Genomic DNA, 144,179 nt, shown 5'->3' on the forward strand with positions numbered 1-144,179 from the left:
CACTTGTTGAGGGGGCTATTGGTCCTTTGCAGTTTTGTTTTGGAGGAATGTAATTTTTTTAGTTCTGCATATATTTTAGATATGAGGCCTTTGTCCATTGTATGGCCAGTAAAGATCTTTTCCCAATCTGTGGGCTTTCTGTTTATCTTGCAAGCTATGTCCTTTGCCATGCAGAAGCTCTGCAGTTTGATGCAGTCCCATTTGTTCATCCTTTCTTTGATTTGTCATAGCGAGGATATGGAACCAACCCAGATGCCCCTCAGTAGATGAATGGATCAGGAAAATGTGGTACATATACACAATAGAATTTTATGCCTCCATCAGAAAGAATGACATTGCCCCATTCATAAGGAAATGGAAGGACTTGGAAAAAATTATACTAAGTCAAGTGACCAGACCCAAAGAAACATGGACTCTATGGTGTCCCTCATAGGAAATAATTAGCACAGGTTTAGGCTAGTCACAGCAGAGGATCACAAGAGCCCAATAGCTATACCCTTAAGAACACATAAGATGATGTTAAGTGAAATGAACTCCGTGTTATAGAAATGACTGTTACATCACTGTTGTAATTACTTTCAACATGTGATGTGAAACCTTAGCTTCTATTATTGATGACCCCCTTGTATCCCCTTCCTCTGGTTGTACCTGCACTATCTCTGTATGTAATCTGAGTACATTGGAAACCCTGTATACTGGTATTAGAACTAGGAAACTAAAAGGGAATACCAAAATCGAGAGACACAGGGTAAAAAGACAAACGACTACAAAAGAAATACTTGCAAAACTGTTTGGTGTAAATCAACAGAACAACTCATGGGGGGAAAGGGAAAGGGGAAGGTGGGAGGGGGAATGAGGGAGGAGATAACAAACAGTACAAGAAATATATCCAATGCCTAATGTATGAAACTGTAACCTCTCTGTACATCAGTTTGACAATAAACAATTTTAAAAATATAAATAAAAAATAAAAACAAAAAAAGTTTAGAAATTATTGTATATAACTGATTACCTCAGCCTTACACAGAATAAAACCTTAACAAAATTGAAATTATGTTCTTCATGCTAGTGTTTACAATGTAATGTTATATAAAATATAGAATCCTCACTTTAAAGATTAATTCATGACAGTATTAAAAGCATCTGGTAACTTATTTCTATAAAATTGCCAAAAATATAAATTGGTAGGGAAGTTAGGATGTTGTTTAATAAACTATCATCATTATTCCCTTTCTTTTTCTTGTAGAATAGGTACTATTATCCCTTTATATCTTCTACAGGATTAACTCTTCGACAGAAAACAGAAAAAAATATATTTTCTACATTGAAAATGCAGTCAAGAGAGATAATAATGTAGATCAACATGCCAATATGAGTTGTGCTGATTTTCTTATAATATTAACTTCTAGATACTCTTCAATAGCAGCAAATGTAATTCTCCACAGGATCCTTGTGGTAGAATGTGGTGAGAGTCACTAATCAATACAGGGAAAATATTTTATTCATTCTTTTGAAGTCTAACCATAATGAATTAACCAGAAGTGCTCTGTAGCTTAGGTAGCCTGTCATCCCTAAACTGCTTTTACAGGTTACTTAACCAGGCAAAAACTTTACATTCTATGTGTTAAAGAACTAGAAAGAGGTTTAAATTAGAATATCCAAGTACAAAAAAGAAAATATAATTTATGTAAATTGAATAAATTGCTGTTAAAAACTTTTGCAACTCTGTGTATGTTAATATTGAACAATAAACTGGACTTGTTGAAACATATATCTTTTACACTCGGTCATTTCCAAAAAGTAATCATTAATATGATAAAAGCCAGCACAAAATTAATAGAGCCAATACAAATCATTAACAAAATACTTGATGAGTAGAAATACCTATTTGCTGTATTTATTTTCAGAGAACATATACTCATGGAGGCAAAGCAATACTTTGTTTATCAGGACAGAGTTAATTATTGCGAATTTTCAGGATGCTCATTTGTATAAATATTGAGCTTTGGCACATTAAAGATGAGAAAGTCATATTATAAAGTTACATAGGAGAAAGTAACTATGAGTTTCATTTAGCATGGATAACAGATTTTCATTGTAGTGTATTGATATAGAATACTGGATGTGTAATTGCCATTTCAGGGGAAGATATTCATTCTCATGGTGGAAAGGGTGAATCATGGAGAATTTTATTCAAGGGATAAAAACTATAGAGCAGGGCTGGGGATATAGCCTAGTGGCAAGAGTGCCTGCCTCGGATACACGAGGCCCTAGGTTCGATTCCCCAGCACCACATATACAGAAAACGGCCAGAAGCGGCGCTGTGGCTCAAGTGGCAGAGTGCTAGCCTTGAGCGGGAAGAAGCCAGGGACGGTGCTCGGGCCCTGAGTCCAAGGCCCAGGACTGGCCAAAAAAAAACAAAAAAAAAAACTATAGAGCAGCCAACTGTAGCAGTGCTAGACAAACAGCAAGAGCTGATGTTGAGAAAGTGAAAGAGCAAAAGAGTCACCATTGCTTATATCAAGGCAATAATGGCAACAGAGCTCAGAGTTTCCAGTGTGTAATAGGCACTTCTAGTGAGGGAAGAAATGTTCTCAGTGTTCTCTAGAATTATCAAATGCAAACAATATTGTAAACCAATTCATTAATTGACATTGGTTTCATTGGTATTTAAAAATCAGATGCTAAATATATGTGCATTAGTATTCATTGACTTAAATTCTAACTACAATCAGAACTGCTCCTTTTCCCTGGATATGAACACACTAGTTTTCTTTGAGTTTCCATTCTCCTTCTTCACTACCTTCTTTATCAACATAAAGGTGGCTTTTGACTTGCTATTTAACCAGATATACGACTAGTTAGAATTGCATTGAGTCAGCTTGTCTCTTAGGTAAATAGTGGGGGATGGAGGATATTGAGTTTAAAGGTGCTTTAACAGCAATTCTAAACATAACCTACGTAAAATTCCTCTCTAAAATACATCATTTAGAACATTTCAGTCACATTAATCTTTTCCTTTGTCATACCTAATATTCTAAAATGGTTTGCGGTCAGAAATGCTTTGTGTGATGACAAAAAATACTTATATCTAAGTCACATTTTATGTTTGTGTGTTCTGAGTGAGTATTGCTGATTCCATTTACACAATGTTCCCAACAAAACTATGTCCAAGCACAAGTCATTGAATTACTTTAAAAATTAAAGCCCAGACATGTTTAACTGTCCATAGGAAGCAGGAACAGGCTGCATATGCATCAAAGTAGTATTATTTGGAGAAAGGTATCTTTCAGAACCCGTGAGAGTTTCCTATAGTTATACTACAGAGGTGAATTACAATTGCAGAAATGTGGAAATGTAAACTAGCTAGTGTCTGTGCTATGTTGTCATCCTTGTGCAAATGACTTCAGAGTTCTCAAAGGTGGGAGATTAATATTACCTTGCTATTTAACTGCCACAAAGTCACTATTTAATTTGTTATGATGTTACAATGCTCTTTTGCATGTTTATTTAATTTGCTGTCAAGTTTAAATGCTTTGGGAGGTATATTTTGGCCTAGAGACCAATGAAAAGTGACACCTATTGAAAGTTGTTTGCCAAGCCACATAATTATATTATAATTTGCAATAAGGGAAATACACTTGTGGGCCTTGTTAAAAATATCCAAATGTATGACGGCTGTGCAGAAAGGATATAAAACCAGCCTAGATGGGCCTCAATAGACAGATGGATCCACATACAGACACACATACACAATGGAATCTACTCATCTGTTAGACAGAATATTTGTACTATTCGTAATGAAATGGAAAGACTTGGTTAAAAATAGGTTAAGTGAAATAAGACAGACCCAGAGAAACAAAGGTTGCATTTTTTTCCTTCATTTGTAGTAAATAAAAATATGCCACAGGACAGTAGTGGTTCAGGCCTCTAATCCTAGATACTCAGGAGGCTGAGATCTGAGGATCGTGGTTGAAAGTTAGCCTAGGCAGAAAAGTCCATGAGGCACTTGACTCCAAGTAAGCAACAAACAACAGGAAATGGAGCTGTGGCTCACAGAGGTTGAGTGCTAACCTTGAGCCATAGAGCTTTGGGAGAGCACCCAGACCCTGAGTTTAAGGTCCATGACTGACAAAAAAATCATGTCTACAAATCTATAAATAAACACACTGAGTGTTATAAAAGTAGTTAAAATGAACTAACTTAGACAAAATAGACTCTATGGAAAGTTCAAATTGCATAGTACTGTAGAAAGACTAGGACAAAGCCCCTAAAAAATCCACACCAGGAAATGGGTACATCCGAGGGGGAGGAGTCAAAGGGTCTGAGGAAGTTAAGGAGGAAGAGAGGAGAATGCATTCAAAAATCCATTATATATACTTTTTAAAAAGTAAGGAAAGTAAGAAAAGGAGTAGGTTGAAATGGGGTGTGAATGTTAAGGAAGTGACACAGATGAGAAAGCATCATATTCATAAATTGTTTTGTTTTTATGACACCTCTTTTGTTCAACTGCTCTGGAAAGCAGTATGGGGATTCCTTTAAAAAAAAAAGTAAACACAGAACTTTCCTATGACCCAACAATCCCAGTTCCTGGCATTTACCCAAATGACCACAAACAGCCCAAACTAATGACTGCAGCACAATTATGTGCATGACAGTATTACTTACCATAGCTAAAATAATGGAATCAACCCAGATGCCCTTCAGTAGATGAAGGAGTCAAGAAAATATAGTGTATATACAGGATGGGATGCTATGCTTGCATCAGAAAGAATGACATTACCCCTTTTATAAGAAATGGAAAGACTTGGAAAAATATATTGAGCAACGAAAGCCAGGCCCAAAGAAACAGGCTGAACAAGTTCCTTCATTTTTAATGAGTAAAATATGTCTACAAATCTAAAAGTTAATAAAATGAATCATAAGAGACAAATAATGACACTTGGACATGATGTTATATATTCAACAACTGATAGACATTTGTATGATTAAATATTTTATTTTAACTATTACTTTATTGAACATGTACATAATTCTTTCAGGCCCTGATTTATATATTTTGTTATATTCTCAGTTCTTGTTTGGTGGATCATATTCTCTTTCTATATTTAACTTCTAGGGTTCCAAGTATAATATTCATTTTCTTAACAAGAGTAAGTGTTCCCTTCCTCTGTATCTCTCCAGTGTATTAGCAATGCTAACTGCCTTTCTAGTTTAATAGTTATATTAAAATTCAGAATGCGTACATAACTGCACATTGGTATATTATATATTGGTCTAAATTAAAGTGTGCTTTCTAATATTGAATTTGAAACTTACGCTATTGAAGATTTCTTTTGTTGTCACTAAATCAAGAAATTCAGAAAATACTGAAAATCCTATCCCATTTTCTGTTGACACAAATTATGGAATTCCTTAGGGTCTGTAGGCTCTGGGAAGATCGGGGGGGGGGGGGGCATCTGAAAATGAAAACCAAAAGCGTTTGTGAAAAATCTGACACCATGCTTTGCTGTTCTGGATAAGCCTGAACTAAGACTTCTGAGCTCCCATGCCCAGCATTGTCTCCCAGAATATTGATGTGGAATAATTTCCACAACATCCATGAGAAGCATGGAGTGAGCCTAAGAGTCATGGGGCCTCTTTGAGCTAAGTTGGCAGGCTTTTGAGAATCTCTGTACTAATTAGGATCCTGGGATTTGCAGAAAAAGCAACAAAACATTTTATGTTTCCACACTCCCATTAATACAGAAGCCAAATCCTATGGCTCAGGGGGTTTTGCAGTTCTCATGACGTTCACCTGACCAAAGTAGTGAACCATGAATGCCAGAGAAAGGGATAGAGTAGAAAAGAGGAAGAAGGAAATTTTTTTTATATTTTTGTGTCTCCCTGCCTTTCGTGTGTGTGTGTGTGTGTGTGTGTGTATGCCCATACACATATATATATTTATTTATAAAATAATTGATATTATAGACAATATTAGCAAACGACTCTTGTTGAAGACTTCCTTTCAAACATTTTAAACAGTGTTAAATATTATCTGTTTTCCTAATAAGATTTTTTCTTTTTAGAGAAAGTGAAAATCCATAAACAGATTCATAATAGATAGATGATAGAATGAAAATGGATAAACATTGCTCATAAATGATGTGTTTTTGTATCTCAGATAGCCTACAACAATTTTGTAGTTTTGCTTTCCTTCAATTTTATAATCTAGCAGCCTATAAATGTTTTCTACAAATAATTACATAGTAACAATTTTCATACTTTTAGGGATGGATACATTTGCAAGGACTGGCATTGTAGACAATCATAGGCACAATTCATTGCACATGGGAGGTTTTGATTCATTGGTCACAGTCTTCCAGTATATCTATAGAGTATACAGAAATATATATATATACATATACATATATTTATTTCTTCCATTCACAATATATGTAGTTAAATGTATGCATACTATATTTCAACTTATATTATAAATCAATTATATTCTTCATAAGTTGTAATGTATGTATGTATAATTACATGCATGGTCTCATGTATATATGTATATATATCTACCTATCGACCCATCATCTATCTGTCTATCTTAACTTACACATGATGAAGAGACTTTTTAAACCTGTAGAGAGAATTAAACACTGTGCTTTTGTTTAATTTGTTTTGTTCTTTTTAATGGGCCTAGATTCTTCATTCATAATATTTGCATTTATGTCAGGTTTTATCATAGCCAATCAATGAGTGCACAGGTATTTTTCCCACAAAAGAATATATGTAAGAAATATATTTAAAGTCAATGGATATGAAATAGAGTTGTTCTAACACACTGATATTCTTTCAAATCATAAGCACCTATATATATTATTACTGGGTTATCATTAATAATGATTATTATTACTATTTATATTTCTTGATTAATATGTACTAACATTAATCAATCTGTATGGTAAGTAGCTAAATTTATAGTACAGATATACTGTTGGTATAAATTCCAAGAGCTCCTCACTACTTAAGTATTGTAAATATCAACACAGAGCAAATGCATACAAATGTATCAAAAGAAAAAAATTTCCTAACAGGATCTCTGATACTCATAAAGAAGAAACAAGAGCACTCAGTATAATTAGTCTTTATGTCCATCATAGGAACATACTAGAATTGGTAACATTTGAAAAATTTATAAGTGGTGAAAAGTATATCTCCTTTTAAGTACATCCATTTTACTTAGAATGCTACTTTAAACGTATATAAAACAAAAATGCATCACTTTCTGTAGTATGAAAATTATTAATACAATAATCAACACTCAAATATCTAATATATTTGCCCCCTAAATTACCTTCTTGCTGCTATACAAAGTATAAATCAGCTCACATTTAATTAGTTTTTGAAAGTATAATTAAAATTTTTCTAACAATGTACATATTCCTTTCTACTTCAGGTTCTTATTTAGTTACTTAGTTTAATTAGTTAGTTAGTTAGTGTTTGTTTGTTTTTGTACTTCCAGAGTTTGATCCCAGAGCCTCTCCTTTCTTCATCTGATGCTCTCCCTTTGGAATTGTAGATTTACCCCTTCTTTTCCATGGTCATTTTGGAGATTGTGTCACACAAACACCATCTGCTTAAGGATAATTTCAAACTACAGTGCTTCAAACTTCAACCTAGGATTATATGCCTTTCATCCCATATATCCAGCTAAGAAAACCTAAGTGCATTTTTAGGGAAAATTATTGAGAATTTATTTTTCCTAGAAGACAAAAAATAACAGAATATTCAGAAAATGTATTTGTATCAAATATGAACACTTTGCTCAACATAACAATTTAAGAACAAGATTAGCATAAAATGGTTTGAATGGATTGGTTAGAAAAGTTATGAAACTGAAATAGGTTAAAGATAATACAAGAAAATAGTAATACAGCTTTACAAGGCAGGCGGGTAATTGTAGCCATTTAACAGTTGAACTACAATATTTTTAGTAGAAAAGTTCCAATTCTGCATATAAATAATTAGTTTGTTACATTACAGTATAAATTGTCTGCATTCCTTATCTACCAAAGTGTTTTGATTTTGTTGTATTTTACATGTATGGGAATTTGTGTCATATAGGCTTATAATTTTACTTGAAATTTCTTTAGATTTCCATAATATCTTATCAATAAACAGATAATCAATATTGTTTGTGTTTTTAGAGATTGAGATACTGATAGCCAGAAAATATGTAAATAAAATACCCAAGAAAATGTAAGTTTGCTATTGATGAAAGCTAGATTGTGACACACTTGTTTTCACTAAGGCTTTATCCTTCTCAGAGCTCAATATTAGCTATGCAAAAATTGTGACTCTCCTCAAAACTATAGTAGTGATATTTCTACTTACACACATGAATAAAAATAAGTCAATCAAATTGTAAGGTAGTGAACCTACTTAGCTTTGGTTTAGCACCTTTCTGATGGGTTTTGCTTCTATATTCAATTACAAAAATTGATATTGTAAAAACCTGAAAGAGACAAAGTAAAAAACAAACACATACATATTGACTATTGCCTATATTTGTCTACAACACATTCAGCAATAAACTATGGAATTTAATAATTCAATTACAGCGCTGGTCAAGAATAGCAAGCATATGTTGATGGTTTATTGAAATATATGAAATGCACACACATGCATGTGGATATAAGGTCTAAGGAGCACGAAAGACAACAAACATCTCTCATTATTTTGGACTAATTTCATCAACAAACAGCAGGAAATATGGGAATTCCATGGAGTAAAGGTAGCATGCCTTTCTTGATGCTTGATGGCTCATAATCTGTGATCTGCTAAATCAATTTAGGGTGAATAAATTTGGTTATCTCCCTTTTTTCATTAATTAATTGATTTTTATAGGTACACAAGTTTTAGATGAATGCTCCTAATTTAAAAGGGCGTTATTGTGGCACAGTCCAAGTACATGATGAGAGATGCTTCTATTTTTATTTATTTATTGCCAGCTCTGGGACTTGGACTCAGGGCCTGAGCACTGTGTCTGGCTTCTTTTTGCTCAAGGCTAGCACTCTACCTCTTGAGCCTCAGCACCTCTTCTGACTTTTTCTGTTTATGTTGTGCTGAGGAATCAAACCTAGGGCTTCATGAATGCAAGGCAAACACTCTATTGTTAAGCCATATGACCAGCCTGTGATGGGCGATTTTTGCAAGTGAAGTGAGTCCTCCACCCACGTGCATATTATATTTCACTTCTTGTCAGTTCTTAACAATGGACAAATGCCCCATTGCAGCAATGAAGGTGACGTAACCCAGTGGGTTGTAAGATCTTAGAAATCAATTAAAAATTACCTGTTACATTAAAGTCACAATATAACATTTCAAATAAATACAGCATTTATGCTTTTACAATATAAGGTTATATACATTACAATAATGAGTGCATATTTATTTAATTGCATGTTCATATGCCCATGTAGGGATATATTTGTCCAGTTGTCCAGAATAACTTGTACATATATTTTCTTATAGGAATGAGCTGGGTGTTTTTTTTGTTTTGTTTTTTTTTTACAGGTTCCACCTCTATTTCTTAGTGAGTGGTTTCCGAATTTAAATAATGTAGAGGACACTCAGCTGATGTAGGTTTTGGAATTGTTTGATAGGTGTAAAAGGAATTTCCAAATATATCTGGTGTTGGATAGTGTGATGGTTTTTATATGAGTGTTGGCAGATTGCTTATTTGTCTCTCTCTGAATTTCTCAATATTGTGGTTATGTTCATAAAGCAATGAGATCTCCATATCTACAACTGATTGTAATCTGCTCTTCTCTATAACAGCATTCAGTTTTCAATTCAGCAGCTCTGCCTTTGCCCTTAACCTTTTCTCTCAAAGTTAGTGCTTGACCAGTTGAATCAAAGTTCTACTTCTTGATTTTTGGTAGCTAAATAGATATAAGAGTCTCATGGATTTTCCTGTTCTGTCCAATTTTCAATCTCCATCCTAACATGTGAGCCCATGGGGAGTTATAATTACAGGCATGAGTCACCTGGGTCCAGCTTCCTAATTGATTCTACTTAAGTAAAACACCGCAACACTAATCAATAAGATAATACTTGCAAATATAAACTACAATAAAATGAAGGATAATACATGCACCTTATTAGTACAAAATATTAATCTATAAATAGTGTCACCTTGTTGAAATTAATCAACAAAATCAGTGAATCAGGCAAATTAATTATACTACTCATAATCAGAGTGGCCAAAATCGAATAAACACTAAACACTGTGTATCTGTAAAATACTGAGATACACTGGATCTTTAAAAATGAAAAATTAAAGTTACTATAAAGCCTTTCTCTAAAATAATTCAAATATGAATGCCACTTCTCTGGATTCCCATTTACATAAATGCAACGTGCAACATTGATACTGAGTTGCAATGAAGACAGGTTTTGTAACTCATAGACCCATTTGTCTACAGCATGCTCATGAGCATTTGATTATTACTATTTTTCTCATTCATTAATAAGTGTTTTCACATCAGCTGTAAAAAGTGTGTTCTCTTACTTGCGCACTAGTTTGGGCGCCTTTAGTGCTATAGTGAGGTATTCTCAGGCACTGCTCATGGAGTTCACATTTGAATTCAAGTATAAAAAAGAAAGGAATCGAGCTCACCTGACAAGATAATCATTTTAAAACACATATAACGTTTCTCAATTTTACTGTAAAAATATGGTTGGCAACAAACTCATTACTAGCCTGGGAAGTTACCATTTAAACTTCTAGTCAATTAAAAGAAAAAATGATTTACTGATTTTCATAAAAGTATTTTTTTAGTTGTACACATTTCTCATTTAGAGTACATTTCAATCTGAACACTGAATTATCAGAGAAGGAAAATATAGTCCTAAATGTGTGGAATTTACTAAGAGTAACTTTTAATTTATTTGGGCTTATAAATAATAATTTAGGAGCACAGTCCATGATTTCTAACATACTAAGTAATATAGTTAGGAACTAGGAACACAGGAAAACTGTGTTTGTTTCTTGAATTATACATCATTGTCAATAAAATATGACCATAAATGAAATCGGTTTTCCTATATCAACTGTATGGTCTTTTAATATAATTACATTTTCTTCAGTGTTAGTCTTAAAGTGCACTCATATTCACTGTAAACCAGAAAACAATCATGTGACATTAGAACAGCCTTTCATTCCTTCTTTGCATAGATATACAATTGTTATTTTTGTTTTTATTTTGTTTTTGTTGCCAGTCTTGAGGCATGGACTCAGGGCCTGAACACTGTCCCTGGCTTATTTTTGCTCAAGGCTAGTACGCTACCTTTTGAGCCACAGCTCCACTTGTGGCTTTTTTCTATATATGTGGTGCTGAGGAATTGAACCAAGGGCTTCCTGTATACAAGGTGAGCACTTTACCACTAGGCCATATTCCCAGCCCACAATTGTTATTTTTGAAGTGACTAATTTAATTATGTCTGAATTAGTTTAGTTTGTATTTTATTTATGCCTTATTCACAAAGCCAGTCTATAAAATGGTCACGTTTGATGAACAACAAAGCCCAATTTCATTAGTGTGACCAGAGTACAAAACGGAATGAAGAGCTTGGGTTATATACATTTGTCTCAGAGGGAAAAGAATGGCATCCTGCATAGAAAGCAATTAAACCAACCACAAAACAACAACAGAAAAAAATAAAAAAAAAAAAACCTCCAGAACTCGAGCATCTCCCTTGCATTGTAAAATACTTTCATCTGATGCGAGTTCTGTTGTTTCACAAAGAAGTGATACAAACATCAAAGACATGGAAAGTTAAGAATTAATAATTATTAAAATATTTATCTTGGCATTCAATTACTTTTTTCTTCTGTTCAACATAGGTCCTTATAAAAATGTGAAAAAAACAGGACATTGATTTAAGACCATATATGAAATGAAATATTAAGGGTAAATACATTCGAAGTATAAATTAAGGAGAATAAGAACAAATTCATTGGTGACTAAAAACAAGTCAAGATTAATGAAATGATACATTGAAATCAAAATTAAGTGTCAGAATTTTACAATTTAATTTACTTGATAAAGGCACATAAAAGTTATTCAATCTCCATGAATCTCTGTTAGTATTCTTTAAACAATTAATTAGTGGCTGAAATTCTAGAAGTTAAAATAATCTAAGGCCTACTATTTGAAGACCTACACTCCATATTAGGTATCATTACACTGTTCGGATATACTGTATTGTAGCAGTAATAGTTATCAGTAATTGGAGGCATTCACTACAGAGTGCATTCTGAAAGTGAAAACTGCTATGCTCTGGATTTACAAGTGGATGAAATGATTTTTTTTCAAGAAACAAGCAGTATGTTGTGCAACTAATTTAGATTATACCTCTCTGAGCCTCTCTGAACCTCTCTGAGCAGAAAAGACAAGATCAGGGATGTTCTTCATGCCCTTCCCCTTTTAGTGCCCCAGTGCTGAAGTGAAGCTACACTCATCTAACAACCCTCTAGCTCTTGAAAACAAAGGGCTATGCTGACTCACCAGAGCCAGCTGTTGATATGACACATCTGGAATCTCAAAGTTCCACCAAAACTTCGTTTATCTATGATAATGAAAACAATAACAAAAACAATAGTAATAATGGAAGGATAATTGGACATTTATACGGATCAAAAGAGATGCTAGACTCCTTAAGTCCTTCCCTATATGAGCCCATGCATCTAGAACCCTCTAAACTGGGATATCTTGCTGGCTGAGTACTTCCAGCAATAAGGGGATGAGAAGAATAGCATTTTCCATACAAGTCCCAGCCTGTACCAAAAGTAAACTAAGAAGTCTTGACGTAACCCCAACATCACTTCTCTGTATGTGTTTTATGTAGTGGAGATGACTAAACACATGAGGAAGTTCAACCATACACAAGAATGGGAGTTACAGTTGCAAGTGCATGCACTATGAGAAACATCTGTTTTTCTGGATCAAGCTAAATTTTGACATGCATGGAAACATGGAGGAGGTAACAAACAGTACAAGAAATGTATCCAGTGCCTAATTTATGAAACTGTAATCTCTCTGTACATCAGTTTGAAAATTAAAAAAGAAACCTTCAGAAAATAAAGCTAAAATAACACATTAAGGAATGAATAATCATTAGTTGTAAAATAATTTAAGCTTTCTAGTATGCATATATAGATGTACATATACATATGTATGTAATGTGAGTATATATAGTATGTATGCGTTATTATGTGCATATTACATATAACTTTATATATATTCAACATGCATATTTTGTATATTATATGTATATAATATGTATATATAAGCACATAATACACACATATATACACACATAGTTTGCATATGTATATAATGTGAGATGGGCTTAAAGTTATTTTCCTCCCTTCATATCTCCCATGAAGATCTCACAAATGAGATATATTCGCAACATGGAAGAGTTCTCATATAGTTTTCCCCTTCAGGTATATGAAGTCATAATCAAAGAACAATCTGTAAAAAGATGCTTAGTAGGACCTCATCATGAAATCACTCTGTTTTGAGACTGTAAAACAAGTTTCTTTGTTTAGATTGCATTTATTCAGTTATTTGGTGTAGCAGCCTGAACTAACATAGGCAAAAAAAAACCAGAATTACATTTATTCTTTTTGTTTGTTTGTTTTGTTTTGTTTTTGTTTCTGCCAGTCCTGGGGCTCCACAGCGCCACTTCTGGCCATTTTCTGTATATGTGGTGCTGGGGAATTGAACCCAGGGCTTCATGTATACAAGGTAAGCACTCTTTGCCACTAGGCCATATCCCCAGCCATTACATTTATTCTTATAACTCTTCCTTTATGTAATGACATTTCATAAAATGACTCTGATTATTTTTTAAGTAAAGATTATAGAACCATACATTTCTAGTAACTTTGATTTGTCAAAAACAAAACAAAAAAAAAAAACACCACTGATTTTTCTCTATTTATTCAGTCTCTTTTGTTTGTGGTACTTGCCTTCAAGTAATGTTTAGCCCAATCCAGTAGCACAAATTACATGAGCTAGGATAGTCTACCTTCTGATAGATACATTTTTATTTATTAGGCTGACAACATTGCTGTTGTTAAGAAAATCATTAAATGTATTGTTTGTGGAAACTATGTTGAGCAAGCTTGGTTTTCAAAAAAAGGTACTGACACTTCCTGCTTGAAATAAATAATTTTGACACACCTTTGCACTTCCTTTTCGTAAAAGCCAAATTCACTTACTAGAAATGACAAGGGTAAAAACTGGCCTGTAATTAAATGAAAAAAAAAAAAAAAAAGAACAAGAGGGAAAAGAAAAAGCAATACTCCCAGAAGTGGGAAAATCAATGCATCTCAACTCATTGCTGTATTATAGGTCAGATGGTAAAGTACAAAGAAGACATTTACACTTCTGGTTATTCCCTCAACACCTTGTCATGTAAGTAATCAAATATTTCCTGATATTTACTTCTAAAATGATTCAAGGATACAGTTTCTCAATAAACAATTATAACTTGTCTTGTACTAATAGTTTTAGTGCACATATACACAATGGAATTTTATGCCTCTATCAGAAAGAATGACATTGCCCCATTGGGCATGTCATTGGGAAATGGAAGGACTTGGAAAAAGTTATCCTAAGTGAAGTGAGCCAGACCCAAAGAAACATGGACTCTATGGTCTCCCTCATAAGGAATAATTAGCACAGGTTTAGGAAGGTCACAGCAGAGGATCACAAGAGCCCAATATATATATATATATATATATATATATATATATATATATATATATATATATATACCCTTATGAACACATAAGATGATGCTAAGTCACATGAACTCCACGTTAAGGAAATGATTGCTATATCACTGTTGTAACTACTTCCAACGTGCTATGTGTAACTGTAGCTTCTATTGTTGATGATCTTCTTGTATCCCCTTCCTGTGGTTGTACCTACACTATCTCTGTATCTGATCTGAATATATTGGAAACCGTGTGTACTGGTATTAGAATTAGGAAATTGAAAGGGAATACCAAAATCAATAGATACAGGGTAAAAAAAAAGACAACTACAAAAGCAATACTTGCAAAACTGTTTGGTGTAAATGCACTGAACAACTTATGGGGGAAAAGGGTAAGGGGGAGGGGGAATGGGGGAGTGAGGGAGGAGGTAACAAACAGTACAAGAAATGTATCCAATGCCTAAAGTATGAAACTGTAACCTCTCTGTACATCAGTTTGATAATAAAAATTTTAAAAAAGAAATGCTATATGTTATTCTAGTCTCAGTGACAAACAAAATAACTATAAATTCCTTTCCACATGCCATTCCATTAGTAGTAAATGGTTAAATCTTCTTTTTATTGTATTTTATTACTCTTTCCTCAAATAGTTTGCTTTATTTCTGAATTGTGAGAAATTTATACTGTCTTGCTGAAAAGCAATCAGCAAGATAGTTACATTGATTTTTATATGTAATTTTTTCACAATAACTGATTCTACATGAAATCATTACTTTTAGACCATTGAAATTTATATTACGTTATAATTTGTTTCCTGAAATTTAATATTTCTTTTTTTTTCTACTAGAATGATGGCTACTTGCTCATTTTATAGTTCTGTTTTACCAGCAAATTCCATGAAGTTACTCACTAGTGAATTAGTTAATTAATAATTATTTAGGTGCTAGTCTACCTCTTGAGCCACATTACTGCTTTTCAACTCTTTGGTGGCCAATCATTGACAAGAAGCTGACAGGTTTTCTTGACTGGGCTGGCTTTAAACTGTGATCTTCAGATCTAGGCTCCAAGGTAGTTGGTATTACAGGTGTGAGTCAGCAGCTCACCCCGTTTAAATCCTCCAGCTCATACAAAAAGATAGAGTGGAAGCAATTTGATTAAAACATGTTTTCGTAAGTAATTGGTCCCAATTTTTGAGACATGTTGAGGTCTTATAAGTTTCATGTTTTTACTCTGCAAAATAGAGATTATCTCAGATTTTATCTTACTTAATTGGTAAGGCAATTAAACTAGATAGAGCTGAAAGGCCTGAGTAAAACTAAGCAACCTCAATTATTCATAAGTTCATGAAATTAAATTGGATAACTATACAATTATACACAGGAAATCTCTATTCTATTTAGGTATCTCAATTAAAGAATAATATGTAATATTTATCTTTGTTCAATAAGAAAATAATTTAAAAACTATTGCAAATGTTTTGGCATAATATCTAAAAATGATCCCGAAAATGATTCTACTTTTATTGAGTTAACAATTTTACTAAAATTGGGTGTCATTAATGGGTAGTAAAAGTAAGTGACATAAAAAGCATGCACGTTCCTAATTTTCAAAGAAAAAGTAAATCTTTGATGACAAGTAAAAAAAAAAAAAAGACAAAAATCAAGATGGCTTCCTGTAAACATCTGCTTGCATTGGTAATTTTCTATTACCCACAATGAGGGAGGAGGTAACAAGTTGGCTAAGAAATGTATGCACTACTTTACATATGGAAATTTAGCCCCTCTCTACATCACTTTGGCAATAAGGAAATATATATACATATATATACATGAAAATATAGATGTATGTCTATATCTATATCCAAATGATTCTAGAAGACTAATTCTCTCAAATTTTTCCATGAATTACCCAACTTCATTCTAGATAAAGTGATACTGAATATAGGATGATGTTGAATTTAATTCTTCTTTGTCACAACTATAAATAAAAGAAAATGATCTAGAAGAAAACTGATCTTATTATTTAGTAAAATGAAAATTAAATAATTAGAATTCATTTATGGCACTGATAAAGCTGCAATGAAGTTGGCATGAGTGAGAAGTAAGAGGACAGGAGCTCCTAGCATCAGAGAACTTTTAACGTCAGTTTTTGGTATCAGAAACACAGTTACAAAAGGTAATACACGTAAAAAGAGTTCATTATTAAACATAAACTTAAATTCTGATACAAAATTATCTCCTACTCAGTCTGAACGAATTTATAAATATAAAACAATGAAAATACAGTATAGTTACCTAAAAATAAAAGTAATCCACAGAAAGTTTATACAGAACAAAAAATAAATCTGAGTAGTCGCCTGCTTTCTTTCATAGAAGAAAGAATTATACAATTTAAATACTGTGAATATGTGGAATTAGGAAAGGGAGAAGTATTTGTAGAAAGAATAAGAATGTGGCTTTAGAAAATGAAGATAGGTATGCGAAACAAAAACTTCTGGTCAAATGGTATTTCCACAGGTTTGGGTCAGCGACCTTACATTATTTATCTAAAACCAAACAACTACTAAACATAAAATAGACCTCTCAGTGTATCACACTAGCTCAACATATATGTATATATGATCATATAAGACAAGGATAAGCAAACTCTATTGTTGGCGTTATATTTAAAGTTCTAGGTGAATTTCCTTTGGCCTACGCCACGTGGCTACTGTATATGTTTTTGGCACACTGTGTATTGTATCTATGTCTACCTGATCTAGGGAAGGGAAAGAAAAATGAAGGTGTAAAATATCACAAGAAATGTACTCACTGCCTGAATGTTATGTAACTGTACCCCTTTTGTACAACTCCTTGTTGATAAAATTTAATTAATAAAAAAAGAAAATAAAATGAAGACTCAAGGCAGAGTTAATCTGCTGTTTTTTATATTAAGCTTATACATGATAGGTGATAAACACAATTAGATTGATTGGCAGATGGATGGATGGATAGATAGACAGGCAGACAGACAGACAGATAGATAGGTAGATAGATAGATGGATGTGAGAGGGGGTCAACTGTAAGGTAGAAAGACGATTATTACATAAATTGTAGATAGATGATAATTGAAACTAGTTTGCAGAAATACTTTTGAAAGGTAGTTTTTGATGAAAAATGGAGGCTTGGGTGAGCTTACTTTGTTTTTTTAATTGTTATTTTAAAGATAATGTACATAGGAGTTATAGTTAGGTGAGTCAGGTAATGAAGACAATTTCTTTTTTTATAGTATAACAAAATGTATTTTTGTAAAATTATAAATCAGTAATGAATTTAAACATATAACTTGAAAACATTTTGTACAAAGAACTTACAGATCATTTACTTAATAACAGAATGTCCAGCTGTTTATTAAAAAAGACATTTCTTTTTCTCCCAGTTTTTCTCTCATGACTCCCCTCCTCCACAAAGCATAGTTCATTTCCACCCTATAGTGTCTAATGAATATCACTGCTGCATTTGTTCACCCAATGCCCCATCATTTCTTTGCTCCCCATGACTCTCCCACAAACAGATAAACTTACAAACAGGCCTCCCACACATATAGGGGAAAGTAATGTAAGGAAAAACATAAATAAAGAAAAAAAGAATTTCCTTGGAAACTGCAAACATCAGTAACAATCTACCAGGTAGACGATGACAGGCAATTTCTCAAAGAGAGCTGTGTACATTTTTACTTAGGGAAAGTAGAATTGTCTATCATTTCCCAAAGGAGAATCTCATAAAATATTCATGACCTACAGGTGAGTATAATATAGCAGAAAAGTGCTTCTAGTCCTTCACTGATAGCACAGCTTCCTGCCCTGATCATGTTCTCACTCAATCTATCACCTCAAGGGGAAAACCCAGTTTCCTTAAGAACTCTCTCCATGCCAGCCTTTGAGCAGAGTGGGAAGAGTGCTCTGTTTCTGCTCATACTTTTTGACTATCAGGTCTTAAATTAATTTTAAATAAACTGATTAGCAGAAAAAAAAGGAAAAATAATTTTTCCATTCTCAAGGCCCAACTGTTGCAATCTGACAAGTTTTTAGATATATTTTTATTTTCTGAAATATTCATTTGATTTATTAAAATTGTAACAATGAAATAAGTCTGTAATGATATATAATAAGGGAATAAATATTTGTAGTCATATTTCAGATGAATAATTTGAGATAGATTGTCAGATTTCTTATTCTCTTTACTCATGTATCAATCTCATAATTTGGAGTGGGGAGAAAAAGGAAGGTATATAGTTTCTAGTCTGTTTTTACAGTTATATTAGTTGTAGTTTATATTTTCTATGAGCAGAGGTGGCAACACAAGAGTCAGTTATTTTGAGAAATAAGAATGGCATTCTGCTTAAAACTTAACGTGGAATTATTTTTCACCAATTACAATATGCACTTATAACTAAAAGTAAAAAGAAAACTCAGGCATCAGATTATGCTAGGTGAGTCTGTGTACAATACAAACTCTATTTCACATAAAACCTAAAATCTAACATGATTAGGACAATACTGATAATTCATTTTCCACAGAGTAATTTAGCAGCAGTCAAAATTATTATGGAAGAATCTCCATTTTATTTTTTAAAAGACATGAAAGTATCAGAAGAAGTACAGTATTTGAATTATTTATTTCTCTCAAATTTTTGAGCATGAGAATGTTTCAATTTTTTATCTTTTGTAAACATGAAAAGAACTAGAGGCACAAACATGGAACAACATTCCTTACAAATATATTTTTTGTATTAATGTAAGAGTATTACAAAATATAAAGCCTATGAGATGATTTTAAAATTAGAATAGTTCTATAATAAATAGTCCTATAATTCTGTTTTAGCCTAGAATTAGACAAATAATAAAGGAACTACTTGAAGAAAAGCATGGAACTCTTACCACTTTAGCAGTTTCAGTTTACTGGGCACTTTTTACATGCTGGACATAACATTTAACAAGACACATTGGCTCAGACTATTTTCATAGTGTGATATATATATATATGACCTCAGTCCTATTTATACTTGTGTAAACTAAGATGATTCAATTTGACAAGCACTCATAATAAACTCTGGGATTTTATATCCTTGATTTTAGGTCAAGCCCTCTATCTCAAAGTATAAATGCAGTGCCATCATTCTGGTGTTAGTTGCTTACCCTATAGTTTCCTTGGAGTCCTTAGGTATAAAACTACCTCATAACCACGATGTATTTAAATCCATTACCTGGATGTAAGTTCAATTCTATTTCCTCATTAATATAATGGCAACAAATACACTTTGTCTTTATTTATTATTTGGAGAAACAAACAAAAATGCTAAGCAGATGGTAAGCCAGACTGAATATAAAAGTGAGAAATAGAATCACCATTCAAAATATAAATAAAGTCTCTAAGGATTTAACTCTACCAACATAAAAAAATGAGATTCTATTTCATTTTTCTTCTCTTTTGGTTTTACATTTGAAAGTCTAAATTTTTATCTTTTCCCTCTTAATGTAGGCATCTAAAGATAATATAGCAAGACTCAACAGTTATATGTACTACATAGAGAAATGTAATAAATGTGTTTTGAAGAATCATTACTTTCTGTATCCATAAATTTTCACACATACACATATAAAATGAAATTTTGAGAGAGATGTATGAATTGATTATTTGTGGATGTGTTATATACTTGCAGCCTTCCATTGGATAGTGAAATCTACTCCCTAACAGTTTATAATGAAGAAGTTCTCCCAGGAAAATAGGCAGGGTCCTATTAGAAAGAGCTTGTCTCTGCACGGACATTTCCTATGTAAGTACACTGGAATACAACTTGTTAATGCATCAGTGAACCTCATCCACTTTTAACTAGCCACCAGTTGATTTGTTTGCTCTTTGTAGACAAGTCTGAACTCAATGACTTGGAGCATAGTTTTCCTCTTTCTTTCTTTCTTTCACTGTTTGTGCGTCCTTCTTCATTCCTCATACCCATGAATGGAAGTGAAAAAGAGGAAGGTGGATTTAGCTTTTTTTTTTAACCACCATTGTGTGTTGAAGACAAGAAGACCTGTCTACTTTGAGAAAAGAGGAATTACCATGTTCATTCTAATGCAGCTCATCTCCTTCCTTCAAACTCTCATCTATATAAGGCAAATGTGTTTTCACAACTCCCAGTAAATGTAGATGCCTAACTAGACATCATCACCCAGTGATTTCTCCCTGTCATTTTTGTATTCAGCTGATACAAGATCTTAATTAAACTGTTAAATCAAATCTATCAAATTATTTTCTTTAAACAAACTTTTTCTTTTCTTTTCTTTTCTTTTTTTTTTTTTTTTTTTTTTTTTTTTTTTTGCCAGTTCTTGGCCTTGGACTCAGGGCCTGAGCACTGTCCCTGGCCTCTTTTTGCTCAAGGCTAGTACTCTGCCACTTGAGCCACAGCACCACTTCTGGCCGTTTTCTACATGTGTGGTGCTTGGGAATCGAAGCTAAGGCTTCAATGTATAGGAGGCAAGCACTCTTGCCACTAGGCCATATTCCCAGCCCTAAACAAACTTTTAAAAGCAACCTGCTACAATGTAATAAGAAAAGTTTCCAGAGAGAAAATTATTCCCGATTTCATGAATTATGCCAGAAATTACAATGATCAGTTTTAATCAACCTCACTAACATTCCTGAAAAGTGACCAATGTATGTTTCATTTTTCACAAGGAGAAGTTGATGCCTTTACAGGCTTAGTGGAATTCTAGCATAAAACTTACAAACTAACAACTCTCAGCAACAAACATCTCTGAGATACCACACGGCTTGAAATACATTCTGATCGTGTTGAGCCCGCAAGATTGTCAGGTGATTTTTGAATGGCATGAAAGAGAAACAGGTAGAGATGCATATAGAAAGTTAATTAGTTAAGGAATGAGTGCCTTACTAACACTCCATTTTCACATCTATTATTCATACTTCTGGTGTGTCAACTCATTCAGTCTAACGACACGACCTGATTCAGACCATATTTCTTATTTGACAACAAAACAGAGAAAACTGAAGGAAATAAAGTGGAAAGATGAAGCAGTATGGGAAGCTTCTACAACCCTTTGTACACACATGGAAGCATACATGACCTTGGACTGGAAGAGAAGGGAAAGCCAGTGAAAACCAAACAATTTTAATTCAGTTACTGTAATAAGTATTATTGAACTGCTGAAAGGGAATGCCACTATTCTGTCTGGACTCTCATAACAAATAGGGCTGCTGGAGTCATTGAACAACACAGAAATATTTTCTCACAGTTCTAGAGTCTCGAGTCAAAACGCCATCAGGCCCATTTGTCCAACCTTTCCTTGATTTGTAGCCTTTCTGGGTCTTTGTTAAGGTAGTTCCGTCCTGCTACAAGGAGCCCAAGTGTTTCTACTACTCCTTCCTTTAGTGTTTTCATGGTGTCTGTTTTGCTTTCGAGGTCTTTGATCCATTTGGAATTGATTTTGGTGCAGGGTGATATATAAGGATCTAGGTTTAGTTCGTTGCATGTGTTGAGCCAGTTTTTCCAGGACCATTTGTTAAAGAGGCTAGCTTTCTTCCAAACTATTGTTTTAGCTTCTTTATCAAAGATTAAGTAGGCAGAGTTCTGGGGGTTCACTTTTGGGTCTTCAGTTCTGTTCCATTGGGCTTCAGGCCTGTTCCGGTGCCAATATCAAGCTGTTTTTATTACTATAGCTTTATAATACAGCTTGAAGTATGGTATTGTAATTCCTCCAGCACTGTTCTTTCTGCTTAGGATTGTTTTTGCTATTCTAGGTCTTTTATTGTTCCATATGAATTTCTGGATTGCTTCTTCTATTTCATTAAAAATGGTGTTGGGGTATTAATGGGTATTGCATTGAATTTGTAGATAGCCTTTGGCAATATTGCCATTTTGATTTTATTAATCCTCCCAATCCAGGAGCATGGGAGGTTTTTCCATTTCCTTAGTTCTGCCTTAATTTCCTTTTTCATTTTTTAAAGTTCTCATCATAGATGTCTTTCACTTCTTTGGTTAAGGTTTTTCCTAGGTATTTTATGTTTTTTGAGGCTATTGCAAAAGGAGTTACTTTCCTGATTTCAGCCTCAGTCTTCGGGTCATTAGCATAGAGAAAGGCCTTTGATTTTTGAGGGTTTATTTTATATCCTGCAACTTTGCCAAAGTTTTGAATCAGCTCTCGTAGCTTGGGGGTAGAGTCTATGGGATTCTTTAGGTATAGGATCATGTCATCTGCGAAGAGAGAAAGTTTAACTTCAACTTTTCCTATTTGGGTCACCTTTATATTTTCTTCTTGCCTAATTGCTCTGGCTAGGAATTCTAGTACTGTGTTGAAGAGCAGGGGAGAGAGTGGACATCCCTGTCTTGCTCCTGATTTTAAAGGGAATGGCTTTAGTTTTTCACCATTTAGAGTTATGCTTGCTGTTGGTTTGCCATAAACTGCCTTGATTATATTCAGGAATGTTCCTTGGAATCCCAGTTTTTTCAGGGCTTGTAGCATAAATGGGTGCTGGATTTTATCAAACATTTTTTTTCTGCTTCCAGTGATACAACCATGTGGTTCTTTACCTTGCTCAGGTTGATGTGGTAGATTACTTTAATTGACTTGCGTATATTGAACCAACTTTGCATCCCTGGGATGAATCCAGTTTTATCGTGGTGCATCAAACTGCAGAGTTTCTGCAGAGCAAAGGACATAGCAAGATAAACAGAAAGCCCACAGATTGGGAGAAGATCTTTAATGGCCAGTCAAAGGACAAAGGCCTCATACCTAAAATATATGCAGAACTAAAAAAATTACCCTCTTCCAAAACAAAACCACAAAGACCCAATAGCCCCTCATCAAGTGGGCTAAAGACTTAAAAAGAGACTTTGATGAGGAAATGACAATGGCCAAGAGACATATGAAAAAGTGCTCTACATCAATGGCCATAAAAGAAATGCAAATCAAAACAACATTGAGATTCATCTCACCCCAGTAAGAATGTCCTATATCAAGAAAACTAACAATAACAATTGTTGGAGGGGATGTGGCCAAAAGGGAACCCTACTTCATTGCTGGTGGGAATGTAAACTGGTTCAGCCACTCTGGCAAGCAGTATGGAGATTCCTCAGAAGGCTAAACATAGAGCTCCCCTATGACCCAGCAGCACCAGTTTTGGGTATCTTTCCAAAAGACCACAAACAAAATCACATTAAAGCCACCAGCACAACAATATTCATTGCAGCACAATTTGTCATAATGAGAATTTGGAACCAACTCAGATGCCCCTCAGTAGACCAATGGATCAGGGAAATGTGGTACATATGCACAATGGAATTTTATGCCTCTATCAGAAAGAATGACATTGTCCCATTTGTAAGGAAATGGAAGGACTTGGAAAAGATTATACTAAGTGAAGTGAACAAGACCCAAAGAAACATGGACGGTATGGCATCCCTCCTAGGGAATAATTAGCACAGGTTTAGGCTAGTCACAGCAGAGGATCACAAGAGCCCAATAACTATACCCTTATGAACACATAAGATGATGCTAAGTGAAGTGAACTCTATGTTATGGAAACAATTGTTATATCACTGTTGTAACTATTTTCAACATGCTCTGTGTAACTGTAGCTTCTATTATTGATGATCTTCTTGTATCCTCTTCCTATGGCTGTACCTACATTATCTCTGTAATCTTATCTGAGTATATTTAAAACCATGTATACTGGTATTAGAACTAGGATATTGCAAGGGAATACCAAAATTGAGAGACACAGGGTAAAAAGAGACAAACAACTACAAAAGCAATACTTGCAAAGCTGTTTGGTGTAAGTGAACTGAATAACTCATGGGCGGGGTGGGGGAAGGAAAAGTTGGAGGGGGAAGGGGAAATGAGGGACGAGGTTACAAACAGTACAAGAAATGTATCCAATGCCTAATGTATGAACCTGTAACCTCTCTGTACATCAGTTTGATAATAAAAATTTTTAAAAAAGGAAAGAAAAAAATAAAAATAAAAGAAGTGAAGAAACATCAAACGAAGATTCAGTGCTTATTTGAGAATTTACTTTTGTGAAAATTTCTTGTCAACATGATTATCGTTATCATCTTCCTGTAAACACAGATTTTTAGGTGTAAATACCATTTAAATTGCAAGGATTTAAACCAACAGTTACGAGTAGAAAGTTCTGATTCATAATATTCACAAATTATAATATATTTCATATTTGGATATATACACATATATATGCATATATATGTACATATATAATTATTCTATTTAAGTCATATTTCCCTATTTTGATATACTGTTCATACTGTAAATACCATGATATTTACAAACATTTCTGCAAATAAGAGAAAGAGAACTAGGTAGAAATACTATGTACCAGGTACTTCCGGAAAGTGAAGCAATGTCTCACTTAGCCAGCAACCCTTCCACTGCTTCTACTGACTGTCTTACTGTGCAAGGGAATGTGTATTTCCTTTCACCATTCTCTGCCTTTTCAAGTGAGACATTATATGATTCATGGATTTTTTAAATTGAAACAGGAACCATACTGAATACCACGATGCAACTATGTATACCCACAGCTTATTCCTTCATAGTTTAATCTTATTTAACTTCCTTTTATTCCTGAAGTGTAGATGTTATCTTTAATATCATCGCTCAGTAAAAGTTAACAGGAAACTTTAGGTTTTACAGTGTCCTGAAGACAGATATCAGAATAAATATAACTGAAATTAAAGCAAGCACATTAAATTCTCTCTCTCTCTCTCTCTCTCTCTCTCTCTCTCTCTCTCTCTCTCTGTTTGGGTACATGTACACATAGGCAATACACATATATACATCCATATTCAGTGATATATTTGTTACAGATTTTATTTTCTTTCTTTTTAATTGATTATAACCAACACTTTGTATGATAGTAATAGTGTTGTTGTTGTTTTTTTATTCTTGTTGTTTTTTCCAACTCAACAGTTGAAACTACATGGGATTCTAGATCTTTCACCTCACATTGATTTTAGTTAAATTTTGTTGTAAAGGTGATATACAGAGTGGTTACAGTTACTTACCTAAGGTAGTGAGTATATTTCTAGTCAAACTTGTTACTCCCTCCCTCTTTTTTCTCCTTTTTCCCTTCCCCCAAGTTGTATAGTTCATTTCCAAAATATCACCTTGTGAATTTCTAATCTAAGGCACCAATACATATTTTGTCAAAAAGGAGCAGGTTCAATTTGTGTATTGCTATGTAAATTTTCCAGGCACTGCCTCAGGCCTGTAATCCTAGCTACTCAGGAGGTTAAAATTTGAAGACTGTGGTTCTAGACCAGCCTGGGAATTAAATGTCCTTGAAACACTTGTCTACACTTAACAACCGGAAAACCAGAAGTGGGCTTGTCACTCAAAGTGGCAGAGTGCTATCCTTGAATCCAAAAGCTCAAGGACAGGGCCCAAACCCTGAGTTCAAGCTCCCTGACTGACATACTCACATACACACACAAATACACATACCATTCTCTCCCATTTTCCAAATTCATCATGATATGTCTTGAATATGAAGGCTGCATTTCCCCCTTTTCATTTCCTTCCCTCCTTTGCCCTTTGAACTGCACCAAACCAATCTCATGTACTAACTTCCCAGTATACATTTTGTTGGATAGTTTGTCCTTTAGGGGGAGGAATTACATAATTTTTATTTTCCCTTGCATATATCATGCATTGGTTAATAGGTTTGTGTACACTTGCATACAATCTTGTGCCTACATTTATCAACTAGATATAACTTCCACATATGTGGAGTTCTATAAAGGGGTTTCAACTCAATAAGTCAGTTTATTATCAATGTATCATCATCAATGTCTCCTCTTCTTTTCTTAAATAAATTAACTTCATGGCTCTTCTAGGTTGTGATGCTTATTCATTGATCAGTAGGAATCTGACAGAGAAAAATAAGGCACCAATATAATCTCTAACACATATCTAGAATTTAATTGGCTATGAGATCATGCTAAATGGTAAGAAATTATCATTTCAAAGAGTTTTGGGAACTTAAGACAAGAAATATATTGGGTTATAACACACTGATGATGATTTAAATACCAAAAAGGACTAAGTAGAAAAGAAATGAAACAAAAAATTGTGCAAAGAACATGAGGTACCTCTAAATTACATTTATATAGAATCCATCTTCAGAGAATTATTAACAGACTGCTAAATTAACAAGTGAGATAGCATGCATATATATATATATATATATATATATATATATATATCCAAAGGAAGACAGTCCAATAATAAATTTGTTGGAGTATTAAGAATCCAAATTAAATGCCTGAGCTACGTTGATCACATGAAGACAGTCTTTTTAAATTTATATACTGTATTGAGCTGCATTATGCTCCTTTTGTACCCATTATAGCTTCCTACTAAGAGATTGAGAATTATTAGTTCTTAATTTTTATGTATAATGAGGTGCTGAATTAGGTTATTCTTTAAAATATATCATAATTTAGAAAAATATTAATAGTAACACTCCATTTATACTACTGAGAAGTTATTTCATAATATTCAGGGATGTTATTGGGATTATAATTTATAACTAGTATAATTAATGTTCTAAGGTACTGATAGGGTGATTTTGTCCATCACAGGAGATGCATGAATAATGCTGGCAATTATTTTATTATGAATTATCCCTTGATTAAATACATGAAGAGATATTACAGTGTCACAAATATTAAACTGATTTTAAAATCTAATCATATAAAATCAGCGCTCTGTATGCCAGTTAGATTGAAATTAGCAAATATTTCTCTGCAAGTAACAAAATTCAAAGCCAAATTGGATGATTTTTATTTATAGTAGAAAATAAGAATCTTATGCTTTTAATAAGGGTGAACTATATTCACACTATGAAAAATCATATAATGGAAACCTTGGTTCTTTACAACAAATTATAAAAGAATATATAATATACAGGAGAAATCCAATATACATTACAAAATAAATCCCAGATTACAGCAACAAAAAAATTGGTGATAATGCTTGTAAACTGGTAGAGTGGAAATCATTTAAAATGTCATATCTCAGAAAAATGTAAATATTGACAAGATAAAAGGACAATATACATTTAACTTAAAATGCAAATTTATTTAAGGGGTTTTCATGCTGAATGTTGGTGTCTCATGCATGAAATTCCATTTACTCAGGGTGCCAAGGCCTTTAGGATCATGATTCAAAGCTAGCCTGGGCAGAAAATTGTACCTGAGTCTATTTCCAAAATAAGCTAAAAAAACTAAACAAAACAAAAGGAACAAGGCTCAAAGCATGGCTACCTGGTAGACCATCAACAACAAGCAAATGAGAGGCCATGAGTTCAGTAAAGAAAAAAAAAATTGTCATCAAATGACTATAACACTTACTGTGATATATTTACAATGAATTCTTCTGTTATGATATACATGTTCTAAACAGTGTCAAGTCAAATATACTTAAAGCATATGTGAATTTATATTTAGTACAAGTACATGAATACAGTTTTTACTTTTCCACATGATTTAAAAATAAACTGTGGGCATGAAGAAGTTAGGTTTCCTTGCTCTGAATAAAATGTGCTTAGATGTTTTTGTGCTTGTGTACATAACATTGTAGAATTATAAAAGAAATTGAAAACTACACAACTATCTCCCCCCATGACTTGAATTCATGTGTACAGTTTCCTGGTGTGTTCAGAAGTCTTTTTTATTACAAGTATACTACCTCTCTATTGAATTTAAAGAAAAGACTTGGACATTAGAAAAGAAAAGAAAAACAACCAAAGTTGATAAAAAAAAAAAAAGGTATCCTCTCACATACTGATTTTTCCTACCTTGAATCCTTGAGTTGGGTCATGCTGGTAATAGAATCTGAATACAAAGATTAATAGCCCTGCCTCTGTGATAGGAATGGCTGGTGAGCCTCACCTTTTATATACATGACACATTGTTACAACAGTGTCCTGAGCCTTTATAAAGCAGAACATACCTGTTTTGCACATACTTATGCTGGCTACCCACTTTTTCCTACCAATTGTTTTCTACCAATTACTGTCATGTTTCCCCACCATATTTCTTCCCCTTTACATCTGAGGTTTAACAAGTCAACTCCAACAATTCTGAATAGCAGCCAATCCTGCTTGAAAGTATTTATCCACATTTTGCTCACTTGGCAATAATGGATGCCTTTGACCCCACTCTATTTCACTCCTTGCATTAACCACACAATTTTTCAAAGCTTTTCTAAAGATGAGTGGTTGAGGGTTAAGGTACAGTTAAGAATGGTAGGTTTATGATTGGGAAAAATAGCCAATATTCATGTCCATAATCTGGAATTCAAATTTGACTTGGCTTACCGTATTATCCCACTAGACCAGAAGTCACAGTCTATCTTAAATAAGTTTCTGTCATGAAACAAAACTCATATAATGCAGAAAAAGTGCTTTGATGTTGACATTATTTGCATTTAAATATCAAAATTTGCAATAAATTGAAGTTTTGATGAGCTTCAAAATATGTAGGATTATCTACTTACAGGGAAACAAGTAAATCGTTTCATTTTCAAAATTGTGTCTGGAAAGTTTTGTAACTACAATGTCATAAGAACATGTACATTGTTTTGGCTCTATGTTTGCTCTTTGTTTAAATGCCAACAGGGAAAAAATAATAGATTTGTAAATATCCAATAGAAATGTCATGAACCATTTGTAGCAAACTGCAAAGGACAAAATACCGAGAATATAGTTCTATAGCTTTGAGAATAGTAAGATCAGTTTACAAGATATGAACTTCACACTTGCTCATTTAGGAAAAGACACTGAAATAATTTGTTTCAATGAACTAGTATAAAATAAAATTGAAACCCATTTGGAGGCTATACCTGTAAAACACATGAGGCAGTGAGTACTACAACTTTCCATAGTAAGTGCCTGGGAACATGTTGAACACAATATATTTCTGAGGTTTTGTCTACAATGCATCTGATTAACTCCTTCTTTGAGAAGATACAAAAAGGAAAGCAGACACAGACATAAGCATCGTGATCAGAGATGGTGCAGAGAATGGGTCTCCACCTTAGCAGAACCAAGGCTTACATTTTCAATATGAAGTCCATACATAAACAAGGTTACACTTTCAAAACCTCTGGTTAACAGTGTTTTACTTCCTTTAATATTCTGATGTGTTTCATTTTGCATAATCACTACGATCACCTCTTTGTTTCTGTTGTAGACAAAAAGATTAAGTTTGCATCCCTTAAAAACATTGTGTTTTAGTTCTGTAGGAAATCTAGTTATTCTGAAAGAAATATAGAGTATCAAAATTTTCTGTACAACACTCAGAGAAAATTTGATTTCCATTGTGACTTATGTTCTCCATCACCATGAACAGTTAATATCAACATTCCCTTTACACTGATCTGAATCTTTAATATTTTAGGCCTTTTATTGCAATTATCACAGTTTCTATTAGGTCTTATTTGATTATGAATAAACCAAAAGCTCCAAATAAATATAAGTAGTGTGTGGTTGAAGTGTAATAAGGAAATATTGTCCTTACATGTTGACAGATATTGGAGCAGGAAGTGAGAATTGGTTGCAATAAATAAAGCTAGATATTCAATTGTATTTGAAGATCAATTACAGAAAGAACCAAGTGTTGCATAAAGATTTGTTGATAATCTTAGCTTTCTCTTTACAGACAAAACAAAACCTTAAACTTTTTCAGTTGTGGCTTTTGACCCTCTCCAGCCTGCTAAACATATTCTAGAATTAAAGTAATATTATAAAAGAGTCATGTTTTCCAGTGATAGTTGTTTTAACACAAACCATTGCAACATTATGTAGAATTTATTAGCTTGATTTTCAGATAGCTATAACAAGGTTCATTATCAGATCTCTTAAACACTGTAGATTAGAAATAACCATTAAAAGGAACTGCAAAGAATATGATAAGCAGCATTAAATGTGACAGGTATGAATAGATCTCATACTACTGGCATTACATTGGCTAATTCGGAATCTTAATAATACTTTTCAGTGTCAAAGAAAATTATTCTGACACTTGCTAAAATGGCAAAGAAGACATTACTCAAGATTACTTCAAATGGTCGAGAACATTGAATTGAAGAGAGAGAATGAACTTTGCGTACAACAGGAGACAAGTGGTGATTTATAACCAATAGTCAGGAAGAAAATTACCAAAGGGAATTTGATTAAGTATGAAGAATAGTTGGACCAGATATCAATGATGGAAATATCTTTTATAATTTATATAGCAGGATTCTTTACTAAAATGTCTAAACTATAGGCCAAGGATTAGAGGAGAGAGAAGATTGTGCAAAACAAGGCTCAATAACTATGTGCATATGATCATACAATAGATGTTTATTGAAATGAACTTCAATAAATGAAAACAAGATTATTTTTTGTTGTTATTTTGCTTTTTAGGTTTGGGTTCGGACTCCCTCCATTGTAATTGTTTTTGTTTTCTTCACCTTTTGTGTATTATGAATGTTTTTCCTATTCTGGGGAGAATAAGAGAGAGCACAGAAATGATGAAATAAAGAGAACAAATTCAGTAGTGACACCACAAAATTTGTTGAAAATTATTCACAAGTTGTGGGAGGAGGTTGAAAGGGAAAAGCTAGGAAACTATGTGTCTTCCATCATGTAGTGAGGTCCAACCCAAAAAAAGAGAATGGAAGAGAGAGGGGGGGAGAGGAAGGGAAGGAGGAAGAGAGAGAGAGGGAGAGGGAGGGAGAGAGAGAAAGAGAGAGAAGGGGGAGAGAGAAAGAGGAGGGAGAGGAAGGGAGGGAGGGAGGGAGGAAGGGAGAGACAGAGACAGGCAGAGAGAGAGAGAAACAGAGAGAGAGAGAGAGAGAGAGAGAGAGAGAGAGAGAGAGAGAGAGAGGGGGGCAGGCAGACATTAAGAAAGGTCACACCGAGAGACAGACTCATTTGGATCCTTTTTAACACTTGTCCAATTCTGTAAATCTCCAACCGTTCTCACTTTACTCCTTACTGATGTTTGGGAAATTTAAAAAAACAATCTATTTCTTTCATTAGACCATTTTTGTTTCCAGCTGGAAATGGCATGCAACCTATTTCTAGCCTAAGAGATACAGAAGTTGACAGGCTGTGGGAGGCAGAGTGGCTCTAGGAGAAATTTACATGAACTTTTTCTTCTCTGGTTAATCCAAATGACCTCAATGCACAGGGGGAAAGTTTACAAAGAACCCCTTCCTTCTCCTTCCTATTGTCTTAAAATACATAAGACAATTGTATTTTAAAATAATTTTCCTTGTTTCACCATATATGATTTTAATTATTTCACCTCTTAAATTATGTTTTATAATGACAATATTTCATGACAGAAGGAAAAATAGCCACAGGAGAAAGTTATATAATCAAGAAGTATAAGATTGGACCAATATATCAACATTATTCCCTTCTACTCATAATTAAATCTTAAGAAACTTGCTAAGGCAGTATATCATTTTGCTTATACTAAGGATGTTCAAAGAAATAAAAAACTAATGAAAGAACTACTATTTTATTTTATAAATAATAGAAATCATTTAAAATCTCTGGAGGAATATATTTCACAGATTTTGAGGCGAGTATGTTTAAATGTCTGAAAGTGCATTTGATCAAAATCAGTTTCTAAAATACCAATACCATAGGTTAATTTATGTTAACATGTTGGAAAAGATCTTGGGAAAGTTAAGCTTATTTGGAAAGTAATCTAGTTGCTAATAAGAAAATATCTAAATGTGCTGTTTATGTTCATTGCAGACAATGAATGAAAAACCAAGTAGATTGGGAAATGGCAGAATTTATACAATAAGAAATACTGCATTTTAAACAAAGCTAAAAAGTCAATGAACATATTTACCTTGTATTAGTTGATAGGGAAGAAAGACTAAATTGTAATCATGCTTCGAGCTGGTAGCCTTGTCATCCTTTAGCTCATCATGAAACACAGTTGATTCAATGAAACACGTATATATATCAATGGAATTAAATGTGTGTCATTGTGTTTATATTCAGAAATGGAGTTTATATCATGAAATTTTGAGACTAATGTGGAGGTATAAGGACCTCATAAAATATTGGCTAACGGGGCTGAGAATATGGCCTAGTGGCAAGAGTGCTTACCTGTTATACATGAAGCCCTGGGTTTGATTCCCCAGCCCCACATATATAGAAAATGGCCAGAAGTGGCGCTGTGGCCCAAGTGGCAGAGTGCTAGCCTTGAGGAAAAAGAAGCCAGGGACAGTGCTCAGGCCGAGTCCAAGGCCCAGGCCTGGCAAAAACAAAACAAGCAAACATAATATTGGCTATTGGGTATATATAGAATTCATTCACGAGAAATTATATGGTATTTACCCTATAAATAATCACTCAAGAGTTTGAAAGCAGGTGACATTGCTCAATAAGGTAGGTATTCATTACCTGATATATAAAAGACTAACACTTATCTACACCACCTTTATAATAAGAGTTTTATTGCAATTATAGTCCAATATTGAGATTACTGAAGCTTAAAGAAGTTCTACATAGTTTGAGAGACTTGAGCTAAAATGTAAGTATTCAACCTATTTAAAAGGATACCATAAAATATAAATACAGAACCAAAAAATATCAGTAACAAAAACTGCTTATTTAGACTGTTAAAATTACTGTGTACTCTTGAGAACAAGATTAATGAGTTGGCTCTTATATCATTTCTATGATATATCAGGAAGATGAAATTGGAAAAATGTTTGAAATTTACTATCTCTTTCAAGAGAAATAATATAAATTGTAGTTTAAAAATATGTAATGCATCTACCTACCATTTCTTGAATTATTAAAAAAACTGGAAACACACACGTATCAATATTTAATGCCATTAATGTTAAGCATGTGCGAAGTGGAATAAAAACTGCACTTGTTTCACAATTATCCTATGTGTGTTTTCAAATATTGTCTCTGAGATACCAAATTTAATAATTAATGACAGTGCATATGATAGGTTTTTTCTGTGGGAAAGTCAATCGATGGAAAGGTGGCAACTTTTATAAAGAACTGGAGGAGGGTGCTGCAGAAGGGAGCTGAGTTTTACTGGTTGCCGAGGTGACATTTGCAAAATTGATTTATCTTGACATTTAGAAGAGTTCTGCAGAATTATGTGTACATGTTTGAACATTATGCAAACTGAAAGACATTTGTAATGCTTTAAAATTTCATAATAATATGCATGTTTTAAGAGACTGGGATCAGGGCTACTTTTATGTGAAAGCAATTTTCAGACTTGTAAAAATGAAACAGTAACTTCTAAATTTACTGTGGTATCCCAAATCAAAAAGGGCCAAAAGTCAAATTATTGAAACAATGTAAGAGATCGTTATTTAATGAAGGAATATGTTAATATTTTGACATGTACGGCATGGGAAAAATAGGTAAAATGTTAATGTCACATATCTCCTGATAGTCAAGAGATAATTTCAGTCCTCTCAGACTTCCAAAAACTCCCAAGAGGCTGCTAGTTCTCACACATCATTTCAGAGATGAAAAAATTTATGCCAGTACATCAAATGGCAGACTCAGGACCCAGGAGAGCAAAGGTTGTATAGAAGCAGAGTAAATGTCAATATATTGGTGCAGGTTTCTTTTGTTTTATTTTGAGGGAAAAAAAGCTGGGCATTAGTACCTTAATGTCTCATGCTTGTATCTCTTAACTACTCAGGAGCCTGAGGTTTGAAGACCCCAGTTTGAAGCCATCTCAGGTAGAAAACTCCATGAGACTCCTATCTTCAATTACCCAGCAAGAAGCTCAACTAAGTGGTATAGTGCTAATGTTGAATAAAATTCTCAGGGACAATAGCCAGGTCCCTGAGTTCAAGCTCCAGCGCCAGCACACAAATAAAAAGTAAAAATTAAATAAATAAATAAATAAAAATAAAGCTTTTATTCCATAATGAGCCTTTATGAAAGAATAAGAAATACTAGCTTCCTTGGGAGAAAATGTTGAGCCCAAATGCCCTATCAACACATCAAAATATTATGCTTCATCAGGCCTCAGGAAAAGAAAGTTAACATCACAGTGAGGTTTTTTTTTTTTTTTTTTTTTTTTTTTTTTTTTAATGCAAGCAGTAAAACTGATCCTCCAGTGTGGAATAACTTGAATTCTTATACAGTATGAGTGACTGTGTAAATTTATAAGAACACTGTGTGAAACTGAAATTAGCTAATGACATTATTAATTGTGCATATGTATGGTTCAACCATCCGTTCCCAGATTTATATAAACCTGGATCATTATAATTTCACTATTATATGCAGTGCCATTTTATTCTAATGGACAGATTTTTATTTCAAGTACAAATGTTTTGAACTCATTCATATATCCCTGAATTTATGATAAGAGGTGATAATGCACCATGCTCTTTTTAAAAGAGCATGTCTAAGAGCATGATAGTAGTCACTAGACTCTTAAGTCGTGCTTTAATATGATAATAAATACAAAAACAATGCCAACAGAAGCCAATCTTTCTTTCCAAAATACCAGAGACAAAAGGTTGGTGAACATTCTTTAGAAGTCATGGCTTTGCCTAGTCGTGTATGAAGGTAGCTTCAAAGGAAGAGTATTACAGAAGGAATATGTCTCTCTGATTGGAGAAAGGAAAGTATGCTCATCTAATCATTCCAGATAGCCAAGAAATTTATTTTGAAGTTATTAAAAATAACCTGTGGAAAATGTTTTATTTCCTGTTGTCACAGTATTTGACTTTGGTACACTATGTACTGCATGTATGTTCATGTGAATTAGGAATGGGAAAGGAGCAATAAAATTGTGAGGCAAAGGACACATTGTGAACTAATGCAATAGTGATACTAACAAGACAATAAGTTGGAAATGAACTTTACAACTTGGGGGTACTAGTTAAGGGATGAGAAAGTGGGAGAAAAAATGAGAGAGTATAACAATGTTCAACAAAAAATGTAACCCTTCTGTACATCACCTGGACAATAGAGAAATAAAGGATAAAAAGACAAACCAATGTAACAACAATACTTACAAAACTATATGGTGTAAACCTACTGTACAACTCATGGGGGAGGAAGGGAAATGTGGAGGGGGAGGTGGGGGAAAATGAGTGAGGGGGGTAACAAGTTGGACAAGGAATGTACTCACTGCCTTATGTGTAAAACTGTAACCTCTCTATACATCACTTTAACAATAAAGAAAAAAATAAAAATAAATAGAAGCAAAGGAAAAATAATAATCTGGGTTCTTGTGGTCACAATTGCAATCCTAGCTACTAAGCAGGCTGAGACCTGAAGATCACCATTCAAATCCAGCCTGATCAGGAAAATCCTTGAGATTCTTATCTATAATTATCCTCCAAAAAGGCTGGAAGTGGAGCTATGGCCCCCGTGGGAGAGTGTTAGATTTAAGTACAAAAGCCCAGGAACGGCACCTACACGCTGAGCTCAAAACATTACTGCAGACACAAAAAAAAGGGGTTTAAAATAAAATGCACCTGTGTTTCTTTGGGTCTGGCTCACTTCACTTTGTATGAATTCCAAGATATCAAAAAAAGTGGCTTATTGTTGTTGTTTTTCTTAATGTATTATGTAAAATTATTTTTCCTTTTGTTTTTCTTTCCTACAATTTATACCCTGTTGTCATTTAATTTGATTTTGGTACCTTGTGTAGTGTATATATGTTTGTCTGAATTAGGGAAGGGAAAGGGAACATCAAAATGAAGAGACAAAGGATAAAAGACAGACCAATGCAACAGTAATACTTAAAAAACGATATGTTGTAAACTAACAGTACAACCTGAGGTGAAGGTTTGGGGAGAAGGGAATGTAGGAGAAAAATGAGGGAGGAGGTAACATGTTTAACAAGAACTGTGAAATGACTTCTGAAAAAAATAGCAATAATCTGAAGTTTAAAATCTACATTTTTTATGTACCTGGAACCCCTTTGTACAATATTTTTATAACACAATAAAAAATCCGAGTGTTTACAGCAAAAAAAGAGAAAGAAATGTACTCACTATCTTAGGTATGTAACTGTAACCCCTCAGTACAACACTTGACAATAAAAATAAAATATAATAAAGTGAACAAAATAACATTATGAAATTTATAGTTGAAGGAAAAGCATAATATAAATATTTTGCATGTCCATTTCTGGCCAAGAAATTCTTTTTCTGATATTGGAAGAGGCAAAATATAAACACTAGTATATTGTTACAAAAGTCACTTATCAATCTTCACCATTGTGTCCAAAATATTAATAAAGTATTTTATGATATTTAATATATGAACTGTAGCAACCTTTAGCTGTAAGAATGATAACATCAATATGCACTGATGGGTGTTTGATTTATAGATGTATATATGCATTTAACTTTTTTTTGCACTTTTTTGCATTTAACTTTGAGAATGTTCTGTGTGTTATTTACAGTTGATCAGAGAATTCAGCTTCCTACATATTAGTGCATATGTCTGAGTACATATTAGCAATAATAAAAATAATGTTAAAACAAAAATTGAGTTATGAAAGACTGGTTATAATCATACTCTATTTTTTCCTGAACGTGACTGTTAAATGATAACAGGAAGAAAAAAAAAGAAGAAAAAAAAATGTTTCAGTGGAGTGAATATATATCTGTCTCCTGAGCAGGTTTTCAGTGCTATCATGATATTGTTTTTTATTTTCTTTCTTTCTTTTTCTTTTTTTTTTTTTTTTTTTTGCCAGTCCTGGGGCTTGGACTCAGGGCCTGAGCACTGTCCCTGGCTTCTTTTTGCTCAAGGCTAGCACTCTGCCACTTGAGCCACAGCACCACTTCTGGCCATTTTCTGTATATGTGGTGCTGGGGAATTGAACCCAGGGCCTCAGGTATATGGGGCAAGCACTCTTGCCACTAGGCCATATCCCCAGCCCCTGTTTTTTATTTTAATTGTTGTTTTTTATAGTGTTATTAGATACTTTAACATGAATCTTTGAATTTAATACCAACACAACATTCTGGGATAGATGTTTAAAGATGCAGCCATCTCTTCTTTCTGTTTTTTCCCCCCTAAATGTCAAATCATCTCTCATTTTATAGAAGATAGAGGATCAAGTTTCACATGAGAGAATCTGAAAGTCTGTGGCCTCTGTTTTCTGAGTGGACAAAGACATGCATTCACCTGTTATGCAATGTCTCCTCGGGGCTGGGAATGTGGCCTAGTGGCAAGAGTGCTCGCCTCATATACATGAGGCCCTGGGTTCGATTCCTCAGCACCACATATATATATATATAGATAGATAGATAGATAGATAGATAGATAGATAGATAGATAGATAGATAGATATAGATATATAAAGATATATAGAGATCCGGAAGTGGCACTGTGGCTCAAGAGGTTGAGTGTGATCCTTAAGCAAAAAGAAGCCGGGTTCAAGCCCCAGGCCTGGCAACAAAAACAAAACAAAACAAAAACAAAAAAAATCCCAGGTTTTATGCACTCAGAAGATGTGCACGGACGACTCTCTCACAGTGGGAATAGACTTTCTCTTGGTTTCGTCTGTTTGGTGACAGAGTGAGGCCACAGAACAGCTAACTGTATAAGGCAGTGCTGCTGTCCTCTGTTTAGAAAAGAGAAGCACGGGATGGGTAGAAGCAGGAGAGTTAATAACTTCAGCGGTAGTTCCAAAGCATGTTCCTACATTTATCATTAATTGAGAACTCACGGCATTAGAAGTCACTTGCTCTTTCCAGAAATCAATATACAGAGAATTTTAGGTAAGTAATGTAGCTTCCCACTTAGGTCTCAGAAGAGAGGAAAGGACAACTCCATTGATTCTTCACTATCCAGATGCCTGGTTTTGAAAATGAACCAATGCAATTTCAATAGAATATTAATCTTGAAAGAAAGCTAATTTGCATACCGGGATAGACTATGTGGAGTGCTAGGGACATGTTACTTTCCATGTGAATGAGTGCTTAGCTCAGCCAATGAGCATAGGGGTGGGTTTTTTGTTTTTTTCTATTTTTTTATATGCAACATTGGAGGAATGGGCTGCTCTTGTTTTGTCAAAAAGAAGATGGTAGATAGAAAAATAGATAATAGATAATAGATGCTATATATAGATAGTCTGAGATAAAACAGTATAGAGAGATAGATGAAAGATAGATAGATAGATAGATAGATAGATAGATAGATAGATAGATAGAGAGAGAGAGAGAGAGATATGGAATAATGAGATTTCATCCTTAAATAGGTATACTTATTTTTTTCTGATTTTAGAAATTAGTGATTGCAAGCTTCATTAAGGATATGAGGAGACAGATTATCACAGAATGTTTCAGTTTATAACTGCTTTTTTACTTATATCTGAGAAAGTACAGTAGATGAGGCAAATATTAGTTAATATTTATTATATATGGTGATGGTTGGACATTTTGTACTTCCATCTGGTCCTGATGCAAAAATCCACTAAATACAACATTTGCCAAAACACTATTTTCTAAATTGAGTAGTCAGCAGTTCCTTTCCTTTCCCCTTACAGAACTAAACTGAACTGGGCTTCATTGTCTCAATTTCTAATCCTAGCAATTTTGGAGACTGAGAACTGGGAGACTATTATTTCAAGCAGGCCTAGACAACTACAGCTGATCAGCAGTATATTGGACAGGAGTGATGACTAAGAGGTAAAGTGCCAGTCATTAGCAAACCAGCAGAGCAAGCAGAAGACCCTGAGTTCAAACCACAGAACTAAATTAGTTAATTAGTTAATTAATTAAAACCAAAACAGAGAGAACTCTGAAACTTTAGAAAATGTTTATGGTCTGGCTTTGATCTTCCACAAATCACTAGAAACGGACAGTGCTTGGTACTTTTTTTTTTTTTTAACAGAAGAAAATTCCAGCAGTAAAAATCTTCAACATTTTTTTTTCATACTATGATTTGGACTCAGGGCCTGGTTGTTGTGAGTTTAGCACTTTATTATTATTGTTGTTGTTGTTACTTTTTTAGATTTTTAAAATGTCATTGGAGAGGGGATGTACCGCTAGCTACTTTACAGCTATATAAGTCAGGTAATGAGTACATTTCCATTTGAACAGTGTCATTCCATCCCTCATTGTTTTCCAGTGTTTGCCTTCCTGATGTCCCTCCTCATCAAACTATGTAACTTAAGCCAATCAGGCACAACTTTAGGCAATCATATATACATACATACAGATAGTTAGCTAAAATAGGTCAATAGATAGATATAGATACATAGATAGAAAACATATATATATATATATATATATATATATATATATATATAATGATAAACTTTTCTTACTAAGCCAAGAACAAACCATGATTCTCAAGATCTCAGTCTCTTTAGTAGAATAGATTATAAATATCAACTACTGGTACCTGGCAATAATTTACTTTCTTCCTCATTTTTCTTTTCTTTTTTTTTTTCTTTCTTGTTTTTCTTTGATTCATTTATTTTTCTGAGTAGTACTGGTGTTTGATCTCAGGGCCTCACTGCTACCTAAGCAGACAATTATACGACTGAGGCACACTCTTCTGACTCCATGTACATTTAACCGTTTTCTCAAGGATGAGACTGACTTTATCCTGCTAGAATCCTAGTGATAGAGAGTTGTTGTCATGTATTTCTATTGTCACGTATCTTTATGTACTCTAATCATTGGAAAGGAAAAAGGAAGAGACTGATGTTCCTTTGGTAGTCTTTGTTGGCTTTTTATTCTTCTAATAAGATAGAAATCTCACACAGGGGAGCCATTGTACAGACACTTCATTACTGTGTCCTCTGCCCATGCATACCACCGGCCACAGACCTTGGTGCCTTTAATTCTTATCTGACTTTTGGTTTTCCTAAATGGACTTTTGATGGTGTCAATGCTGAGTGTGTACAGAGGTTCCAATCACATATTTGTGTCTCAGTCTCTTGAACCCCATGAACTTCTCTCCCACGCTCCCCCAGCCAATCAGTTTGAAAGTTGTGCTCTGGCTCTTGTCATTACCAACAGCAGGCACTCCTCCAGAAGCCCAATTTCATGCATCACACTCTGTGAGCTTGACTCCTGACTCCTGGGTACTCACCACCTCTCGCCACCAGCATGAGGAGCCATTATGCCAGAGCTGACATATTTATTGATCCACAATGGTTTTATGCTCCCTCATCAACCCTATATTTTTCGCTTTCATCAAAGCTAAAAATATATTTTATGGTCAGATGTTTAAATTACTCCCTTGAATATACTATTCAACATGTGCCCAACTCTACCATCTTTCTATTATTTTTCTCTTTCAGCTTGGCCAAACTCTTACCTGAGTTAGAGTGCACTGTTTACTCACTTTGTCTTGAACCCTGAAATGATGGGAGGAGCACATAAAACTATGATACCTGATCTCATTTTAAATTATGTTTATGTGGACATATCTAATGTCTTCTCCCTTCTGCTGTTCTACATGGCTCTTCTGCACCTTTATTTGCTTTCTTATTGTATCCAAAAACTTTTCCCCATTCCCAATTTAGGTTGATGAGCTAAATGTCTTAAGACATAATGTCCAAATGAATACTGTCACATCTATGGATAGTCTAATGTTTGTACTTGTACAGTCTGTCTTCATGCCTTTGTCTATGTCAGAAACATAGCGACTAGACCTCTGTTTTTACCCTCTTGCCCAAAGCTTTCTGTCAACCCATTGATTACATATATTCCTTATGCAAAGAAATGATTTCCCTTGCTTTCAGAGGGCTCAAACTTTTGCTAGAGTTCAAAGGTTTGCAAGTGTCAAGGGCTATAGTCCAGTTCTCACTTCCCTTTGTGAGATAAATAATGTGAAGTAGGGGACTTGTCTCTTTGGCACAAGACCATCATTCTAGTAGATGCTAGTATTCTCTATCCAGTGTCATCAATTCCCCTGTTACATAATCACACCCAATCATTCCGTTATTCTCCTATATCCTAACATGTTCTCTTCTGTCCATCTTCCTCTCCATGTTTAACACAGTCATTGCTTTCCAAGCTTCAGGTAAAATTATTATAAAAACTATTTGTATATTTTTATGAAATTCTAGTCCTCCCTTTGTCTCTTACAAACACTGAAGTGGAAGTTCCTTTTTCTTCTCTACACAGTTTGTTAGGTGAGGTCCTCAGTGTTCACAACAACAGGGATCTAAGAGCAGATTTCAGAATTTCTGTAGCACAAAAACTACTTAAAGCCTCCCTCTTCTTGTTAGATCAGCTGTGTACATCCTACTCCTTGTATTGGATTGGATCCAATCATTCCTTACTGTCATCACAGTGATTCAAGACACCACCATCTGTGTCCAATTCACAAGTCAAGGACACTTAGCATATTATTAAACTTATCAAAGAGTGACTGAAAAAAGAGGAAAGACATAAGCAAAAAGCTGTAATGTAATGGACTAGAAGCATTTGTTCAAAATGAACTGTTCATGAATAAATTGTAATATCACAATGATTTTTCCTTATAATACAATAGTGGACCAAATAAAAACTAAAACAAAACACAATAAAACGGGCAAATAGATCACATATCATGGACTACTTTTACCATACATTCATGTGGTTGCTTTTTTATTATTATCTTTAAGGAGTTTTAGAGAGCTTTTTTCAGTATGTTAGTTTGTGAGTCAGTCATTCATTCCATTATTCTTACCTATCTTCCCCAACCCAACCCATCCTCTCGCATCACATATAAGTATATCTGTGTATATTATGACGGTGTTTGCCCACTTTTCCTGTCTTTATTTATGTACATACCTATAACCTCACCTACTCCCACCAAAGGACAACCCACATACAGCTTCCTGGTTACCATCTTGTTAAATTAACTTAATTGTTCTCTGGATTTACAACTGGAAATTCTCCAGTGTATACAATATTTTGAATATATGATAATAACATTTGCATAAGTATATACTTACATATACATGTGTTTACATATACACATATTCACATATACATACAAATGAATGTAATTTAATCTAGTTTGCACATTTGAGAAAACATATAGTATTTGTCTCTATCAGTTTAATTTACTTCTCAATTCAAAAGGCTCTGTTCCTTTTTTAGTTTATTCCTAAACAAAATCTACTTACAATCTTATAAAGGAATTGATGGACTCATTACTTACTAATTTCCCATCCTGGATTTGCTAACTTGATTTGCCCATCTTGGACAGGAATAGTGATTATTTTTGGACTTAGTTTTTCTTCCTCTGGATAAACTCACAATTGAATCTCACATGTTCTTCAAGTCTTCATTTAAGTGTGACCTTTAAAGCGGGGCCTCCTTTCCTGAACACTCTACTTTGAATTGCTCCCTCTCCCAGGACTTCCAACCATCCACACTGCTTTATTTTTTTCCTTGATTCATATCACTTCACTATGTACATATTGCACTTATCTCTTGTATTACTCTCTCCAAGTGAAATTGTTTTAGTGCAGAGTCTTTTGCTGCCTCCTTTTGCTGCTATACCTTCCAAAGTCCTCAGCATTGTGCTACGCTCATCAACATTCATGAAATGAAATTGGATACTATGTATGAGGTATTATTATAGTCAGCTAGGATATTATCTACAGTTTTACGATGAATTTTAGCTTATATTAGTTTTTGTATTAAAACAGGAATTATATGACACCTCAAATACTATTATTAGTAAAACTCTCTGATGTTCACAGTGAGAAGTTGAGTTTATGATGCGTTTACCTGTAAGTCCTTAGACCTATATTTTTAAGGTCCTTCATTTTCACGGTAAAAATCATACTTTTCATAATGTGATATTACATTTAATTTTATATAAATTTTCATGATTGTTTATCTTTTTGTTTTTACTGTCATTGGAGTCAGAGCTTCAGGCTATTGCTTAGCTTTTTTGTTGTACCAGTACAGCCATACTTCCACTATTGGCTTTCTTGCTGATTAATTGGAGATATGAGTCTTAGGATGGACTTTGTTGCCTAGAATGGCTTCAAACCTCAATTCTCAGATCCCAGGCTCCTGAATAAGTAGGATTATAGGCATGAATGACTAAGATCCAGCTGATGGTTTTTAAAGGATTATAAGCTATAGGTGCTGGGTGATAATAATATGTAAATATGAGTTCGCAGACAATAACAAATACACTTCCATCATTTGGAAAAGAAGACAGGAACAGGTGTTGGAACAGGTTTGAGTTCACTCTGTGGAATTCACACAATTTTACTTTGAACATGCATTTGTCATGGAAGTTGAAGTGTATTGTATTACTATAAATAGAACACATGCCTTTAACTTAACATAATTGTGGATTTCAGTTATAAATGACCAATCTTGAGAATTTCTCATGATCTCTAACAGTCTTCTAGACTCACAACAGCCTGACTGACACTGGCAATGAGAACAATCAGATTTCAAATCCAAGCAGTTTGCTGTCTGACTTCACAGTGTGAGTGAGCCACTTTTCATTCACATAGACCAATACACAATATCATTATGCACCATTTAATTCCATATATCAGGTATCACCAACATGCTTGATGTATAAAAATACCTGAGAGCAAATCAGCTAGTACAACACACTCTTCACTTTTGGTTACCTGTAAAAATTTCAGACATGCATTTTAGTTATTTACTATTATAACAATCACATATTTAAAATATTTTGTATAATAAGTCATCATAAGTAATATGAGTATATGTACTCTGAGTATATGTTAATGTTAAAACTTTACAAGAACTTACAATAGTATTAAAACCTAGATTTTCGTAAGGTTTTATATGATTTTGTAAATTTTTAAGGTTTTGTATGATCTGTTTTTAAAGATTTCCAATGATTTCCCTGCTGTTTTTGTTTCAATGTACTTAATATGGATTTATGAATAAATTTATTCACAATAAAACATCTTATAGAAATTTATTGAAATATATGAATTGAAACAATATCAAGGCAAAATGAACATTATTTATGTTTATTATGTCCATGTACTTAAACTATTGTTAACACCTCCAGGTATTCATTCTGAACTGATATTTATAGTATTAATGCCATATTATACATATTGATATGTGAAAATAATTTTATGCTAAAGTAGGATATCAAAGAGATTAGATATTTTTCTCCCATAAATTTTAGAAGGATTTCTGTTCTGTGCATGTGCATGGCTCTCTACGTCCTTACTGTAATTTGTATTTCCCTGTTTTGCTATTGTGAATAATGGCACAATTCAATAGTTTTTCTTGTTAACAACAGCTGTATCTTTTATGTTCTTAGGTTAAAATTATTTCATGAACAATTACTGAATTCAGGTTATTTTTGTTTGTAAAGATTTCTAAACAAATTCTTAAAGTGAATGCTAAATCGTCTTAATTTTTAGTTCCCACTATCACAATACTGTTTTCTAGAATATTCCAAAAGTAATTTGCTATAGTTATAACCATTGTGGTTGTTTGCAATTAATATTTTTATTGGCTGTTCTATCAAATAAGCTTCCTTGCTTAGATCAAGATGAGAAGAGAAAAAGGTAGGTGGAGAGAAATGACCATATCCACCTCCTTGTTAGCAATATCCAGTCTCTCTCACACACTCCTTTATTTCAAGCCCAAGCACTTTGTGACCACTATTAATTTTTTCTTTCTATTTTCCTCTCTCCTGGCATTTCTCTTCTTTTTCTGTCACTACTGTTGCACCAGTGTTTTAAGCCTGACTGCTGTCTTGAGTGAATAAAACTTTTTACTCTGTGGGCTTTCAAGGTAATGTATATACCGGTAGCTGGTGGTTCAACGTGTTAACTCTTTCAAAGAAAGAAGACAGAAGACAAGTTATCACTGTGGAATATAATGCTGGACACTGCTTAAATCCAGTATGTCAGGAACTGGGTCTATCCTTGCATTTAACCAAAAGCAAAAGTAGATTTCTTGCAACATGAAGCAGGTATTAAATTAAAGTTAATGAGAATGTTGTCAAAGAATAGAGACATGGTAGAAAGTCAGCTTCGAGTTCAGTGATTCCAGACATTAGCTACAGTATAAACCTGGGAAAGAAAACATTTCTCATAGGAAAGAAATGTTATTTTCTATGTAAATAACAAAGTCATAGGAATATGACGTGTGTTTGGAAATCTTCTTGTTACCAAACCAAGAAAGCATTCCAACCTTTGAAGATGTGATTCTGTTTAACACCTGAAAATATATGGCAATACCACACCAGATTCAGAGAACATTTCTGGAAACCAGTTCATCCCCTAGTTATGTTTTAAACAAGACTAAATATGACCCTGTATAAGCAATAATAAAAAGGGCTATGATATACAAAATTTCAATATTGGGACATATTATCAATTTATTATCCTGAAAAATGTTACTAGTATCTATAATAAAAATAAAGACTTAATCTTCTCCTGTGAACAGTGGTGGAAGCCAAGAGTAGATGGCCTATGATCTGAGACATTTTCAGTATATCCAATGAATATTATAACATGATGCATCATGGAAAATTGTATATGTATGTATGTATGTATGTATGTATATACATACTTTGTGTTTAGTGATCTTAAATTGTAAAGAGATTGAATGAGCTGCATGTGGGTGCAGCTGATAACTGATTTCACAGAGATGCAAACTACACTCTGAGAATGTTGCCGCTATGTATCCCCCCATCAGCAGTAGCTACCAGTACAATAAGTGCATTGGTGCATGCGTGAAATTATAAATTTTTCATCAGAATTTAAACAGTATTATTAATAATGCATGTTATTGAAATCATATCCCTATGAAAGTATCCCTCATTGTAATATCATGAAGACAAATAAGCTTTGTTTAATTTTGGTAGATATCCTCGACCTTAACCCAAGATTTTAATGTTAAACCTAAAAACAAGACAATGCAGTCCTCTCAAGCTATTCAAGGGTGTAGCCTTTACTGATGACAGAGCTCTCTGGACTGATTGCCCATCTTGCCTGTCATTTTCTCGATGCCATTTATTTCTTTGTACCTTGCACCTCTGAAAATGTCATCTGCTTTGTTTCTGAGAAAGGAAATTATTTTTATCCTTTCAACTTTTATCATAGTACAGTTTCAAAAGGTACTCTGCAGTTATAAAACATACTAATGGAATTCTACATGTTTGCTAGCATGGGCACTATTTGATTTGCATTGTTAGGTAAGTATGCAGATGGAAGCTCTGCCATCTGTAACTGTATTTTAGGTAGGTTCCCACATAGACAGAAAAGGTAGCACCACCACACTGCAAACGCTTTATGTGTGGAAAGAATATTGGAAGCCATTTCTAGTTTCCTTTAAGAGACTTGGCTGACAAGATGAGCCAGTAATTCAGACAGAGAGCATGAAGAGACACACAGGGAGTTTTGAGTTTTTGAATCAAAATTTATGGCAAGGAATAATGTAAAAAGGTATTTTTTTACATTTTACTTTTAACAAGGCTCTCCAAATTTACTAAATCTACTAAATTTATTTTTCCCAAACCTTCTCAAAATAAACAATGTCTATAGTGGACTTAGAATCAATCTATTGTTTTTGTTATTTGTATGGTGGCTCTATTTTGTTTGTAGGACCAAGAAAATATATATTTGATATTTTTGTTTAAATAAATGCATAGAGAGATGGGTACCAGTGCCTCATACCTATAATCCTAGCTGCACAGGAAGCTTAAATCTATGGATATAGGTTCCAGCCAGTATGGATATTAATGTTCATTAGTTTCTCATCTCTCATTAACTACCCAAATTTGGAAATGAGCTGTAGCTAAGAAAGTAGAGTGCTAGCCTTAAGCAAAAAAGCTCAGGAATAACACCCAGGCTCTGAATTCAAGCCCAGGACTGGTAAAATAAACAAATAAAATGCATACATATACATACACATTTACATACATATACATACATATTTATATATTCTCATATAAACAAATACACAAATTAAATCAAATTAATTTAAGAGTAAAGAACAAGAATGATTTTTTTTTACTTTTAAATAACATTTATGGAAGCCTGATAAATAATGATAACTGTGAGATGTGGACATAACACATCTTTCCATAGGAAATCTTGTTGCCTTTATGTCAAAATAATATAGTGAATAACACATAAGTTTATTTTCTGTACTTTATTTAATGATTAACTTCACCATACTTGCATATCATAGCATTAGGTATGTATTCATGAAAACTCAGACCACCAGATGTTGGGCCACATTTGACACTTGCTAGGACTTAGTATACTGGGGAAAGGTGATACTTTGCTGCTTGGTATAACGGATATAACATGAAATGGTCTATCTGCACCTCTTTATTACACCAATACTGAATGCTTGCTAAGGAAACTTTTTTTTTTTTTTTGGCCAGCCCTGGGGCTTGAACACAGTGCCTGAGCACTGTCACTGGCTTCTTTTTGCTCAAGGCTATCACTCTACCACTTGAGCCACAGGGCTACTTTTTCTGGTTTATATGGTACTGACGAATGGAACCCAGGGTTTCATGTATATGAGGCAAGCACTCTAACATTAGGCCATATTCCCACCCTTGCTGAGATCTTTATACTTCTCTATATATTTGTTTTGAAGCCTCTATATGCTGGAGTTAATATAGTTATAGAAACAAATTTCAACTTTCTCACTTAATGAATGTGTATGAGCATCTTCCCTAGATGGGAAAAAATAATTCTAGAAAACATCGTATTTATTTGTAAAATATGGTTGATTATCGATATGAGTTAGCCTCCATCCTATGGTTAGCAGTGAGTATTGGATATGTTTATAGTAACTAATATACATTCTAAAAACTAGTAAACAAATGTTTACTTTTTGATCTGTATTCAATCCTTCTTATGTACACATGAAGATCTTTTTCTAGGTTCTCTGGTGTATACAGAAGGAATCTCAATATTTTTCTGAGAGTATTAGATTTAAACTCACTCTACTATAAAAGCTATGTTTCTGGTCCTTTACTTTTAGGTTATTTTTCAGAGAAATTAGTATACTTTATGTTTGGGCTATCCTGTGAAATGGATTCTATACATCTCCTGCTAGTGTAGACTCACGGGCAGTTATGTGCACATCCAACTTGACGTTTTTACATGATGCATGGCTAACTTTGGTTTCAGTTGACTTCAAATCATAATCTTCCATCTATACCTCTCCAAAGTCTGGTATTACAGGCGTGTATCACCACATCCTGCAGTTTCACTGATTAGGTATATAATAATTACTTCTCATTAGAAACTAGTGGATTTGTGATAAAATTAGATAATAGTACAATGGTTAAAATATCCCAGTTATAAAACTCTGTATAGCTGGATGATAATAAGCATAGCATATGTTTTCTAAAAAGGGATAGAATGATCCTATGAGTGATAGGCTGAAATGGGAAAGTTTTTAAATTTACTTCTACTAAATCCATGTGTTTAACTGTCTTTTCTTGATATTGAAATTTATAGACAGTAATAAACCTGTACCATAAATAATAGAACTTATATTCATCATTTTGAACAGGTTACTAATCAAATAAATATAATGATGAACTATGGATTTGTCAATAAGCATGCATTCAACTGAGAATAGACAGACTAAGATTGTCATGGGAAAACTGAATTGAAGCAAACAGAAGTGGACTAAGTCACTGAGTGATAGAGTCTGGGCTTAAGGTGATGATCTGAATTGTCAGTTCAGTGGATGCCTGATACTGTTCTTTAAGATACTGTGCTCTTTATCCCTATAGTCGCTCGATGTGTTTATGTTTATAGTGCTAACATAAAATTGTGAACACACAAAAGCTTATATCTTGGACATGTGCCGTAAGTTTCATCACATCTAGTAAGTGTCTTTACAATTGATTTGGGAAAGATAAAACATTAGTTTATATATCATAAACCGTTAAGTTACTTAATACAAAATTTATATGTATATGTATACACACATATGACACAGAGAGAGATGTAATATACATATGTCATACACACAGCATCCCAGCTTAATCAAACTTAACAAATGGCATTTGAAAAGTTGATGAAGAGGGAGAAGAGAAGTGGAAATATGGTGGAGGGAGTGAAATTGCCCAGGAGATACTGTAGGAATGTATGGAAATAGAAAAATGAAACTTCCCATAGCACAAATGTGTGCTAATTCATTTTTTTGTTAAAGTAGGCAGCCTGGAAAATCAGTTACTGATCAAAGTTACCTATCAAGGTTACTGACAGGTTCATCAAATCAACTAGCTAGAGATTCAGATGGAAACCATGTTTCAGGTCTTAAAGACAAAGTGCCTATGTTCCAGATCTTATCTAAAATCGAAGTGCTGTAGGGTATTTTTTCTTGATGACATCACTCTTCTACTTAAACTTTTATCTCAATCAATAACTGAACACTAAAGAAGACAGCATGATCAATTCAGAGACCATTTATTGAAGAGTAAGTTTCAATCTAAAATACCCTTAAAGATATATACAGAAGAATGACTAAAAAATCTATCTAGTTGGTTTATTCCAACCAACATTACTGACAAAGGGAACCATCACCCTCTAGTTGCTATAATATCCATCATCTCTTCTGTTTCTTCTATTTCCATTTCTGCTATTAAATCACCAGTAATTTTATTTCATGTTATACATTAGAGTTTTCTAAATTTTTCATTTATTTAAATTTATTCCACATTATTGAATAGTTCTGATTTACTGAGATTCTATTCTTAAATTGAACTTTTTCTACCATGTAGATATGGTGTGGAAATTTGACTTAGTACTTCTGATTAAAAAACAAACTAACTAACAACTATGTGTGTCCTTGGAGCCAGGTGACATTCTGGTGTCATCAATCATGCTAACAAAAATTTTGAATATTCCAAGTAAAATTTAAATATAATTGTACTTAAGGCACAATAGCATCTATGTGATGTACAATAATCTGCCTGCCTAATTGATTGTTTTGTTCTAGAGAGCTTTAGTGTCTGCATGTCTGCTCTATAAAAATAATAAAAAATTGAATGGGGACACCATAAATTCATGATTATTTTAAATTTTCTCATTATTAACTTCAAAATAATATTTCATTTCTAAGTCATCTTATTCTTGTTTTTTTAGTTAGTTTTGAAAAGTTTAGAAGTGTACAAAACCAAGGTGAATATCAAAAAATATGGTTTCCTGTTTTGTGACATCTCAAAAGTTACAGTTGAAATTCTATTTTAAGGTTTCTTTGGAAATAGCTTTGTCTTTCAATGTGACAAGAAAGGTTGTTCTTGGCAAAGTTCTCAGAAGTGAATTCTGTTTCTTTGGTTAACTTATATACTCTAAAATTTGGGTTCAGAAATTCATTTCCATTGCAAATGTGAGTTTCTGCCTTGTAAATTAATTTTTAAAAAGTAGCTTCTCATATGTAAATGAGCTATGAACAAACACATACAAGTACATATACATATATGTCAAATATATACATGTATATACACATATACATATTTATATCAAGTATATATCTATACATCTAATCTAGTAGATTTTTTTAATCAGGAATTTATCTAAGGTCTTTGCTCACTACTCCTCCTAATCTAGTTTTAAAATTTCCTAACACACCCTCAGTACAAGCTTTCTTCAAACCCCAAACCTTAAAATAAAATGTTCTAAGCTTGAAGCTTTGTCCTAATTTAAGTAAACCCAATAATCTTAGTTTTATTTGATCAATCACGTCTATTTTTTTAAAATGTTGATGATCAACAAATGCATGGCCATTTTCCCAAGAATGAGTGACTGTTTTTGTGTAGAAAACTAGTAAGAATATCGTTCGTAGCTTATGAATCTGAGGATACATATGACTTGAATTGACTATATATTTAACATTTGTTATTTTGTAGCATACAAATTTATTTTTACATGAATAATATCCTTGCAAAATATATGAGCATGCCTACTTTCCACTTATACCAAAATAACACTATAGTCTAGTTAAAGTTTGCCATTTCAATGATCATATTATATATTTATAAATATCACAATTATGTTATGTAGATAAGTATATATGTATTGTTTTGTAGACATGTTCAGACCTTATATCTGTGCCCTAACATACCTGTGATTAGAAATTTTGAAGATAATCACCATGACTTTTTTTTGTAGAAATAAACATATAACATCAAGTTCAGGAAAATATTTTCTAATTGTTTTCTTAATGCTATGGTAAATTAAGTTACTGGTATTTTTTTTCTAAAGGAGTCATATACATAAATGCTGCTTAGAAATATTGATAGTATCCATTCAGTACATTATAACATTCAAAGGAAAAAAAAGTGTTTTTGATGCTCATGCCCAAATATTTTATCAAAAGTGGCTCCAGTTATTCCTTTTTACTTGGATATCTTCCAAAAATAGTTTTGCTTCAAAAAGTCCATCTACAATCATATTTTCCAAATATTGGACTACAATCATAAGTACTGACATGAATGGACTTGTACTCTGGAGAACTGGGAAATTCATATGTTCCCTATATTTCTTTCAAACCTGGAAATACATATTCTAGCATGAATGTGGCAAGGAAGGTGGATTTGTGATTCATGATCAATGAAGCGCTAAGTTAGGCTATGTGTGCTTTGAGCATGCACTGCTCTTAAGCAGGCACTACATATATGCAGTCAAAGGATCATCTGGGACATAAGTTAGTGGCTAGGAAAATGCTTCAGCCATAACGCAATGAGAAGAGAGGATCTACTGACATGTAAATGTGATCAAATTCTGATTTCCTTACAGGAAAGAAAAATTTGAGGCCTGGGGATATGGCCTAGTGGTAGAGTGCTTGCCTCACATACATGAAGCCCAGGGTTCAATTCCCCAGCACCACATATACAGAAAACAGACAGAAGTGGCACTGTGGCTCAAGCGGTAGAGTGCTAGCCTTGAAGCGAGGGACAGTGCTCAGGCCCTGAGTCCAAGGCCCAGGACTGGCAAAAAAAAAAAATAATAATAAAAAATAAAATAAAATAAAAAAATTGAGAGGTAATGTTATTGATATACTTATAATATCTGCCAAGAGACAAAAACAGAAATTATCATTTCAGAATTTGCGTATAATTTTAGAATAACTTTGATACTTTATAATAAATTGTTAGGTCCAGTTTTAAAGCAGCCTGCCATAATTATTGTTTTATTTTAGAGCAATGATATGGTCTATAAATGAATATTATTAAAGTCAATTGGCCTTGGGATGTTAACTCAACTATACAGATAAAAATACTCTGGAGCCTTCTGGCAGTTTTAATTACTTTTTTCCCCCCAAATGTAACTATATCCTTGTAATACGACATTTTAAAGTGCCAAATGTATCACTATCTATCTAACTGATAAATCATCTCAAATTTAATCTGTACCTTTAGGAATATACATATAAATTATTATTTAACTATTAGAAAATATTTGCTGTATATTAGTATTACTGGTTATATACGCAGGTTAATAAGATACTGTGTATATAGAAACTGTTCTCAAGCTTTTTCTTATAAAATTAATTTTCAAAAATCTAAAAATTTAATTTATGGAACTCATAATTCATATTTATTAAGATGTATAGTTAAAGAATACCGATCACATTTTGTTGAATAAGAGGTAAGAGGTAAAAACCAGAGGTAGTGAAAATAAGACATTGAACCGCTAAGCACATTTTTCATACACACACACACACAGACACACTCACACACACAGAGGAAAAGAGAGTGCACTATTTCAAGGGAACGAGTCATGGTATTATATTAGATGATTATTTTAATAATATATTAACTTAATATTTAAAATTTAATAATGTATTAAACTGCCCCTAGGATGTCCGATGAACTTCATAGAGGGTAATCAAAATTTGGAAACTTACTATTCTCAAAAACCCTTTGATATTGTTTTGTCATGTTCTTAACTGACCATTACACTACTTATAAATCTGGATCCAGACTATATGATTTAGGTAGCAAAGAATGAACGAAGACATTATTTACATTGTTTTATTTTACATAATTACTCATAAAACTTTTCCAAGGATAATGTGTTTTTTTTAGTTGGTCATTTTTCTCTAAATCAAAAAAATCAACTCTGAAAATAAATACACACTACACATTCAGCTTGTAACAATACCTGTGAGACAAACATAACCCAGTGGCAGAGGCCAAGGCAATTAGCACTAACCAAAAGCTCCATCATTGGATTCCTTCAATTTATCATATTTAATGCCAAGAGAGAGGGGAAAAAAGCGCTGTTAAGCACACTAAGGTGCATCATTGTCCCTGGTTCTTCAATGAGTTACCTCTAATGGGCCTATTATTAACATGAAACAAGGCATAGTCCATTACACAACTTGATACAAAGCTTGTTTTGATAGGTATTCTAAATCACAAAAATATACCAAGGTGTTTTCTAAATATGTACATTCATTAAATTATTGATTTCTAAAGAAAATCATTTGATTGTTGATGATAAGTAAGATCTTGAATCTGACCTTGGAAAAAAGAAGATATCTAATATAGGAAAGAAATACTTGCAACATTCCTTCTGGGAACTGACCAAAGGAGGTATGTAGAAAAAGTTCCATTAACAACCAAAATGGAACAGGAGAATGAGTCAGGGTTAGTACATTTATAAAGGGAAATTGGGCATTTTGATGGGCTGACATTTTTCCCTGACAAGTTCAGAACCTTAAGTGATTCTAGAAATGTCAGAGAGGAGCTTAATAGGCACCTCAATGAAAACATTAACTACACAATTAAACTTAATGAGAATAAATTTTCCTTTTATGAGGAAAAGGTCGAAACTAGCTTGAACTTAGGAAAAAGAAAGGGGTATTCACATACACAGAAGAAAGCCAATTAGAAAACTGAAGTTAATGTGGTACTGAAAAGAGGCTGTTTTAAATAGGTTTCTCAACTATTTCATGTAAGTTTAACTTTAGATGATGATATGTAGTCTATTAATCGCCAATCCTTGAGAAGAGCAGACAACCACAAAATAATTTCAGGATGCTTGATATGGACTCAATTATTTTTAATTTTTTGTCCATTTTCCAAATAATGACATGATGACATTAAATACTTCTGTTTCTTCAAATCACTGTAAACTAAGGACAAAACTGAGGTTAAACTATATTAATTTTAGTGCTTCTTCCATTAACTTACTTGAAAATACCAGACAAAGGAATTGCTGATCTGGGGCCTCTATGTATGAATATAAATATTCACAAGTCTTTTGTGATTTTTTTCTTATTAAGCAGTTGTGCAAAGTTGTTTGATTTTTACCTATCAATATTTGTATACAAGGCACTTTGATCATTGCTTGTGTAATTACTTGTATTTATTCAAGAAATTAGTTAATTATACTGGTAGGTTGTCCAGATCATGTGAATCAGAAACTGAAATCTATTTATTTCCTGAAATCTTCAAAGATTTTCATCATTTGTATTTATATTTGACTTTATATTGACTGGTCCTTAGTAATTTAAAAAAAAAAACCTGCTAGATGACACTTGTAAGGTTTTTTTTTAAAACATGCCATAATTTCATACACAAATATTTGTGTATATATAAAATATTTTACACTACAGAGAAAAATTAACTTTATGATAATTCAAAAGCAAACAGAAAGCAAAACAGATTTATTGAGCACTTTCCTCAAATAAGCCTCTAGAAAAGACCTTATGAATCCATATTTCATTTTTTCAGAAATATCTTCAATTTAGAATTATACAAACTACATGTATGTAGGATCACTGTCACCACATGTTTGTTGATGTACAGGTATCCATAACTGCAGAAACTGAGGTCCTCCTGTTCTCTTTGTCCTGAGTAGCTAGTATTACAAGCATGAAACATCACATTATCAATGTGTAAATATTTCTTAACATACACTGCCATGAACACACTGAGTTCAATAGTGTGAGGTGCACAGCACAAACAGAAAGTGAGCAATGAAATCTGTCTATTTATATGCATATGTGTGCAGATGTGCTTGTGTGTATGTATATTTTAAATAGTTTATTGCAATAAATCTGTGTCCTTACTCCACACATGCTTTGCTTTTATGTTTGTCAAGAAGATAGTACATTTGAAATTAGTAGTGAATTTGAAAATGTCATATTCAAAACATATACTGGTTTCATGAGTGAATTGTGTTTTCGGGTGACTTATTTACCAAAAATATCGAATTCATCCAATAAACTGTAAAGTTTTCCAGAGTTGACTGGTCAGATATTTCCTTCTTGCATTCTCTTATATTTTCTGAGAATTCTTCGTGATGATGTTCTTGGAAACTACTACATGATTTAATGTTATTCACAATATTCACAGCAAAGAACACCCAGATATATGTCAGAGAAAGAAATAACAGTATGAAGAGTGGAAATGTATGTTTGACAGTGTATAGATAAGTATTGCCCTTGACCTACAGAATAAAATAATGTGAGTCAGGGGGTACAGAAGAAATGACTAGAAAATTTAGGATTGGACTAGTCAGATTAATGTACAATCTTTTTTACTTACAGATTTATAATGGCATTCTGGCTACAAAAAATGAAATGAACTGTGCAACTTGTGTTTCTCCATATTTGGTTTACTTCATTTAATATTTTTCTCATGTCTTTACATGTCCTTATGAATTCTATTTTGTATATAGACCACCTTTTCTTGATCCACTCATCCACTGAAGGGCATGTTGTCGATGGTAAACATGGTTGTGCTAGCAGCTTTACTGCAGTAGTTTGTACTCTCATAGATAAATGTCCATGGGTAATATTGTTGGGTCATAGTGAAGCTGTATGTTTAGTTGTGGAGGAACTGTCATATTGATTTCCAGAATGTGGGTGAAGAGGCTTATAAGAGATAATGTGGCCCAAGGGAGAAAGGTAATAGATTGAAGAAAGTCAGAGGGAGAATGCAGGCAAGACTTGATTGTATATACCACATATTTGAGAAATTGTATATACCACATATTTGAGAAATATAAGGGGAGGTATTGGTCAAAGGGGGATGAAGATGTTGAAGGGATGACACAGATCAAGATGCATTATATACATAAACCCCTTTGGTAAATGGCAACTCTTTTGTATGCCTACTTAAAATTAAAAATATTTATAAAAAAAGAAATATGTCATCTGATCTCCCCTGGATATCGTGTTGCTCCTGCCATGCTTGATTTTGTTGGGAGATATTCAACAACTGATAATAGCTTTTTAATTCAAACAAGTCCAATTCATCACACTGGGGACATATAGCCCATTGCATCTAAGACATAAATTGGCCAATAATGCATTACCGAAGGTCTACCATTGAACTTATATATGTCTTATATAGAAAGGCTACCTATTTTTACAGAAGGGTGTATTTTACCACCATGTTAGATGTTTTCCTAATATATGTGAAAATTCACCCTTGGAAAACAATGCTAATTTTATGTGCTCTTTTGATTGATATTGGCAGACATTTTATTTTTTCATCTATAAACATTTACAATTCTATCATCAGCAGAGCCAGGAAAAATATGAAGCTAAGCTGCTTGACTAATTGACTGGCATTAACTTAATTAAACATATTAAGATCCGGGTTGATAGTCACTGAGTGGCTTTAACAACTATCATGCTCATTTTTGTTAATTTGTTATTAAGCCTTTAATGTAATGAGTTCAGCAGAATTCAAACTTATTATTTTTAATTTTTTTAACATATGTTATAGTATTGTTAATATCACCATAAAATTACACATTTAATGATGAATAGTAATTTGAGTGGTTTATAATATTGTAATGGTGACTCTATTGTAACTTGTGGGTTTATTTTTCTATTTTGCAGAGCATTAATGATGAAAATTTGGATTAGCTGCAGAGGAAATTCACTGCTGGCAACATTTCATAAACACATTAATTCATTTCTGCTATGACCTTGTATAACCACAAGATTACAACAGTCCTGGTGAAACATCAGGGGATGAAAAAGTAGTTTGGAAAAGATTTTATAATCTTACAAAGAAAAAATAAAGAAATGGTAGTTATGAATCAAATGGAAAATACCATGAGCTAATTTAATGTAATAAAGAAAACCTAGAAGTTTATGAGAAATAAGCAAAATGGGGATATTAAGGAAAATGATTTTAGTAAAAGTAACCTGTGGCCCAACTTTAAATTGAGATAGCTGTCATGTCCAATAATAATGAAGCACCAAGGAATTGTGGGTAATAGTACTTCCGCTATGAATGCTAAAATTAAAGATTAGATAAAAAAGCCAAAGCAGGTTACATTCTCTTTTTACTTCTTTATATTTTCATTTTCTCATTTGATTGTAACAACAGTCAAACTGTTAATGTAATACATTTTATGACTTGTTATAATATTTTATACTTATTGATAAATTGCTTTGTTTTCTTTTCTAGTTTTTTTTATAATGGGCTCCCTTAGTCTGTAGAGACAGAAAACATTATTTATATGTGCATTTGTACATATTGATGACTTTTTTAAAATCACAAAAGAAACCATTTTGACTGTGATTAATTACTGTTTCATTACACAGTTCAGGAGCTAGAACTTAGTAAATGCATAGCTCATGTACACAAAAGGAACTTAATAAAAATGCAAAGAATTTAAAGCACATTTACCTCCCTTGATCATGAAAAAACATAATTATAGCTGTATTTCTTAGTTCTAGCAAGAAAATCTGAAGATATCTTGACTAAGCTCTATCTGCTTTTCTATGATTACTGCAAGCTTGTGAATTGAAAAACAGAGAATAGATATAAATTTCAATATTAGGAAACAGATTTTAGCAGTAGATGCAGTGCTATTATAAAATTATTAATGCTTGAATCATACATAATAATATATGAAGACACTTGAAAAATAGTTACAATAGGGTATTAACATGTAACTAAAAATATGATTTTCCAATAAATTTTATAGGTAGTATTGTCATAAATAGAATGTCTCTTTATATGTTAGAAACAACTGTATACATTTTAACCACGAATGTAAAATGTGATTTTCATTTAAATTGCTGCTTAATTTTCTTTAACAATTATTAGCAAGTAATTTCAAATATACAGAAGAAAAATACTTGCACCTTAATGCCTAGATGTTGATACATTTTCAACAGAGATCCACTTTTTATAATTTATTACATACAAGATTATATTTATTTGCCCACCTATACAAGGATATAAACAATTCCCTGCTTATGAGTTTTGAATAAGGTTCTTCACATGTTCAAGTAGATATTGCATGCAAAACATTCAGAAAAACTGATCTGCTAAGAATAACATACAAACACAAATAACACATAACACAAAATTGAATTACCAAAATACCCCACAAGATTAAACTTACATATTTTAGAGAATTCATCCACTAGACCGTGAATGTGGGAATATTTAAAGTCTAGGATTTATTATCTTAAGAGTGTAAGTGATCTTGTATTAATGAGGCAAGAGTTGATTGAGAGATTATAGAAGTTAAAATCAGAATTCTACAAGGTCATACAATGCAACAAACCTTAATTCCACCAACTTGAAAATATTTTGTAACATACAGACACAAAGTCATTAAGAATCAGCTGGGGATAAGTTTATGAGGAAATTTCTGTAACTAATGCTTATGTCCTTCTGGTTTATAAAACTAAGATATGAAAGATTATATCATTTGCAAAGTACAATCATCTGGGTTTCTATCACTTCATTTTGCTTCCTGATGCCTGACACTGTGCAGCTGCAGAAAATACAAGCTTCTCTTCTTCTTCTTCAAGCTTCAATCCTTCTTAAAGGGATATAGGTGAGCAATAGTTGATAAGAGAAATGAGTTCAACAGATATGTTCGTGGAGAGAATTAATTGTAATATTTTGTGCAGAGTAGAATGATTTAAAATCAAAGAAAAACTGATAGAGAAAACAAAGATTTCTGGAGCAAGATTCTGGTATTGGCATGTGAGGACAAGATCTGTCACAAGTATGGCTGCCTGCCCCTATACACATATAAACACACACACACACACTCATACAGATACACGCACACACACAACTTTGTATTTATTTTAAATATTTAATTATCACAATAAGACCAGTTGGAAAGAATCTCTTTACAATAAGCAAATTCTCCCATGAAATTCAGTTTTAAAAATAATTATTGATGTAAGTTTTACTAAAAATGGTCTGGTTGTAATATTTATAATGTGGGTATAATGTACTTGTTAAAATTTACCTTAACAATGTTACTCTTTCTTGATCCTCTAATCTCATTCACCACCTTCATTACTACTTGTGCACTACCATGGTGGACAGAGTGTTCCTCTTTCTTAACTTGTCCTTCTTGATTCTGTTTCTTTGTACATTTTTATGCTTATCATTATACTATTTCATACATATATAAAATGTACATCTGGAATATTCAACCATGACATCCACTTTTTCCCTCTCCTTAACCTGTTGGTATACTTATCAGAATCATGTCATATTACTGTTGGTATTGTTTTAAGACTACATTACATGTATGAGAGAAAACACATACTATTTTTCTTGTCTTAAGTCATTCAGCATAATGATTTTGAGGTTTTTTTCAACCATGACCCAGAAAATTATTTGAATTCATTCTTTATAAATGAAATTTCCATTCATGTGCATATATTTGTGTATTATATATACATGCATCCGCATGTATATGTGATATATGAAATATATATATCACATATATATATATATGCTATCATGGTAATTGGTGCATTGTTGTGTTCATTGATTCCAATGTCTGAAGGACTGAATCTAAATCATTTTTAAAATGGTGTGTTGATAAAATCTTTAATTTTTACACAGTTTATATTATACAGATTATACATATATATTACTTATCATGGCTATCTATATTTATCTATGTGTCACAATTTTATCCAATCATTCACATTTTATGGATTGAATTGTGTATCTCATAATTGATATTTTGACGTTCTTCCTGCCATATATTGTTGAAAATCATTATAAAAATAAGGTCAAGTAAAATGAGAGCATATGATAAATCCATATGACCTGTACTCTAAGATGAGGAAAGTTGGATTTGTACCTAGGAACAAAATAGCATACAAGGAACTATAGAAAGAAAGGATGCCCTAAAATGATGACCAAATCTTATGACTCTACCTTTGATTTTAAATATCTTTTAGAAAAAAGATGTTTTTAAATCATTCAATCTGTACCATGTTGTTTAAATCACTATCTGTAGCATGTTGTTATGACAACCAAGACAAATTAATTTGAGATGGAAGTCACTTGATATTATAAAAACATATTTTATGCTTCTTTTTGATACTCTTCAGTAATCACTGTCATGACTACTATAGAAACGCAGGTTGATACAAATTAGGTGATACAGGTTAAAAAATACAAATGATTAAACTATGGTTTAGGTGTCTTATCTCTCATTACAGTTCACTGCTCCTGAATATACTTCTCATGCAAGAACACATTTACATATTTATAGTGGAAAATATGTATTATACAAGAGGAACCAGATAGAATTTCTCTTCAGCTGGATACTGTTTGATAGTAATATAAACTGCCATAAGTGCAGTCTGAAATAGTATGTACTTTCCTAAAGGTAAACTAGTACCTTTTATCTGTTTCCTGGACCTTTGGTTGCCAATACACTTATATTTAAAAATAAAAAATATCCTGTTGGTGTCATCGAAAAACCTCTGAAAAAAGTGTTTCTCATTATAGACAAACCCATGTTTTAAAATAATATTAGTTATAATTTATATGCATCTCCTTATAACTCTTCTATAAAAAATTGAGAAATAAATATCAGGTCAATGATATCCATATCAATAATTGATATTTATTTCTCAATTTTCTTTACAGAAGAGTTATAAGGAGATGCATATAAATTAGAGTATGACTTCTAATTCTACAATGGTCAATGTGGAACAAATTAAAAATAATTAAGCTGTTACCTTTTCTCTTTTCTGAGGCAGTAATGCACTTTGCATTCTTCTTAGATATGAACCTACAAGATTCAGGTATTCCATGGAGGAAATTCTCAAAATTCTCCATTTTAATATATTGTAATATTATTCTTTGTATTGTAATTAACATGATGCATTATTGTGCCCACAGATTCCAATGTCTTAATGATCTTATTTGAATAGCTTCCAGTATGGTTGGTTGCTAAAAAAAATATCATTTTTGCACATATGAAGAAAATGTTATGGAAAGCAGATTTGCTCATGCATTCCTTTTGCAAATGTCTACTTATTCTTTGCCATCAGCTGCGTTGACATTTTATTAGTTCTGTAAGAATGTGAGGAATCCTGCCTGAGAAATGCAAATATTCTAAACCAATACTTTTCCTCTAGTTGCAGGCTCTATGCTGATCCCCTGCAAATCTGAGTTTAGCTGACTCGATGCTTAAGTCCTTTACATCATAATTATGTTGGTGATAGTGAATTACAGATGACTTTATACTATAATCTAAATAGAATTCATTTACCTATTTTCTCATATAATGGGGCATTATGATGGAAGCCCAAGAAAGTATTACAAATCTTCATAATTGAATATTTCTATATTTTTAAAAATGTTTATCTTCATGCAGGGGGAAAGAAAGAAGAACGAAATAGAAAGGAAATGGGAAAGAGATAGAAATAAAGACATGATATGTACAATATGTACTTGATATTTACATAGTTTAGTTTTCAATGCATCCTATTGGTATTTATAGTTTATAAAACTTACAACTCCCTTCTCTCTATATAATATGAGCTACTCTTGTTTTTCCAATGAATTTATGGAAATTCTAATGCAGTGTTACTTGGGCTAATATGTAGTTTGCATTTAAGTAAAGAAATAATCCTCAGCAGAATACTTATTGATGTGAACTGAATTTCTCTCAAGAAGCCACATCCGGGTTGAAGAGTCTGCAGACTTATTCTTGGCTGACCACAAGATCATGATCGTAAAGAGATGGAATGTTTTAAACCAAGAGTTACAATCATTATCTCGGGCTATCTTATGTTTTCTTCAGTAGTCTTGTACCCCAAAACATCTACCCGTCCTAAAATGTAGCAACTATTAGGAAATTTTGGTGATTTATCATGAGACTTATCATGAATATAAACCAATACATATTATTCGTAGATTTGTTTTCTCCATTCTGCTTTAGCTCACCTACCTGACAGCCTCATCCGGGCATTTGATAAATGTGTTGATTACATTTTTCTTGTGGCATCACTGTACAAGTTCATGCAACATGTGCGACCTTGAAGCACGTATTCATAGTCGTCTGGATTTGTTACTGTGATTTTAGTCACTCATGTTTGCTTTATTTCCAAGGACCGCATGGACCAGCCAAACACATGGACACATATGCATGCCTTTGGAATAAGTTTTGGCTATGTAAGTGGATTCAAAATCCTATACCCGGGATCCACATCGCTGAATGGATGAAACTGTGAAAACTTCCCTGTCCTAAGGGGGAGCATCTGAGGCCACTGTCCAGCCAATTATAGTCTGTGTCATCGGCACTTCTGATTCCCCAGAGAGATTTTGGAGAACTGTGTTATGTTCTCAGATACAGCCCTGTTTTTGTGGGTGACTTAAGTTACTCCTTGGTCAATAGGAAGACTAGCTTCAATACCACACCAAATCAAAGCCTTTTAAAAACTTCTAATTAAATTTTGAACAAACTTCTGTTTTATTAAAAATGAATCATGACTCATCATAGTCTACTTGTATACATTATTGTATTGAGTTTTGTAATATCTCACAATTACTTCATATGTGCTATTTTTCTACTGGAGCCTTCAACTTGCCTTGCCTTGATTTACTAAAATCTTCTTTAAATTCACAACTAGTGGGGGCTGGGGATCTGGCTCAGCGGAAGAGCGCCTGCCTGGCAAGCGCAAAGCCCCAAATTCAGCCCACAGCTCTGGAAAAAAAATGCAAATTCAAATTCACAACTAGTACTACAGAATGTGACTTTTTTTGGAGATAGTTTCTTGGTAGAGGTGATCAAGTAGACAGGCAATCATTGTTTAGGTTCTAGCCCAATATGATTAATCTGCTCCAAAGGGAAAATCAGGAGACAGAAACACAACAGATAACACAGAGAAGCAAATAATGATGTTCTACCAGCCAAGGCACACTATCGAAGAACAGAAAAATCACTAGGCAAGATTCATGGAAGAATCTTGTCAAAAGGAGCTATCCTTGACAGAACCCTTGGGTTCTTTGTCTCTAGAACTATAAGGCAGTTCCATAGAACCTTGTGGTGATTGTGCCATTTGTTATGAGAATTAATGTGATTTATTTCCCTTCTAATATTACAAAGGTTGTCTAAGTGTCTTATTTTTATTTATGCATCTATAGGTATCAATTTGCTTTATCTTCTCATCTCATCTCATTTAATTTTTTCTTTGGATATTTTGGCAGCAGTATTCTTATAAAAGTTGATAGAGAAAAGTTTTTAGGCAAAAGTAGACAACCATGAGAGGCTTATCTTGCAGTAGTTACTACAGAAAGACAGTGCTCATAATTCTCATAATTGACACTAGTGTGTCACACAGATAGAGATTGATCAATCTTGATATATCTGTAAATGCATTGATCTCTATATAAATATCTATAAATATTCATACAGATATAAACACCCACAGGAATATTTAGAGTTCTAAACAAAGTGACAACTTATTCTTATAGTATATAATATGCAAATAAGTTACTGATACTAATAAGGTTTCTGTGGAAGGGCTATCTAGTAAATACCTCAAAGCTACTCCTTACTGGACTTTATTTACTAGCACTGATTGCACAATGTAGTGTTCAGTTGCAAAGAAAAGTTTAGATTAATTTGAGACACAAGAACAGAAAAATATTTTGTATGTTGTTGCAAGGAAATCCAACATGAACAGATACATTCCGATCATGTACTTTCAACCTCTACTTTGGTATGAGTGAATATTCTTAGTTATAATTTCTCAAAATGTAAGTATTTTTTACTTCAAAGGCCTTACCTCTGTATTATCAAGGCAATTCTTACACTAATTATGCTTTATTTATTAATGTATCCTTTTAGAATGGACACTCAACTTACATAAACATATCTACAATTAATATTCTGCAAGGATTCTGTACTAATACATATCGGTAAACTTGATCATTGATGCAATTCAACACTAATTTATATGTTTTACCTGACCACTGAAACAAAGATGGATTCTCATAAATGCCTTTAGTAATTTGATTAATAAGGAAGTTTTAATTTGTCAGACTGCAATGGCTTTGTCTGTATCACTTCCAAGGTGTTGACCTCTGTCCTAACATCATGCTTTTAGCAGTGGTTGTGTTCTAAAACTACTGAAAACTCAAGAAAATATTCAATCTAATGAAGTATGTAAATTAGTGAATTTTTGCATGACTTTTAACATATGTCTTAACACTAAAAATAATTCTGAATGAAAATATTTTAGACTTCAGCAACTGAGCAAGTAATTTAGTACTTCGAAATGTGCATATCTGTCAGGCAGATTTATCCAAACAAAGCTGGGAATGCTACATTCATAGACATTATGGCTTTATTTAAAGAGTCTATTGACTTCTGGGAAAGTGAAGATTATCTATATTTATTTTCTTCAAGCTACTAATAATTTGCCTAAACATATTTATGTGTCTTCTTTGAATAAAAAAGATATGCTGTTTGTGTAATGGACATAATTTATTTTTTCTTAGGAGAATATCCAATACTTTCTAAGCAGAATTAAAGAAATGAAAATCAATACAACATTGAGATTCCATCTCACCCCAGTAAGGAGGTCCTATATCAAGAAAACTAACAATAACAAATGTTGGAGAGGATGTGGCCAAAAGAGAACCCTACTTCATTGTTGGTGGGAATGTAAACTGGTTCAGTCACTCTGGCACGCAGTATGAAGATTTCTCAGAATGCTAAACATATAGCTCCCCTTTGACCCAGCAGCCCCACTTTTGGGCATCTACCCAAAAGACCACAAACAAGAGCACACTAAAGCTACCAGCACAACAATGTTCATCGCAGGACAATTTGTCATAGCTAGAATATGTAATCAACCCAGATGCCCCTCAGTAGACGAATGGATCAGGAAAATGTGGTACATATAAACAATGGAATTTTATGCCTCTATCAGAAAGAATGACATTGTCCCATTTGTAAGGAAATGGAAGGACTTGGAAAAAAATTATACTAAGTGAAGTGAGCCAGACCCAAAGAAACATGGACTCTATGGTCTCCCTCACATGGAATAATTAGCACAGGTTTAGGCTAGTCACAGCAGAGGATGACAAGAGCCCAATAACTGTACCCTTGTGAACACATAAGATGATGCTAAGTGAAATAAACTCCATGTTATGGAAACAATTACTATATCACTGTTGTAACTACTTTCAACGTGCTATGTGTAACTGTAGCTTCTATTATTGATGATCTCCTGTATCCCCTTCCTGTGGTGTACCTGCACTATCTCTGTATCTTATCTGAGTACATTGGAAACTGTAAAGAGAATACCAAAATCGAGAGACACAGGGTAAAAAAGACAAATGACTACAAAAGCAATACTTGCAAAACTGTTTGGTGTAAATGAACTGAACAACTCATGGGGGGAGGGAAGGGAAAGGGGGATGGGGGAGGGGGGAATGAGGGAGGAGGTAACAAACAGTACAAGAAATGTATCAATGCCTAATGTATGAAACTGTAACCTCTCTGTACATCAGTTTGACAATAAAAATATATTTTCAAAAAAGTGTCATATTATAACTGGATACCTTTTTTTTAAACTTTAAGTGAGATATAATTTCCTTTTCACTGTCAGATTTTTGACAAAATTTACATGTTCCATTCTACTGCTAAATAATAAACGATTTGCATTTAATTGACTTTATGATTCAGATCACGCTACCAACTCTCCACTCTCTCCATAACTACCCATTGGCAATGTCATAATTCTATTGTTACTTAATACTAAATAAAACATTTTTGTCCTTCAATTGTTCAGTGAACACACATAAGAAATTGTTAGAATAATAGATGGGAATATTTTGAGAACCATTTTTAACACTTCTGGTTGTGTAGGATTGAATTATAGCTGAGAGCAGTATTCACAGGCACTGTGAAGTGCATAGAAACAGGCAGGAAAAGACTATGTCATCAGCTAAAGGAATAACTGGCTGCAACTTAGTTTACCATGCAACTGCATGTTTTATTTGATAGGCAATAGAAACTTTCATCATAGAGGAAACTAACAGTGCAGTGTAGCAAGTGATAAGAAGAATAGTTGCGTAGTTAAAAATGAACTGTTCATCAAAGAAAATGAAGGTGCATCCTGGTAGTTTTATTTCATTCAACTTCCAATGTACATGATCGTTTGATTCTTACAACGGTTAGGTATTGGATAACCATACCAAAATGGAATAGCTAGTGCTTTTTCCTCATGGTACCACATATAGTCAGTTAAAGTTTTCCAAGGGCTCTGCATCTGGAAATAATATAAACTAAATTGCAGAAAATGTTTATTCCTCATGATTTTGCCTTTGGTGGGATGGCAGGGTTCCCTCTTTCCTCTTTTATGTGGAGGACCTGCTTCTTTTTAGTTTATTCCAGAACCTGCTATGGACCAAGATTCAACCCTAAGAGAATGCATCTATGTACTTATCTTCTCAAAACACACACACACACACACACACACACACACACACAGAGTAAATACAGGGAATTCTATTACATTCCAATTAGTTCACCATCTAGAGTGCATACTTTTCGATTTATAGGCACATTGTTACTAGCACAAATGAGGGAGATCATGAAACTTATGTTTTCTAGGTCTGTTTACTTCACTTAAGCCCAACAAAGTAAGTACCGGTAGATAGGTACTTACAGGAGAGGAGGATGGAGAAAAGAGGGGGGGGGGGAATGAAGGAGAAATGAGGGAAATTCAGGCAAGAATATATTTTATTACATAATTTGGTAATACAAGGGAAGGTGTGGGTCAAAGAAGGAATGAAGATGTTGAAGTTCTGACACAGATCAAGATATAGAGCACATAAATTTCTTTGTCAAATTTAAAAATACATATAATTTAAAATTAAGAAAAGTAAGGTATTAGGTGGGTTTTGTGGGGCTATTAAGAATATTGGAAAGGGGTGACATTTAGCAATATGTACTATATTCATAAACTGCTTTGGATAATGGCAAAAAAATTACAGTGGAGAGTGAAAAAAAAACTTTAACGGGTATATAAACATGTCATAATGAAACCCACAATGTGTGCAATTAACATACAGGAAGTATCGAGAAAGTTAAAAACCCTAATAAAGCAAAAGAAAACCAAACCAAAGCCAAAATGCACAAGTAATTTTACTGATAATTTAAAAGTACAGGGCTGGGAATATGGTCTAGTGGCAAGAGTGCTTGCCTCGTATACATGAAGCCCTGGGTTTGATTCCCCAGCACCACATATATAGAAAATGGCCAGAAATGGCACTGTGGCTCAAGTGGCAGAGTGCTAGCCTTGAGCAAAACAGAAGCTAGGGACAGTGCTCAGGCCCTGAGTCCAAGGCCCAAGACTGGAAAAAAACAAAAAAGAAAGAAAGAAAGTACAGCCTTCTTCATATATATATATATATATATATATATATATATATATACATATATGACACATATATACATATATATACACACATATATATGTACATATATATACACACATTTCCATAGACATACCAAATCTCTGAAGAGAAAGTGAAGCCATTGCACTTTATTTCCAACCCTCTGCCTAGTGCAAAGCTATTGAACACGCAAGTGGGTCTTTCTAATTATAGAGCGGAGAGCTGCCTTCGCATATGGCGACAGTTTGCCCAATATTTATTCATTTAATTATCCCAAGTCAAGTATCCCTTATCATAACTAGCAATTGGAATGCTTTCTTTAGCTATACTATTCTGATTTATTCTACTAGAAATATATAAATAGTTGTGTGAGGGTATTTATATGTTATATAAATATATATGTATATATGTGTGTATGTATGTATGCAGCCACTGATATAAAATTTCAATATTGCTTACAGACAAATGTGGAATCAAGGATTCTACAGAGTATAAACAGGTGAGCATATTTTCTTGTATAATTCCTATTGGCTATCTGTTCTATTTGCCCTATTTTTCCTATTTGGTGCATTTTAGGGGTTATTTATAGCTTTCTTTAATAACTTTTTTGATATACTAAAAAGGAAGCCTATTCTGTTTAAACGTTTGAAGGATTAACAAGCCAAGTCTTCCCTAAATAGTCAGAGCCAATAATGAATTAGTGAATTCCTTCTAGAATTTCTGTTTGATTTTTTTTGGATTATTCTCTAAGCCACACATCTCCCGTGTAGAAACACTAATGCAATGTGAAAAAATACATTTTCCTAGGCATCATTATTTTTTAAGCCAAAATAATAGGGAATGAGAGCAATTGAGGGATTCTTCAAACAACAGAAACTCTTTTGAGTTTAGAAGTCTTTATAAGTTATGAAAAATTAAATGTTTTAGAATCATAATGCTAAATAACTGAGTTCAATGACAAAATGAAAGCTATGTCAAATTTTCTTTTCAATGTGTAGGAAAAAATATGAGGAATAAATACTTGCAAATATTGCTACGTTTTGTGCATGTGGAAATTTACTTAATCATCTGTGTTATTAAAATTTGGCTTCACTTGTCTAGTAAACATTTAAATTTTCATGTTTAGCTCAAACACTTGAGGATTATAAAAATCACATTTATGAAATTATATTTGAGAAACTTGGAAAAGCTATGAACTGCCTTTTACATTCATAGGTATTTAAGAATAAAGAATAGAACAAACCTCTTTGTACCTAGAGAACTTGTGATCCTTTCTATTTTGAATAGACAAAACACCTCTTTTGAATTATAAACTCATAATTGTGAATTCACTCACCAATCAAAAGAAAAAGGTGCTAAGACATTGAAGGACTTAATATTTTATTCTAGTAAGGTGCAGCATAAATGTGCAAATAAGAATTGGGCAGCAAGTCAATATCCACAATTGATAAAACAAAAATGAGCTGATTTGAAGAGTGCAAGGCTGATTTTGACACTAATCCTAATTAAATGGATCAAAGCAAGTTACCCAGTGCATTCATCTTGTAGCTAGGCTGCATGATTCAAAAGGAACTGGTGCTTTCATCTCTTGGTTTCAGCCTATTATTCCTCAGAATAGACACCACTGACTAACCCAATATAGCCGTGTTTGTACTTTAATTATGTAATTGCAATGGCTTTTGCTATAAACACCCATGCCAGAATAAAGGAGTATCACATTGCTAAGCATCTTGACCTTTTCTTCTGCTCTGGCTTTGAGGCTAAAAGCATTGTGTGACTCCAGTGGCATCTCATGCAGAATAATGACAGAGTAATCACTGGGGCATGAAACCACAACCTGTAGGGAGTTAATCATGACTATTAATCTTTGACATATTCTTTGAAGGGACTTCATTTGTTTACTGAATATGAATGAATCTCAAATCAGCTTCCCAGCTTTGGGTGGGTTTGAAGAACCACAACATATTACACATTAGCTAATTTGAAGCTGCATGTTAGGCATAGTTGATCATTATCTCTACCATAAAATAGCCTGATCTTTCTGTTGCCATGATTTGCAGTTACCTGACTATCCTTTGAGCATCAAAGCCCCAGTCACAAGCACAGTCGGAAGGTAACAGGTGTAATAAATGCTATCTTCATTTAAAATTATCATGGTAATAAATACAAAAAGGAAATATCCTGTGTGTGCACGTGTGTGTGTGTGTGTGTGTGTGTGTGTGTGTGTGAGAGAGAGAGAGAGAGAGAGAGAGAGAGAGAGAGAGAGAAAGAGAGAGAGAGACCAGTGGGACTTGAAATCAGGGACTGGGCCATATCAGTAAGCATTTTGGCTCAAGTTTAACACTCTATTACTTGAGCTACAGCTCCACTTCTGGGTTTTTTATGATTAATTGGAGGTGAGTCGCATATATTTTACTACCTGGGCTGGTTATGAACCATGATCCTCAGATCTCACCCTTCTAAAGATGCTAGGATTAGAGGAGTGAGCGCAGGCACCCACCAATACTGCCATTTTGAGATCCTCTGATGTCTTCTAATAGTGCCTCTACTGGAATCCTGTCTGTATTTATGCAGAAGTACTGAGCAATTATACTCTAAAAAATACATGTAATTTTCTTCCTGCGGAGGATAAAATCAAAATGTATGTAATGGATCAAGATCCACTAAACTTTCTGGTAACATGCTGTTCAGACAAAAGTAACAGGACATTGTTTGTATTAAGGTAGTATAATTTGACTAGGACTTTTAGAAAATTGGGGGAAATGGTAGCTTCATTTTTGTGTTTTACATCTAGAAGAAAGTTTGGCTCGATTGGTTAAATAGAAGATATATGTAAGCTAATTTTAAAAGACTGTGTAATAGGTATTCCATTCTCATGACGGACGACACACACATAAAAATTGCATTTTTTTGTTGTTGCTGTTATATACTGTTAGTAAACAACATGCTAAATTTATCTTGAAAGTGGTAGAGATTCAACTGTTCCCTTTATAACTTGAGCTAATACAAGTTCACTTAGTCACTGATTCCAGATTCAGTTTCCTCTCCCAACATGTGAATGGATTGAGCTAGCTATTTTATTTCTCAATATTCATGCAGCAAAACTAAAACTACTGAGCTGCATCAAAGTATATTATGTCCAAAATTCTATGCTTAGTTATTTTAACATCTTTGTCAACAGAAAAATAGCGGGAAAAAAGTTAAAGTTATTTATTTTATTTTTAATATATATCGGAGTACATTCTGTGACAAGTTTTAGTCTAGAAGTATATACAAATATGTGTTTTATGAGATGCAAACATTTAAGTCTCCATATACTTGTTTCCATAATTCAATAATAGTCATACATGGAGCTGGAAATGCAGTTCAGTAATATATGTTGGGGATCTGAAATTCCATATGACAGTTTATAAACTAGTAAAGAAAACATTAGTAGATAGCATAGTAGAACTATGCTATCAGGTTTATTTTCAGTGTTGATGATCAATCCAGAGCAGTCAGAGCTCCATTCCAACCCCAGAACTTACATACTGCATTCCAAGTTATTACCATTTAACAAGGGGTTGTATGGTATTGAGTAATTGACAAACTATAATTTCTCTACTCTATTAAAATAAATTTCCTAAAATAAGATCAAATGAGAAATGTGAGTAAATTCTACCAGAGTAAGGAATATTTATAAATATGATTGAGAATATTTCACAGGACAGCAAAGCATTCAAGCAATTTCCTGAAGGCTTGATTCTCCTTTGTCACTGAAAGTACTTTAGGCATTCCTCTAAAAATGTGTCACCCAATGAACATGCTTATGGTGATATCTTTAATGTGACCACAACCATGTACTGCAGCATTATTTATCATAGCTAAGATATCAAACAAATTCTGTGCTTCCATCAGAAAGAATGACATTGCCCCAATTGTAAGGAAATGGAAAGACTTGGAAAAATATAGATTAAGTGAAATGAGCCAGACCAAAGAAAAGAAGGATGCATGATATCCCTCATTTGTAAAAACTAGCATATATCTATGATATTCTTAACAGGGAATCTCAATAGCCCAATTGCTTTGTGCATAGGACCACATATATTGAAGCATATCAATATGAACTCCAATATATGGAAACAAGACATTCTGTAAGTAGTTTATTTGCTCTCTCTCTCTCTCTCTCCCTATTTTTTCTTAATTTTCTGTACCGTCTGTCTTGCATATAAGACTATTCCATGGGTGGAAGGGAAAGAAAATCACAGAAACAGCAGGTAAAATGATGAATGAATGAAACATTGATATTTGCCACTATGTTGGATATAATCCTTACTGCTTGGGGCAGGGAGGGAACTAGGGAGGGGCAAGCTGGAGATAATATGCAATGGGGTGACAATGATTACAAACAAATGTACTCATTGCCTTAGTATGTAATTCTACCCACCCTGCTCATCAAGGATTCAATATAAACAAAATTTTAAAAATGTGTCAGATTACTCCGAAATCTTTGTTTTTCCAGGAATGTGGTAGTTTCACATTTAATATTTTTGAATCACTGTGTTACATCGCTAACAATACTGATAGTTGTGTGAAAAATAGACCTTTAGGTACAATGACCTACAGTTACAGAATAAAGGACAATTCTTAAATGAATTTATTAATGTAGATTATTCTTTTATATAATGAAGATGAAGTACAGTACAGAGAGGCAAACTTATTTTCAATGTAATTTAAATCTAGAAAAAAATAAAGATTAAAGTAATTTTCTGATCAAACTAATAATATATATTTAGATACCAATAGACACATTAAAATGACAACTACTGCAATTCATTGTTTGAATTAGTTTTGAAAAAGTTATCACTTGTATTTCACACATGCTTAAATATCTTTCTAAATTAGGTAAGTAAATAATTAAAACAATAAATTTGAGCAGCTTCTTTTTTTGTTTGTTTGATTTTTAGATTGATAGTTAACAAGGACTAAGCCAGTGAGGAACATATTTTACAGCTCAAGGTAATATCATTAAAAAGACAAATTGGAAGAGTTTTGCAAACATGGTTTCTTACAGGAGAATCATGTGAGAGGTAATTGCGTGGAACAATTAAGTATAGAGTCAATTGCTTACTTTACCTCCAAGATTTAACATTAATTAGATTTGCATCTGTGACCAGGTTATTGACTAACTAAAGGTCCACTTTTTACATGGTAATAAAGAATTTAGCCAATGCTGACAGATAGTGTTAATCACAGATATTAGTAGTAGTAGGATAAAAAGGAAGAGCAGTAAATAGTTTATAAACATCAATTATTTATTGTTATTCTATAATACTGTTTATTATTATTATGTAACAGGTTAAAAAACAAACAAACAGGGTCTTTCTTAGAGAATGCACATTGTTGTTCTGTGGTAAGGACAGCTTATGTATGCTTGAATTCATATATCATTTGTATGTCCATATAGGAAGTAGAGGATATACATTTATATACATACAATAACTGTTAAAAAAAAGTTATAAGTGCATTTCCATACTAATTTTAACTCCAGTTTTAGTTGGGCATATAACTTAAATATGGTTTCCATTTCACAATTGCACACACAGACAGTATTTTAATAACTTAATGGGTGCTTTTATTATATTGTGCTTCTGTATTGACATAATTGTGACTTAGAGATCATCAATTTGTCTTTGGTATGTTTATATATTTTTTCTTCAACCTCACAGACTTTTATCCCCACAGATTTCTGAAATGAAAAGCTATATATACTGAGATTAGTTAGGAAAACCTAAAATTTTCTTTCTTGTATTTTCATTATGCTTAATAGTTAGAGTATCCTATTTGCCTTCTGTATTTTTTGGAAAATAGAAAGATACTGTCAGGAATAATTAAATGTCACTTTTGCAGTTCAATGCATCAAACACTAAAAGCAAAGAAGAGGTCTTTATTAGCAAATGTTTGTTGTTATTTTGTTTTAATAGTAAGTTTAATTCATTGATTTAATTTGGATTTATTACGCAAGACAGACCACAAGTTAGTATACAAATAACCATTTACCTTTCTTGTCTTGAAATAGAGTACTGAAATATAGATTCTTAACACTTTTAGCTAAAGTTTAATAAACCTTGTCATATTGTGTATAGACAAATGCAAATTCAAGTGTGGTCTGATGGATTCATTACAGAAAAATAGAAATAAAATCTGATTTTGTTTCGGTTTTTCAGAGGAACATAAACTTGTAGAATGAAAGCTAATTGTTTTTATTACTTTTTCACTAAATGTTCTATAAATAATATGATTTTTTTCTGAAATTTGAAGTGATGAGATTTTTTTTTTTCAGGAAACAAATTAACTGTTATTCTCGCTGCTGAGGTTTTGTAGCCCACAGGTGATTAGCTGTATTACTGAAATGATTTCTGTCTTTGGCCAGGGAAGTTTGATTGTAGCAAACCATATTATGCACAGAGAGATGATAATTTAGAGGGACATTTACAAATTGGAGAAGTACTCACAGGCATAGTTCATATTTAGGAGAGGCAGTTTGTCAGTAAACTCATACAGGAAGTTAGAATTCAAGCTACATAGGCTCTGGTATTTCCAAGCCTGCTGCTTATCAAGAGAGATGATGACATACAATATATGAAACCAGAAAAGGACATTTTACCTGCCTGACAGAATAACATCTTTTAAGAGTATATACAGTTAAGCAATAAGAACCAAAATATATAGATATGATTCTTCTCAGAAGGCAAGATTGAAAATGTTTGGTTAGGATACTGATAAAAGTGAGCTATACAACTTGTGGGTGGAGACTGTGGGAGAGGGAGGGCACAAAAGGAAACATAGTCATAACTTGACTTATATCATTTTAATCCCTTTATATATCATTTCTAGAACAATAAAGTAAATTAAGACAAAAAAGCGATTGATTAAAGAGAAACCATCAATATTGCAAAGCAATAAGACTCTTAAGACTCAAGAGATATGGAGAATAGACCTATGCATAAGGAGTTTGTCTATTAAAATATGAAATCAGTATTTGGGAGGGGTTGTAGTCCTTCACTTAATTTCACAATATGCATGCTAGCATATTTGCTCCAGAATATGAAATGAGAACATTCTTTCACGTAAAATATGAGGGCTCCAGATACAATAGAAAGTAAAGATTTTCTAACCTCTGATCTCAGAACAGTAAAAGGAATGTAGCAGATTTGCCCAGTTAGTGTTTGACCTCATATCTACTCAACTGACTGTTTTTTTTCTTTTTAGATTTAGGACTTTAAAACATTTTGATAAGATCTAAGTACTCTGTGAAAACAGATATAAAGTAAGAAGAAAATAAAATCATAATTCCAATATAGTAATAGTACATATATTTCACAATATTGATGTTTTAAATTGTATTTATCATTAATTCAATACCTAAAAATGTGTGAGGAAAATTCAATATACCCTTCATTCCTATAAAACAGAACCAAATTGTTCACTATATTCCTTAAAATACTAGTATAATTAGGCTACTAAGTAATCACATATGATACTGCAGTATCTATTCTATCTGTGAATAGCCCATGTCAAATGAAAACATGTACATACTAATCTTATGTACTTGAGCATTAATTTATTCTTTGGAAGACATTACATTGTACACATTGCAAATCTGGCAACTAAGTAGTTACTTCTCTTTCTAATGAAATAGCATGTACTGAGAGTAAGTGTGTAAATTTTGTTTTATCTGAAAAACAGTTTCAATATATACTTAGGCTGGCCTTACACGCTCATCTTTTACAAGGGTGAGATTAGAGAGGTTGGCATCCTCACTTATACTTGTCAATCATAATACTGATATTTTGTTGCAAAGCAAACGGGGCGCCTTGTCCCAAGACTGCCCGCCGGGAGCAAGGCCGGAACCTAAGGAATGATGGAGACCATACCTGATGGAGACCAGACCGTGGAATTGGTTTCGGGTACCAGAGGACCTGCTGCCTCACTTCAGCAACAGATACTGAGGGTCCCATGGACAGGGCTTTAATTCATTATCAAACAAGAGAGTACATGCAGGAAGCTACATCAAAGAGACTACTTCAAAAGGACTACTTCAAAGAGATAAGGATACACCTTTGGGGGAACAATCCTTGGACTGGTGACTACAGGCAAGAGGAGGTAATAAATAAACAACCAGATTGTTTTGACCATCTACCAGCTGCAAGGACCTGTGATACTCAGGATTGACACTAGGGTGGAAATAGTGGCCTTTGTAATTCTAAGGCAAGAGGTCTTGGTAGGGCCACCCTCAGACTTCCCAGGGACAGGGAATGGCCTTCCATTTTTCTAAGGCCAACCTTGTGGCTCTGCACAATATGTTTCATTGTTTATATATCCATAAAATATTTGGAACATTTTAGAGAAGAAATCTCTATAAGTGTCAAGTAGTACAGCTGACTATGTTCAAATCTATACATATATTATGTTTAAGAGATAGAGCAATCATGTTTTAAAAAGCAAATATAAATGTAAATGTTTCTCCCTTCCTGGGGATAATATGTTCCCTAATTTTAAAATTGTTGTATCCACATTTTCCATGGAATATATAATTGATCTGTGAATGAAACAAAGGGAAGGAGTAATTAAGAATGTTCTTACCTAGACAATTGGTACATGACTACTTCCAGGGTATGTATGCCAGGTTAAATTGTAAAATGATTATTTTTCTATTGAGTCTTTATTCTGCCTTTATTTTGCCTAGACATAGACAAGATGAGTACAAGTGGCACAAGGATATGAAGACGCAAGGGTTTTTAAGTAATCTAGGAAAGAGAGAAGTGCAAATATAAGGCAGTGTATGGAATTCACAGCAGAATAGGATTGCATCTTAACTGTTGCCTTCCTGAATGGAAGCTTTCTTTTCCTGGCAGATACTCATTCTTTAATCTTAAGTGCAAAATTGTCCTCTGAACCCAGCTATCCAATGATGCTCACTGATATTTCAGAATAGGGAAACCCTTCTGCAAATTCTCTGCCTAATAACATGTACATTCTTTCTTTTGCACCTATTGACCTGTATTACTAATAATTTTTAAAACCCAATACATCTTTTTGTTTCTCTTCTCACACATATATTAGGAGTTTTTCTGTGCAATTGAAAATTAAGTGTGAACATGTAAATTGTTTCGTTAGTGAAATATAAGTAGAATGCCAGCTACTACTTCCAGCATTCATCACACATATGCTTCATGCCATTACTTTCTCATCCATCACACCTGGGCAGTGCAAGTTTTTTTTTTTCTTTTTAGGGTAGTAATTATGCAAGGCAATCCCTAGTTGACACATGACATGAAAATTAATGTATTTAAACAGCACTGGGTTTTCAGCTACTAATGGTTGGCTTTATTTAAACACGTGAACTCATGAGGACAAGGTAAGCAGTGAGAAAAGTATAAATGTAATAACAAAGCAAGAGAAAAGAGCACTATGTATAAAATCAGCACTTCACTATGGCACTGAAGATTTCTCAGGTTAACAATGATGATCACTACCCTCAGCTGACCGACAGAGGAGAGTGCCTGAGCTCCAACACCATGACTAAGTGAAAACATAAATCAGTTAAGATCCAGGGCTCTGGAGAACATCTTTAATGAGGAAGTTGAAGCTAGATGCAAATAAGAAGACATAGTTATGAAAGATCTTCTAGCAGGGATCCAGGGGCCCATGCCTATAATCCTAGCTGCTCAGGAGACTGAGGCCTGAGTTCCCTGGTTGAAGCCAACCACGAGAAGACTGGAAGTAGAGCTGTGCTTCAAAGTGTTGTAGGTCTAACCTTGAGCAATAAAGCTCAAGTACAATGCTTTGGACCTGAGATCATCTCCCATGACAGAAAAGAAAAAGAAAAAGAGGGTGGGGAGAAGCAGTTTTAGCAGAAGATTCTGCGTCTGACAATCCCACTCCTTTCAGATCATCAAGTTTCAATAGCTTTGGTATGACTCTGGGGGTTCTGATAAGGTATTAAAAATTCAGGCAAGAATTTAGAGGATCTGACTCACAATATTAACCTACTATGATCGGTGTAACCAATCAGATCATAGACTAAGGTGCTGAGAAACCCTAAATGCAGCCACCTAGAGAGAGCAGCAGAGAGGTCTTTTGTTTCTCTTATGAATAAAGTTCTCCCTACTCATATTTTGGTGTCCCAGGACTTCATGGAGTTTCTGTGACAAGAACCACATAAGGTGCAGCACAGAGTGGCATTGCCAACTACAAAGCTGCACCTCAATTGCCCTCTGCCAGCTGTGAGTATAAAGGACAGTGACAGAAATGGGTTCTGCCCACCTCAAAGAACAGAAGAGTCTGCATTATATAGATGTGAAATTTTAATGAAAACCTGACACGGAAAGCAGCAGTAAATCTCCCAGTCTCCACAAAGTAAAAAGGGAAAAAGGAAAGGAAAATAAAAGCTATCTGTTGACATTTTGCCTTTTCATCTAATGAAACCCATGTTAAAATTGAAAAATAATGTTTTTGTTCTATTTTAAGCCTCAAAGTTGCTGTAAATCTGTGATGGCAGCAATGGAAACAAATACTTTGCTTAACCAGGCTCATCTGATGAGTAAACGAATGCTAACAGCCAACAAGAACAAATGTCATTTTGTTCCTGTCAAAGTATAGCTATGGGAAATAATCCTAGATAAAATAATTTCAAAGGGAACCTTACATTTTATCTTGTTCCTTAAAGATAAAGATTTTATTTTCTCTCATTTTACAGATTTATTTTAGGGAGAAACATGTACAAAGATGACCCTTGATGCTTAATCAGCTCTTGATTTTTAGAAAAGTGTGAAAAATCCACTAACTAATGTTTTCACTTCTTCAAAGACAAGGTCTTAAGTGCCTTCCTACCTGACATCTCCTTGCTCTGCCAGGGAGACAATTAGTTTAATTACTTCAAGTTAAGGTTCTGATTGCCCTTCTGCATTTCATACCAGCAGCCTCTGTCTGATTTCTACTTAGTGGTTAATGAAAACAGAAAGAAAATTACACTTGGACTGTTTTCCCATCAGCTTTGCCTGCACTGAGCTTTGCTTCTATATGAACACATGAGCTGTATCTATTGCTTAAGAAGGATACTGTGGTTTTCTTCACAAGCATCTTAGCCCACGTGTACAAATGAGTGCAAACATTTAAAATAAAGCTCCAAATTTGAAGCATTTTCGTTTCCTGACAGTGGTTGATGCTTTACAAGAGAACAAGAAATGTGCACTTCTGCTTTGTGAGTTACTTAAAATACTTTACCACATTTTTGGATATATCAATAAGTAGCAAGTATGTTTGCCAAAGATTTGTTGGGACAATATGACAAAATTACATACATATATACACTATATATTCATATATACTCTATATACATACATAATTCTGTTTGCTCCTTTTCTTTGCTGATTCTAATTTTATATTTGATGCTTATATATTTTATATATGTGAACAATATATTATATGATTCACTATTTTCAGAACTTAAAATGCTTCAAGAAAATAATGTACGTTTAGATTAGAGAGGTCTTTTATAATGTCATGAAGATGCTTATCTTTTTAACATAAGAATTTAGTCTGTATGAAATTCTAGTACCTCTGAATGAAGTTTCTACATTCACCTTACTTTAGTTTTTCTGCTCCCCCCCCCAACAAAAAAAAATCTACTTTCCATTTTCATAGATACCTCCTTCAATGCTTAATATAATTGTCTCCTTTCAAATGGTGGTATCACATTTGCAGGGGTTTAGAAAACACATCTTTCTTTGAAAAGCTTTCAATTTGTATGGAGATCTTGAAAATACTCTTTGAAGTTTTTCTAGATCTGCTTTTTTTTTTTCTTTAAAAAAAGCCTCATGTCCTGTTAGTCCACATCTCTTTCTGCTGTGCAGTGTTTGGTAAGTTGTCCTGCCACCACAGTATGTATGAGACGGTCTGACTGAGGTTGTGAAGATTTGCTTTAAATATCATCAGCACTGTCCATTCTTGTGACAAAAACAAGATTCTCTCATACAAACAACAACCATGAAACAAAAATACTAGCTAATATTAAGGGTCATAGAGAAATCTATCCTAAGAAAATCCTTTAAGATGAAAACCTCTCTACATTAAAGTTGAAGAGGGTGGGTAATATGGACTAGTGGCAAGAGTGCTTACCTCCTCTACATGAAGCCCTGAGTTAGATTCCCAACCACCACATATATAGAAAATGGCCAGAAGGGGCGCTGTGGCTCAAGTGGCAGAGTGCTAGCCTTGAGCAAAAAGAAGCCCCGGACAGTGCTCAAGCCCTGAGTCCAAGGCCCAGGACTGGCAAAAAACAACAACAACAACAACAACAACAACAACAAAAAACCCAAAAAACAAAAAACAGGAAAATCTTTGTACAATACCATTTTAACCATTTTCACAGGAAAATAGACTACAGATTGAACATTCCTGGAATACATTGGTATTCACTGAAACTAAAAATTCACTAGAGGAACAAAGTTAACTCATGTATTTCATGAAAACTCATTCATTTTTGTAAGTATGAGCTGGGTGTTGGTGGCTCACAACTGTTATCCTGGCTAGTCATAAGGATCTAGGGTCAAAGCCAGACCAGGTAGGAAATTGTATGAAACTCTTATTCTCAAATACCACCAGAGAATTGGAAATGCTTCTGTGGTGCAAAGTGGTAGGACTCTAGCCTTGAGCAAAAGAGCCCATCAGGCACAGTGCTGAGACCCTGAGCTGAAGTATCGTAACCAGCAACATAATAATGATAGTAATAAAAATAATAAAAGTATGTATGGGGGAACAAAAAGTATATGTGAGGGGAAGAAAATACGAACAAATGCAACAGTGATACTCACTTAGACTCTATGTTAAAATGAACTATATAACTTGTTTTGAGTGAGTGGGAGGGAAAATCTGGGAGAGAATGAAGGAAGAGGTAACAGAGTTGAATAAGAAATGTACTCATTACTTGTCTTAGGTAACTCCAAGCTCTCTGTACATCACCTTTATAATAACAATAAAACAGTTACTTCCTACTGGCAACTTCGTGTACCCACATTCAAACTGGTAAATTTACTGCATATTACAAGGGAAAAATGGAATTTCCTCATGGTAATTCTTTTGTTTTTGTAACCATTAGAGATCTCTCATCACACTTCACTGGAAAACAAATTAGGGTAGTGGTCTACCTGCATTCCTAGATAATTTCGAAGTTGTTAGTTAAGCTATCATCCTTATTTACATGTTTAATTTATTAAGTATTTCTTCAGTGCCTACTGTTCTACACAGCCTGATGTGTTAGGAATTTAGACAAAGATTTCGACCCAAAAGATTTGCACTACCTCAGAAACATCAGTTAAGTACTCCTTCTTTTTTTTTTCTCTACTTTATACAATTTATTTACAAGTTGTGGGTTTACAAAAATCTTTCAGTAAAAGAATCACTTAGGGTAGATTATTGTTGATCACAGCATGAATATGTGCCTATGATGTAATGAAACTTCATTTACTGTAGCCAGAAGGCCATAACTTGCTAACAGATACTCCATTCATTTCCATTCAGTGTACAAACCGGTTCATATCCTTATTCTATATTAAAATACTTTTTAAAAGCCAAATGCTCTGGATAATCTCTATTATTATTCTTTATCTTCAATTATATACCAATGGAATTCATAAATCTTATTTTTCTACTTCCTACAACCCACTGTGTTCTTAAATCACAACAATTGTGCTCTTGTCTTCACCCTGTCTATCATGTACTAACTCAGGCTAGTGATGAACCTAACGGATGCATTTTAGACATTGCTTTATTTAATATTCCAAATGACCCTCTTGTCACATTTCTGTTGTATGTTGAATTTTCCAAACATAGTGCATTTCATGTGCTCTCCTACAATTTCCACTTTTCTTCATCAGATAGTAGAATTAAACCCACTTTACTTTGAATGGATTTGTGACCACTAGTTTACTAAAAAGCAACACTATATGACTTGTGATTTTAAGATCACATAGAAAAGAGATGGAACACTGGCGTCTAATTTCCATGATTATATAAATGCACAGGTAGTGGCTTCAATATTGGAAGTCACTTCACACAAGGAATCGCTCATTTGCCATTTGAAGAGATGTGATGGAAAAATCTATGGGTCTAACTGATGCAGCTGTGAGTCTAGCCACCATCCCATCCATCTGCTTCAGAGATACTCAGCCACGTGATAGACTGAATGTCTTAACTCAACAAAATCATATGGTGATGCCCTGAAGTATAATGGGAGTACAATGGGATGATCTAAAGTGCTCAGTCTTTCACAGGTAATTGGGGTTAAATTAGAAGATGTTATAATATGGGATTTGTGTTCATATTAAAAATGGAGCACTGCATATCTTTGGTTTCCTTACCTATCAGATAACTTTAAGTATAAAATTTTATTTCGGGCTCTTCTAGTATGTTCTGTTTCTCATCAGATGTTTTTTGGAACCACTATCAGGCTGATTTTGTCATTATAGCTCTGTAATAGAGCTAGAAGTATGGGGTTGGGTTATCACCAGCATTGCTTTCACTTATTTTTATTTTTTGTCTGGAATTGCTTTGTCTATCCCAACACATTATTGTTCTATATGAATATTGGATTATTTTTACTATGCCAGTAAAGAACTTCATTGTGATTTCAATGGGGCTTGCACTAAATGTGTTGATCATTTTTGTCAGGATGGCAATTTTTACAATAATACCTCTATCTATCTATGTACATAGGTCTTTCCATTTGCTGACATCATCTTTGAATTTTTTCTTCAATTTTTTATAGTTATATCTCTAAAAGCCATTTTTTTGCTTCTTTGGTTAGGTTTATTCTTGGGTATCTTTTTTGGAGGATATTGTAAATGGAGTTGTTTTATTTTTATTTTTTCTGATTTTCTTCTCAGTGTGTATGTTGTTGGTATACAGAAAAGCTACTAATTTTTGTGGATTAATTTTTTATCTTAATATTTTTCCAAAGTTATCAACAAGCTCTGGGAGCTTGAGGATGGGATCTTTTGTGTCTCATAGATATAAGATCATTTTTTTTTTGCAAATAGGTGTAATTTTATTCCCTTAAGTGAATCCTCCTAATATCAATCTCTTGCTTTATTTTCCTGTCCATGAGCTCCCAAACTATACCGAAGAGGAGTGGAGGGATTGAGAAACAATAGCTTTTTCAATAATAGGTGTTGGGAAAACTAGGTATCTATGCACAAAACTAAAAGTGAATCCTTGTTTGTCACTATGCACCAATATCAAGTGAAAGGGGATCAAAGGCCTCAACTTCAGACCTGAAACTTTGAAATTACTGCAAGAGGGAGTAGGAGAAACACTAGACCTAAAGGTATTCACAGGAACTTTTTGAAAATAGCCCAAGTAGCACAGCATTTAGGAGAAAGACTTATCAAATGGAATTATTCTAAATTTAAAAGTTTCAGCAATGCAAAGATGTAGTTACTAAACTAGAAATATAGCCTAAAGACTAGGAAAAGATCTTCAGCAGTACCATATAAGTCAAAGGCCTGATATCCAAAATATATGAGGAGCTCAAAAAATTAACACCTCCCTAGACTAAAAAAACAACCAATCACTAAGTAGGCAAAGAAGCTGAAGATAGATGACTCAGAAGAAGAGGAAAGAATAGCAAAGAAATGCAGGAGCAAATACTCATTATCCCTGTCCATAAAGGGAATGAAAATGAAAGCAACTCTGAGAATCCATCTCACCACAGTTATAATGGACATCATTGTGAATTCCAACAAAAACAAGTGTTTCTTGGGATTTGGGAAAAAGGAACCCTACTGCACTTTTGAGGGGAATGTAAACATGTCCAACCACTCTAGACAGTAGTCTTGAGGTTTCTCAAAACTAAATAACCCAAACATACCACTTCTCAACATCTACCCTGAACAACATGAGCCAGGATATGATAGACACCTGCACATCTATGTTCATTGTTGCACTATTCACAATAGCCAAGATATGCAAATAGGCCAAATGCATCACAACAGATGAGTGGATCAAAAAACTGTGGTACCTATACACAACGGAATTTTACACAGGCATTAGAAACAATAAAACAATGCTTTGGCAAGTAAATAGATGTAACAAGAACAAAAATGTTAAGTGAGGTTAGCCAAGTTCAGAGAGACAAATAGGGGATGTTCTCTCTGATATGTGAAAAATAGATGTAAAATATACTGCAATACCACAAAATTAGACAGGATTCTAGAGACTCACACACACAGTGAGACCAAAAGAGGATACTCTTTTTTTTTTTTTTTTTTTTTTTTTTTGGCCAGTCCTGGGCCTTGGACTCAGGGCCTGAGCACTGTCCCTGGCTTCTTCCCGCTCAAGGCTAGCACTCTGCCACTTGAGCCACAGCGCCGCTTCTGGCCATTTTCTGTATATGTGGTGCTGGGGAATCGAACCTAGGGCCTCGTGTATCCGAGGCAGGCACTCTTGCCGCTAGGCTATATCCCAGCCCCCATAAGAGGATACTCTTAAGAGAGGAACACAAAGGTGCAATGCCTAACTGTCTCTTCATATTTATATAAAATAAAACACATACTGAAACTAACTCCAAGGTATGGAAAAAAAAAGAAACTTTTTTTTCTTTTTCCCTTTTTCTTTTATTTTTTAGCTTTTAGTTTCTGATTTTGATGATTCTTTCTTCTTTACCTTATTTATGGTGTAGTGAAGTGTACACACTTGGGAGGATATAGAACTTGAGGGGAAAAGGTGAAAAAATATAGTAGTGGAACTTACTGAACACTAGTGAAAGTGAACTATACAATGCATGGGTGGAGATGGACAGGTGGGACTGAGAGAGAATGAGGAAACAGAAAACACTGCGTGAAAGAAAATGTACTCATTACCTGACTCATGTAATCCTTCTGTACATCACCTCTATAATAAAAGTAAAGTAAACTAAAAAAGAAAAGAAAAAAGTACCAAACACATATAATAATAATTATAAATGATGATTGTAGGTAATAATAAGTGTAAAATTTTTATCATTGTAGTTGCATAAAGATCCAATAGGAGAATATAGAACTAATATATGGGAGATATACTTAGGGATTTTCATGGTCAATAAACTCAATGAATTATTTGTCAATATGTACCAGTATCAACACAAAGTGGATCAAAGACCTCAATATCAGACCAAAAAAACTTGTTTATGTAGCTACAACCCAGCAATATCGCTTTGTTAGTAGGATGATTGTATTTCAAATTAGAGAAACACCATGTCCCTTATGTTTCTCTAGAACCACATCCTAACCATTGGCTTCAGCTTTGAACACCCTTTTTAGTAGCAGCACAGGAAGAACATTTAAGTGAGTCAAATGTTGAAGTTTTACATGAACATAGTTTGAACAAATGAGGGAACCATGGAATTTGTCACTAGAATTAAGACAAATTTCTAAATCCAGAAATTAGAAATTTCAGAAGACCATCTCCCTATGAATAACAGGTTTTGAAATATATATATATATATATATATATATATATATATATATATATATATATATATATATTCACATGAGCTGTTCAAACCAAGAGAAGTGTGACCAATTCGAGGAAGATTGAGTGTTTTCTGATTTGTCACTTTGATAGAGAGGTATATGCAACACAAATAAGGGGGAAGTTGATGCAAACAAACATCCTTTCCCCCATCACACACTGAGGTGCTTTGTAGGGTGAATGACTCTTGTGTTTTTGCACTTTAGCTGTAGCATAGTTTTTTGTGTGTTAGGCTAGAGTTTGAAAGAACAACTGTGGAACTGATGAATAGCTCCAGAATACAAAGTGAGAAGAACTTGGTATCCTCCTAAATAATGTAAGAAGGTGAGTGAGATGAAATAATCATACAAGAAGAATGAGATAAACCTCCTGCTGACATGAGCCCAGGTACTATAAGTAATGAAGGAACTAGAATGAAATGTCCTGTGGTTTGTTGATTGAAAACCTTTCAGGCAGGAGGGATTCAACACCTAGGATCGCGCTGCTCCAATGATGTACTCATCCATTCTTTCTCTCCTCAGGTTTGGATTAAACACTATTTATCACAGAGAATGACTCTACAAGAATGCACATACATTGTTATTTGTTTGTGGATGTCTGGGAAGGAACTTTATAGGTCTCCAAAGAGATAGAGATTAGGTCCAGATTCAAGCCATTTTGAAGGGGAAAAAAATAAGTACTAATGGATTTTATATAAATTCACAGAGTCATCATCATGCTTGATAATTTTCCAGGAAGTCATTGGACTCATGGAAAGGGCTTTCTGCTTCTTCTTGCTTAACAGGTTGGGAGGTAGATTGATTTTAAGCAAATCTACTTGAATGTGGCAGAAGAAACCTGTGTCATTTGCTTCATGTATACACTTCTTGTTCTGTTCCTATAAGTACTATTGACACTATTTACACTAAGACATCCCCTCCTAATGCTAGTCATTTAACATTCAATTTAATATAGAAAACACTCTATTTATATATTTTAATTATTTATATATTTAAATCTGCATAGATGATTTTATATTTCTGAGGACAGAGTCTTTTGTATGTGACCTGTTGACCTTACACAATCCCTTTTGCAAGCCTGGCTAAAGTAGCCACTGAACAATATTTCTTGACCTGCTAGACCTCAACAGGTCATTAGAATTGTTGTTTTTGCTCAAAGGAGATCAATTGCCACAAAGGTCCAAATGTCTTAAATATCTGCTTCCAATTTTCCATTTTGTTTATGTGTAGAAAATAGAAAATTGCCAAAAAAGTGGAGAAATTACAAAAAAATTATTGAAATAACATATAGTTTTCCAGGAGAAATATCTGAAATTTGTCTTTACCCAAAGTTAAACACGTGTGAGCCATCAGTTTGTTTTCTGTGTAACACCTTGAAGCTATTACTAGTCTGTCCCCTAACATGAGGATTATGGCAGATGTGTGTATATGCATTTAATACCATGACATATTCTAAGGATGCAGGACTCTTTGCTGCAAATTAGTAATGTTATTCTTTTGACTTATATGTGTTACATCAAGTTACTTTTTTCAGTGAGAAACACTATGAAATTTGAAATGTACAGTATTCATTTTAAACAGTTTTATTCATTTAAATAGTTCCAAAATCAATTTTATAACACTAATTATAAAATCAGACTTTGATAGTGGTAAAGTGGGTAGCATTGTTTCTCCATAAAAGAATAACTACATTGACTTTAAGTCTGAAAAATATATTCACATGTTAAATCATCCTGTGAAGCCTACAATGATAGAATATTGTCTAATAAATTTATGTAATTTTCTAAGAATGTGAATAAACATATTGTTCGTCTCCTGGCTGTTTTAGAGCAAAATATGGTTATTTAAAGCACATAGGTTTGGGCATTTAGTATATGTTCAACACAGATAATCATGATTTTCTTGAAATATTTATTAGCAGTATGGCTTGAGAATAGTTACAAACTTAATAGATTTATTGTTTCATAGGCATGGGACAATATTACATAGAAATGTGAAGAATATTAAATCTGGTATGGAATGCAAACTTGACAATATAAAATGCATAAATAAATCACTGTGCAAGTACTTTAAAAATTGCGAAGTTTCTGCATGGTTTGATGTCAAACATAGTCTATCATCTTTGCTGAAGGGTAGTAGCCTTCACGAGTTGCTTTCCAAAGGCAGTAAAATTAATTGGGGAGATGTGCAGGCTGCTGATTCATTTGATTATATGTTGCTACCTAAAGTGCAGAATTTCCCCACTAAGCCTGTAGCCTAAAGGAGTTTTGGTTGATGCATCATCTCTTTCACTCAGAGGGTTGATCATTGTAAATGACTTTATTGACCCGTGGCTTGGTGCAGCATCATATGCTCCAGTGAACCAAAAAACAAACAGCTGCTAAGTGCAGGTGAAAAGGCATCCTGGGAAATTCAAGGACTGACTCAGCGTATGCTCTGCCATTAGGTTCACTTGCTGTCACATATTTCTGAATGTCTTGCTTGATAGGCATAGATTTTTAAAGGGACTGACCCTAAAATGTCATACCTTGCATGACTTGCATGACTTTTAGAGAGTTTTGTAGAATACTCTTTCAGGACCTGTACATTCACAGGGTCAGTAATCATTAGTATATTTCATTTTAATGGATTATCATGTATGCAGAGAAATCTCAGGCCAAAGAAATTTTGATAAAACCAGATAAACCTAAATGATTTAAATAACATTTTGAGACATTAAATACTGACAAAAGAAAGAATAATATCTATTAAATTTTCAGAGGAAATGCAATAGCAAAGACAACTAGGAATAGATAAATCTCACCTGTCATCACTTCATCCCATTCTGGAGCCTTGTTATATTCTCCCAGTTAAAAATAGTCTGTCTATTTCATTCTATTTTCTACTGCTATGATAGAATGTTGACGACTGGATGACATACTACCAATAAACATTGCTGTCACAGTTTTGAATACTAGGAAGTCCACGATTGAGTAATTGCAGTTGGTGAGGGCATTTTGTCTGTGTTATAGTATGGCAGAAGGATAGGAAGTCCATAAAAGGAAAGATGGGCTCAATTTGTCCTCTCCATCAGGGAGCCACTTCTGCAATAAAGGGTTCACTTGTACAATAATAGTACCAAAACTGTCAGTGTGTTAGACCCTTTGTGGCCAAGTCACCATCTTATTTCTATTACAATAATAGTTAAATGGTAACAGGATTTGGGGAATGTTATCATTTCCATAGCCTCAGGTCCTCAGCTCCTCCCACTATCCCCCAGATCCACCCATACCTAATGAGCCACTCCTACTCACTACCTACTTCCACCTTTACCCCCAGAGAGAGAAGCTGCCACCTGCATAAGGTGCAGACACCATGTAGATCCCTCTTCCTTGGGAACAATGACCCCACTAATAAACCTCCTTATGAACCTTCTTCTCCTGCCTGTGATTATCTCCAATGGTCCTCTGGGATGGCCAGAACCTATGCTTTCATTGGTGCCAAACCCAGGATAGACTCCCACAGGGCCGTGGCTTCAGGGCCACACTAAAGGTTTCAGAGCCACAAAAAAAGAACAGAAAAATCTTGGTGCCAAGTTCTGAGCCCCACTTCAGTCACAGGGCCGTGGCTTCAGGGCCACACTCTGCACTCCATCCGGGACACAGCAACTGGGGTGAGGACCTCATTGCTGATTGTCTCCTACGTTTCAGCTGACCAGAGTAATACCGAGGTTGAACTCCTCAGCTCCGCTAATCACTTACCATGGGAGGGGCACAATCTAAAAGCTGCTCAAGTTTGAGCCCAATCTTACAAATTTGGAACAGGACTTACAGGACTTACAGGACTTGCATAACTTTCATAACTTCTGTGAGTGCTCGGCAGATGGAGTTCTCTCTCTCTCTCTCTCTCGCTCTCTCTCTGCCTCTCTCTAAACTCTGCCTGCCTGCCTGCCTGTGATGGGCTGGTGCTAGCTTACAAAGGTACCAATATTTGTTTAACATCTGCGTAAAAGACACAAAGAAAGGTTTTCTGTTCTTGTTATTGATGTTTGTTAAGCTTGGAGATTCGGTTAAGTTCTGCTTGTTGTTTGCTAAATCTTGTTTTCTCTAGCATTGACCATGTGGTGGACAATAGAATTGGTTTTAGCAAGCGCCATCTTGGTTCCATCGAGGTTCCAAAAACTCTTGGAGGTGGAGTCCCACTCATCCCCCAGGTAATGGGCTTGCTGAATTTCTCGAGGCAGGGCAGGGATGTGGAGACTCAAGCTCCCTGTAACCCTGCCCCCCCACCCTAAACTCTGTAATTGTGGCCTTGCAATTCAAATGTGCCTTACAATTCAAATGCTGGAAGGTAAACATGTCTTGCTGTGAGCCTGCTAAGGCTCTGACCAGCTCTGCCGCCATTATGCCATGCCATGTGTCTGTGTTCTGTTCGTGTCCTGTCTTCCAGCTCGTGGACTTTCTCTGGTCATACCATCCCACTTCAGCTCCAATGTGGTTCAAATGTGGCTTCTCAATTTCCTTGTCGGATAATCTGAAAATTTTTGTTTGTTGGAAAAGTTTTTTTGTTTTCTAACTGACCACGTGGTTCTAAAATATGGGCAAAATAATATAATTTTGCCACTGGAATTCCAGAAAATTCTAAGCCCCCCCCAAAAAAAGCTTGTGCACAACTGTCTGTCTGTCTGTCTGTCTGTTGGTAAAACATGGAAAAACTGGCATCACGGTTTCAAAATTACTTGCTTTTGACTACTATTTTAACTTACTTTTAAGTCTTGTGTTAAACTGATCTTTGCAGCTTGTGGGTGTAGTCACAGTGAACAGCCTGGAGGCAATCCTGACCCTTATCACCAGACTCCAAGACAAAAGAAAAAAACCCAGGTTTTAAACACAAACCGATCATGTTTGGATGCAAGCAAATGTGTCTAAGAAAAACTCCAAAAAGTTCTAATATGCACCATGTGGTAGAGTACAATGATGCAAAACCAGTGTGTTATTCTTTATGTCCATCTATGCTAAAAGTCAAGTGTACATCTGATCCTGACAATTCTTTAGTATAGACTAAGATTTTGCTTCTCCATTTTTCTTTCCTGTGCTCTCATAAACTCTTTAAGATCAAGGGACCAGAGTCATTTTGGAACAAGTGTGCAAATGTGGCTGCTAACCTCGATTTTCCTGACATAGGATTGATATTTTGCTTAATAGGATGCAGGTCAACATGTGTGCTATCTGCGAGGACTGTGGCAGTCCGTGGCTACAGGAAGCTGCCTCCACAGTCTCCTTCCAAACTGCCTAGTTTCACTACTAGTGATTCCTTATTCTCTCTCTCTTGCATGGAAAACTGCACAGGGAATCTAGGAGTCACTGGTGGTGTTCCTGTGAAGATTTTGACTGGCCCAGAGTGTTCCTGCCCTGGCTCTGCCCCCCTCCCCCTGAAGAGCCAGACTTTGAAGTCAGGCCCTACTTTACCATGCGAACCCACTTTACTGTGTGAACCTGAGATAAGCAGGCCCTGTGAGCAAACCCAGGACAAGCTTATTAGGGCCCAGCTGGTCAAGAACTCTAACCGCTGGGAATGCTTAACTCTAACTGCCCCCAGAATGCCTCGAGCCCTGTGCCTGGAGCCCTGAACCAATCAGATTTGTACCCATGTCCTATCTTGCTTGCTTGAAGACCAGATGATTGTAATTTTGTTTTTTTGTCTTGCTTGAACACCTGATGGCTGTAACTTTGTTCTTTGCCTTTATAAGCCCTGTGTAATCGCAGCTCAGGGCTTCCTCTTTTTTTTTTTTTTTTAAGTTTTTATTATAAAACTGATGTACAGAGAGGTTACAGTTTCACACGTTAGGCATTGGATACATTTCTTGTACTGTTTGTTACCTTGTCCCTCATATCCCCCACCCTCCTCCCCCTGTCCCCCCCTGAGGTGTTCAGTTCTCTTACACCAAACAGTTTTGCAAGTATTGCTTTTGTTGTTGTTTCTTGTATTTTACCCTTTGTCTCTCAATTTTGGTATTCCCTTTGAATTTCCTAATTCTAATACCAGTACACACTGTTTCCCATACACTCAGATAAGATTACAGAGATAGTGTAGATACAATCACAAGAAGGTGATACACGAACATCATCAATAGTAGAAACTACAGATACACATGGGATGTTGAAAGTAGTTACAACTCTGATATAACAATCATTTTCATAAAATGGAGTTCATTTCACTTAGCATCATCTTATGTGATCATAAGGGTATAGCTATTGGGCTCTTGTGATCCTCTGTTGTGACTTGCCTAAACCTGTGCTAATTAGTCCCAATAAGGGAGACCATAGAGTCCATGTTTCTTTGGGTCTGGCTCACTTCACTTAGTATAATTTTTTCCAAGTCCTTCCATTTTCAGGGCTTCCTCTTAACCTCCGCTGTGTCGGTGGGTAGGACGAGGCCCGAGTTGCAGCTCGCCTAAATAAAGTCTTGCCTTGCTTTTGCATTTTGGAATGTCTGAGTCTAGGTGGCCTTCTTGGTGGTCGTTTTGTGACTTGGCATAACATTTGGGAGCTCGTCCAGGATCGCCCCAAAGACCCCCGAGACACCAGACTCTGAAGGTAAGAAAACAGCGCTGTTCATTTGTCTTGTCCTATAATTTGTCTGTTTGTCTGTTTTGCTTTTGCTTATTTTTTGAAGGGGTTGTCTAAGCAGATGCGCTTACTCGGCAATCCTGGGGAGACTGGAGGACGCTCCAGACTCTCCACCCTTGAAGGGGGACCCCTGGAACCCTGCCTTGATACTTGTAGGGCGCAAATCAGTTTGGTTTGGTTTTTGGCCGGAACTGACAGGGAGGGCCTCCTAACCGAGACTCAACCTGCCCACCTTGTACTTGGGTCTGCTCTTTCTGCTTCTAGCTTGCAGGAGGTTGTGGGCCAACTTGGATCCACTCTTTCTGCACCCTTGCAGTAGATTGTGGGCCAACTTGGGAGATCTCCAACTTGTAGCTTTTCTTGTTCTCAGGCCTGTGTGTTGTATTGTTACAATTGTTTTTTTGTAGCCTTTTGAACTAAACATCTGATCAGAGCTATGGATAATGTTCTATTTTGGGGACCTCCATCTAGCCCCCCTAGATTTGACCCTAGCTCACTGGAGGGAGGTCAAGGAGATAGCTCAGAACTGAGGTGTGGCCCTTAAGAAGGAAAAGTGGATCACCCTGTGCAAGTCAGAATGGCCCACCCTTGAGGGAGCTAATTGGCCACCTGAGGGGGGCTTTGACATAGTTAAGATCAGGACTTTACAAAGCCTAATCGACGCCCATCATTCAGGCTATCTAGACCAGATTCCTTATATAGACATCTAGAGGGAACTAGTTGACAGGGACATTCCAGCTTGGGTTCGGCCTTTCTTACCAACTCCCTCCTCCACTCCTTCCCCTCCCCCAATATTCACTCAAAAGACACCGGGTGACAAGAGAGAAACCAAGAGGGAAGAGAAGAAATTGTCCCCACCTGTCCTCCAGGGAGGAAGCTAATTTATTGGAAAGTTGAATGGGTAAGTATTTCTAGTGCTGTAATTGTAATTCTTACATTAAGAAAAAGTTGTCATTTGAGTTCAAAGGTCTTCTTGTCATGCGGTCTCTGGGACTGAAGAAAAAAAAAGAGGCTCTTTTGAAACAAGCAGCCTGTAGGCAAAGGGCGGCACCTGGTTTCAGAAAGCCTGTAAGCTTCAGAGTTTTTCCAATGCAGATAAAAGCCAAAGTGTTAGTGTTAAAGCAGAGGTTAGTAAAAAAGGCTTTGGAAATCAAGAATACATTTATAAGAACTTTAGAAGTAAAATTGTCCTAAATGATTATTGTAAAGAGAGAAAAGAAGAATTATGGCTACCAAAATGTTTAATTGCCATTGCAGTTTCTTTGTAGGTTTTTTGTAACAGTTTCCAGCAGGCCCACAGAGAAGCACAGGTGATTCCTACAAGTTTGTCAAGATCTAATACTGGCCCTTAATAAGTTCCAGGTAAGAGCATGCTTAAAAACTACTTCTGTGCCTTGTTGCTTTCAATTGGAGTAAAGTGGCCTCTTGTAAGACTCATTGATCTGAAATCTGCAGTTCAAAGCCAGCCCCGGCAAAGAAAGGTCCCTGTGAGAGTCTTCATCTCTAATCAGCCAGCAGAGTGCTGGGAACTGTTGTGAGTCGCTTTGAGGCTCAAAGTGGTAGGGTGCTAGTCTTGAGCTGGAGAGCTGAGGGACAGCACTCAGGCCCTGAGTCCAAGTCCAGTGAAAAGTCACTCCTGGGACAAAAGTGGTGGAGCATCCAGAGGCAGTAAGCCACTGCTTGGATGGCAAAGATGGTGTCAGATCCTAGAGTCACTCCTGTTTGGCCTTTCAAAAGTTAATCAAAGCCGGGAAGTCCTAGAAGCAAGCAGGCCTTTCTAATGCCCATGTCTGTCTACTGGACAGGAACTTGCCAGTCATCTGTGATAGTGGGTAGTAAGGTTTAGTTTGTTGAATGAGAGGATAGTTTAAAATCCCAACCCCCCGCATCTACTCAAAGCCCTGACTGGCAATGAGAATTTTAAGCTGATACATCTGTTCAGGAAAGAAAGCTTGTAGATCTGAGATTGCATCCTTACTGAGATCTGTTAAAAGCCTGCAAAGATAATGTAGGCATTTTTTTAGGTCATCAGAAATCAGTTCCCCAGCCAGTCAGGAAAAAGCTTTTATAAACTAGAATGTTAAAAGGCACAAATTTGTAAACCTGAAGTCACCTATCTGGGCTTCATATTAAGAGGGCAAGCATTGGCTGTCAGATGCACATAAAGAGACTGTGCTAAAAATCCCTGTGCCTAAGTCAGCCAGACAAGTCAGATCCTGGGAACAGCAGGCTTTTGCCAGCTGTGGATACCTGGGTTCACTGAGATGGTCAAGCTTCTATATGAAGCCACCAAAAGCCTCCTAGTTTCATTGGACTGAGCAGATGAAAAAAAGCCTTGAGGCAATCAAGAAAAGCCTTGTGGAAGCCCCTGCCTTAGGCCTACCTGACATGAATACCAAGAGAGGGGGCTACTGACAGCCGAAGGAAAGGCCATTAGAAACAAGCAGGAGATTTTAAGCCTCATCCGGGCCCTATGGGAACCAGCAAAGATTGCCATTATGCACTGGCTGGGTCATCAAAAGGGAGTTGATTCAGTGACTAGAGGGAATAATCTAGCCGAACAGGCAGCCAAGGAAGCAGCCTTCCTGCCCAGAGCAGAAGTATTGACTCTTGTAGACCCAGGGCCACGAGCTTTGCCTCCTGTGCCCCAGTATTCCCAAGAAGACTTGGAGTGGATGAAGAAAATTCCCTTGGCCCACAAAACCCCGGACACAGAAGGAAACGATGACTGGTGGAAAACTTGTGAAGGGAAACTTATCTTGTCACAAGTGGGTAAGGGGACCCTTAAGAGAATCCACCTAGCTTCTCACATGGGAACCCGAAGAATGCAGGAGTTGCTCCGACACCCCAAATTGAAAATTAGAAACGAGATCAACTTATTGAAAATATTGTTAAAAATTGCAAGGCCTGTCAGCTCACCAATGCCCCCAATCAACAAGTTATTAAAGGAGCTCACCTCCGTGGGGACAGGCCAGGCGTGTATTGGGAAGTAGGTTTCACAGAAATTAAAACTTGGAGAATTTGGATACAAATATTTGCTATTTTTTTGTAGACATCTTTTCAGGATGGGTTGAAGTTTGTAGCTTATCCAACAAAGCATGAGACCACGAATGTAGTGGCTAAGGAGATCCTGGAAGAAATCCTACCCAGGTATGGCTTCCCATCCACCATTGGGTCAGACAACGGACCGGCGTTTGTCTCAAAAGTAAGTCAGGGAATAGCTGCTGCACTGGGTACGGATTGGAAATTGCATTGTGCTTATAGACCCCAGAGTTCAGGACAGGTAGATAGAATGAATCAGACTCTAAAAGAGACCTTAACTAAATTAGCCTTAGAGACTGGCGCAGACTGGGTGTCACTCCTTCCTTTTGCTCTGCTTAGAGTAAGAAACTCTCCCTATCAGCTTGGCTTTACTCCTTTTGAAACAATAATGTACGGGTACCCCCCGCCCATTCTCCCTAGCCTTCAGACTGAATTGCTTGGTGATTTGGATGATACTGAATTTTTGTGTAAACTTGATTATTTGCAGCTCGTGCATAAGAATATGTGGCCCCAACTTAAGACATTATATGATTCCACTTCTGTCCCTACCCCCCATTTATTCAGAACAGGGGACTGGGTGTTCGTCGGAGCCATAACCCCAAATCCTTAGAACCATGGTGGAAGGGACCCTACGTGGTGCTACTGACTACTCCCACCACCCTCAAGGTAGACAGCATCACCACTTGGGTCCATCACTCCCACGCCAGGCCAGCTGACCCCTTTGCCCTGGACGAAGACTACCGTGGTAGAACATGGGAGGTCTCCAAGCACCCGACTCAGCTGCTTTGCCTTCGCCTCAAGAAATGAAAGTTAGACTGAATATTGTTATAATTTTCTTGTTGCCTTCTTTCCTTGCTACCCAGGCTAATGTTGATGCTATTTTGGCAGCTCACTCCAAAGTAGAGTGACCCCCTTATTTTGGCAACTATCAGGAGTCCTGTAAAGTCCCATGCAAGAAGGCATTGGTAGTTTTGGGCTTGCTCAGGAATACGGGTATAGCCACCCGATCCTTAGAGCACAACTGAGAAGTTTATGTATTATTTTGTTGCTGACATTTGGATCTTAAACACTATACAGCTAATGGTAAGTCTGTATAGTTGAAAGTTAATTTCCAGTTTGAAGTAATCCTGCAGTCCCTTGATAAAGTAGACTAAGGTTATAGGTTTCTGGCCAGGTAAGGTCAATGCCCCTCAGTCAGCCTGAAGAAGATGATCTTCACCCATCAGCCCTCTTTAAAACCAAGGGACCAGAGTTGTTTTTGGTTACTACTTTGGGCCCTATTAGCCCATGCTTTATCTCTATATCATCCTCTAGACATGCAAGCCATTGAAATGGAAAGAATGGAGCCATGATTGGCTCCCAAGGTACCAAAGAGAAAAGGGGGAAATGAAGAGCCAGACTTTGAAGTCAAGCCCCACTTTACCACGTGAACTCCACTTTACCACATGAACCTGAGATAAGCAGGCCCTGTGAGCAAACCCAAGACAAGCTTATTAGGGCCCAGCTGGTCAAGAACTCTAACCACTGGGAATGCTTAACTCTAACCGCCCCCAGAATGCCTCGAGCCCTGAGCCAATCAGATTTGTACCCGTGTCCTAATTTTGCTTGCTTGAACACTGGATGGTTGTAATTTTGTTTTGTCTAGCTTGAATACCTGATGGCAGTGTCGGTGGGGAGGACGAGGCCTGGGCTGCGGCCTGCTTGAATAAAGCCTTGCCTTGCTTTTGCATTTTGGAATGTCTGAGTCTCGGTGGCCTTCTTGGTGGTCGTTTCGCGACTTGGCATAACATCCCAAGGTTAGAGTTAGGTTTATAGCAGGCCTATCATGACAGAGTTGCAACGGAGACTTAACTCCAAGGTTAAATGCATCAGAGTTGTGTTTGGTGGCCACAGGGTTGCCTTGGGGTAGCATTGGTGTCTTCTTCCTCCATGTCTCAGAAACTGTCGTGGCTGCTGAAGACAGCAGACTTGGTTGGCCTTCGGTCTGTGTGGATTTTGTGACTAGGAAGATGGTTAAAGGCCCTACCCTTCTAAAATCTGTTCAAAGTTTTCACCTTGCTTAAACCAGTAGGGCACCAGCCTACAAAAGCCATAGTACTCAGAGTAAGCAACTAGGGAATACTGGGAGATTTCAAATGTCTTTAACCAGTCTTGTGTAGAAATTTTCAGGCAACCAGCAGGAGGTGTGACAATCTATCCAGGGGAATCTGAGATGCCACTACAGCTTCACCCAGATCCAACTCATCTCTTCTGCCTGCCTCCATCACACTTGTCTACCGAAGCCTGCAGATTCGGGATGGAAGACACAGCCATTTGGGATCTGCTGAAGCTGAGACTTTTACATTGTACTGACCCTTTGCCCTCTTTATTGTTATTCATTTGTGTTCTCTTCCAACTGCCAGTAAGGTTAAATGATATGATTTGATTTGATGGCACATGGATCTCATTCAGTCTGCTGTTCTCTAAGTGTTACAGCAGAACTCTGGCAAGTATTTGTTGGTCAATTCTCAACAAGTTACAGGTAAGTTCTATTCCTATTGCTCTCCTGTTGCTTTAATTGGAAATAAAAAGGGATTTTAGGTCTAAGACTCCTTGGATTGCAGTTCAAAGCCAGCCTAGGCAGAAAGAAAAAACATATTCCTCTAAAACTCTATCTCCAAACTAACCAGCAAAGAGCCAGGTTGGCAGCTTGGCTCAAGAGAACAAGCCAAATGATGAAAGCAACACCATGGCTCAAGTGGTAGAGCACTAGCCTCCAGCAGAAGTGCTCAAGGACAGTGCCCAGGCCTTGAGTTCAAACCCCGTGAATGCCAACTGGGACAAGGTAGCCGAGCATTGAGCACCTAGACCTTCAGGACGAGGTCAATCCTGACAATGAGGAACCATGGAGAGGAGTAAGAGGAGATGAAGACTCATCTTAAATGGAATCAATTTAAACTTGCCCTTTCAAAATTAATCAGAGCCGGGAGACCAAGAGGAATAGTTGTTTACTCACCTAATGTCAATACCTGTCCATTTTTCATCTGGACAGGAACTTGCATTCTTGCCTTTATTACTTGCTCTGTGTGTGTGTGTGTGTATGTGTATGTATGTATTTATGTATGTATGTATGTATGTATGTATATATGTATGTATGTATGTATATAGCCTCTGACTGGTTATTCCCAACCAGTCCACTATCCCTAAACCCTTCCTGCTCCCAGTCCAGTTATTCCTCCTTCCTTGTAATGGGCCACAATTGGGTTTATGTTCCAAATGGAACTTGTCTGGCTTGTGCCCAGGGTGTGTTCTCCCTCTCCTGTTGTTCATGTTAACTGGTCCTGGGAACTTGTCAGCCTTTTGCCTGACCCTTTACAAGTCTCTTTTAACGGGATATCATCCCTCACCCAGGACACCACCTAGGAACTAGCAGTTCAAGACCATCTTCTTACTACACTGCTCTGCCCAGTGCAGATCTGGACCCTGAAGACCCCAGACCCAGTGACTCCTTGATGTGCCCAAGCTTCAGGAGGTAGCCAGAGGAGACCATGACACTCACTGGCCCTGATAACCATTCTTGTGGAAATGATGAGGACTTTTACCAACAAAACTGGGTGGTACCAGGCCAAATGACCAATCAGGGACCCCTGACTACTTCACCCCTTTACAGCAGGAAGTAGGTCCACAAGAAACAATTTCTGCCCATATTCCTGGCCTGGTACCCCTCCTCTGTTATTAATAAACAATAAATGGGGGAATGTTAGCATTTTCCTAGCCTCAGGTCCTCAGCTCCTCCCACTAGCCCCCAGATCTACCGATACCTAATGAGCCACTCCTACTCACTACCTAACTACTTCCCCCTTTACCCCCAGAGATTGAAGCTGCCACCTGGATAAGGTCAGATGCCATGTAGCTCCCTCTCCCATGGGAACTATGGCCCCACTATAAACCTCCTTATGAGCCTTCTTCTCCTGCCTGTGATTATCTCCGCATGGTCCTCTGGGATGACCGGGACCTATGCTTTCAGGGACACCAGGACTATACATAGCACTGACCTTGAAGCACCTCTTTTAGTTACTACTGATTAAAAATAACTCTGTCATACAAGAGATTAAATTTGTAGTACATGAAGGCATTAACTTTTTCTTGTTAAAGATATAGACTGCACGATTCAAAATAAGGTGATTAAAATAAAACATTAAATAATATATAGTGGTGAAAGGATAGGAAGACAAGTCACAATCAAAGTCACTATTTGCAAAACTCATCTATGATCAAAGACATAAAAACATCTTAAAAATCAATAATAGGGAAACTAAAAATGTGACTCAAAATGAAAGAAGAGCTGGGCCTTTGGGCACAGGAATGGAATCGTAGAAGTCAGGGTTCAGAGGCAGGAGAGCCAGTGTGGGTAACAGAAAGACCCTGTGTCGAAATAATACAAAGCAGAGCAGAATACCTGATTAGACTCCTTTCCAAAGAAAAAATATAGATATCAAACAGATGGGAAACATTTGCAATATCATATCTCATTAGACAAATGCAAATTAAATGCAAATTAAAAACAAGTCATTACTATGCTTTCTTATAATGACCAAAATGCACACCATGGTCACCACTAGATAATGATGAAGTGAAAACAGAAAGTCTTGTTTATGTGGGTCTGGGATGGGAATGGCTCAGCAGTTTGGAAGACAGTTTGTTTCTTACAAGGTACACTATTGTTTTAGTGTTTATCCCAGCAATTGTGTTCCTTGGTATTTACTCTAATGAGCTATGAACAAACTTTGACACAAAAATATGCAGCATGATGTTCATGGTAATATTGTTAGCATTTGCAAAAACATTATGCAGGCAAGATAGCATTCAAGAGTGAATCAATAAGTTGTCAGGTACCAGGCAACCAGGCAATGGGACAGTCTCATAATTGGAGGGAGTAGGAGTCATGAGGCTTGGACTAAGGGTCTGGGTACTCTTCCTGAGCTTTTCTGCACAAGGCCCTGCCACTTTGAGCCACTGTGCCACTTCCAGTTTCCTGGTGGTTAGTTGGAGATAAGAGTCTCGCAAACGTTCTTGCCCAGTCTGGCTTCAAACCATGATACTCAGAACTCAGCCTATTATTTAGCTAGGATTACAGGTGTGAGCCACTGCCTTGGAACATCCTTTAAGATGGCAAGTGAATATGTTTAGGAATAAGTGAATAGACAATCCCTGTGATTCCAGTTCTAAGATGTATTGCAAAAGGCAAATCTACATCCACCATGTAAAGCTTAGCATTTGCCGGGGCATGAAAGGGAAGAGGAAGAATATGTAGGTAGAACACCAAAGACTTTAGGGCAATCAAATTAGTTTTCATTACATCATCATAGTGGATACCTATAGGTAAATTTTTGCTGATACCTATAGTTAGTGCAACATCTAGTGTGGTTGCTAAAAAGGTAAATCCATTCAAATCATTTAAAAAAGTAGTTTAAAAAATACAACTAATGTCCCAATTGAAATAATTCCAATTCCATGATTATTTAAACACATGCAACTGCCTATCTCTGTCTCTGTCTCTCTCTCTGTCTCTGTCTCTCTGTCTCTCTCTCCCATCTTCCTCCTCCTCTCTCTGTCCTCCCTCTCTGCCTCTCTCCCCTCTCTCACTCTCTCTCTGTCTCTAAGCCATATTCCCAGCCTACCGACCCTAAATTTGGTCTGAGCCCAGGACTTGAAGAGAGTACCTACCTCATTAGCTAGCACTCTAAGCCACTTCTCCAATCTCATCATTACTAATTAATTATCACAAAGGATTCTAATTTTGTCTCTTAAAAGCTAATATGAAGTGACAACTTGTTTTTTTGTTTCTTTTTTGCACTGCAAATACTTTGTTCTGAGCCCTGTGCTGATGGTGGCTCATGCCTATAATCCTAGTTACTTATGAGGCTGAAGTCTAAGGATCATGGTTCAAAGGCAGCCCAGGCAGGAACATTTATGACACTCTTATCTGCAATTCAACCTCTTAAAAACCCTTAGTGGAGCTGTGGCTCAAAGTGATAGAGTATTAGCCTTGAGCATAAGAGCTCAGGGACAGGGATTAAGTGCATAAAATGCTGTACTCTGATGAATATATAATATTTATAGAAAATGGGGAAATTGTTTGTTGAAATTATTCTGTATTTTTTCAGAAGTATTTTTCAGTTTAAAAAGAAAATTGCTTTATGTTTCTACTTCTAACACAGTGCATAGTGTTATAAAATAAAAACAAATTTATTTTTTAATTCAGCTTTTACTGAAGTTACTTGAAAACAATAACACAATTAAATCATAGAATAACTATTTGGGGCCCCTATATTTTTAATATGCCTACAAATTTTATGAAGGTATTATTGTAATATAAGTATTAAGTTTCTGTTCATTCTATTAAATTTGAAATAGATGACAGTTTTATTGTATATTGTTTATGCTTCCATTATAATGACTTTCATCTTTTAAGTAGAATGTCCTAACTACTAAAACATAATAATCATGTATATTTTTTTACTGAATGGCATGGAAAAAATATACTCAGAAAGAGTCATGGTATCACTGATATCGAGTGCACCATTTGTGTAGGAAGATCAATCACATAATTAACTTTAGTTTTTAAATTATGTTTAAAAGTTTTGGGCAAGGTAGAGTGAAAACAATCATATTTCTGTTAAAAAAAGAAATGTCTCATGTTACATTTATAAACTGTTCATATGTAGAGTTTTCTAAACTGCCATTAATAGAGTCTGAAAACTACAAGGTAAAATGTGTTACAGAAGCATCTTGCTGTTTTGTTTTTAAGATTTCTGCCATATCTAATCATTTAAAATTTAACCAAAGTTCAAGTAATTTATATATTTTTTTGCATCTGCAGAGCTGTATCTAAAATGTCTCTAAGTGTTGTTTTGATTTCTTTATAACAAATAAACACATTTTAAAATATTACTGACTTGCTAGCAAATGGATTTGTAGTGAATGTCTACTGGTAATGAAAGATTTTTTCCTATGGTGATTCAGGTATGTGTTCAAAAGCTTAAATTGCTTATAGATAGGAAATGCAATTTGTATGCACAGATAGTATCTAGTGTGTTAAACATGCTCTATTGCTTTAGGCACCTCATTTATTTATATTATATATAGTACAGTAATCCTCCCAGCAGAGCTCCTTAGAGTCTTGTTATTAGCAAAATGGAACTCTAACCTTCAGGCTAACTTTAAAATGAAAGAATCTAATTGAGAATCCTACATCCAAAATATTTGCCCCCATATTCTCTAATTATTTTTTCAAAAGGCCTAGAGCAAGTATCACCTCATTATTAATCTTTAACATAAAGCTTTAATATTTTGAGAAAATCATATTACATTGCATAATGGATTAAAAATATAGAAAGCTAGTTATTTGAAGTTCATATTCCCTTAGAATACATACTTTAGCAAACATTTCATCTATCTATATGATATTTTCTTGCAATGTTGGAAGTTATTAAAAAAATTACATCAACTACACAATATTTCATGACCACCCCTATACATGACAATGTCATGTTACTAAACCATGTAATTCATTCATTTTATGAGTATACCCTACCATGGTTTATTAAAGGACATGTGTACACACTTTGTTCAGGCAATTAAGTAGCTGCTATTTTTAGATGACCAGCCAAATATATTAAACAATGGATTTTTGTAAACAACATGCATTTCAACATTTACCCAAATTCATTCCCACATTTTCTCATCTTATTCTAGTTCCCTTCAAATCTAGCTCCTCAAATTCTCTGATCTTTGTTAGTGATATTAATTAACAAAAGCTTGAAGTTATTTTGGAACATAAGCTATTTTTATTTAGATTAGACATTGTGAAATATCCACTCAGAGCATGCTGAGCTCTGAGTCTAATTAACAAGGGAAGGAGATAGTAAGGAAAAAGGGAGAATTAGAGGGAAATGCGAAGCTGTGACAACAGGTGATTTATTACCAGAGCTGCATGCCAGAGTAGGTAGGTTTTCTCAGAACACAGGGAGAACAAATTCTGCTTTCAAGAGAGGCATGAGGAATATCAGTATTTTAAGCCTCTTGGGTTAGCCCCAAACCACTAAGATGACCATAGCATCTTTCTTATTCTCCTGAAATGACTTCCTGTAATAATTTAAAATCTCGATCTTAGGAGTCTGTGTGTGTGTGGGGGGGGTGGGTATGTTTTGTTTGATTATTTATCTGTATTCTCAAGTGTAGTCAAAATTAGGATGCCATGTTACATAATCCTAATCCTCATGACAAATAGTTATCTAAGGTTTGCTTCAATAGTGTTTCCACTGTCAGTTATCCAACGAATTGGAAAAGCCATACTAGCTACAGATTACTAGTACGCCTTTTACAATGAGCTTACTTAGTCAGCGCTTGGATCAAAGCCAAGGGAATAATAACCATATTATTTTTATAGACATGATGGAGAACTCACTATATTTCCAATGACTCTTATTTAATACTTCTATTATCAACTTGAAATATGGATACTGGGTCTAACTGGGGCCATCTTGGCACCTTGGTGGATGATGAGGACATTTGGAAAACTCTCAGAGAAGGAATTCTCTTCCTCATCCCTAGACGAAGGTGATAGCTTCCTAATCTCCTAGAAGGAAATGGAGCAGGAACGTAGACTATAGGTTACCAGACCTTTCAGACCTGTACCATGAACTTGAGAGCTCACTGTGACCCTGTCCCTTAACCATGACCCTATTTAGACCCCTTGACCTCTGCCACCATTAAGCCATGCCTCCTGTCTGGACTCTCCTCAGGTCACCATGGCAACCCTGCTCCACTCTCCAATAGAATTGATCTGATTTGTTGAGGTTGCTTTCTACCCTTTCTTTACTACCCTCTGATAGATCCACCAGGGAAAGCCTATCCCCGCCTAAGTCTCCTCCATTACCTAGGCACATCCACATCTGGCATGGCCACAACTTCCCCCCACCTGGCCACACCTTCTCCCTGCTCCTTCACTAGATAACCCTAGGCCAAGGAACTCTGATTCCCTTTTGGCCACTTGGCCCCTTCTGCCCTGCCTTCCATGCACTCAGGGGCAGGCAGTCCTAATAATAAACTTCTCTTTTCTGCCTGAACATCATGTGGTATTCTCTTCATCAGCTAACTAAACTAAACCTAACACCATTGTGGCTATATGGTAACAGTATTAAGTGCCTTAGAGGTTGTATTTTTTGGGGGAAAGTGGGCACAGGAGTCCACTGGCAGCTTCTGGCTTTCTAATAAAGACTTTTGAGTCAACCTCTAAAATATGGCTTCTCTTTATCTCACGATGAATTCCCAGGTAACAAACTCTATTCACTAACTATTTAGTCAGGGAAAGACAAAGTACCACACATTTTAACAGGATTTTAATACCTATCTTGGAAGAATGAAAATATAAGAGGATTAGAGTGAGATAACAGGTAGTAAAGGCTGAGAGATGTTCTCCCCCACAGGGATGGAGGGACAAAGAACTCAGGTTTGCTTTTCCTACCATCTTTCAGGTTTCAACAAATGCTTTCAAGAAATTGACATAAACAAACCTTTAATTTACACTCTCTACCTTTCCGCCCCCCTATTTTATAAAACAAATGACTTTGAAATATCGACAGCTACTTACTGAGGATGGAAGATCCTGAAAGATGGATGAGAGGGAACCAAGGAACCAAGGAAAGAACTCACCTGGGGTTCTGCCATTAAGGGTACAATGATGAGGAAAATTCTGCAAATACCAAAGGAAGGTGCAAAACAGAAAGCAAGGGCTTTTCCAGTAACCAGCTGCTGATAGAGTGGAGAGCTATATATGAAAATACAAATAAGTGTTGCAAACAACAAGGGGAGCTAAGTTTGCTTTCTCTTGCCTTCCAACATATTATAGTGCTTTCTTAACAAAACCTGAAACGAAATAGGAGAGGAATACACAAATTTGTTTTATTTTGTTTCATTTTAGGAACCTAAGCCAAATATCTAAGAAGAGAACACAGAAGGGTGTAAAAGAGAATAGTTTAATGATTAGAACCCTCTTTTCACCTGATTTAGTAGATGGAGAAATCTAGTATAGTTTGCCTGATCTTTACAATCACTGGAGATAAGAACAAAATGCAAAGTTTATTAGTTGCCTAGCAAACGTTTGATTTTTTTTTCCTCAGTGAATGAAGAGTTAATCACATTTCTTGAAAATACCCATGACTGTTTAAGAATTAGACACAAAATTGATTAACTCACTAGAATATATTTTAAGTGACAAGTTGGGGAAGAACGGGAGAAGAATTTGGAAATATGAAAATATGTTCAAGACAAGTTTATACACAATCATTTACTAAAAAAACACTATTTTAATCTTGATTTGTACCAAATGATATGTAATTATTTAACATAAACACGGTTTGAAGACTAAGAAGAAAAAAAAAGATTTTCTTTTCACTCCTAAATCATAAAGTCTGAGTGGATGCGTGTAATGCAAACAACAAATGTTTATTTAACAATACACGTTTTGATGCATTAACAATATAGAAATTCTCAACTAGAAGATGTGCGGAGATAACTAATGAAAATTTGTAAAGAAGTTAAGAAACACGAATCAACTGAGGACTACTTTTATAGGTAGAAAATAACTGTTGGGAAGAACATTGTATGATAGGATATATGATTTATTTTAATTTTGGAGAAGCCAGGTATCATGTTAGAAACTGCTCAAAACCAAGATTATAAGGATACTTGGTTTGCTGAAAAATTTTGTATTTTCTCTCTTAAGTAAATATGAAGAAACTAGTTTAAAACTCTAATAAGAAGTAAGGCTGATAAGAACTACATGCAAAGGCAAATGAAGATAATTGGGCCAAAATGACAGATAAGAATCTCTTAAGAGTTGATATGCAGATAGCATATCAAAATGATTGTGTCTTCTGAGGTTTGTATCTATTTATGCCCCTTGATACAACCATAAAGCTGTCAAAGTAATAAAGAATGGTATTGTCCAGTTCTCCTTGGAAGCTATGACTACAGGTGCAAGCCTTCCATGCCTGGCTTATTTACACTTTTCTACAACAATATATATGAAGAAAAAACAAATAATAGACCATGCTACCTTTCTACACTCACACAAAACTTGTCCAATAAAAGGAACAAAATCAATTTGTCAAATACTGGTAATTGATTTATGGACATGTTTTCGATGGCTGCTTCAAAAAATAGTCACATTAATATGTAGACCTTAACTATGTATCTAACAAATATGTAATATATATTTTTAATTATTAAAGTACAAAACACCACAATGACTAAACTCTGATCAATATGTGGAGCAATAGGAAGAGTACTTCAATGTTGAAGAGATCAAAATATACAGAAGTATGCTGGAAAACTGGCAACTTTTTGTACAAGTTAACCTATTACAATTAATTCCAGCGAACATGCTCATTGAGATTTACCTGTTATGTGAAAACTTGTACCAATTTTGTACACAGCTTTATTTATTTATTTATTTTTAATTTTTTCTCAGACGAAAACAAGGTATCAGTAGTTGAATGCATCCTCTACATTCACATAATAGCATAATGTTAAATAATGAAATGAGCGAACAAAGTATTAAAAGAAATGCAGAAATGTAAATACAAATTATTAAATGAAAGAAGCCACACAATAGAAGCTACTAACTATCCTATATCACTCTACTCTATGACTTCAATTCTGGAAAATTAAGACTATGGACATATTAAAATATTCAAAGTTTTTCTGGAGTTGAGAGATAGGATGAACGTAGGTCATATGTCAGTTTCAGAATAATAAAACGGTTACATGTTACAATGTGTATTGTAGATATCTGTTAGGCATATGTTGCAACGTATAAAATATATAATACCAAACATATAGAATGGACGTTAGTTAATAGCAACAAAGAATAATATGAGACATTAACAAGAGGAAAAACTGGCAAAGATGGAATAGTGGGATGGGGATGAAAGAATACAAAATATCTTTTTCTTATACTTTGTCCAGACAGGATGAGAATTGATATCTTCCAAGCACAATAATACATGTAATGGGCAACTAAGAATACTCTCATCCCAACATTCAATTCTGATAGTTGATGATATCCAGGCCTGATTCATCATCTTCCATTAATCAATCTAAGAAAACAAGGATTCAAGTTTTCTGGTTGATTAAGGCAGCATTCAAGAAAGCATTCAAATGTAGAAGAAAAAATATATAACCAAATAAGACTTATATGAGCATGTTTATGGGCGTAGCTAAACAATTCTAATTTAATATAATCAGAGATAATGGTAGTAATCGTAACTGTAGTAACCTATTCTCAACTTCAGGAGGAGATTGGATATATTGATAATTGGTTAAATAAGAAACAGGAGTTATAGATGACAAATCACTTTTCATAGTACAAATGATCCTGTTCCTATGTTATCTGGGCTATACGGAAAAAACCATACCTGCATATTTTCATTTAAATGTGCACATACATGGTGTGCAAGAAAACCTCAAAGGTAATTTTATGGAGAATATGATTTATTTCATTGACAATAGAAACAATAAAAATATGGAAAATTGTGGTTTCATTTTTACCTCCTTTAAAAATGTGATCCACTACGTTTTAGCCTCCTTAGTTGGGAGCCATTGGTCCCCAGGAGTCATTTCCTATTGGTTTAATCTATATTTGAGTTAGAGAGATTTGTGTTTTCTAATAAACGTCATCTACCTCAGTTCACTGGATCAAAACCATTTTCAATCAGGTAAAATTCACCCATAACTTTATTTATTGCCAATGTTGGACTTTGAGCTAAAGAATTTGTACCCGCTACAGTTTGGCCATATCCTCAACCCCCCTTTTTTTTTTTTGGCCAGTCCTGGGCCTTGGACTCAGGGCCTGAGCACTCAACCCCCCTTTTTTTTTTTTGGCCAGTCCTGGGCCTTGGACTCAGGGCCTGAGCACTGTCCCTGGCTTCTTTTTTTGCTCAAGGCTAGCACTCTGCCACTTGAGCCACAGCGCCGCTTCTGGCCGTTTTCTGTATATGTGGTGCTGGGGAATCGAACCTAGGGCCTCGTGTATCCGAGGCAGGCACTCTTGCCACTAGGCTATATCCCCAGCCCTCAACCCCCATTTTTTTTTTGCATTGCTTAATTCTGAATTTGGGTCTTATCTTTTGTCCAGGGCTCATCTGGATGATCATCTTCCTTGTGCTTCCATTGTAGCTGGTAGTCAGGTGTGTGCCACAACAACAGTTGGTTTTGTTGATGTTGTTTGTTTGTATGTTTTTGAAGGAGATGGGAACATTTTTCCCACGCTGGCCTACAACCATGATTCCTTCCTGATCTCTGCCACTAGATTGTTTAGGATTACACATATAGGCTACCAGTGTTCAGCAAGACTTTACTTTTAGAAGAAATTAAACCTATGGAACCATTTTTCACACCGTTTATATCAAATGTATAATTCTAGGATCAAGGAACTGAACATTAAAACTGAATCCTTGAAACTACTGAAGGACAGAGTAGGAAAGACTAGAATTTATAGGCACAGGAAGAAACTTCCTGAATAGAGTCCCATGGGCACAACAGATAGGGGAGAGACTTGACAAATGGGACTACTACAAAATAAAAAGTTTCTGCACAGCTAAAGACATAGCCACCAAACTAGAAAGACAGCCAACCATATGGGAAAGGATTTTCACCAGCACAACAACAGGCAAAGGCCTAATATCCGTCATCTAGAGAGAACTAAAAAAAACTAACCCCCTCCAAGCCCAATAAACCAATTATTAAATGGGCAAAGGAGCTAAAGAGAGACTTCACAGGAGAAGTGATAAAAATGGCAAAGAAACATATTAGGAAATGTTCAACATCCCTAGCAGTAAAGGAAATGCAACTAAAAACAGCCCTGAGATACCACCTCACTCCTGTTAGTATGGCCTATACTCTGAACTCAGGCAACAACAAATGCTGGAGGGGATGTGGAAAGAGGAACACTTCTCCACTGTTGGTGGGAGTGCAAATTAGTACAACCACTTTGGAGAACAGTATGGGGGGTTCCACAAAAAGCTCAGCATAGACATACCCTATGACCCAGCCATACCACTCCTAGGCAGCTATCCTGAACAAAAGGTCTCAGGATATCAAAAAGACATTTGCACATCCATGTTTATCATGGCACAATTCACAATAGCCAAAATATGGAAACAATCCAGATGCCCCTCTACAGATGAATCGATCCACAAAATGTGGTACCTACACACAATGGAATACTACATAGCGATTAGAAATGATAAAATATTGGTATTGTCAGGGAAATGGTCAGAACTTGAACAAATAATGTTGAACAAGACAAGCCTAGAACAGAGAGAACAAAAGGGCATGGTATCTTTGATATATGACTGTTGGGGTGGGAGGGGGGCAGTAGAGACCAGGTATGCAAAACAAAACTTCTTGTCAAATGGTATTTCCACAGGTTAAGGTCAGCGACCATATATTATGTATCTAAAACTAAACAACTACTAAACATAAAAAGGTCTAAAATATACCTCTCAGTGGATCACAATAGCTCAACAGATATGTATGTAAGATCATATAAGACAAGGATAAGCAAACTCTATTGTTGATGTTATATTTAAAGTTCTAGGTGAATTTCCTTTGGCGCACACCACATGTCTACTGTATATGATTTTGGTACATTGGGTATTGTATATATGCCTACCAGATCTAGGGAAGGGAAAGAAAATCGAAGGTGTAAGATATCACAAGAAATGTACTCACTGCCCTATTATGTAACTATACCCATTTTGCACAACACTTTGTCAACAAAATTTAATTAATAAAATAATATATAATTCTAGGACTCCAACTCACCACATTAGCCAATAAAGAATATTACAAAAATGTTTTCATGAAAAAAGATAATGCCTTAGAATCTATTCCACCACAGCCTAGGTAGACAGAATGGTTCCCTAGAATTTTGGCCACCATGCTGGCAGTATTCAAAATCACCCTGTTCACTCTTTCAAAGTACACATTGAAATTTTAAACCAAAAAAAAACTTCTCTTGAACTTTTTGTTAAAACACCAGTGTAGGAAGTATTTTTATAATTTCTAATTCCATTTTCATTTAAGCAATCGCATGTCTACCTTAGATCAATAGGCATTTGACATTGAATTCTGGGGTCATTGTTTACCCATTCACCAAGAAAAATCTCTCAGTTTGTCAACTGGTCTTTCTCATTCCATAAAGTGGGTACTACTAGGCAAAAAGCCTGGACCAACAGGAGAGCTTGCTTGTACATGACATTCACAAATTGCAATGAAATGCCCTAAATGTCTACCAGTATGAAAACAACTCTGGCTTTTTTTTAATTATAAGAAAAGTAGGCTTGCATATATAAAGGAAGACTGAAATGCAATTTGATATGGCTGGCTATCTGAAATGACTAAACCAATAATCTCATGTCAAGGCCATGAATCAAGTTCTGTGTATATTTATGATAACTTTAAAGTTTCACATTCTATTTGCAACAAAAAATGAATTTCTATATGCGTAAGGTGAGTTATTCCAATTATTTTCACTTGCCAAATGCCTATTTTTGAATGGATCAGGCAATTCTCTTTTTGCTGGTAACTCTTCTCTTCTTCAGTAAGCAAATTGCACAGGTGATACAGTTTTGAATCGTCCATATGCTAGGATGAGGTATTTGGTAATAATTGAGAAGTTCATTACCATTAATTGTTACTTAATCCTGTTTTACTTATGATCCTATGGAAATATCATATGTCCTATGAATTTGTTTTTAGCAAAGCATGTAAAAAATCTCAAGTAATGTTTTTGTTGAATGATTATATATTTTATGTACAGGCATTAATTCTAGCATAGTATTCCGAAAGCAGTGTCTCTTTACTTACTGAAAGTTGATGTTTTATTGATCTTAAATGTCTCTGTTCTAGGGAAGAAGGGTACTAGAAAGCTACTTGAAGTAGAACTCAAATTTAAAAACAGGAGGCATACTTCAATAAAGCAATACTGTCTCTGTGGTTTATGGAGTATAAGACAGGAAGAAAGAGCCCCCTAATGGTTCTGTATCTGTAAAAGTAGAAGAGGCTGCAGTTTTTGATTTCTTGCTTCAGGTTGGTTGAAATGAATAATCCGGATAGGCATCTGACACTATGTCAGTAATGAGAAATTGAATGAAATGCCAAATAGAGATCTCAAATATGCACAAAGGGTAAGAATGGTTGAGACACATTGATTAAATAAACTGTAAGGTTCAGACTCTGAGTGGCCTTCTGTGTCTCACTTCTTCAGTCCTGTTTGCTGAGGAGCAGTGATGTGAAAGGCAAGAGACAAATTAATTAACTAGCTAGAAAGTGGGAGATGTTATTTACACAGGAACTTTCACTGTTTCCAATCATGGAACATTTCCTATTAGGTAGACAGTGAATCAAAGCCTTTGTAAGAGAAATTATAGGCTGTATAAGAAATCAATGAAGAGAAGCAACATTGAGATTAAATGAAGAAGACTGTACAGATAAAAGAGTTTGTAGTGGTTCCTAGAAAAATTGAAGCATTGACATTTAGATACACTCACTAATTATATAAACATATTGTAAAATTTTACTGAGGCACTGAAAACACAGTGAGTACAGGTGTGTTACATGTATAACTCCATACAGCCAGCACAAATGAGTACTGTAAGAGAACCCATGTCATAGAAAGCAGGCAGATACTTGTTTCACTGTTACATAAACTATAAAAAAGTTCTGTGCATTAAATTAGAAGTGAATAAATAATTATTTAAAATCAAGTTATGCATTTTAATGTGATAAGCTAGATCATATTTATAAAAGTAGAATAATAAGCTAAAGGGATATTTTAAACAGGTTATACATAGAGTGTAATAAATACAGTCTATTTAATGAATGAATAATAATAGGTATAATAGAATTAAAGAAAATACATATATACAATATTTATAACACATATATAAAATAATTTTCTGTAATACCTTCTTCTATTGAAAGTTTTACATTTGTTTATGAAACAGCATGTCCAAAGACACATATAAAAACTTTGCTCCAATGACTCAAAGGACAAAGAAAAAAATATATATATATTCCTTTGTGTGCATATATACACATATATGCCTACATAGTTGGCATACTATAGTTTCCAATTTTTCTGTTAATATAATTCTTGCCTGATATCATTTGCAACAATAGAAACTCCTAGGTATTCCTCATGCTTATATTTTTGAGAAAAATTAAAATATTTGAACAAAGACAAAATTCAAGGCAGGAGTAATTGTAATTTCCACATTTAAATTTTATTTTCAATTAAAGTCAGGAGAGACAAAGATACAAATTAACAACAGAGAACATATAATACGGTTAAATTCATACATATTGGCTCTAAGAGGACTGGCAATCATGGTCCTATTTTACAATTTGAAGACCATCTTTCAAAGTTTTGTTAACTTATCATAGACACAGAGTGCAGGGTCTTCTCTGCAATAAAGGAATGACTCAGGGAACATCACCCACAAGGACAACCACAGAAGCTCTTTGGTAAACTGTCTCCTCATTGAGCCAAAGTGAATAAACATATTCAGCAATGTTGGGAATCACCTTAATTCCAGTGAGCAAGGACTATTTAATCCCTTTTGTCCCAAGATCCTTTCCTTTACAGGTGATATTTGTGACCCATAAAACTAAGGTGATCAACTACATGCATATTGCATTGCCTCAGCCCATCGTCCAGATCCTATCACATTAGTTTCCTCATAAATAAAAATTTAAAAGCCCTGTTTCCAGAAAAAGTATTAGCGTGGGGAACTCCATGCACTTTCACATGCCATCACTGACACTTTAAATATTAATTGATATCTCTGCAGCTCAGCAACGAGCTCCTGACTAGCTAAAGCGTCTCCAGAGTCATATTTCCCTGCCTTAGCTCAGTACTTTCCTAGGAACAAATACCAGGCAGGCACTACCATAACAAGAGGTCAATTTAAAGTCACATCATTTAGGTCACATCAACCTTAATGTTGGAAAGTCAAGACTGCAGGCAAAAGAGATATTTAGAAAGAAAAAAAAAAAACCTTAGCCACTGAAAAAGCAGTTAAGAGCCTCTGTGACTGCATGAAAAACAACAGTTGACAGGGGATGGAGAAACAGCTCTTTCTTAACATGCTATTATTTCCCAAAGTTGTTTAGCAGCTAAACTATGATTTCTGAACATGTTTAAAATTGTCACCAAAATGCCCATACTGTTTTTTAGCATAGATTTGGCTCCTTTGCCCTATATTTCATGTGGAGTATCTATTACATCAATGTCTAATCTTGTGATTACATTTGAAAGAAAATGTGTAGGTATCTGAAGGTATGCAAAAGCAAGTATATTCACATAAATATGAACTCCTGTACACTATTGACTTTTGTACATCTCAGTGAACTCAGTTTAATAAAAGCATGTAAAGGTACAGTGTATTTTACTCTGAATAACTAGCAAGAAACCCAAAGATAAAGAAAAACACAGTTGCCTTACCTGGAGCTGGAAACTGTTTCTGTGTAAAGCTGAAATGAGCAGGGGCTGAAAGAGTGCTTGATTTATTTTGTTTGTTTTCTTTTCAAAATCCTCTTTAATAATGTAGGAGTGAGTTGAGCTATTCCAAGGTGAAGTCTGTTATTTCTTGCTGTGTCTCAGCGCTGACATCCTTTTGTAAAGGAAAAGGCAGCTCAGTAAGTTGTTGACTGGGAAAGCTAGGAAGCAAGATCAGCCGGCACCAGCAGTGACACAGTGATGCTATAGAGCATGCACTGCCTCTCTCTCTCTCTCTCTCTCTCTCTCTCTCTCTCTCTCTCTCTCTGTCTCTCTCTGTCTCACTCTGTCTCTCTCTCTCCCTCTCTCTCTCTCCCTCCCCTCCTCTCTCTACAATCTCTTCTCTTCTTTCACCCTAATGCTCACTCAGCTCCGAGTCCCAGCTCCTACTGCTGCTGTATAATCTATCTAGCCGGTCTGAAGCTAATAGTCTTCTATTTAACCAGCCAATCAATAACAAGGATTCTACTGTGAATCCCAAGGGTCTTTTCTAAGACTGGTACAAACAATAAGACTTTTGCCAGCAGTTGAGCCAAGTATTTTTCATTATTTTTATCTCCCTTAGCAATACGCTTTGAGGGAGCACAGGCTAAAAGTAAGCTTAGTGAAATTGCAGGGTATTGCATTTTAAAAATTGACCCCTTCTTTTCCAATTGGCATTGAATTTGAATTATACATTTTAATATTTTATCTCTCATTGTTTAAAAAATGCTCCAGAAGTATGATGTGTAATGAAATGCTTTCTTCACTCCAATATATGCAAAAGATTTCATCAGCAAAACAGTATTAGAAACTTTTGCCAGAAACAGCAATGTGTAGTTCTGATCAATTACAGAACACCTGATTATGTTGAATGAGATTAAATGAATCATCTGTTTTAGAAAACTGTGATCAATATTGTTCTTTTTTATGATAAATGATTAATGATGTTGGTCCAAAGATATTTTTAAACCAGTGTCTGAATCAGACTTCAGTGTACAAAACATCTTTCAGTTTTTAAAACCTAAATCTATAAAAAGGATTTCTGAATGTGTCAAGTGGAGCATTTCATACCTGAGTCAACCCTTCAAGGTTAAGAAGATTTTCTTCTTAAAGTGACAGTTGCAGTGCTCAACAACTGTGACTGATTTTAATCAGGAAAGCCCCAGGCAAACCATTGAAGACCAGACTGGGTTTTATTTCCTAGTCTGGGGACAGGAATAAAAAAGAAGGAAGGAACGAAAAAGGACAGAATTTTATGGGCTCAACTGGACCAAACCCGAGATGCATATTTCCTCTCAAACACCAATTACATTTGATTGTTTTCCTCCCTTCACACTACATGGTCAACCAATGTTTTTGTGACTTTCCCCTTGTGCTAATGCATTACTGCAACCTTTAAAAAAATTATACATGAATGCCTATTTACACTTATATAACCTATAGGCATTGAATTTCATGAACTGCTTCCATTTTATAACATTGTAGGATACATATAAAAATTGCCACACATGCTATTGTGTCTTGTAAATGAAATCTCAAAATGACATGAAATAAATATGCATAATCATACAGTTAAGCTTAACTGAGGCTCAAAGTAGGAATCATTAGAACCACTAACTGGAGAGAACTTTCTAGATTTAAGTGACTTAATTCAGTGAATGTTTTCCTTTATAATATTTTGAGTAACATCTTGTATCAGACTAAACACTAAAAAGGCAATTCACTGAGGGAAAAGCAGTCTTTTGGGGGTTGGTCATCCCTGGTGGGGTAGTCAATGTCCAGGAGCTGCCAGCTTGCTAAATAGATAATGAATTCTCAACTAAGAGAAATGTAGGAGACAAGCACTAGCTGCCTTCTTTGGAAGTAGTCCAAAAAGCAATATATACTCAAATCAGTGATTTTGTATCATTTGGGCCAGCCAAAGGAACTTGTGAAAACATAGCACTGTGATAATCCTTATCATGAACACAAAATCATTTCTAGAAAATTGATTTAAAAAAAACAGAATAAAACAGATATGTAAAGGGCATCAAAAGCAAAACTTGAAGTTGGAAGGAAGTGGTGTGGACGACTATTACAGGAAAAGCAAAGAGGACTGCATGTTTCCAGCAGAACATACAGGGGAGGCCAGGCCAACAGAGAAGGGAAGAGTCCACAGGAGGGAGAAGCTTCAGGGTTGGAATCTGAAGAATTGGGTAACTCAGAACATTGCACAAGGTATCAGCAGAAAAGTTGTCAAATATGAAATGTCCTTTGAGAATCTTAACGTCCACAAGAACGTAGCCCATAAGGATGGGATCTTGTTAATGACTTTTACAGATTGATTTCCCCCAATTCTTATGACGGAGAAAGAAACCGCCAGATAATCCACTAGTTTATTCCTTGTAAACCAGTGGCGAGCTATATCATCCCTTGCTAGTCTCAGATTACAGATACTAGCCTTTTTTTCAGCTTTGATACTGTTGCTTGCTTGTGAGCATAGGGTAAGCTACTTAATAGAGGCATGGCCCTTTAGCTTCCTTCACTAAGGATTGTGGGGCAGCCATCATCCACAAGAAAATGGAATCCTTTCTATGACTATGGTCTAAGGTGGAGGAAAGGCTCCAACATGAAGAGGCACACATTCCAGTCACGGGCCATGGATCTCTGCTGAGACTAAGGACTGTAGCTTAAAGTCTGGAGATACAATGTATGAAGCATGTTGTTGTTTTCACTTTTTATTGTTAACTTGATTCATGTATTGCTATTTTAAATTGACTTTATATTAATTGAAAAAAATTCTGAATTAGCAAGTGTATAAAAGCTGCTGCATACAGACTGCACAAATACTTTGTTACTTATTATATAATCACAGTGAACAATCTCAAAGGAAACTAATAATATCATTTATAATAGCCCAAAGAATAGAAATTAATTTAGCAAAGATGACCTCTTGTAAAATAAAATTACCAAATATTTATGAGAGAAATTTTAAAAGAATAAAGAGAATTAGCTCATGGAAATATATTCAAAAATTAATTTTAATACTAATAATAGTTTTGCCGATGTAATTCAATACTTTCAAATCTGAATGAATTTTTTTGCATATATAGAAAAATGTATCTTCTAATTAACTGAGAAAGAATTTTCAATAGTAAGATAGCTCCTGGAAGAGAATGAACCTGGAAAACCAAACTTCTTGAGTTTTGAGTATTATTACAAAACTACATTCTTCAAAATGATGTAATGGTGTCATGAATAGAGTCATATAAAGTGATGAAGTAGAATAGAGTCCAGAGTAAATCCTTGCTAATGTGAACAGAAGGCTCTTCACAAGCAAATATGTCAATGACATTTACAGGAAAATGGTATTTTAAATAAATTTGAAGTTTCCCTTAAACTGAATATCCATTTGCAAAGAGTGTGTTACTCCATCTCTAATGTAAACATCATCTATAAAACATGAACTCAAGTTATGACCTGGGAATCGATACCATCTATAACTCACTGAAATACATAAAACTGCACAAATTTAAAGCAAAGAAAGAAACCTTCACACCATGGACTTGAGAAAACAGGTGAAAGAGATAATGTTTCATTTCTCAAAGTCACAGTGAAAACAGGCCAGACTAAAAACTCAAGATAAATTAATTGTCACAAAGTAACACATTTTAAAAGGTAAAAATAAAGACAAAGTTTTATGTAATATGTGATTCCAGTGAAACAATTCATTCTTTCTAAGAATATTATTAAATAGCTTAATTGTATGAGTAGCCTAGTTGCATTTTAATATCTAAACTATAATCAGATTTTCTCTCTCTCTCTTCAATTCATACAATATAATGGACAATGCCTATGGGTTTATTTAAACAAAACTTTTATATTTTTACGAATATGTGCAATTTACACTGGTAGGATACAGACCACTAAGTGGAACTACATACCTAAAATGATGAGGAAGAAGAGGAAGAGAAGGAGAAAGAAGAGGAAGAGGTGGAGGAGGAGGAGGAGAAGGAGGAGGAGGATAGTGGTGAGAATGATGGTGAGGATGATAATGAAGATATAGATGACGAGGTTTATGGTTGTATTTATAGACATGTGTCATGAGTGTAAGAGGGGGAAGGAGGGAAAGAGAAAAGGCAAAAGGAAATTTATATTAGGTAAACATGCATGATGTTCTTATGTTCCTCCCATTTTCCTGCAAATAACTTCATGTCAGTCTTTCTCTTGTGCTACATGGTGTACTTTCTGTGTATGTATTAGTAAGTACACCCGCACATGCACACATGCATGCTCAGTCTCATTTCCTCATTCAGTACATTCAGCTAACTCCACAAATTGGCTATGTGAGTAGACCTGCAAGAAACAGGTATCTCATTGGCCTATTCACTTACATTTCTTCAGATATATGCCAAGAGTTCTACAGGAGGACCTCATCCATTGTGATGTTCTGAAAAAGTAATAAATTATTTGTAGTGTTATCATACTTGATAAAATGTATTGTATAAAGAATTTATTTCAGAAACAACAAGGTTTCAGAAACAATACTAATAATACTACAGTTTTAGAATATCTATAATGGAAACAAGATACAATGAAGGGTTTTCAAAGTCAGTCTGAGAATGGAGGTGAGAAATGATATGATTAAATATGCAGGGCATGTAGAATTGTTGACTTTAATTATTTGTGGAGACAAGTTAATGTCTTATGAACTTATCTTGAGTCTAGAAAAAGACAAGAGCAAGAAGGCATAAAAGTGTATACAAATACTAATTCTATACATTTGATATAAAATGAACAGTTCTAAAATTTCTGTAACCATATAGGTTTATATTTTTGTAAACATAATAATTAATAATTGCATTTTAATAGCTATAGTAAATGCTTGAAAATAGGTCAATATAAATAATATTTTATGATAGCAAAACAATTTTTAAAATATTTTAAAAACGTCAAAACAAAAGAAGTGACAAGAAAGGGTCAAAGGCAGAAGAAACATAAAGAACTTGGATTTTCTATTGAAATAGGTCATGGAAGGAGTTCAGAAGAACCAGGATAAGAAATCTAGAGCAGAAGTTTACAGAAGTCAGTTGAAAATGTATCAACCTTTCACTGCTGCTCAGCAGAAGGTATTTCATTTTGTATTGGCATTTACTGGGGTTAATTTTAGCAGTGGATATGAGCAGTGAATGAAAAATATAGAAGGATCACCTGTGTGTTGCTTTCTGTCCCAACATGTAATTATATTTTCACATGCAATTATTATTTTGAATGATTTTACATTTACCCTATATGAAAGTCTTAATATTTGGCACAATATGAAAAAAATCCAAACCAAACATTCTCCTAGAGTTTAAAGATGAATACACACACACATACACACACACACACACACACACACAAACACGCTAATCAATTCTTATACCATAATCAGAATTGTGTGGCAATAAATAAGATCTTGTACATGGAAGCATGGATATTCATTATTTTTTATCAGGTCCAGTTACTTTTTAATAAAGAGTACTGAAATGCACAAAAAATGGCGATAACTTTGAATTTGAATTTTGGTAGTGTAACATGTTTATTGGAATTTTGAAAATCAATTGCATTTGATATAATACTCTTTCCTATTTGAATGAATATTACTTCAGCTATTATTCTGTGCTGATGAAAATTCTCAGTACCATAATATTTAAGATTTTCTTTCTAGGAAAAGACAGAGTTGGCCTTATAATTCCTTTGTATTCTGAGACCATAAACCATGGACTATGCTAAATCTAATGAAGACCTGGACTCAAATAAAGAACCAAACAGTGAATATTCTGCCTTCCAGAATAAGGGGAGCCCAGCGATTCTTCCAAAAAAAAAAAATAGCCTGGGATTTCTTAGATCTTCTCTCCAAATGACTATGTAGTCCAATTAGCAGATAGATGTGGAAGGAGCTAGGAGAAAATGCATATGCAATGGACAGATTAAAATTCTAAGATGCACAGTGCACTTACACCCACTTACTCCAGAGAGAGGAAAAAAATACATAAAGCTGAAGCTAGCATGACTTTCCAATGCAGCAGAGTGTCTGGGTATTGATCTGCAAGTGTTTAGCTGCAAGTTCTTAGCTCCACTTCAAATGCATTCTTTTTATTTTTGCCTGTGGTCTTTGACACACGCTTCTCTTCTTGTTCTGGCTTTTCACTTTCTTGAAAGAAATACCTTAATGTTGAAAAGGATCGATTTGTAGTATTCTATACAGGCATTAGAAATATCACAGGATTCCATGAGACTGCTAAATATCCATGGGGATGAGGTTTATTGATTGGTGCCATTATATGAAAGAATATCATGGTATCCTGTGGAAAAGTGGATAATCTTCCCCTAAAAGGACATGTTTACTCAGATATTTTACTGTAGTTTGCTTTCTGAGAAGATTATAGTAATTCAGCAGTGAGAAGGATTTTCTTTTCTTTTCTTTTAACCATAAAACCTCTCCTACATCGAAATAAATAATGACAGCTGTTGTCCTCTCTATTGAGCAGTTATGAAGTTCTATAGAAATCAAAGTTGATGGTACTTTTCCTATCAGATTCATTATATTAAGAATTCTTCAGACAGTGGGAGACTACATCATTGCCATTTTCTTGAATTATACATATAAACAGGACAAACATCGCAACTTCCAACACAAAAGGTGAAAAGTGAGAATAGATACTCAAGGTGGTGGTTTGGAGAGAATAGAGAGTAAGAAGAAGGAAAATCGATATTATCACAGGATAAAGAAAGGTTCTGTGATATGAGCAACACCATCATTATAAAGAAAGAAATCTGAAGTGATTTAACGCAGAAATCGGTTTTTAAATTGCTCAGACAAGGGACCTAGGAGAAAAACGGACTTAGATAACATTGATATAGGTTTTCTGTAAGTTCATATTTAAGAAACAAGTCAATGATCTCCCATAAAATATGACTACATATGTAAATATTGATACACCATGTATACAACATACATGTAATACGCACATAATATATGTCAATATTACAAAACATAAGAATGAATGACTATATCTCAAGTGCATCTGGAGTCAGGCAAAGCAGAAGATATGTGCTACATGGTTGACTACAGGTTGGTCACTCCAACCTAGGCCTGGTGGGAAGTTCCTGTCACCACAGGTGGAACATTCCATTCTGCATTTGACTGATAGTACCTGCCCCGTAGCCCCTAAGTGACTATAGCCTGATTTTGTTTGTTTCTTTGTTCCCTAGTTATGACCAGTACAAGTCCAATGCTTCCTACACCTTCTTCCACAACCTACAATCCTGTGGGAAGGTTACTGTCCCTCTCTGTTTCTCAATATACACTCTTTGCCTTTTGAGTCCCACTTGTTCCTTTCTCCTCCATTTTTTCTAACAGTAATCATATTTGTATGTATATATATGTGTGTGTATGTATGTATACACACATTTATGTATATATGCACAAATGCACAGAAATACATGCACAATAAATTGAATCATATTACTGTTCAACTATTTCATTTAGTAATGGAAAGAAACAAAATGTGAGTACAAATCACCAACAAGACATAAGATATAGCCTTCTATTTGAGCATTCCACATACATACATTACTCAAATATGCTGCAATACTGTAACTAAGTACAAGTAGTGGAAATCTACAGTTGACTATAATGAATAAAAGTATTTTGTAGAGACTTTTGTGGGGGAAAAGATAGTATTTTGTGAATTAATTCTATATGACGTGTAAACTGTTGCTTTGATTTTGAATCCCAGGACTCCATTTTGTTAATGATGATTGATGATTACCTTACCAGAGATAATTTTTAAAATTTCAGAACTGAAAATATAAAATGACATAAATTTGACAAAATAGAATAATTCAAATAAGCTAGTAGGCAAAGGAAACAAATAAACATGACATTTCTAGAAGTTACATGGACCACAGGTTTTATTCTTCTTGAATAGAATACTTCCCATGTTTGAGGAGGTACATTTTTTTTTAAAAAGCAAGTGGCAAGTAACACAAAAATGAAAGTACTCAGAAAATTGAATCACAGCAGTGAAAATATCTTACTTGCAGAAATCATTGAAGGCAGAATTTAGACTTGAGTATTTTACCCATGATTTTTTTCTACCTCCATTATTTCCCCTCTGAATGATTGAAACATTATTTTTTAAGTTCTTTTTAATTGCTATTATAAAGATGATTTACAAAAGGTTTATAGTCACATTGGTCAGGTAGAGAACAATTCTTTTTGGACAATGTCACTCCTTCCCCTGCTCTCTCTCAGTTTTTCCTCCCGTCCCTACCCACAAGTTTGTAGTTCATTTTCAACAAAGTATACAGGAAGTACCATTGGTGCATTTGTTCACCCTAAGTCTCTCAATTTCTTTGTTTCTCCATATACTCTCAAAAACAAATAAACAAACATAGAAAAGAAAAAAGAAAAGAAAAGAAAAACAACAAAAAGAAAAATATCTTGTTTACATTGCCTGGAATTGAAGAAATAATTTAATTCAATAGATATCCCTGGGCAAAGGTGGATTCTGATTATCATTCAAGCTATTCAGGCAGCTGAGAACCAAAGGGTCATGAGAGCCAGTCCAGGAAGCCAAGTCCTTAAGATTCCATCTTCCATTAAGAAACAGAATGGAAGTTTAGAAGCATGCCTCAGGGTTAGAGACTCAATCATGAGTAATCCTAAGATGAAAGAAGTTCCAGGCATTGAGTTCAAGGCACTTGTTACTAGCACCAAGACAAAAAAACAGAGGTACAGATTGATGTGCATATCTATACTTGTTTTTGGAATATAGTACATTTCTCCTACATTCAATTTGGTTAAGATATTTATCAACCAAGTAAAATATTCCTATTTTATTATTAAAATGTTTATTGAAAACCAGCTTTGCCAGTCTGAATTTAAATCAACTAAGGATTTTGTTAAGAATGGTTTTAGTCACAAACTATGAATCTGTTATAAGAAACACAAGTTTATAGCAATGAATGATCATGTTGCATTTACATCTAATGATGGAGTTGGCAAATTATAATTTTGCATTTTAATCTTCAGTTTTATGCAGTTGTCTTACTTTTATTAAAATGTATCAACACAGAGAATGTTTCTTCTACGATTGACCATCTATCAAGATCAGTTTCTGATTCCCACTTTAACTATTCTCTATTGTGAAGACCATTTTGTTATTTCTATGAAATTACTTTGGGGAAACATTGAAGAAAGTATTGTGATCCAATTTTAGCTCATTTTAAAGGTCTTAAAATTCTACCTTTTTTAAAGTTCATATTTCCTTGCCCTATCTTTTCCAAACAAAAATATTACAGAAAACAGCAGGAATCACTGAACTCCTGTTTGTACATGCTTACTCTGAGGAGCTGACAGGGACAGAGAGCTCAGGGGAACGTGAGGGAGAGAGGGATACTACGGTTTCTAACAGGATAAATGAATTTGATTCCCCAAAGGCAGTGGAGGTGAACTTGTGTTCTAAAAGCAGTAGAGAAAACCTCTTACGTTAGGGAACTCCAGAGAAACAGAACGTATGCATAAAGACACTAGCTGGCATGACCCAGAGGGGATTGTTTGCAAACCCAAAATGCGCAGGGTAGATTACCAGACTGGAAACTCAGGAAGAAGCTGACGCAGCAGTTCTGAGGCAGAAACTTTTCCTCCACAGGAAATATTAATGCACTTAGGACTTTTCAACTAATTGGATGAGGTAAGGCTAACCCACATAAGTGAATATATATTTTTTCTGACAGTCAAATGATCATTCATGATAATTAAACACACCTATAAAATAATTTCATAGCAAAATCGACATAAATGAATAGATGCTTAAATAATTGAGTTCTGTAATCTAGCTAAATTGGCAGATAACTTTAACCATCACAATATTCATCACACTTCTCAGTCTCTGTAGATTTTCTGCATATACAGAATATTTAATCATACAATATATGTAAGATTTAATCATACAACCCTGTGTGCCCTACTATACATTTCTGAGATGTCTTAGTCTGTTGAGAGTGGGCTATTAGATACTCTATAAATTCCAGTTTAAGGTCAAGGTATGGAATGACATATTCTATCTTCCTTGTTGGTAAGGATTGATTTTTTTTTTTTTTTTTTTTTTACCACTCGTCTAGTTTCCTGTGATTTTATGGCTGATGATAATTACTTTTAGGATCTCTCTTTTTCTGGTGTCAAGTGTGAAGCTATGTGGCCTGCTCTCCTCATTTTAGGTCATACATGGGTCTTATGCATGATTCTATTTCCATTTCCATTTACAGAACACTTTTCTTGTCCTGTACTATGCCTGATATATACTAAAATATTTCAGGTAATATTTTTACCCCCACATTGGCATAAGGTATGGGTTGCATGAATGTGGCTTGAAGACTCACATGGTGAAGGCCTTATAACTCAGAATATCAATCCTAAGAAGTGGTCCAGAGATGGAGATGTGTAAGTGTTTGAGGTTTTGTCTTGAAGAAGAGTGTGCGACTGTGCTCTTTATGCTCTACCATTAACCGGTGCCCTTGTCTGGGACTCATAATAGAGGCTATCTGAGTATGAACTGGCACCTCCAGAACTTATTTAATTAAACTTGTATAGGTGAATTGCCTCAGTATTACCTCTGAAGTAACAGAAAGCTTAATTTTACATATCTACCATATCTAATTTTAAGTTGCAAACTTATTATTTAAATTGTATTTCTAGGGCTGGGAATATAGCCTAGTGGCAAGAGTCCTTGTCTCGTATACATGAAGCCCTGGGTTCAATTCCCCAGCACCATATATAGTAAACGGCCAGAGGTGGCGCTATGGCTCAAGTGGTAGAGTGCCAACTTTGAGCAAAAAGAAGCCAGGGACAATGCTCAGGCCCTGAATCCAAGCCAGGACAAAAAACAAACAAATTGTATTTCTAAATATAGTTTATGATTTTTTCTTTTCCTAAATCTAACCTGACAGTGTCAGTCTTTCCATATAATGCAATTATCAATAGGGATGATTTTTTCATTTCCTATTTATCTTCTAATAAGGACATTTATCATTTCCTACTTCTATTGATTACCTGGTTTTTTTTCCATTTTGCTGCCTCACTTGCTTGTTTATTATGCAATTTCTTTTGTTTATTCAGTGGTATACAATTCGAGAAAGTATTACTGAGTATAGCACCCAAAAAGAAGGCAAAATTGTCTTTACTATATATATTACTAAATCCACATTGTGACAAATGAAGAAAACTAAAATCCAACCCCTGTGTGATAGAGAAGATGTAACTTATGACAGATTAAATTGTAAATGTTGAAGATAAAATGAAAATTCTTCTATGTGAAATATATTAAAATGTCTCCTATTTTCAAATCAGGGTTTCTATAGTTCTATTACAAAAAGAAATTAATTTTATTAACAAATTAGGTAGAATACTGAAGTTGATATTTCTATTGTCCATGTTACACAATAATAAAGTGAAAAGACATATTGTTGGTGTGTAGTCAGAAACTGGACATAGGTTCTAGTCCACATATCCAGAATGGCTCCAATTAATAAGATTCTGGAAATACTGAATTCTAACCATGATGCTAAACAAACAGATTTAATTGTATGGAAGGAAAAGTTGGCATAAGTATTTTAGAAAGCATTTTGGAAGTATCTATTAAAGTCATTCACACCTTAAACCTAACAATAATGAATTGCACTTTATGCAAGATATATGTGCTTTTGTTCACAGAACATATATACAAATGTATTCATAGTAGCATTATATTCAAGAATCCTAACATGGATACAAATTATCTGTTAATAGGTTTTGATAAATTCATACAATAGAATAAGATGTTAAAAGTGACAAATCAAAACTAATCATTAGAGCACAAATAAACAGGTATAATACTGACCAAAAAAATCATTTTAAAACGAAGAGAAATGAAGGTGTAAGATATCACAAGAAATTTACTAACTGCCCTTTTAAGTAATTATACCCCTTTTTGCACAACACCTTGTCAACAAAATTTAATTACTAAAAATCATTTTAATGTCATAATAAATTTATGGTTCACAAAATGAGAACAGTGTTTCATAACATGCCCACTGAGAAGTCTGCATTTTCTCCTGGGAGATGATGTTTAAGATGTACATTAAGTTCTATCACTGAATGGATTGAAGTCTTATACCTTAACTTTTGTTACTTAAACCTGAAGTTTAAAATAGAATCTTGAAAACATAGTAACAGTCATATTTCAGAGAGCTTTTCTTGCAAGTATTTTTAGCAAATAAATTGAACAATTATTGGGATTTTTTTATTCAGGTCTTTCTCAAGTATTATATATAATATATAAACATATGCATATAAAATATGTTATATATCACAGTACTCTCAAACTATTAGAGCTTTCTATGCAGTGTAGTTAAATCATTGTTTGGCCATTGTAATTATTTTGATTTATTTTTAGTTCTGGAGATTTGATCATTCATTACACATGTCTTTTACAGTTTTCTGTGCAAAACTCCATGTAATCTTAAACTACAAATTTTATTATTAATTACTTTATATTTTATGCCATGTATTACATATAATATAACATTGTATTTTGAAAGTGACAACAGATGTGTATTTTGTATTAGTACAAAGTCTTCCACAATATTTATTTATTGTCAGTGATGTACAGAGGGGTTGCATTTTCATAGATAAGGCAGTGAGTACATTTCTTATCTAAGGAAAATCACTTACAGTGACATCAGAGGGAAGAAAAAGGCATAATTTCACACAGTGAACTGAAAACAAAAATGATGATTAAACCACTTATTTCCTTGACATGGGGTTCATTTTGCTTAGCATCATCGTATGTGTTCAACTGCACCCTGAATAAATGGGCTAAAGATTTAAAGAGAGAGTTCTCTGAAGAGGAAATGAGAATGGCCAAAGAGCACATGAAGAAGTGCTCAAAATCTTTGTCATAAAAGAAATTCAAATACCAACATAAAGAGAGAGTTCTCTGAAGAGGAAATGAGAATGGCCAAAGAGCACATGAAGAAGTGCTCAAAATCTTTGTCCATAAAAGAAATTCAAATACCAACACTTAGATTCCACCTCACCCCAGCATAAGTATGTCCATTGTCAAGAAAACTAAAAATAACAGATGCTGGAGGGGATGTGGCCTAAAGGGGACTTACTACGATGTTGGCGGGAATGTTAACTTGTTCAACCACTCTGAAAAGCAATGTGGAGGTTCATCCAAAGACTAAACATAGAGCTCCCCTACGAGCTAGCAAACTCACTTTTGGGCTTTTGCCCAAAGGATTTCAAACAAGACCACAATAAAGCTACCAGCACAACTAGGTTTACTGCAGAATATTTTAAAGGCAATAGTTTATTAGAAGAGAAATATGCAAAGAAAATGAGCATGGTGAGCATTTGTCATGAATTTACCACAGGAATGTTAGTACAGCAGTTAATGATTTCTTAGTTGTATTACAGAATATTTTTTAATGAAATGGCAGTGCTATATGATGGCTTGAGATGGTATCATGCTGGGTAATCAATCACTGGGTGCAGTAGTTGCTGCAATAATAATTAGAGAAAAGTGGAATGGTAGTCCATTGGGAATGTAAATAATCAATATAAATCAATCATAGTAAATGCCAGTTGCCACAAATTATAATGGATGCTTTGGGATAAATGAACATGATAAGCCAGAAACTGAGAGAACCTCTTACTCAGGGTGAAATTCTGGTGAAACATAAAACATTTCAGATCATATGAGTTTTGAAGGAGAATTTAGCATGCAAAGGGGTGAAGTGAGCAGACTTGACAGCTAGCACATAAGGATATTTTTCTCTCACAGCAACAGGATGAGGTGGTCTGCTCATGGACAATGATGCTGACAAATCATTAAGTGAGAAGGCAATGAAAAGAATCCAGCTTCCAAACTAGAAAAAGCAGAAAACAAATGTACAAAATCTTATTGATATCCCTATACACTACAAGAAGGAATGCTCTACAGCTTTTTCTCCATCATCACTTGGTTATGGCAATTGGCATCTGTAACAAAACAAAGCAAAACAAACCTATTTGAATGCGAACACAAACCCGCACCCCTTTTCATTTCAGTAAGAATAAATCTCGAAGTATAATTAAACAAGCATTTATAAAATTTTTATGAAAAAGAGCTTTAGCTTATAAATGAAATTTATCAAAATGAAATTTATGACAGTCAATGTACTGTTTGATTGAAATAAGTGAAGGTAATTTGAAAACGAATGCAATCAATTACATGCTCAAATATATTTAGTTGAGGCCATTTTCTCCCAGTGTTCAAGTGGGAGAAAAAAATCTACATTGATAATGAAGATTAAATTGTCTGGCATTGCAAAGAAAACGAATTGCACATGTGCACATCTTGTGTGCGCCCACTTGCAACTCTCAATACATAAGAGCACCATAAGCATGACAGCACGATGGTCACGGCCACCAGAGATGACCTTGTTGAATGATTGCATGATGAATTTCACTGGAATATGTAGAGCACCATAACAAAGCTATACCTCCATTGCAGAGAAGGTGGAAAGAGAAGTTAAGGGAGTTCATTGTGTGAACTCAAGGGAAAACACACAAAACAGAATGAGATATCAACATTCAGCTGAGGGCAGATTGTGTCATCAAAACTTAAAACATGTAGGTATGATACAAGAAGTGTACTTTTGGGGGCAGGTACACAAGCCTACATACAAACCAGTCTCACAAAATTCTGTGCTTCTAATCACTGGGACTTGTAAACTTGTTACCTTACAAATTGGAGGGATTTTACAGGTGAATTTCTTTAATCGTATGTATTTTGTCATTTATTTGTTTTTTAATAATTATTTATTGTCAAAGTGATGAACAGAGGGGTTACAGTTTCATAGGTAAGGCAGTGGGTACATTTCTTGTACAATTTGTTACCTCCTTCCTCATTTGCCCTCCACCCCCCTTCCCCTTTTCCATCTTTCCCCATGAGTTGTTCTGATGAGGCTGTAATATTGGACAAGAGAAACAATAGATTCAAGGCCAGGAAGAAAATGAGAGACAGAAAGTGGTCAACCCATTCCGTCTTGCTGAGTGTTGTAGGAAGGAATTACATCCAAATGGACTGTAGTCTAGATCTCCTGGAGGAGGGACTTCAAGCAGACACTTGGATTTCAGCCCAGAGATATCTATGCTGGACTGTTTAACTACAGAACGTTAATAAAATTATGTATTTATTAAGTGACTACTTATTTATAATAGCTATTACAGCAGCAGCTGGGAAAAAATGTTACATAGCCAGAGTGAGTCAATAATAACCCTATCTCTTCATGATGCTGGCTAGAGCCCTGTAAATGGTGAGGATGTCTGGCAATCACAGCAAGGAATCATTTCCTGACTCTTAATTGCAGAGAGCGAGTGGCCACTGGCCATTTTCTGAGTAGGACTGGAAGTGGATTGCTCCAAGATTTTCAGAAAGGTTTAATGTTCTGTGAACAAGTTGGCTTCCACCTTGTAAAACCAGAAGTAGAAGACCAGGCTAGCCCATTGTAAAATCTAACCTACATGCTGAAATGATGTCTCATTGCTCATTAATTCTGTCACTTCAGTTGCCACAGAGATGGGAGCAATAGAAAACTAAAAGAACAGATACATATTGAATTCACCCTTCATCACTAAACTTTCAATCCTCAAATATTACTAGCATTTGAATGTTGTTTAAATAATATGTGTATAATTATACCAATTTTTGCAATCCCTAGAGGGACAAAGCTATAAAAATTCATTTATAAAATGTATTTTACAATATTATTTCTTTTTATGTGGATTTTCCTTGAGTTATTACTTCCTATTTTTCATGACTATTTTCTCCCAAGTTACATCCATTGCATTTCATCCTTTATTACAGATTTGTGAATGGAAGATGAACATAATTTTTGGAAAATGTTATGAAAGGTTTGCCCAATTTTCAACCATTCAGCAATATAATTGGAAAGTTCAATTTTTGTTTTGTTTTCATACCTCATATTCAGATTTTTGAGTCTGTTCTCTTTGATGTTGGCATGGTTGTTTGTTAATATATTAAAAGTTCAAAATTAATATTAGTGTATATATTTGTAAAACAAAAGCAGGGAGTGGGAATGGTTGTGTTTAACTGTAATTCTAGATATGCAAGAGTCAGCACTGGGCAGATCATCCTTTGAAGAAAAATAAGTTACAGAAATTTATCTCAAAAAATAAGTCAGTAGCCCAGTTGCACAAAATGTTTAGGTAGTAAGAGTCCAAGGCTGCTCTAGGCAAAAACTGTGAGATCCTGTCTAGAGTATTGTATTAAGTCAAAATCTGGCTGTGAGTATGATTCAATGGAAAGAGCATTTTCACTCTATAAGCACAGATACTTGCGTTTAAATCCTAGTACAGCCGAAAAATAAATGAGTAAGTATACTGCTAGCAGATATTATAACTATCTTTAAAATGAAGTTGGGGTTGGGAATATGGCTTAGTGGTAAAGTGTTTGCCTCATATACATGAAGCCCTGGGTTCAATTCTTCATCACCACATACATAGAAAAAGACAGAAGTGGCGATGTGGTTCAAGTGGTAGAGTGCTAGCCTTGAGCAAAAGAAACTCAGGGACAGTGCCCAGGCCCTGATTTCAAGCCCCAGAACTAGCAAAAACAAAACAAAACAACAACAACAAAAAAACAACCACAACAAAAAATGTTTGTTGTTTTTCTTTGTATATCTTTATGTTAAATACATCATATCTATTTTTTGCATGTGTTATTCATACACTTAGCTTTGTTTGCCTTTTTATACTCCATTTCCCTTCTGCTTTATTTATTTATGTATTTATTTATGTGTGTGTGTGTGTGTGTGTGTGTGTGTGTGTGTGTGTGTGTGTGTGTGTTTATCCTGTAGTCTCTAAGTATCATGGATAACTTAGTGGTAGTCTCCTGAAATTCTACCTTTCAGTTTCCTCCAACCACTGAGACCAAGGTTTCTTGCTCCTTTAAGACAGTGAACAACTTAATTTTGCTTATTTTTTTCTCATCTATTACTTCTGCTTAGGATTCTCTTTCCCAAGATGTCAACATGGACAGTATCTTCCTCTCCCAAAACCACTGATTATATGTCATCTTCTCAATGGGCAATCTCCATTGGCTACCTTGTTGCTCCCTCTCCATCCTTTTGGGTCTGCATTTATTTCCCATTTGTTTTTGGTATCCCTTGATACATTTCATATGCATATGTCTAATATTTGTTAATACTATGTCCAAACTGTAATACAAGTATTGCAAGAAAACTTGTCTTTCTTATTAATGATTACTAACCTTCAACAGTCACACCTACTACAACTAATTGATTGTATGCTTCATGTATATTAAAGAAATGGATGAAAAGTTCCAATAACTTATAAGTGATGATATAATGATATCTAATGAGAGGTGTTTATATATGGGAAGATCTTGTCACTATGATGATTTCATACAATGCTTAAAAAGCAAACTGACACTCAAATGTCTGCACATAGAACCATTTTTCTCTCTAGCTTTTCAACCAAGTATGTATGTTATGAAACCTAACAAAGGGGTGGAGATAGAAACAGATCCTAGAGAGACACCAGTTATAAATAACCTCTAAGTTAACTCTTAGTTACCTGTAAGACAGGTACTAATAAAGACGCTGATTGCTATTAAGGAAAAAAATGATCATTTAGAAACACAACACTCTAGGTAAATTTTTAGTATGAAACTACCTTCAAATTTATTATGCCCCTTAGGAAGTTTGAGGAGGTTTATCCAGAAAACCTAAAGAGGTTCTATTTGCACAGTTCAGTTTAAATTACCAAAACAGAAGACAATGAAATCAAATAAGTTAGAATTAGAATCTCTTTATTGCAACTGGTTCACTGTATGAGTTAGGACTCCTTACTGTGTGGAGTATTTGATGCCAGCATCTCTCTGCTTCAGTTCCTCTGGACTTGCTGCAATGATTTATGTGTATGCTAACACTAATTCATGTGCCAAAGTGACAACCTGAAAGGCTGCAAACGTTGCCCAGGTGGTTGATTATCGGGGAAGTTATTGAAACACATGAAGTCAGGTTCGCAGTGGGTGGTACCAGTAGGTCAAACACAATCCATCACAACTCATAAAATTGTCCTTGAGTAGATCTGGCTACATCTGCAATATCATGAAATAAATTACATACTAATCTAAGAACAAACTGAAGGAGATTTTTCTTTCCTCTTGACCTTCACAGTCTGATGTCTTGGCTTTGATTTGACATATCTACTTGTCGTAACTCCTTCCTGCAGGAGGCAAGGCATGTACTAGTAAAAGAAATTCAGTATCTTTCTCAAATTTTCCAATGACCATCAACCTTGATGTGAACTGGTGAGAAAAAATTTTGAAATAGACAAAGATTTAGCTAAATAGTTGCTTTTTTCTTCTTTCTAAAAGTCTAATAGAGACATAAAACCAATTTATATATTAGAGTGTTAAATAAATGTTTAATATGTGCATGTGTTGTATAATGCTTATAACAGCTTAATTCTAACCACATATCTTAATTCTAAGCACATATAGTGGTAAACAATTTCAAAAAATTTCAGAATCACTTTCTAGTTTTAAAATTTGTTTTGTGCTTTATTGTTACCTATAGTCACACTACAATAACACAATTAAGGATATTATTCCTCTTAACTGCATCTTAGAATTATTTGAATCATCTTTCTTCATCTCCCTAGAGCCCTACATCTGCAGTGTTCAGGTTCTAGCAAATGCCATTTTTCTACAAATTTCTAGGAAAACAGTGTTTACCAATTCCACATGTTCATGACACCTTGATACTTCTCTTTCTGCGCCTGACTCATTCCACTTACCTTATCTCCACTTCCATAAGAATGCAAACAACAGTTTATTCCAATTATGTGGTTTAGTCATACTAATACACATGCAGTCTATGTTTTTTATACATCGATGAATTGATGGACACACCGATTATTTCCATTTCTTAATTTTTGTGAAGTATGCTGAGATTAACATCGAGTTTTAACATAATTATTTTTAGTTTTAGTTTTGATTGATAAACATTAGTGAGAATCATGTTTTCTACAGTAAATCTTGCATTTTCACTTCTTTAAGATAATTTTAACAATCAGAACCTATAAAGTTCTACACCTTTGCATTAATTCATTAGAAGAATGTTATAAATATACTCAGGAATGAATATGATACCAAGAGATGGCTGATGTTTCATGTTCAAATATTTAATAAATCAGAACATTGGTGATAATTTCTATAAATGCAGTTTCCTCATCGTCCAGGACTCACACCCATGACAAAAAAGTCACCAGTACTCAGCCATTCAGGCTAGGAGTCTTTATTTAGCTGTGAGCAGCGTCTGCTCTCCACCATTGGGAAGGTTAAGAACAGGTATTAGAACTGGGAAGGGAGAGGGAATACCAAGATATAGAGACAAAGAAAAAAAAAGATAAACCATTCAAAAAGCAACACTTAGGAACCATTTGGTGTAAACCAACTGCACAACTCTTGGAGTGAGAAGGGAAAGGGGAAAGGGAAAGGGGGGGATGAAGGAGGAGGTAACAAGTAGAACAAGAAAGGTACTCACTGCCTTTCATACGAATCTGTAACCCCTCTGTATCACACTTTGACAAGAAAGAAAAGAAAATAATAAGGCACAGCATTGAACCACTGCAGGGCTGGATTTTTGTGGTCACATAGCACAAATGCAGGGAGTCAACACAGAGGGTCAGAGCAAGTCACAAATGGGTTAAGCAAGCCATTTACAGAAACAGAACTTTGTGGTCAGTTTGACCTAATATCAACTTTATTTTAACAATTGTTACCATGTTTCCCTAATATTAATTAAGCAGGTGTGAGCGGGCTAAAACAATCTAGTACTCAACCATGAGTGGACCAACCAGACAGTCACCATGGCATTTCTGTAACTACTAATATGATTATTTTTATGATATATTATGGTTACCATTTTTTATAATCTATTACTATGGTTGCTATCTAGATACAGAGAGGAACAAGGGCTCATGTATTTCACAGGTGGGGGTGCAGCTCTCTAGTATGGAGTCACCAAAACGGAGTTACAGAAGCTAAGAGTAAAACTCTAAGAAGGTAAAATTTTACAAGCATATTATTTCTACGACCTTGGGAGGCTACACTTTTCCTTGGTTCTCACATAAAGACTTAGGCATGTTTTTCTATTATCATCCTTCCAAAACTGAAAAAAATCATATATGAGTATTAATAATTTCATGCAAATAAAAATATTTGTCTATAGTTCATCATTTGTGACAAGAAAGTTTTTTTCTTTCACTGAATGAAGAACAGTTTTTGCTTGTGGCTGAAACATGTGATTGGCTTGGAGTATAATTAGGATTGTACAATGGTCTACAGTATTCTGCCCCTGCCATAACACCTTACCATGGCATATAAAGTGACTCTGCAGACATGATTTTGAGTTTTCTTTTTTTTTTTTTTTGCCAGTCCTGGAGCTTGAACTCAGAGCCTGAGCAATGTCCCTGGCTTCTTTTTGATCAAGATTAGCACTCTGCCACTTGAGCCACAGAGCCACTTCTGGCTATTTTCTATATATGTGGTGCTGGGGAATCGAATCCAGGCCTTCATGTATACTATGCAAGGACTCTTGCCCACGAGGCCATATTCGCAGCCCCTGCAGACATGATTTGAAAGTCACTCCTTTTTTTACATTATGTTGTCTGAAATACTGTTTTGCTAACCCTAAAGAAAAATATTCCTGCTGGGTTTGAAGCCACTGGCTCCATTATTCTGAGCCAGATGGCAAAGGACAGCAGTGACCTTCAATAATGGAGAACAGCCTCAGACCTTCAGAAAAGAAGAGGAAGGGACTGTGGCAAGAGTGCTTGCCTCCTATATGTGAAGCCTGGGTTCAATTCCCCAGCACCACATATATAGAAAACGGCCACAAGTGGTGCTGTGGCTCAAGTTACAGAGTACTAGCCTTGAGCAAAAAGAAGCCAGGGACAGTGCTCAGGCCTGAGTCTAAGGCCCAGGAGTGGCAAAAAAAAAAAAAAAAAAAAAGAAGCTGAATCTTGTGAATGCCACCATAAGTCCTAGAGTAAACACAAAGAGAACTAAGGAGGATATTCTTAGGAGAGGATCACAAAGGCTCAGTACTCTATGCATATGATCATATAAAATGATGCTTATCGAAATGAACTTCAAGAAATGGAAGGAACACGTTTTTATTGTACTGTTTACAATGCTTTTATTTTTTTTCTTTCCTTTGTTCTTTGATTTATTCTCTTCTGTTGCTGTTTTCCATTTCTGTACCCTTTGTCTTATATTATCTGATTTGGGGAGGGGAAGGAAAAGCACAGAAACAGTGAGATAAAGAGTGAACCAATTCAGCAGCAAAACCCATTAGACAGTATGTTGGAAAAATGAACTACACAACTTGGGGTGGGGGGAAAAGGGAGGGCATTGGGGAGGGAAAAATTTGGAGAGAATGAAGGAGGGGGTAACACTGTTCTAAAGAAATGTACCCACGACCTGACTCACACAATGGTAACCCCTATGTACATCACCTTTACAACCTATTTTAAAAATCCAAAAAAGAAAATAAAAGGAAAGATGATTCAGTTAATGTCTTTATTTTAACCCTGGGAGAAAATAATCATAGCTGGCTCAAATGTATAGATTGATGCTGCCATGTAACCATGGACTAATGAAGCAAGCAAAAACAAAACAAACAAAAACCCAAAGACTTGTAAGGCTCTTTATTTCTTATTCAAATATAAAAATAAATTGTATGCAAATAGATTTGTGTTAATCTGGAAAATATGCTGCATTTATAAAGAAGAAGCATGTTTCTCAATACACATATTTGAGAATGGGTTTTCTTTTGAGGTCCAAAGTTGAGAAAGAAGTGGATAATTCAAGAAGGAAAGGTAGAAAAATTGTAATGTATTTTAAAGTCAGACATTATAAATATGCATTAGCATGATGTATATTAGAGCAAAATTATTTTTGCACATTTAAACATAATTTGTAAGGGCTCATTGACCAAAATATTTTAACTGGATGCTGCAATTAAAGTAATTTACAGGCTTTGTTTGAGTTAAAGCTACACTAATGCTAGGTCATTAATTCTTGTAATTATGCTCATTGCCATATTTATTGCAAGAGGATATATATATATGTATATATACAAGATATATACAGTTATTCTTCTGATTACAATAACAATGTCACAAGCAAATACTGATATCCTAGGTTATTTATAAAAGGGGCAAGGCAATAAGTTTCAATATGCTATAAAACAAGAAATCAGGTAGTGTCAATGTTTTTAAATGATAGCCTTTTTATAATTATACCTCCATTAGAAAAGAAAGGAACCAATGTATCATACTCTGAAAAAACATAATCTAAGTTGTATAGAACATGTCATGTTTATCATTCTGGCTACAGGGGAAGCTGAGATCAGAGGTTCATGACTTGAGGTCAACCAAGGCACAAATTCACAAAACAGAATCAAAACAACAAAGAACCCCAAAACAGAACAACGACAACAAAATAAAACTGGATTAGACTCCAATTCATGGCAATGCACCTCTTATCCCAGTTACATGAACAACATAATAATGCTTACCGTCTAGGCAATAGTAGGTATAAAGGCACACAACTCTACACAGAAAAAAGCCCAAAAGATGGGTAGAAGCATGGACTGTAGAAAGTAGTGGAGCTCCTGCTTAGCACAGGCAAGGCCTTGTGTTCAAACCTTACAAAAATTTTTAAAAAAGACTAAATTTAGAGCTTGAAATCATATTCTATATATATTGAGGGGAAAATATCCTTCTATTCATCTATATAGTAACTGAAAGTGATGCTAACACATATGAAAATATTTCCTGCTGATACTGCGAGCATGTCATAGTGTTTTACAAGCTCTACTCATCTCTCATAATTCCAAACAGGCAAGAAAGAAAAGCCCTTAGGCAAGTACTTTTCTTATTATGTGGAAATGACATTCATAGAAGTATTCAGAAGAGAAGTATAAGGAGCTAGCGGAGTATGAGTAATACTTTTGCATATAATTTCCACATCTACCATCCCTCTAAATAATTCTCTCAATCCAAGCATAATTTCCACTGCCTTCATTTATAAATTTGGTATTGAAATCTGTGTCTGAGTTGGGTACAATTCTCACTTAATGCGTATAGATCAATGTAATAAATAGGGTCAAATTATATTTCATACATATATGTTCCACGTAAAGTGTGATCATAAATAATAACAGGAAGGGTTCTATTGCAACATACCTGGGAAAATTTATGTTGTATGTTAAAGGTTTCCACAAGAGATTTCTGCCTCTTCTGGAGGCAGAGAGTTCTTGGAGCTTCACAATCCTGCCTTGGCTAAGTTTATGTTAGTCAGACAGCATGGCTCCCTCTCTCTCTGATTCACCTACATTTTGTAAATTTATTTGCAGTAAGCCTATTTGGAAAAGTCATTGTTTGTCAAATGTTTGTAAATTAGCTAAGTTTCTTTATTGTACATTAGCTCACTACCAGGTTTACTCTGCTTTAAAGAAAAATATGCAATTTATATTGGATTTTCATTTTTCACTTTAAATTTTAACATGAGAACTTATTTTTAGGTTCATTGAAGCAGGAATCATGACTACAAAAATCATTTTTCACATCACCTGTAAATATATTGATTTTTAAAATCATGTACTCTGTAGAATATATCTGGTTCATTTTTTTTTGTTCTTTTTAATTGTTCATCAGTTATGGAGCATATTTAGTACACTGAGTAAAATATCTGGGTTTGCCAGCACAACAATGTTCATCGCAGCACAATTTGTCACAGCTAAAATATGGAACCAACCCAGATTCCCCTCAGTAGATGAATGGATCAGGAAAATGTGGTACATATAGACAATGGAATTTAATGCCTCTATCAGAAAGAATGACATTGCCCCATTTGTAAGGAAATGGAAGGACTTGGAAAAAATTAAACTAAGTGAAGTGAGCCAGACCCAAAGAAACATGGACTCTATGGTCTCCCTCATAGGGAATAATTAGCACAGGTTTAGGCTAGTCACAGCAGAGGATCACAAGATCCTAATAGCTATGCCCTTATGAATGCATAAGATGATGCTAAGTGAAATGAACTCTATGTTATGGAAATGACTGTTATATCACTGTTGTAATTACTTTCAACATGCCATGTGAAACCATAGCTTCTATTGTTGATGATCCTCTTGTATCCCCTTCCTGTGGTTGTACCAGCACTATCACTGTATCTCATCTGAGTACACTGGACACTGTATATACTGGTATTAGAACTAGGGAAGTGAAAGAGAATATCAAAAGCAAGAGAGAAAGGATAAAAAGACAAACGACTCCAAAAGCAATACTTGCAAAGCCATTTGGTGTAAACCAACTGAACAACTCATGGGGGGAGAGGGAAAGGGAAAGGGGAGAAGGGGAAATAAGGGAGGAGGTAACAAACAGTACAAGAAATGTACCCAAGGCCTAACGTATGAAACTGTAACTTCTCTGTACATCACTTTGACAATAAAAAAGAAAAAAAAATAGCTGGCTTTAGACAACTCACCTGTATCCTGAGCAGAGAGGTAATACCTTCCCAGCAGCATTTCAGAGTGAATACAAACAAAATTAACTCTGAAAAAAATTAACTCTGCCCAAATGTTGATATAGCTATACTTAAACATGAAGAAAGGTCTCTTATTTTTGTTATTATAGATCGGCAGGTTGCAGACTATTTTAGTGATTCCAAAAGCATAAATGAGTAATTTTGAAACACAATGAAACCTAAATCAATGTTTGAAACAGCCAAACAACTAAGTCAATATTTTTAGTTACACATCGTGGAAGAGATATTTTATCATTTGTGTTTTATCTTTGATGTACTAATGACAGATTTTGAAATATCAGTCCCTCTTTTGTATGACATATAATAATCCATGCTGTGGCAATTTTTATTTACTTTTCAATAATAAAACAAGTGTATTTCATGAATATGTTTTATAAAATTTATATAGATGTATCATTATATCAATATATGTCATTATTTATTATTTTCTCATCTTCAAAACTTCAGGACATGGGATAAAGATGGAAGTTAAAACAAAATTATTTGCCAGTTTATAAACTGTGAAGCCTCTGAAACACTTAGCACTACAAAGATGAACAAATGCAGAATATTAAACTTCTGTTGTTCATGTCCCACTACCCCACACGCAGCCATCTGTTACTCATAGCTAGAGAACCCTAGCATAAGGTCTTTATGAACTGGCTGCTTGTGTTTTGTAAAATAAATGGTGGAAAGAACCCAGAAATGCTAATTCAAACATGTTTGACTCACAACTCTGCTACTGAAAAATGGGCTTTTCTGCTGGAAAATAACAAAAATATCCCTAGAGAGTTGGGTTAAACACTGCCTCCAGTTATATACTGTTTTGTGTGTAGAGATCAACTTTAGTGGAGCAACATTATTTGCAGATGTTATTTAATGCTTTAATGTGCTCATTTCTTATTAATGTGCTAAGTCACATGGAACTGAAATATGCTTTGGAGTAATTTTTTGAAAATATCAAGAAGTGAAAGGAATATGGCATGTTGTTTTCATTGAGAAATAGTATTTATTTTTGTTCACATTTAGGATTTGCATAAAGTAACATGGAGCTTAAAAAGATTAAATATTGTAGTGGAAATTGTGGACACGTGAAAAGATGTTTATATACATAGAAGGACAAGTTTTAACTTAAAAAAAGTTTCATTAGGCTCCTTTCTAAAGGACCCAGCCTCACATCAACAGGTGTTCCTTAGGCACATTTGATATAAAATCTTCCATTTAATAATAATAAAGAGAGGGGCATTGCAATTAAACCCTGAGATGTAATCAATTATATATGGATCGTATTTTACAATACATTGCATTTGTATGACAAACTAATTTAAATATATACTTCTCTCACACACACAAATTTATTTTTTAACACCATGAGGCTTGTATTCCTGTCCTTTTCACCAGATTATTAGGGCATTCTTTGTCTAGGATTTGGCTCTACTGTAAAGCACTCTATTCTTTCCCACCAGTTACTCTTCCATATTGCATCTTACCTTCTCCAAGGATTATTCTTGAGTTGTTATTGTAAGGTCAATCCCCCGGGAGGGATCCATGCACATGCCTCCCGCATGTTTAAGTATGCATTCAAATACCTGTGTTAGCTAGATAACTGGCACACCTGGAGGCCGTTAACTCCTCCTCTGAAGTTACATCCAATCCACCTGGCCATAACTCATGCCTTTCCCTATGTAATCCAACTCAACAGAAGTCCCTGATCTCTATCCTTTTCTCTCTTGCTCTGTTTCTATCCATTTCTTCCTTTCCCTTTGGCTCCCCATGCCTCCATTGTATGTGAACTGGCAGTTTGGTCTTCCCCCAATAATTTCTTCTCTGCCTGAACCATGTGGCAGGCTTCCTTTCCTGCAAAACCTTACATCTGGTGCAGAGGACAGAGTCAAGATTCGCTGGGTTTCCTTCTTCCTCTTCTCTTTGGAGAGTTAATCCGCCTCCTTGACCTCCCCTTCTGGAACCAGACTGCCAAAAGCTGGAGGAAACTCATCTAGGACTTCTCACTTTTAACATTGATGGCTACAAATGAACCACACTGTTTCCTCTTTTTGTCTTGTGAGTGACTCCTGTCTACAGGTTCTCTGTTTGTCTGACCATACCAGAGGAACCCCAAATGCCTTTTGGGGCAATCTGTTCTGATTTCTGGGATGCCTCAATTGAGACTGACTCTGCTTACATCCTTATGGACTCCCGTCTACCTCCTTATGAGCCCCCACCCCCTACACCCTTACTGGACTCCTGTGTCCTCACCAGACTACTCCATAAAGTTAGAATGCCTCATACATTAGAAAATCAATCTCAACGGCCCCACCTTTTTGCCTATGCCCTCCAGAGTGCAATGCAGTCTGGGTTCCAAAGACCCACCTTTTGGTTCCCTCTCAAAGGCTAGCCATTGTGGGTTTGATCTACTCCACAAGCCAAATAAAAAGGGAGGCATTTTGGAGAATAACTCTGGCAAGTATTTGTGGTGAATTCTTAATAAATTACAGCCCTTGCCTCTTGAGACTTCTTCTAGGGGAAGTGATTTTCCCTCAGCACCTATAATATATCCTGTATCTATTGGAACACTTTCAACATGTATGATCTTATCTCCAAACTAACAAATATATTCTAAGTAAACATGAATAGATTTTTTTTTCTTCAACTAAGTAAAAAAAAAAATAGTGAGTGTACTACTAAAAAGTAGTGAGTGAAAAATCAAAAATTAAATCAGTGTTGATTAGATATGCATACCTCAGACAGCCAGTTTATATTTGGAGAGTAGAAATATAGCTATATAAATATGATAAAATTTGAGGTTATGAGTTAATTTGTTTACTATGCTGATGATATCAGAAGTTACTCATTTTATCCCACAGATTATTGTTCTATTCACTATCGCTTTTTAAATCAATGATAAGAGGTTTTCATGCTGGACATGACAAATGCATGTAGAAGAAGAAAAAATAAAAGAGAAATGGAAAGAATCCAAGGGTTTTACAAATGCAAAGATCCTTGTACTCTAGTAATGTTCATGTATAAAAGATAGAAAACCCAGCCACAGTCAGACTGAATAAAGACTTTTTAAGGAGAGTCATGAGTAAAGTTCTACTGTAGATTAGATGGATGTTATGGTTGTTCAAGGTAGAGATAATAAAGATTTGAACTAGAATAATAGTTGTAGATGGAAAGATCTGTGCAGATTTTTATATGGCCAAAAGAGTATTTGAACCAGGGGAAACAAGAATACTGGTATTTTATAGATAAAGAGAAGAAACAAGAATGTATAACAGCAAGGGAAACGCCTCCACGGAAGAATAGCAAATGGATGAACACACAGGGAGCTGGTGCTCTAGGGGACAGATTATGTAAGACATTATGGTCTGGTACCTGGCTGTGGGGAAATTGGTGGGCATGTTTAGTCATATACTATGTGAGAACACTAAGGAGAATTGGTTCAGAAGTGGTAATGGACTGTTCAAGAGGGCGATATAACCAATTGCTTAACTAGACCGTCAAAATTAGCTGACTGTGTTACAAACTGGGCACAAAAGGACATGCTTGCAAACCCCGTACTTTCAAAGCTCCTTAGCTTTGAAGGAGGATCAGGACTACAAAGTCCTGATGTAATTTCCACATCAGCCAGGGCTACATTAAGAAAATCAGTGTCCAAAAAAAAAACCAACATAAATATATAAAAAGTAAACTAAAACACAAATGCAAACATTCAGTATTACCCTTTGAAATGTCTTTCCAAAAGGGTCACTTGTTGTGGAGTCTAAACCTCAACCATGCTAAATGGGATATTTTCAGTTAGGGCCCAGTTAGAGGAAATAAGTCCCTACTTAGTTCCAATGAGTAGTGTACCTCCTCCCAGGCTTCTCTCTCCCTCTTCTTCCTGGTTGCACTGCAGTGAGCAGCTTGCCCCGGACTCACCCTACCACCATGATGATTCTGCCTTGCCTCAGACTTCGATGCAAAGGATCAGGCAGACCAGGAGCTGAAAGCTCCACAATGACCAATCAAAATAAATCCTTCTTTCTTTAAATCATTTCTCATGTACATTGTCACATCAATGGAAAAAATAACTAATGAAGTGAGTTTAATAAAAAAAAAAGTTGAATTATATTCCCCATAAATATATTGTTTCATCTGTAAGTTTCTTTTCTTCTACCAACAGTATGCAGGGTTTTTTTTTTTTGTCTTCATATGGTAAGGACAGTATCTATTTTATTGAATCTGACAGTGCCTACTATGACATATTGTACTAAATTATTATCCAGAATATAGAAGCACACACTTAGAAATAGTGTTTTTACCAGCCATTGGAGTATTCCTTTATACCACAAACCACTATTGCACTAAATATGCTAATGACTATGATGATATTTTCTATCAGAATTCACTACATAAAGAAGGAATGCTTTCATATTTCTTGATGATATTGTCCTGCTTTAAGTTTTCCTCAGTCTATACTTCATAGCAGGAAGTAGGACTTGGTACCCAAGACCAAAGTCATGAGCCATTTGCCAGGCTAGTCTTTCACCTACAGTGAGGTACATAGAAAATAACACTAAGAAAGAAAGCCACAACTACTCATCTACTGTCACATCAATCTATCTGATGACTGAGACACACACACACACACACACACACACACACACACACACACATCCTCTTCCACTCAAGCTTTTAAATATAATTAACCATTCATTGGAGAATTACTTTATTAAGAAGTGTGAAGGAAGAGCCAACATATTGCCAAATTCTTACTTCAGTCATTTGTCTTCTACTCACCCTACTGTATGAATATTGCAAATAACTGATCTTGACAATGAAGAATAGCAACTGAATCCAGGGAAATAAAAGATTGCTGAGGTCCACATTTTAAAAAATGGCTCATATAAACATGAGTCAGCTCTTCAATGCAGGAGTACTAATAATGTTAAGTACATTTTTAAAAGTATAATAATATTAGGAAAATAATTATTTAACTGATAATCATTATTTCACCTATCCAAATGTTCTTTTCTTTTCCTATTTTGGGTCTATTCTTGTGGAAAATCTAGCCTCTTACATTCACAAAGCAATGAACATCAGTTTGCCTAGGAGAATCATGTGACCTTTCACATGCTTCACATAATTTATAGCAGATATATTGAAGGGTTTTGAAGTGGAAGAACAAAATTGAGGCAAACCACTTAAAAAATACATACAACTTCATCCTCAGCTGCTTTGACCTCTATAGATATTTCAAG

Source organism: Perognathus longimembris, chromosome 19 (genome assembly GCF_023159225.1).
Source record: "Perognathus longimembris pacificus isolate PPM17 chromosome 19, ASM2315922v1, whole genome shotgun sequence".
In the NCBI taxonomy this organism is placed as follows: Eukaryota; Metazoa; Chordata; class Mammalia; order Rodentia; family Heteromyidae; genus Perognathus; species Perognathus longimembris.